The sequence below is a fragment of the Microtus oregoni genome, unplaced genomic scaffold (assembly GCF_018167655.1).
Source record: "Microtus oregoni isolate MIOR12 unplaced genomic scaffold, Mior012 000006F_ref0000085, whole genome shotgun sequence".
In the NCBI taxonomy this organism is placed as follows: Eukaryota; Metazoa; Chordata; class Mammalia; order Rodentia; family Cricetidae; genus Microtus; species Microtus oregoni.
In genome coordinates this window covers 27,361,816-27,483,894 of record NW_024543065.1, presented here as the reverse complement: position 1 = coordinate 27,483,894, position 122,079 = coordinate 27,361,816, and the positions used below count along the sequence as shown (strand labels likewise).

General features: G+C 45.5%; 1 protein-coding gene across 1 annotated transcript; it reads left to right on the top strand.

The window, feature by feature from the left end:
• The first annotated feature begins 2,744 nt into the window (after positions 1 to 2,744).
• Fig4 (FIG4 phosphoinositide 5-phosphatase) lies at positions 2,745 to 112,293 on the top strand. The gene is made up of 23 exons (XM_041653675.1): positions 2,745 to 3,002; positions 24,171 to 24,269; positions 25,387 to 25,510; positions 27,689 to 27,845; positions 30,215 to 30,265; positions 31,823 to 31,971; positions 36,016 to 36,144; positions 39,248 to 39,348; positions 40,604 to 40,766; positions 41,140 to 41,237; positions 49,061 to 49,194; positions 50,194 to 50,310; positions 51,872 to 51,917; positions 53,349 to 53,497; positions 54,879 to 55,045; positions 65,978 to 66,116; positions 72,352 to 72,410; positions 73,990 to 74,137; positions 76,662 to 76,745; positions 78,164 to 78,359; positions 79,471 to 79,553; positions 83,873 to 83,959; positions 111,749 to 112,293. Exons 1-23 carry the CDS (start codon positions 2,937 to 2,939, stop codon positions 111,924 to 111,926), a joined length of 2,724 nt encoding a protein of 907 aa, XP_041509609.1. The 5' UTR covers positions 2,745 to 2,936; the 3' UTR covers positions 111,927 to 112,293.
• Positions 112,294 to 122,079: the final 9,786 nt, after the last annotated feature.

The window sequence follows — 122,079 nt, the reverse complement described above, 5'->3', positions numbered from 1 at the left end:
CAGTTGATTTTGTCTCATTTGTTACCACAAATATCACGTAATATTGTCTCAGATCAAAGGATCCTCTTCACAGCAAAGCGGATATTGTAAGAGGTGCGTAAGTGTGGGATCTACTGTCTCCACCACATCCCAGCGCACCGAGAAGTAGCCAGTGTATCAGACAGGCATCTCAAAGGTCCAGGTACGGCCCTGTTTAGTATTGTGTGGGACAGAGAGATCAGCGTACTTCAAAAGATGAGGAAGATGCCCTGAGTCAAGTAACGGAAGAAGTGCTCCTGATCCCCATCATTCCGCGACTGATTTGGGCCACCTCTCACAATTTAGGACTCTGGTGGTCGTGGACTGGCTCCGGTTTGTAAGAGAGATGATGGTAGCAGAGATCCCAGTCGTTTCACAGAACGGAAACTTCTGCCACCAACTGGCCATTTTCGGCTCCACAGCCTTGAAGGAGTCTGGCAGGTGGAAGGAGGTCTGAGATCATATAGTTGGGGCTGGGAAGGTAATCTTGATCTCTGGGGAATCTCTGACATACATCTTCATGCTGAGACGCAGGAATGAAAGCTGACTACCTACAGGACAAACAACTAGACCCGCATTAGACCTGGCCCTAGAATGAACGGTAAAGAGGGAGATGTATGGACCCAGGGCTGACCTCAGCAGTGAATTCCACAGCTGCTCCCATTAATTTCCTTTCTGCAAGTCCCTTTCTCTTAGAAATTGGAACTAGTCCCTACTTTCAAGGATCATCGGTGATGGCACGGTGTGACCACGATGTGGGGAGCGCGGGTGTGAGTGGTTCACAGGGTGGACGGTGTGACCACGCTGTTGCCTGCTCATCTGAGCTCAGACAAACAGGAAGTTCCAAGATATCAGTGCTCTCTGCCATAGCAGGCTTCAACCAGTAATTCTGGGAGTTGGTGAAAACACGCTGTCCTTTATCCCCAGAAAGGGAATAGTTCCAAGATATGCACTCCTCATTCCCTAGGGAATTTAGCTAACCAAGAGGTTTGCTTGATAATATTCTCCCTTCCCAGTTCCTTTCCTTCCTTGCCACTTTTTCCTGGGATTGCCCCTTCTATAAGCAGCTTGGTACTTTTTTTTCTTAAATTGTCTTTTTCTTTCTGCTTCTAGAAGATGCACACTAAGAAAGTCCTAAAAGGGAAGTGCTTAGTTGTAGTATAAAACAATAATCGAAAACAATATTTGAAAATCAGAATTGTTTATTTTTAAAAAGTGACTTTCCTAAAGCAAATCACCGCAAATGTTTAGCTTACATTAGGAAGGGTTGATTTCCATTATGAAATGAAAAAGTTAAAAGATTCTATTCAAGATGGAGATAACTGGTTCCCTGGGGCTTGTTGGCTGAAGAACACCATCCAGATTGACCTCTGGCTTTTACATACACACACACTCTCTCTCTTACACACACACACACACACACACACACACACACACACAAAATCCCAGAACTGATATTCCTGCCTGTTTTCTAGTTTCTCAATAAAAAGATGGATCAAACTCTGAAAGGAAACTAATAATAAATACCCAAATACTTAAGAAATCCTGTAATGTCCCCATTCGGAATCCACAGCAAACTCTAGTATCACATTCAGCTATGTGTTTGCATTTTTAAAATTTTGTTATCTTGTCAGCATGAGACCCCTCTAGCAGTGAATTCCGGGGTATAGAGGGGTCTGGGGGGGAGGACTTAGCACTTCCTCCCTAGGCTAGCTTAGCCACTACTATCTTACACTATGTAGCAGGTGTTTGGCCTGCATCGGTGAGATAAATAGTCGATGAAAAAAGAACCGGTTTTGAAAGTTGATTTATGGATACATGGGGTCTAGTTTTGAAAGAAAAAAAAAACTGGTATGGGGGTCCCCGCAGAAAGTGGACTTCCCTGAAACTGATAACAAATTACACAAAATACATCCAGACAGTGGACAATGGTCCTTTCACCCCTGGGGAAAGGACTGCTTACCTGGCCCCTGTGGACCGACCCGGCAGCAGCTACCTCCAGAGGCTCCAGGTATCTGTTGGGCGGTTGCCCTGGAAACCAGTGAGCGGCTTGCAAGGCCCTGGAGGGCGGGGCCTCTGGGGGTGGCGCTGTAATTCGGGTGAATACTTAATGTTTGCTTTTGTGTTCATAATTAGAAAGTACCCTTTCCCTCAAATGTGGAAGGGATGAGCAGAGCGAGGACATATATTGTCTACTTACAGTCCACTTAAGTCCAGAACAAAACGGAAGAGCCTTACGTTAAAGCTGAACGGCCCCCACAGCAGGGCGCTCCCCTAACACTGCGCCGTCTCTTTTAGAATTCACAGACGGTTTAGCCTCACACAGAAAATGTGCAAATACCAACGGCGCCACACAGAAGTGATCAGGAAAGATTCGTGGGCCACATGAACTTTACTACTCTTACAGGAATAAAATAGGCAACACAAGAGTGAAAAATCACAGGCATTCAGGGAAGGACCACTTTGAGATAGGTTTCAAGAAAAAAAAAAGAGTAGACAGGAAGAAACAGACCAATTACAACACGGAGAAGCAATTGGAAAGGAGACTCTAGTCACCTGACCTCCTTTCTTTAAGAACCAAGAAAAAGCAGTTTTTTTTTGTTTTTTTTTTTTTGGAGGCTGACCTTAACAAAGATGGCGCCCTTAGCATCCGCCCTCAACAACGCCTTACCCCTGTTGTAACCCCCGCCACTCGAGTGTGGGCGGGGCTTAATGGGAGGTGTGACTCGGGGAATCCGGAAGCAGCCCGCGTTCGCGGCTGCTTAAAGCTTTAGCACTCCGGCTTTGCTTTTTCTCTGCGGGTCTGGTGAGCTGGTTCTGCAGAGTCTCCTCCCTCGGTCTCCGGGGACGGTCCAACCGCTATCACGACCCGGGCCGCGGCCTGGTGCACTGTAGTGGGGCCGCCATTGGCTGGAGCCATGCCCACGGCCGCTGCTCCCATCATCAGCTCGGTCCAGAAGCTGGTGCTCTACGAGACCAGAGCTGTGAGTATCTGCTGCGGCGGGACAGATCGTGCGGGAGGGCCGCGCTGCCAGAGGTGGGTGAGGGGACGCTGTGGGATCGAAGGGCAGAGGCAGCACCCCGCATCTCCCCCTCCCCTCCCAACTCCGCAGCTCCGTGGAAAACACCTCGGAGGGAGCTCGCCTGCCAGGGCCGTGCAGCCAGACACTGGTGGGTTTGCGTGTCTGTCCTGCTTAGGAGCCTTGGCTGGAAGATGTTCATGCAAACAGGTGCTTGTGGCACACAAGAATGACACACAACTTCTGAATGTGTTACTCGATGATTGTTTTCCACTTTCTCACAGTCTGCTAAAGTTCTCGAGTCCACTCCTCATAGTGAAGTCGTTTTGAGCATTGCCTAGAAACTTCAATTTTGCATTCCATGGTATATTGTCACTGCATTTGGCGTTACTCTGCACTGTCTTGCTGAGATTTGGGGTTCTGTGTCATGAACAGTTAGGTTACTAGTTCTCTGGCTTGTAGAGTTGAAAAACAAAGTTACTAGAGTGTAGCTTACCTGAATCAGAACTCCACCATGATATTAGGATCAGTGTGTAAGTTAATTCACCTTCCCGGTCACAAACTGATGAGTATCTATCTCATAAGGTACATGCATTGAAATGCAGCTAGTCTTCGAGAGGACAAGAAAGCATTTATCTTCCCAGTTTCTCACAACTCCAGCAGTGTCTACCTTGTTTCCTGTGTACAATTATTGGTTCTAAATCAGTTTGGGAAACAAGTCCACTCGATTAGATTAAGACCAGAAATGGAATAAGATTTACAAATACCTTCACTTCTCTTCAGAGACTCACACAGAAATACCATTTTGGCATTGAAACAAAATTTTCTTTTAGTAAAACGTGCTGGTGAGGGTTCCTGGTAAGAAACGTAAGTAAATTGGTACATAGGATTTTAGCTCACTGATAATCTGAGCCTTCCAGGGGCCCAACTCAGATGTTGTGTTCTTTCTAAAGCAGAATGTATTTTTCAGAACTCCTGAGTGGCACCTATGCTGAGGAGGGTACGCTCTGTCCCTAATTTAGCCCCAAGTCAGCGGTCAGCAAACACATGTTTGAGATTCGGTTGTGTACACTTTTGTGCCTTAATTATCCAGTAAAACCGCATCAGCTCGAGTTCCCTGTGCCCACCCTGCGGTTTTCTACTTATTTCTGTCTCACTCCATCTTTTCTTATCAAACCTTTTATGGTCCTGACATACATACATGCCTGAGGCACCACGTAGTCACCAGCTGCTAGTCAGGGTTTGGCACACACAGGAAAGGTAGGTGCATCAGAAGGGTGCTAGGAACATTGCATGGGCACAATGGCAGACCCAGCTCCCCAGCTCTGGAAAAGCGGGATTGGGAATGTTACCCACAAACAGTGCAGGTGCTGGGATGAAGGATGAGTTGGGAGACTCAGGTCTAATTGGACACTGCCCCTGTGGACAAATCATGACATAATTCCTTCACTGTAAGACTTCCCCTACAGTGGCAGGCAATATGTGGTAGGCTGCATTAGCTCTGAAACTTGGTCCTTATCAGTTAAGTAGATCTTTGTTTATTTACTTATTTATTCTTGTGTTAAGACAGAAAGATTGGTTTTGAGTCATCTGCTTAGAAATGAAGGGACACCACTCAGATAAAACATAAAATTACTAGCAACTGAGTAAGTGGTAGGAGTGGAAAATTGTAACATATGCTGTGATCATGAGAATCATGGGTGACGTTTGCAGAGTGGCCTGTGCTGTCCTGTAGGCTGTGATCATGAGAATCATGGGGACGTTTGCAGAGTGGTCTGTGCTGTCCTGTAGGCTGTGATGAGAATCACGGGTGACATTTGCAGAGTGGCCTGTGCTGTCCTGTAGGCTGTGATCATGAGAATCATGGGGACGTTTGCAGAGTGGCCTGTGCTGTCCTGTAGGCTGTGATCATGAGAATCATGGGGGCGTTTGCAGAGTGGTCTGTGCTGTCCTGTAGGCTGTGATCATGAGAATCATGGGGGCGTTTGCAGAGTGGTCTGTGCTGTCCTGTAGGCTGTGATCATGAGAATCATGGGGACGTTTGCAGAATGGTCTGTGCTGTCCTGTAGGCTGTGATGAGAATCACGGGTGACGTTTGCAGAGTGGTCTGTGCTGTCCTGTAGGCTGTGATCATGAGAATCATGGGGGCGTTTGCAGAGTGGTCTGTGCTGTCCTGTAGGCTGTGATCATGAGAATCATGGGGGCGTTTGCAGAGTGGTCTGTGCTGTCCTGTAGGCTGTGATCATGAGAATCATGGGGACGTTTGCAGAATGGTCTGTGCTGTCCTGTAGGCTGTGATGAGAATCACGGGTGACGTTTGCAGAGTGGTCTGTGCTGTCCTGTAGGCTGTGATCATGAGAATCATGGGGACGTTTGCAGAGTGGCCTGTGCTGTCCTGTTCTAAGGTCCCAGTGTATTTAGTGTTGCCGAGAGGCCAGTGCGTTACACTGTTACTCTCACTGCTACCGTTGTTTATTTGGGGAAGCAGAGAGTGAGGCAAAGTGAGTTTAGGACAATACAGTCTGGAACCTTCTGCTGGTAGAAATCTTTCTAACCAGACTGAGGTGTTGAATATTGATATTGAGGTTAAATGGGTAAACCTTTTCATATCACGTTGACAGAGTGCCTCTTTCATCTGGGATGACTGACATTCTGTCATTTTTTTTTTTTAACGAAGTGGTGTCAGAATCTTAAGCATGAGAGTTAAGAAAGAGGCACTAGGAAGAAGAAGATAAGACTCACTGAAATCATAGGTGTGGGGCTCTCAAAGAAGAGATGTGGAAAGTAAGACAGACCAAGTGTGGGTACAGGCCCCTTCAGGGAGAGTTGCCACTGCCATTCTTCATAACTTAAAATTCATTTCACTAAGTCTTCTGCTTGCTGTTCTTCAAGTTTTATGTCTTGAGGCAAAATTGTGTAAATTAAAATGCACAAATCTAAACTTATGGAATTTGAGCAGAACTATGCTTTTGTGTATTCTATAGCCACTGAGATTTCTGTCCTGCCTGGTCCTGCAGCCATTCAGTCCCAAAGAAACACACAGAGGTCTACATTAATTATAAACTGGTTGGCCTATTAGCTCAGGCTTCTTATTTACTCTTACATTTTACATTTACCCACAATTCTTGTTTGTGGGTGACTTAGTAGTACCTTTTATCTGTGAGGCATTCTCATCTTGCGTCCTCTGTGTCTGGGTGACGACTGCAGACTTCGTCTTTCCCCTTCCCAGAATTCTGTTCTCCTTGTCCCGCCTATACCTCCTGCCTGGCTACTGGCCATTCAGCATTTTATTAAACCAGTACAACTGTCAAATCTTTACGGGGTACAAGATCATCGTCCCACAACACTATTATGATGTGAAACACCTCTGCTGCTTGAGAAAGTTCTCTGTGTGCCTAGTTACTTTTCTTTGCTGTGATAAGATACCATGGCAGGGAACTTAGGAAGAAAATGTTTATTTAGGGCTTATCGTTTCAGAGGGCTAGAGTTTGTGGTCATCATGGTGGGCACAGGGCAGTAGATTGGCAGGCCCAGTGCTAGAGCAGTAGCTGAGGACGCACATCTTGAGATGCAACCATGAGACCGAGTGAGAGTCCCTGGGAATGGCATGGGTTTTGGAACACACATCCTCCAAGGCCATGGCCACACTTTCTAATTCTTTCCACAGAGTTCCACTAACGGGGGGCCAGGTATTCAAATATATGGGGGCCATCCTCATTCAAACCACAGTCAACTGTCCATTCCATTTCTGGCAATTAATGTTCGATTTTTAAAAATTCTTTTATTAAAGGGAAGTTTTACTTTAATTTTTATTTATGTCTATGCATGTGTATATCTCTCTGTGTGTATGCCACATGGATGCAGGTGCCTGTGGAGTTCTGAGAAGGGCATCAGAGCTCCTGGATCCGGAGTTCTGAGCTCCCTGATATAGGTGCTGGGAACTAAGTTTGGGTCCACCAGAAGAGCATCAAGTACTCAGCAATCTCACCATTCCTACTATCCTGTATATACATACACATACACACACACACACACACACACACACACACACACTAGATTACATGTGCTTGTTTTAAAATTTCACGTAATGGGTATTTGGACATGATAGAGTATATGCCTATAATCTTAGCACTAAGACAGAGTCAAGAGAATCTCAAGTTCTAGGCCAGCCTGGATAGCATAGTAAGACCTTGCTTGTAATAAACAAAGCAGTTCATATGATGGGATTGTACTACACATTCTGTTAGGTCCATTGTATTTTGTACAGCATGTTTTTGCAGTTTATCCATTCTTTTGTTATATCAGGAGTTTGCACTTTTTTTTTTTTTGTAAAGATTTGTTTATTTTGTACACAGTGTTCTGCCAGCATGTCTGCCTGCAGGCCAAAAGAGGGCACCAGATCTCATTACAGATGGTTGTGGACCACCATGTGGTTGCTGGGAATTGAACTCAAGACCTCTGGAAGAGTAGTCAGTGCTCTTAACCTCTGAGCCATCTCTCCAGACCCGAGTTTGCACCTTTTATCATTGCCTGCGTTCACAGTTTGCTTATCAATTTTTTCCTGTTTATTTGGACTATGAATAATCTATCTGTGACTATGCTAGAAAAAGTGTATTTGTGCATGCATTCTCATTTCTCTGTGTGCAAACACGTGTGAATGATATCACTGAAGAGGTCACATGTCCTGGCTCCTTGGGGAATGCTCAGGCTTGTGAAGTAGTTGTACCTGTGTACACTCCTGCCAGCAGTGTCTGTGGAGTGCCCTTGGCCCGTGTCCTAGCTCAGCGCTCTCATTTGATTGCATCTGTTCCTTAATGACCGCTGGCACTGGACATGCTCTCGTGTGCTCATTGCTCTTCCTTTCGGAAGGATCGAAACGGAACTGAGCTGTTTTTGTGTTTCTGATTTGTCGGCATTCTTTATGTATTCTGCAATCAAGTCCATTGTCATATATGTTTTATGAAAGCTTTTTTTCTAGAATATCCAATCACTTTAAATGATCATTTGGTGGACAGAAATTTTAAAAGTGTGTGTGTTTGTGTGTGTCCATGTGGAGGAGTATGGAGGCCAGAGGCTGACACTAAATGTCTTTCATTGGACCTAGAGCTTCCTGTTTTGCTAGACTGGCTGGCAGCAAGTGCTCCTCTTCCAGGCTCCACCTGTGTGTGCACTGCCCCCTAGCTCTGGGGTTATAGATGTGGTCCTGTGTGCGCTTTCAGTGGGTGCTAGGAATCTTTACCCACAGGCCAGTTTTCCAGTCCAGTCCGTCCGTCCGTCCTTCCGTCCCTCCTTCCTTCCTTCCTTCCTTCCTCCCTCCCTCCTTCCCTCCCTCCCTCCCTCCCTCCCTCCCTTCCTCCCTCCTTCCTCCCTGTGAGACACGGTCTCATCGTGTAGTGTAGGATACTATCAAAGTCATGACCATCCTTCCTTAGCCTCCCCAGTGCTGGGATTATAAACATGGGCTGCAGTTTCTGACCTTACTCAGTTTTTGTGTGTGTGTGTTTATTGCTTTTTATAGACAGCCTTTGCTTGTTCCAAGGTCATGATGATATTTGTCTCAGTGAAGAGTCATAGTTTTAGCTTTCATGTTATGGTCTATTTTCTATTAGATCCTTTTATATATGACAATGCCCTGGTTAGGTTTTCTGATAGCTGTGATGAAACCCCGTGACTAAACTGACTCGGGGAGGAAAGGGTTTGTTTGGCATAAGTGACTTCCACATCACTGTTCATTGAAGGAAGTCAGGGTAAGAACTCAAACAGGGTGGGTGGAGGCAGGAGCTGAGACAGAAGCCATTGAGAGGGACTGTGTGCGGCTTACTGGTTTGCTTCTCCTGGCTTGCTCAGCCTGCTTTCTTAGAGAACCCGGGATCACCCAGATAGCACCACCCACAGTGGGCTGGGGCTTTCCGCATCAAGCACTGATAAAGACAGTGTCCTAAGCTTTTCTGGATGCATTTTCTCAATTGCAAGTCTCTCCTTTCAGATGACAGTGGTTTGTGTCAAGTTGACATAAAGCTAGCCAGGGCAACATGATACAGGCTTTATATGACTTACCTGTGGTAACAAGTTACCCCACCCCAATAGTGGATCTGTGCAGCAGTAAGCATTTAATATTTCACATGATTTCAGTAGACCAGGAGTCTGGTGGCTCCGCCTCAAGGTCTCAGAAGTTACAGTTAAACATCACCTGAGACACAGTCGTCTGGAGGCTTCGATGGGATGTGGGGTTTATTCCAGGTGACTTATCCAGCTTGGTCAGCTGACTCACGGACGTTTCTGTAAGACCCCTCAGTTGTCCTTATGATTGGCAACTGGCTCTGGGGATGTGAGTAGGGGGTCGGGTTTACGTGTTCTGTGTTGGGAGGTCGGTCAAAGAAAGAGGTTCACACCAATATGAATTTTAGGCTCTCTGGCATCAGGGATGAATTTTTTTTCTTTTTGTCTTTTTGAGACAGGGTTTCCCTGTGTAACAGTCCTAGCTGTCCTGGAACTAGCTCTTGTAGACCAGGCTGGCCTTGAACTCACAGGGATTCACCTGCTTCTGCCTCCCGAGTGCTGGGTTTAAAGGTGTGCACCACCACCACCCAGCCAGGGGTGAACATTTTCTATGAGCTGAACCTAGACCAGCTGTGCAAAGGCATATTTCTTTATGTTACAAAGACGTTGTCCTTTTTGGAGGGGGTGTGTGGGTAAAACAACTTCCTTGTACCAAAGCCCTGATCTAATCTGTATGTTTTCTGGAGGAAAACATCACCCCCTGCAGCTTTAGTCCTTATTGTGCACTGTGTGCAGTACCCAATAACCCAGGATATCCTGGCGTGCCGGGATAGTCTTGAGACCAAAGTCACACAAAGGCTGTGAAGCTCCTTCAGAAAAATGGCTCTGTAGATAACAGAAACAATCACTGTTTTCTACAATGAATTCTTCGAGGTCTAAGTACTTCTTGAAAACAACTGCTCATTCTGATTTTTACCCTAGATACAGTGACTGTGCATTCCCACAACAGAGCTAGAAAGGGAAGAGGGGAAAGGAGACAGAGGGACATGGGGAGGGGGAGAAGAGAGAGAGGGAGCGGGGAGGAGGGAAGGGGAGGCAGAAATAAGGAAGAAGTTGCAGTGTCTTCACGGTGTAGCCCTGGAAGTCACATTCCCATCATTTCTGCTATAGCCTGTTGGTCACCCCAGTTAGCCCTGTTTTCTGTGGGTGGAACCGTGTGAACACACAGATATCTGAACACAATCCTGGAAACTGGTCAGTATAAGGATTGAAGTTTTTTTTTTTTTTTTTTTTACCTGTAATAATTGTCTAGTGTCATATGTTGAACAGACTCTTTTTTTCCTGTTTTAAATTTCTTTGGCATGCTTGTGAAAAATTACTTGGCGGAACAAATAAAGGTGAAATTATTTTGTTCTCTTTCTCTGTTTGTTTTCTTATGTCCTTGCCACCTCTTCTTGAAGATTCTAGTTACATCTTAGAGTCAGACATATTTTTCCAACTTACTTGGCTATTCTAGAACTTTTGTGTGTTTTTGTGACTTCTATAGTATGCTTGCCTATTTCCATAAAAAAATTCTGTTGAGGGGTCGTGGTAGATGCCAGTCAAGTGTTTGCTGTGTCAGCATGTGGTTCCTCAGCACCCACAGGAGAGACTGGAATGGTGGTGTGTGTCTGTTATCCCATGTGGATCCTCAGCATCCTCAGGAGACTGGAAATGGTGGTGTGTGCCCGTTACCCAGGGGTGGATCCTTAGCACCCACAGGAGAGACTGGAATGGTGGTGTGTGTCTGTTATCCCATGTGGATCCTCAGCACCCATAGGAGAGACTGGAATGGTGGTGTGTGTCTGTTATCCCATGTGGATCCTCAGCATCCTCAGGAGACTGGAAATGGTGGTGTGTGCCCGTTACCCAGGGGTGGATCCTCAGCATCCTCAGGAGACTGGAAATGATGGTGTGTGCCCGTTACCCAGGGGTGGATCCTTAGCACCCACGGGAGAGACTGGAATGGTGGTGTGTGTCTGTTATCCCATGTGGATCCTCAGCATCCTCAGGAGACTGGAAATGATGGTGTGTGCCCGTTACCCAGGGGTGGATCCTTAGCACCCACAGGAGAGACTGGAATGGTGGTGTGTGTCTGTTATCCCATGTGGATCCTCAGCACCCACAGGAGAGACTGGAATGGTGGTGTGTGCCCGTTATCCAGGGGTGGATCCTCAGCACCCACAGGAGAGACTGGAATGGTGGTGTGTGCCCGTTATCCCATGTGGATCCTCAGCATCCTCAGGAGACTGGAAATGGTGGTGTGTGCCCGTTACCCAGGGGTGGATCCTTAGCACCCACAGGAGAGACTGGAATGGTGGTGTGTGTCTGTTATCCCATGTGGATCCTCAGCACCCACAGGAGAGATTGGAATGGTGGTGTGTGCCCGTTATCCCATGTGGATCCTCAGCACCCACAGGAGAGACTGGAATGGTGGGGTGCGCCCGTTACCCAGGGGTGGATCCTCAGCACCCACAGGAGATACTGGAATGGTGGTGTGTGCCCATTATCCCATGTGGATCCTCAGCATCCTCAGGAGACTGGAAATGGTGGTTTGTGCCCGTTACCCAGGGGTGGATCCTTAGCACCCACAGGAGAGACTGGAAATGGTGGTGTGTGCCTGTTATCCCAGGGGTGGAGACGGGAGGTACTGGGAGCTTGCCGGCTAGCCAGTCTAGCCAGTCAGTGAGCTCAAGGTTAGGGAGAGACCCTGTAGAGAACCGTTGAGGAACATGCCCTATGTTGACCTTTGACTTCCACATACGTGTATACATGTGCACACGTGTGGAGTTTCCCTTTTCCTAGTGGCACCGGCCACCAGTCTACGAGGACAGAGGGAACAGATGCAGTGTGAAGAGCTTTGTACAGTCTCCAGTAAAGTGGAAACAGCCTTCCAGGAGTGAGCTTCAGTGAGACAGCTCAGCTTTGTTTTAGAGTGTGGCGGGAGCGGGGGAACATTTGTAGGATGGGGACGGCAGCTGGGGTTTCACCTAATTTGAGTTTGGCAGTATGGTTCTGTCATACAAGCTGGAGAGCAACGCTAATTCTCATGTAGCCAGTAGAGGAGGAACATTTGCAGGGAACTGGGTCAGAGGTCACACTTAAGATAAGTCAGGCATCCAGGCTCAGGGACAGCCTCTAAATAAGGTCAGGCAGAGATTAGGAACCCCTGTTGCAGAAGGTAGTCTTCCATTTGTGCTAAACTCCTCAGAGAGCTGTCCAGACATGGTAGTCTGTAACCTTAAACAGCAGGGCTTTCCAATACACTTGTACCCACACACAGACACACGCACACATGCACACACACACACACACACACACACACACACAACTTTTTGGAATTGTGGACTGGTTTGGGGAGAATTGAAATGTCATTTAGAAGGAGGATCGACATTAGAAGAAGGGTGCCTTTTTTTTCTTTTCTTTCCTTACAGCACTGGCTTAGACTTTTAGTACAAAACTACATTAGAAGTCACTAGAAAAGATACTGTTTGCCTGAGGTTCTGATTCCTTATTACAATGTTAAAATCCTTGTGCGCCCTTCCCACGTGTTGTATCTCAGTCTTCTTGATGCTTATGTTCATACCAAGGGTTTCACTGACTTTCACCTCTCTATTTACCGTGGCCTGTAGCTCATTTGGACATACAGCAAGTGGTGCTGTATTGTCGGCGAAACGCAAGTTATTGATGCGCACACCACCTATCTGCATCTTATCTCCACATCCTCCAGGGCTGTTGCTATTGTTAGCTCCAGGAATATATTAAAGAGCAGTGGTGAGAGAACACACCCCTGCAACACTCCTACGATTGTCTTAAACTCATCACTTAGCTCTCCACAGGCTTTGACTGATGCAAAGGTATCTTTATACGCATTTTCTAGTGTTCTTGTAATTTCCTCTGGGTACCTGTAGAACCTCATTGTTTCCCAAAGTCCTTTCCTCCAAATGCTATCGAATGCCTTCCTGAAGTCAGTGTAACAGACATGTAAGTCTTTTCCAAACTTTCACATTGTAATAAAGAATCAGAACCTCAAGCAAACAGTCAACTTTGTCTATCTGGGAGGAAAACTCAGTTCAAAGGAGGGAACTATTTCAAACATCAAGAGGCAGAGAAAGATAGCGAAGGCTGCATGCGTTTCAGGCACTAGAAAAGTTTGGTCAGCAAGAGATATAAGGACAACAACAAAATTGCACTTGTCTTGAGCTGCCTCCTTTACAACTCCAAGACCTGGACAATGAATCGCTCCTCAGAACAGCGGCTGAATGTGTTTGAGATGGCGTGTCTCAGGAGGCGTCTAGGAGTCACATGAAGAGATAGGCTACGCAGCAATGACATTAAGAAACAGCATCTCCATCTACAGAAGGAAGTAAGCTACAGGATACGGCAACGGTGCTTGAGATATTTCAGCCATGTTTTGAAAATGACAGCAGATACCCGAAGATAGCACTGCTTGGAGGAGTTCACAGGATAAGGCGAAGAGGAAGACCCCCAAAACACTGGATAGACTACATAAAGGAAGGCTGTGGAACTTTGGATCTGACAATAACACAAACACCTAGGACTGCTCAGGATAGGGACAACTGGAGAACCGCCATAAACGGGCTGCCCAGGCGTGCTTGAGCATTGCCGGGGCATAGATGGTGATGGTGATGGTGATGGCTATGATGAGGGTAGTGAGAGAAGGCACACTTGCCTTTCTTCTGTTCTTAGAGGAAAAAGACACAGTCTTTTGCTAGGATGTGGTGTGCTGTGGGTTTTCACAGATGCCTTTTATTGGATTGAGGAAGATTCTTTTTTTTTTTTTATTCCCAGTTTGCTAAGAACTTTAAAAAAAAAAATCATGAAGGGCTGAGGAGGTGGCTTAGCATTTAAGGGCACTACCTGCTCTTCCAGGGGACCTAAATTTGATTCCCACACCCATGTGGCAGCTCACCGTGGTCTGTAACTCCAGTCAGTGGGGCCTTCCTCTGGCCTCTCAGGAACTTACTGCACAAACATGGTGGATAGACATACATGCAGGTGAAACACACCTACACATGAAACATTTTAAATCAAAAAATCATGAATAGGTGTTAAATTTTGTCATTTCTCATCTTTACTATTTTCTTTGTTTTTTTTTTCTATAGCCAGTTACAGTTATTAACCTTATTTTAAATGTTAAACTTTGGATTGCAGAAATGTATCTTAGTGCTGTAATGTTTCTCACACGAGAATATGTGCTAATTAACACTGGTTAAATATTTCATGTTTAGGCTGTTGGTTTATCATTTCTTTACCACTTCCGATTTGAACTTTTAGTTTTGTTTATTTTTTGTGTGTGAGCCCCTGACACGGTGCACAAGTGGGGGTCAGAGAGGGGGTCAGAGATTCAGTCTTCTTCCCCGTTTCACAGATCCCGGAGATGGTCTCAGGTCCTCAGACCTGGGTGTAAGCACCCCACCGACTGAGCCATCACCAGCGATATCAGGGCTTCTGTGGCCTCGAGAACTAGATTGAAATGTCTCCTCTCCTTTCTGAAATGATTATATGTGACTGACATTTCCCCTTTCGGTGTCTCTTGGAATTCATTAGTGAAGCGTTGTGTTTGAGTTGCTTGTGGGTGAGTTTTGATAATAGGGGAATACATAGTTTTATTTTTTTATTTTTTATTTTTTTAAAGATGGATCTTAAGTTTTGATGAATTGTGTTTCCCAAGAAATTTGTCCCTTTCATCCCAGTTGTCGAATTTCTTGGCATCAACTTACAAATAATAACATGTTTATCCTTTCAGTGTTTGTAGGTTTTGGGGAAAAGTTTGCCTTTTCATTCCTGACGTCAGTGTTTGGTAGTTTTTTGTCTGTCCATGTGTGATGGTTAGTTATATCAACTTGACATAGAGCGCCACCTGGGAAGAGTACCACTGATGAACTGTCTAGCTCAGGTTGGTCTGTGAGCATTTCTGTAGGGGCTGGGGGGGGGGTATTGCTTTGGTTACGCTAATTGAAATGGAAAGACTCGGGCCCTCCGAGGTGGCTCCGGCCAATGGGTGTGGTGCTGGAGTGTGTGTGAAGATGAAACTGAGCATGGACAGGTGTGCCTCCGCTTATTCTTCTGTGCTTTTGAAAGCTGTTGACAGATTTAATGGACCGGCCTCATGTTCCCGCCCCCACGCCTTCCCTATCCTAACGGACTGTGTCCCCCTGTGAGCTAAAATTAATCCTTGCTCCCCCAAGCTGCTTTTGTCAGGGGATTTTTATTACAGCAACAGGTAACGAGACTAAGACATCCTTTAATGACTGCCTGCTACTGAGGCATTTATTGCACATATGTTTTCCGTACCTAAAAACTCCTTTTTCTGGGTTTACATCTTCCTTCTCTTGGCCTGTGATGCCAGCTCTGACAATAAGTACAGTGGAACCAAACTCATAGGATGGGAATGGATTCTTCTCCTTTTCCTCCTTCTCCCGCCCCTCCTCTTCTTCTTCCTTCTTCTTCCTCCTCCTCTTTTGCAGTTGAGCTGTACGTCCGTCCATTATCACTTCGAGTGAGATTCGTAACCATTTTCCCAGCTCTGTTAGAAAGATTGACAAGGTTTTAGTTGACAGATATTTGAAGGAAGAGGGCACGCTTTTCTTTGGTTGGTTGAGCATATTACTTGGTGATGAAAGAATTAGGAGCTACGTTGAGGAAAACAGTATGCAAGATGGCTGCCTCTCATCCCCTGGCCTTCACTTAGGAAGGCCATGGAGTATGTTTGCTCCTGAGCTGTGGTTCAGTTTGTCACTGTTTCCGGGGCCTAGAGTTCTATCTCGAGACCTGTTTGGAGAGGAAAGGAAAGGGGTGGTAGATGAGTCACAGGAGGTTGTAGTGTTTGAAAGACCAGTTTCTAGCAAACGTATCCCCTCCTCTGGTACCAGCACCCTCCTTCTGCTGTTTGCTTTGGGGACTTGTGTTTCATCTTTAACTGCTCCATGGTTCAGGTCCTATCCAGTCCTAATACTACACAGTTCAGCGAGAGCCGGAGTGGCTCCAGGAGATTTAGCCACTTGAAGTTATCCTGAGTGAAACCAGTTTGCTTGCTGCATGGTGTTCACAGGTGAGTGGGGGACTAGTCAGATAAGGTTGGCTGAGGAACTGGAGCCGGGGACCCAAGAGTGCCCCCTGGAAGAGAGGAGCAGAGTTACAGCAGTTCAGGTGTGGTTTGGGGCGACAGAACTTCACGCCTAGGTCTGCAGTGAGCATGAAGCCTCCCAGCCCGTCAGGCTGGGTGAGCCTGGATCTACCACAGGCGGACGTGGCCATGCCTGTGGACTGGGAGGCTTGCTCCCTGCTTCTGGGCTGCATGAACCCACTGCTGGGCCCCTGGATTCAATATGGAGACAGCGGTCCTGCAACACTGTGTATCCATGAGAATCAACTTCAAGATGCTCTTTAAAAGTAATACATGTCATCCGAAAGTTTAAGTCAAGTTGAACATTAATTGAAGCTGTCACCCAACCTGAAATCTCTTCCTTTTCCAGAAGACTGATTTTCTCCCCCAGATGAAAAGTGAATGATTAATTAGCCATCATGATAAAAGGAGAGGATAATGTTAGTAACTTCGGAGTTTCCTGTTAAATGGATTGCCTATTGAATCCCTTCTGGGTTTCCTATATATATTTTAGAAACACGCTCGTCTTTCTACAACGCCACCGTCAGACACCAACACATGTTAAGCTCCTCTTGAACAACGACACTTGATTTTCAGAAGCCACTCTGCTCTCTTCAGTACAGCTCTTTTTTTTTTCCCACTATCTCGTTATCTACCTCCCCTCCCTTCGTGTCAGTTTCACATCCCTCAGCAAGTTGTCTATGCTGCACACAGCAGAGCTAGAGATGCAGGCTGCCCAAGCCATGCATCCCCAGCCCTGTGGGTTCTGTGTGCCTCATTCGTGATCACCGTATCCAGGCTGACACCTGTCTGATGTGTGGAGATGGTCTGCTCCATTTATTGTGTTTCTAAAAAGAGGTTATTTATTTACGCCTGCATGCGCGTGCGTGCGTGTGTGTGTGTGTTTGTGCCTGTGGAAACCGTGTGTGTGTGTGTGTGTGTGTGTGTGTTTGTGCCTGTGGAAGCGTGTGTGTGTGTGTGTGTTTGTGCCTGTGGAAGCGTGCGTGTGTGTGTGTGCCTGTGGAAGCCGTGCGTGTGTGTGTGCCTGTGGAAGCTGTGTGTGTGTTTGCCTATGGAAGCCATGTGTGTGTGTGTGTTTGCCTGTGGAAGCCGTGTGTGTGTGTGTGTGTGTGTGTGTGTGTGTGTGTCTGCGCGCGTGCCTGTGGAAGTCAGGAGAGGGTGCTGGATCCCTTGGAGCTAGAGTTACAGGTCCTCCAGAAGAGCAGCCAGTGCTCCTAACCTTTGAGTCATCTCTGCAGCCCCAGTTGCTGCTCTTTTGCCCCTGATGCTTCTGGGATTTTATCTTTTCTCTTCTCCTTCCCCCCAAAGCCGTAGCTGTTACCATAACTGTGTGATGAGTTTAGCCCTAGCTTTTGCCCAGATATGTAAATCTTTCAGCACCTGTGTGTCCCTAAGGATTGTGTAGACTTCATCTTGACGCTACGGCTCAGTTTTGCACTGCTGTTCCCCAGGCCAGCGCACTGTTGTCCTGTGGCTTCTTCCTTCATCCTTCATGGCCTTGTTATTTCCTCTCCTTGACAATGTCCTTGCTTCTTGGATCACATGATTACCTGTTTCTTGATTTATGCTCTTATTTTGATAGAAAATTTTCAAAAAGTAGAAAACTTTTACTCATTTATTGTTTACCTGTATATGTCTAAAAATGCCCATAGTTTCTTTCTTGGGTTAATACTGAAATCGAGGACCACCAGATTATGGCTGACCTATCTATCTATCTATCTATCTATCTATCTATCTATCTATCTATCTTTCTCTCTTATATAGTAATACCACCTACAATTTTCCCTCCCTTCTCTCCTCTCAGTCCCTTCCTTCTTCCTCCCTCTATCCTCTCCTCCATTTCCCTTCAGGAAAGGGCAGGCGTGCCTCCTAGAGATATCCATCAAACATGGCATGTTAAGTTGCAATAAGACTAGGAACTTACCCTCATGTTAAGGCAGATGAGGTACCCAGTGGGAAGGAAAGGATCCCCAAAGCAGGTAAAGAGTCAGAGTCAACCCCTGTTCCCACTTTTAAGAGTCTCACAAGAACACCAAACAACACAACTATAACATCGATTATTCTTAGATTTATCTTTTCACAGTGTTCCACATTTCTTGTATGTTTTATGTCAGGAATTTTTAGATTTAACATTTCTTTGGCCGATGTATCAATTTCTTTTATCATATCTTCTATGCCTGAGATTTTCTCTTCCATCTCTTGCCTTCTATTGCTGAAGCTTGTTTGCTTATGTAGTTCCTGTTCGCTCACCTCGGTTTTCCATCTCCAGGATTCCATTTGTGTTTTCTTTATTGCTTCTATTTCTATTTTCAGGTCTTGAACACTTTTGTTCATTTCCTTCACCTGTTTTTTCCCCCTTGACTTTCTTTAAGGGATTTTTTCTTTCCCCCTTTAAAGACCTTTATCATCTTAATAAAGTTGGTTTTAAGTCATTTGTGTGTGTTTCAACTGTGTTGGAATATTCTAGAGTTGTTATAGTAGGATAAGTGGGCTCTAGTGGTGCCGTCTTGTCCTGACTGATGTTGATTGTGTTCTTACACTGCCATCTTGGCTTGGGGTGAATATATGTCTAGCAGTTGATTTATGAGTTTGTTTGTTTTTGGGAGGGGGTGGGTGGATGTTTTGTTCCTCTGTTTCTGTTTTCTTTTTGGTCTTCTGGTCTCTGTGGTCTGTATTTCTGGAAGCCAGCAGAGAGACTCTGTCAAAGTTGGCAGCTGGACTTCTGGTAGTTAGCATGGCTTTTGGCCCAGTTTTGATTGGTATGGCTTGCACTTGCGTATCTGCATGTGTAGGGACCAGGGCACAGCAGTGGGGCAGGGAGCAGGTGATGACGGGGTGTCAGCAGCTTAGGTCTTTAGGCTTCAAACTGAGGGAGTAGGAGGGTTCAGATGGCAGATGGGGCTCTTACCTGTTCTGGCTGGTGTTACGCCCAGATCGTGGGGTACCCCCCAAGCCACCACAGAGTCCACACTCATATGTAGCAGCAAAGAGCTTTTATTTAAGCTTAAACTTGGACTCTCTGTCCAGCTCCTCCCACATCCACCCCTACCTCCATGTCTCCCACCCAGCTCTTCCTAGATCCACCCCTACCTTCACTCTCCCAGCTCCTCCCAGAATCACCCCTACCTCTATGTCCCCTCAGCTCCTTCCATATCCACCTCTATCATCATCCCCTCCACAGATCCTCCCAGATCCACCCCTATCATCATCCTCCCACAAATCCTCCCAAATCCACCCCTACCTTCACCTCCCCAGCTTCCCCAGATCCACCCCTACCTCCATATTCCCCAAGCTCCTCCCAAATAAAAAGCCCAGCCACAAGTTTGGTATGTACCTCAGAGCTGTTGGTCAGAGATGTCTTGTGAACCCCAAACAGTACACACTGTTGCCAATTCCCCACCAGATCTTGATGATTTAGACTCTGTTCCTGAAGACATCAAAATAGTGGTACAGGACATGGGAAAATCCAAGTTGGTACTATGCAGTATGGAAGGGCTATGCAGTATGGAAGGGCTATGCAGGCTGCTGGGGTGGCGTGGGAAGTTGCCATTGGTCTAACCCAGCTGGGAACCTCTGCCTGGTAAGGCTTGCATGGTCTGTCATTTTACTCTTGATCTTTGGTTTGAATCTTACCTTTTTATTTTTTTTCTTCCTTCAGAAACGTGTACTGACTCTCTTTTGTAGCTGTTTTAGGGACAAGAGTGATGTTTTCTTTTATCTTCTAATACTCTGGGTCACCAAGAACCCCAACCTTCCATTCCCCCTGGAGGCTCAGTTGTATATATTTTTTCTCTTCTTGGGCATGCTTTTCTGATTGCGGTGACTGCATTATTTTGGCTTTCCTGCTTCCACCCAATGCCTGGCTTTTTCTCTCACAGAGCATGCTGTGGTTTTGAGACGCTTTGGAGGACCAGAGGATTTCCTCGTCCGTCCTTGGTACCCTACCCATGTGTGATCCCAGGTGCCAGTTCTTCTGCCCTTTACCTTTGAAGCTTTATCCAGAAAATCGGCCTGAAGTGTTCGCCTTTGCTTTGTTTTGGCACAACATGGCTTTGCTTAGGTTTCCTTGGCTACCTCAGGTCTTTCCGCGCCCTCACATGAGTTTTAGGATCCTTTCTCAAGGTGCAGAAACTTATTCTCAGTATCAAAAGTTACCACCGTTACTCTGGGGCCTAAATCTCTCCTTTTTTTTTTTGTCAGATAGCGTTTATTTTTAATAAAATGAAGTGCCATTCCAACACTTGGCCTTTATGTTGACATCTCATTTGGATTTTCCTCAAGCAGCATTGTTTTTGTGTGTTTTCTCTCAATTGTATTTACAATGGCTTACTGTATTAGTAGTATTTATTTCCTACTCCTCCTTGTTGCGTCTCTTTCTACCGGGATTTATTCACATTCTCAATGTTGGGGTTTGCCAGGTTCTTTTTCCTCTGGATATAGAATACGCTTCAGCATCTTTTGTAATTCTGGTGTACTGGCCATGAGTTCCCTTCATTTATCCTTATCACAGAAGGTCTTTGCTTCTCCTCCAGCTGTGAAGGAGAACCTTGCTAGGTGCAGTAATCTTGGTTGGCAGTTATCATCTTTCAGGACCCTCAGTACATCATTCCACAGCCTCCTGGCATGGAGGTCCTCCGAGCAATCTGCCATTAGTCTAGTGTATTTGCCTTTAAATATCACTGATGTTTCCCTCTTGCACGGCATAACTGCCTCAGCGTAGGATGTCTGGCAGCACACGTCTATAGTCATGTGTATTTGAAGTTCTAAATGTTTCTTGTACCTGAATCTCACTCAAGACTTTTGGAGTTAGTTCTGCTTTCTTATACAACCCAGGGCCACCAGTCCAGGAGTGGCCCAGCCCACAAAGGGCTGGGGCTGGGCCCTCCCACATCAATCATCCAGAAAAATGCTCCATAGGCCTGTGCGTGCGGTAGAGACATTTTCTAAGTTGAAGCTCCCTCTTCCTAAATGACTCTGGCTTGTGTCAACTAGACAAAAAGCTAAACAGGACATTCAAAAAATACTAGCAATTGGTGAATCCAGGTGGAAGGTTAATGTTAATTGCACTGTTATTTTACTATAGGTTTGAAAAAAGAAAAAAATAGGGAGAAAAGCAATGAAAAAGAATTTAATCTCCTGAATGAGGAGGTCCGTCTTGAATCCTGCTATTGAATATGACACAGTGAATATGACACATATTCGTAGCATTGCTGTATCAACAAGGAGAAAATAAGACTGAATAGAAACAGGTCTTTCTGGAAGAGCTACCTCTTTTTTATTAGAAGACCAAAGTGGTGCCCAAGTGGATTTTAGCAGACCACCAGAGGGCAGTGGAGATTCTCTGTCGTACCCAGCCTGGTCAGCACCTCCGAACTGGTGCCACAGGAGGGCACTGTTCTCTGCGCAACCCTTGTTAAGAATTAGATATTTTCAGAAGTGGAACTTGTGGGTAGTTGTAGAGCTCCCTGCCCCAACTCACGTTTCTCACGCAATGGATTGGTTCAGACTCCTGGAGCATTTGGAGAAGAGAGGTGAAGAGCTAACGTCCTATGTGCTCTCCAAAGCCCGCTAACACGTTTGTCCATGCCCACTAACATGGCCTTTTTATCAGGAACTGTTTAGACATAATCTTATTGCAACTAATATTTAGATTCTTGGCATCTATAACAGCTCTAGGGATTTCCTGCGGGTCTGAATGAGACAACCCACGTTTCTGTGTATTTGAGCAGAGAAGAATCGCTAGTGTAGACAATAGAAAATTGTCCAGCCATGCAAAGGGGATCTGTGTTAGGTGAATCATTCTCATTCCTAACTCCAGTACCTGTGGGGCTAGATTGCACCAGAAGTAAAAGCCACAGAGACTAGTGGGAAGTAGCTTCCAGTTCTTGAGGTGAGGAAAATTAGCTGAAGCGGGCTAATTCTTCTCCTAGGCACTGCATATCTTCAAGCGCTCAGGAAGTTGGTTCTTTTCTCTGGTGACAAGTGTAAATTGCTTGCAAACCTTCTGAATTGATTTTGTTGGCTTGTTTTATCAGGCTGGTCATCTCGGCCCCTCGACAGTGGGTTGGGCCTCAAGGGAGGTTTAATTGAGATTCTGGTTCCTCCTCTTCTGTTTCCCTCTCTGGTCAGCTCCCTCAGTGTCGTGAGTTCTGTTACCCGTGCTCCAACTTTGTTTAATTGTTATTATAATTGCTTTATTTCTACCTGCTTGCCTTCGACAGTGTTGAGTAGACCCTAGGAGAGGGGGCTAAGCATTTCAGCTAGTGTTCCTCTAACCTGTCATCTGTCAGCATGTAGGTTTGTTCTTCATAACCTGTGGGTAGATCAGACCTTCATAAACAGCCACTGTTGCCTAGCAACAGGGATACATTCTGAGAAATGTGGTCTTAGAGGAGTTTCTCATTACAAGCAACATGGAAAACACTTAGCCAAGCAAGTTAGTTATGTTGCTGTTAAACAATGTAATCTTATGCCCCATCCTACAAGAGGAACCTCTTTAACAAGGTGTTATTTATGTGAGGTATTGCTGTATACTTAGTAAACACAATTAGTGAGTTTTATTTTACAGATTCAAAATGAAAACACTGAAACAGAATTCCGACCTGCTATATATTCTTTTCTATTTTTATTTCTTAATTGATTTTTATTGAGCTCTACATTTTTCTCTGCTCCTCCCTGCCTCTCCGCTTCCCCCTTCAACCCTCCCCCCAAGGTCTCCATGCTCCCCATTTACTCAGGAGATCTTGTCTTTTTCTACTTCCCACGTAGATTAGATCTATGTAAGTCTCTCTGAGTGTCCTCATTGTTGTCTACGTTCTCTGGCATTGTGATTTGTAGGCTGATTTTCTTTGTTTTATGTTTAAAAACCACCTCTGAGTGAGGACATATGACTTTCTGGCTATAGATTCTTAAAATCATACCTATTCTTGACGTCTCAATTCTACATGCCCCTGTGGTTTTGTGCTGCTCCAGGCACCCATGTTAGTCTTCTCTGCTTTGCCATCCTATGGTGGACACTGTCCAGCTTGGCAGGTGATGTGGACACGTGTATTTATTATTTAGATGCCTTGTGTATCTGTGAGTCACATGACCGGTGCGATGGATAAGTGCTGGTGTGGCAGTGTTGTCTCAAGCTCTTCAGTTAGAACTTTCTCCGTTGCTAATGGAACTTTGCGTGTCTTCTTTAACGCAGTTTAGAATACTTGAGCAAGGCAGATAGCTCGGTAGAGTGTGTGCCTAGCATGGATGACGGTCTGGGCTCGTTTTTATTAAGTGTACTTACCGCCACCAATAATTAGGACAATCCATGCAGTTTTGTTTACAAATGTTGTATTTAAGAACAGGATCACTATTTCCCACATTGCTATTATTTATATCTTTCCCTGTGATCCGACAACTGATGTGTTTGCGTTCCGGTGTGTGATGACTGTTGTTTCCAGTAGCTTCTCTGTGAAAGGCGTTGGGGACGGTGCAGCCATTGCAAGGCCGCGCCTTCAGAGCCAGTCCCTCACCGTCATTTCCATACTTTACATAGAAAATTCTCAGAGACTTGTTTGTCAGACTATAATGCTTTAATAGCTATAATTGTCTAAACTTCCTAATTACATGTTGAGCTCTAATTCTAATGCCTGTCAGTGCTGCTGCTTCCGGGCAAAGCTTAAGTATCATGCAGGCCAATCTCTAGTGCTGTGATAGAATTAAATTCATCTGACCTGGTTTCCGGGCCTATTTCAGACAGCAGACTGATACTTATCGTGAAGCTACAAGAATATTTCAATTTCAAAACTGACCTTTGGGGACCTGTCTCTTTTGTCCTCCAGTTGTACTTACCAAGTACACTTTAAAAAGCAGCCTGACTTTATGAATGCAATTTCTAAATGTAATGATACAAAAATGTTTGTAGGGCAAAATGTCCTTAAAACTGACATTCTCTTTCTTGATAGAGATACTTTCTAGTCGGGAGCAATCATGCAGAAACGAAGTATCGCGTCTTGAAAATTGATAGAACGGAGCCAAGAGATTTGGTCATAATTGATGATAGGGTAAGTAGCGGACCTCGCTGCCCACAGGAGCTTGTGCTGATCTTCTTTTTCCTGTTAAATCAAACATTTTTATTCTCTAGCCTGGCTTCTAGAAATTACTGATGTTGAGAAATGAGGCAGAATTATACTTTGTCTCTCAGATTGGTTTGTTTCTGAGAGCACGCACTTCCCAATAAGGCAATGAGTGCACTTTCTTAAGCAACTGACCTTTGAGGATTGAGTGTAACTTCATATCGCATCTACTGGAGAGAGCGTGTGCTGTGCTTCAGGAGGAAGCCAAGGAGTCATTGAGACGTCTGTGCTGCCAGCTTTTATTATGCGGATGGAAATCCCGTGGGATGGTTTGCTGTGCATCAGAAATGGCAAGCAATTGTTATCCAGGCTTGGGAGGGCAGAGGCTTAATTCAGCTAATACAGGAGCCTGAGTCTGTTAGTCAGAGGTACAAGGTAATGTCGTGGTGTTGAAGGGTTAATTTTAGTTTTTTCAAAGGAGGGAACTTAGTCTTTATATCAAAATTCCTGGCTAAATTTCTGAACCCATATAGGCTCCTCTTTTGTCAGGTACTTTGGTAGTTATAGTTTGGAATCATTTTTATTAAACTATTTGCAGAAATATTCTGTGTTCCCACAACTATTGATAAATTTATTATTAGGGTTTTTGATTTCCTGCACTGCTCCTCGGAGTCCATGCCCCGGGACCCACCTGGAAGCTTTTATTAATATGATGAAGTGGTTCTTGGTTTCACTTGGGGGTGGGGATGTTGGACTGGGGAAACCTTTGAGACATGAATAGTGTTGGGCCATCTCATATGAACACACATCTAGCTGAGGGTTTGCATCTCATTTTAAGGGGTCCACAAACTTACTAAAATAGGTGGATCCCCTTGATCCCCGAATCCCAAGACCACAGTCTAAAGTCCTGACATAATTTCTTAACCTAGCAGTGCGATCCAGGCACCAGTCTTAACTGTCCAGTTACGGAACCTGCTGCCTATTACAGTGGTGATGCAGTTCATGGGATCATTGATGAGTCTTACAGGCAACCTGCAGTTTTCCAAGGTGCATAGCTCTGCAGAGGGGCAAGCGCAGCCTGACAGGTCCTGTGCTGCCTTCACAGCACGTGTACACTCAGCAGGAAGTGCGGGAGCTCCTTGGCCGCTTGGACCTCGGAAACAGAACAAAGACGGGCCAGAAAGGATCCTCCGGGTTGTTTCGAGCGGTCTCAGCATTTGGTGTTGTTGGTAAGCATTGTGCCTCCTCCCCTCCCTTCTCTGTTTGTTTTGATACAGATTAAAGAGAGCTGATGCAAGCCGACGGAGGTAGAGTCTTACCACATCACCTGTGGCTTTGACTGCTTTAAGCTTCACTAGCACACAGTTCGGACCACAGTTGAACGGTGACTGCTCTTGTGCTCAGCACTGTTCGGGTTTCTATAGACACTAGTGAACAGAGAGATGCTTGGAGGGATCCGCTGTCTGGCTTGCTATGGTTCGAAAAGTAAAAATGAGCTTGACTATAAATATCTACCCCCTGACCATCTAGAGTTACAGATATAGTAAAACTTGGGGTAAAACAAACAGAATTCCCCCCAAGGACATGCTACGGTCTAGCCTGTCATAGACCCCTTCTTTGGATGATGTCTTAGATTTTCTACTGCTGTGATAATACCATGATCACAAGCACCTTGGGGAAGAAATGGCCTAGTTAGCTCATGTCTGTTGTCCACCATCCAAGCTGGATATGGTCATCATGCAGGAGTCAGAGCAGAAGCTCAGGACCTAGAGACAGGGATGATGCAGAGGCCACGGAGGCATGCTGCTTACTGACTTGCTCTCCACGGCTTTCACAGCCTGCTTTCTCATACCAGCCAGGGCCACCAGCCCAAGGGTGGCTTCCACAGTGAGCCATCAGTCAAGAAAATATCCTACAGACTTGCCTATGGGCCAGTCCTGGAGAAGGATTTTCTTGACCAATATTCCTTCTTGCCTGAATACCCTAGCTTGTGTCAAGTTGACACAAAGCTAGCCAGCACAGACAATGGCCACTTTCTTACTCAGTGAGAAAGGTTTTTCAGAATCCCAGTGGTAAAGCATTATATTCTCACTGTATATATAATATAAGTCACTGTGGGACTCAGAGACTCGGTTTCCATTGATAGCAAGTTCAGCAGAACTTCAGATAAGGGATTCCAAGCTGTGTTAGCTTTGTTTTCAGGGAGACTGGACCCTTAGTCTACTTCAAAGACCCAATGTTGATCCTAAGGCAGGTGTAATGGGTAATCTTGACTGTCGACCTGGTGGGATTTAGAGTTGCCATGAGAACAACCTCTGGGTCTATCTGTGAGTGTGTTCCAGAAACAGTTAGCTGAGAAGGTGGGCGGTGCCATGCTGTAGGCTGGGGTCTCAGACTGAAGGGCAAGGAGAACCAACCTAGTGCCAGCCTTTGTCTCTCTACTCTCTTAGTGTGGGTGCAATGCAGCCTGTCCTCTCTTCCAGTGCTTCTGTGCCTTTTCTTGTTCACTGTGAGGTCTGTGTCCCTGAAACAGTGAGCCAGCTGAAATCTTCCTTCCTTAGCCAGAAAAGTAACTAATACAGCACAGTTGGCTTCCACCGGCTTGGTGCCTTTGATGTGCCTTCTGAGACTTGACAAGTCCTTCGAGGTTCCAAGTTGGCAGGACGGGTGTTTGTGGGCCCGAGAATGCTTGTTTAATATCACGTGAGTTCAAATGTGTCGATTCATAAGTTCCATGTACTTTAAATTCCACTTCAGATGCCGATTATATTTTAAACGTAAGAAAAAAGACAGGAAGAAATAGATCTTAAGTACAATACTTTTTATTTGGTTACTTAGTAGTCTAACATAATTATTTTAATGCTGATATTTTACTATAACTTAAAATGTGAGTTTTTATTACCTTATGTATATGAGTATTTTGTCTACATGTATGTCTGTGTACCACGTGCATACCTGGTACCTGTGGAGGCCAGAGAGTTTGAGGCCAGTATGGGTTACATGGCCCTGCCTTGTGTATAAAGTGTATTCTCTCAGGCATATAGAATACACACAGAGTACAGATTGTGTACACCTGGCCTCCAACTCACTGCAGCTGCAGATGTGGAACATCTGCCCCTCCTGCTTCCATCCCAGGTGGTGAGACGATAAGTGTGTGCCCATGCCTGATTTTATGCAGTGCTGGGATTGAACCCACAGCTGCATGCATGCTGGGCAAGCTCTCTATAAACTGAGCCGCATCTCCAGCTTCCCCAATAGTATTGTAGGTTATATAAGTGCCAAAAATGTTTATGGCTGTAAAGTTATGAAAATATTAAATTCAGAAATGTGTAAAGTCTTTGGTCAATATGTATCTAAAATCATTTACATTACTAACTTTATATGACATTGTATTTATTACCATACAGGTTTCGTCAGGTTTTTAGAAGGCTACTATATTGTGTTAATAACTAAGCGGAGGAAAATGGCGGATATTGGAGGCCATGCGATCTATAAGATTGAAGATACAAATATGATTTATATCCCCAATGACTCTGTTCGGATTACTCACCCCGATGAAGCTAGGTATGCACTGGCACTGACAACTTGCTCTGTGTTTCTGACAATAGGACAAGGAAATAAAAATGTTTAGTAGAAACATAAATGGTGGGTCAACATTCCAGTTCCTCTTCTGGGCTGCAAAGGTCTCTTCCTTCCTTCCTTCCTTCCTCCCTAACTCCCTCTTTCTTTCTTTCTTTCTTTCTTTCACAGCGTTTCTCTGTAGCTTTGGAGCCAGTTCTGGAACTAGCTCTTGTAGACCAAGATGGCCTCGAACTCATAGAGATCCTCTTGCCTCTGCCTCCTGAGTGCTGGGATTAAAGTTGTGCACCACCACTACCCACTAGGTCTTTTCTTACAGTTTAGACTGCATGGCATGTAGACATTATTAAGGATAATAATTATTGTGAATACTGTCTACATATCATACAGTATTAATCGTAAGATAATTTCATTTTAAGATTATTAAATCCCTATATTAAACATGACAGAGCATAACTAAATTCTAAACTACCACCAACCATAAAGATACCTTTTAATTTTTATAACGTGACAGCTGAACCCTTCTAACTTTAAATCTACTAATTTGATAATAATTTACCTCACATTCACAAGTCTCCAATAATTTTACCAAACCTATAAGAGATTTTAGAAAATCAGGGAATAAAAACAGTCCAGTAAATACCAATTTGCCCTTCTTCTAAATTCACCATTAGTTCCCTCTGCTTAGATACACTCCTCCCCGCTCCTCAATACACAAGCAAACTCCATTTTTCTAAGTTGCTTTGTTGAGAAATATGCAAACCTGGAATCTGAATCTGTCTTGAACCCTGATGTGATGGCATGATGGGAAATCCACAGCCACTTATGATGACACGTCACAGTCAGAGCACAGATACGCTGGCCACTGTACAAAACCTTAGGGTGTGTGTGAAACACAACCAAATTCTGTGTTTAGACTTGAGTCCCATTCCCAAGGTTACTTTCACTGTGTTTACATGTGTATTCCAGAAATGCCAAAGTATGAAACACTTCTGATCTCAAGCATTTCTCATAACTATCTGTATCAAGAGACCTTAAATTTAATATTAATTTGTTACCATAGTTTGTAGTTCATAAGCTTCCTAAAAATGTCCCAATAAAGTCCTTTAGTTTTGTACATGTGTGCATGCGCACTCACGTCTTGGAGAATCTAATTGAAATTCACAGGCTGTACCTGCCATGTTGGTTCTGAAATGTATAAAAGTCCTCTAGTTTTCTTTTCTTTTTCTTCTTTTTTCCTTTCCTTTTCCTTCCTTCCTTTATTACTTTTTCTTTCTCTTTTTGTTTTTCAAGGCAGGGTTTCTAACAGCCCTGGCTGTTCTGGAACTCGCTCTGTAGACCAAGCTGGCCTTGAACTCACAGAGCTCCACCTGCCTCTACCATGCAAGTGCTGGGATCAAAGGTGTGCACCACCACTGTCCAGCTGCAGGTCCTCTACTTTTTCTTTGGTGGCTTGCACATTTTTTAAGGTTCTTGCAAAAGATCCCACAATATGGATTTGTCTGACTATTCCTGCATGTTCACAGCATTTCCAGCAAAGCTGCTAAGGTGTCTGTGTTACCCATTGCTTCACACGGGGGCATTAGCGCTGGGGAGATGGCCCAGTGGATGAAGTGCTTACTGCCTAAGCACGAGGATGCACCCATGTAGAAATCCAGGTGTGGCTGCTGGCTCCTTGAACCCCAGAGCTGGAGGCTGAGGAGACAGGAGCATCACTGGGACCCTCCAGCAGCCATTCTAGCCGAAAAAACTAGCTCCAGGTGCAGGGTGGGTGAGAGTCCACATCTCACAGAACAAGGCCGAGAAGCACTACAGAGGGGCACCCACTACCCGGCCTCTGCACGTATCTACCACCCGGCCTCTGCACGTATCTACCACCCGGCCTCTGCACGTACCCACCACCCGGCTTCTGCATGTACCCACCACCCGGCTTCTGCATGTACCCGCTGCCCGGCCTCTGTGTGCTTGCACACCCACTATTGTATTCTTGTCTGTTTTCACATTAAATACTTTCCAACTTAAAGTTATGGTGACCCACAACGTTTTGTTAACTTGTGTACCTGCCTTGCCTCTATCCTCTGAGAATTTCTAAAACTCACTGAAAAAAAAAAGTCCTAATCCTGCCCTGCCCCCAGTCTGTGCCCCGCCCATTTGAGAGCAGTCACTACATAAAGAGGAGCAGAGAAAGCCAAGCGTCTTTGAGAGATGGTCGACAGATGCATACCTGTGCCAGGGGTGGCTGGGATTCCTCCGCCCAGTGAGCACACCTGCTAATGCAAGGGTACCCTGACTGCATGCTAAGCCATGAAAAATAAAAGTTCATATTTATGATGTGCTTTCCTTTTTTTTTTAAGGTACCTAAGGATATTTCAAAATGTGGATCTATCTAGCAACTTTTACTTTAGGTAAGTTTGAGCCTGATTGTACTTGTATTCGTCACTGTAATTGATTAGATTATAGAGTGAGAATTGGAATGCAACCAATAGCCAGATTATTTCATCTAAAATCATTAAACTCTAGGAATTTCTTCCTTTAAAAAACTTGATTCTTGAAAATTTAAGTGGATAACATTAAAGGTATTTATTGTCACTATAAAAATTACCTTCATTTCAGGGAGAAATTAATATAATTTAAAGAAATACTCTCATTTTGGAATTTTAAATTATAAAATTGTATTAGTTCTAATGTAGAGTTCTAACAGTGCCATAGTTCAGTTTCAGTTAGTGATCTTGCAAAATTAAGTAAACATTAATTAGAAATAGGTAAAAGTATTGCGATACTGATGAATTAGTAGTTTTGGTGGAATGAATGTAGCGTTAAGCAGATGTGAAAATACATCTCAAGGATATGTTTTGGTAGAGAAAATAGAAATCTTCCTTGGTATAGAGATATTTGTGGCTATCTGATTAATATAGCTAGCAAGCAGACAAACCAAGCTGATAATTAATCAAATAAGCAAATAGTAGACCATTATGACAAAGTGTTAAGCTGTGACCGGTAGGTAGGCTGGGCTGAATCGGGTATTGTGATAGAAGGATTCTGTCTGCTGTAGTGTATAGAGGGAAAAGTAGAAGACAAAATAGCAGTCACCAATCAGAACCTGAGTCGGGCTGGACAGGGCATTCACCAACCAGGACCCTAGTCGGGCTGGACAGGGCAGTCACCAATCAGGACCTGAGTCGGCCTGGAGCGAGGGCATTCACCAATTAGGACCTGAGTAGGGCAGGAGCCAGGGCATTCACCAACCAGGACCCGAATCGGGCTGGAGCTGGGACATTCACCAATCTGGACCTGAGTCTGCAGGAGCACGGGCCAGCAGCCTCCCTGCGCAGCAGTGGTGTGCACAGACCAGGTGCTTTGCATTTTTAAAGATTTCTCTTTAGTTGTTAATAGTCAACTATTTATAAAATAAACACAAATATATAATGTAAAGCTACTGCATGTATCCCTGCAGGCCAGAAGAGGGCACCAGATCGCATTACAGATGGTTGTGAGCCACTACATGGTTGCTAGGAATTGAACTCAAGATTTCTAGAGAAACAGCCAGTGCTGCTACCCGCTGAACCACCTCTCTAGCCCTGTTGGTAGTTGCTTTTGCTCATGTGTAAACCATGGTCGAGAGAGCCCTGCGTTAGTGATGACAATCCTGTACTTCACTGTACCTTCTATAGAACCACATTTGTGGACATAAGGAAGTTGACCTGGTACGATATCAGACTTTGACTCAGAAAAAAAGGTGCATGTTGTGTCAGCAAATATACATGACACATAGCATAGCTGTGTATTTCTAGTGCAGACACGTAAGTCGGGCGGTGAGGTTTTGTTTCATTTCCAGTCATGCTTTGCAGTGGTCATTTAACAGCAGGTGTGAGGTTATTTATCTCAGAGTGTAATTCCTCTCGGGAGCTAGGACTGTGAAACGCTTTGCTTCTGTAAGTTCTTACGTCTGAACCTCTTCTCAGTTACAGCTATGATTTGTCCCACTCGCTTCAGTATAATCTCACCGTCTTGCGAATGCCCCTGGAGATGCTAAAGTCCGAAACCTCCAAGATGCGCCAGGAGAGCTTTGACATCTTTGAAGATGAAGGGTTAACTGCCCAGGGTGGCAGCGGTAGGTGGTTCCAGCATACCTAATACATGCTAATGTGGCTTCTCCTTACGTTCTCTCACTTGTCTTGGGCTTATCCCTTGGTGGTCTCTATCCTTATATGGGTCCTTAGGAGGCACAAACTTGACCAATTCATTTTTAAAGCCATCCTTAATCACCATGTGATTTTATTTATAGATCAGACAGAGATTATATGCTGTCGGTTTCTAGAAATTATTCATATACTTTTTACAATCAGATCTAGTCTTTTGGTGAAGTTTTATGGGGAGTTACTCTTTGAATACTGTAGAGTGTACACCATCTTATTTTCCTTTATAGAGATTAGTCAATTTATGAGTCAAGATCGGGACAAAAGTTACCATGGGTTGCCTGTTATGTGCTGGACGTTGACATATGATATTCTAAGCCACATACAACCTCTGCTGGGTAGGTACAGCCCAGTTGTGCAGAAATAAAGACGAAGTAGGAAACTGAGGTCTAGAGATGAAGATCTAATATCAAATGGTCAGTGTCCGGAGGCCACTGATACTGTGACTGGCCTCAGCTTGAACAGACTGTATCAGTCTATATCAGTCTCTCAGAGGTCCGGCTTCTTGCCTGGCACCATCAGGCTACTGCTAGATCACAGTACGACTAGCCTGGGGAGCCCCTGGAGACCTGACTAAGTCAAGCACCCAGTGCCCGCTTGCCCCTCTGTCAGCACCTTTATTGCCAGAGTTTTGGGTTTGGTCTAGAGCTAGCAAAGCAAACAGCTTGCTGTTATGAATGCTGTGGCAGAATCCTTTCAAGGGTAAAGTTAAAGAAAGTACCTTAGCTGAAGAAGGAGAGCCGTGGAAACGTGGTAAGGGTAAAGTTAAGATACCTTAGCTAGCCGGGCGGTGGTGGCGCACGCCTTTAATCCCAGCACTCGGGAGGCAGAGGCAGGCGGATCTCTGTGAGTTCGAGACCAGCCTGGTCTACAAGAGCTAGTTCCAGGACAGGCTCCAAAACCACAGAGAAACCCTGTCTCGAAAAACCACAAAAAAAAAAAAAAAAGATACCTTAGCTGAAGAAGGACAGCCATGGAAACATTGTAAGCCAGTGGTGGCTCTGAATTCCTTGCTTCATGCATCTTAAATGGTCATGATGTTGATGCAGGGGCAGAGGCAGAACCCACTGTACAGTAGACGGAGGTTTGTCCTTGAGGGACGCATGGGAGGGAGCTGTGCTTCCTCATGGACTCTGTCCGCGCCCGGCCTGTTTTCAGCGCGTGTTACTCCGGCATTGCACTCTGATTAGAGTTACCCGAATATCACTTGCACCGAGGCCAAGCAGGTCCGTGCTTCAGACACATGAACTGTGACCCAAATCATGGGGTACCCGTAGAGGTCAGGCAGCCAGTGAGTATTTAATAAAGCCAAAAGTGTCGCTGAATTTGCCCCCCCCCCCCCCCCCCGTGCCACCCAGATCTGGATTTGAATGTGTGCTCTGGGTTCTGGAGTAGGCCTCTGACGTGACTTTTGCGTGTCCCGAGCAGTTCTGGGTAGCTGTGACTGAAGAGCTAGTGTCTTGTTGCTGCTGTAGACCACTGCTAGGTGATGTCACAACACACACACCACACACCATCTCCCAGGAGAATGTCCAGAGCAGGACTTAAGGAGACAAACGTGCCACCAGAAGCTATATTTTCTTCTCAAGGAAGAGAAACCCAATTCCTGTCCTTTGGTCGCCTGGGAATTGTTCCCTGTTGCTCGCTGGTGACTTTCTGTCTGGAAGCCAGCAGTGACTGCTGAATTGTTCTTCACACATTGACTTACCCAGAGCTTCCGCGGCCGCTTCCCTTTTCACCTGTAAGAACCTGTGATTATACTGGGTCGTGTGCATGAGCCACAGTAATCTTCATGGCTCAAATCATCGGATTAGTGCTCTCGATCCCGTCTACTTCTGTGTCTCTTTGTCGTTGGTGTGACATATTATCAGGTGCTGGCAGTTAGGATTCAGCTGTCTTTCCTGGGCTTTGCAATCATTCATCTGGAGAAACTGGTGGGAAATGGGGAGTGCGGGTAGAAGACGGTAGAAGAGTAAAATTGCCAAATCTCCACGACCTCTCTGGTGTACCGGGAAGTGCGCTAAGGATTCAGATAAGCTCTTCAGTCCAAACATCTCTGATATGGGCGGGAGCATTTCCTGTTTACAGGCTGTGGAGAGACTGCCGCATCCCACATGAGTTAGTTCTTGGCAAACACACTCATTAGCCAACTGCAAGTATTTAAGTCGTTTTGTTAGAAGGTGACCAAGAGAGGGATCGTGCCTCTGAAAAGTCCTTTGGTGCCAGAGTTCAGGGATATAGCACCTTCAAAGACAAAAAGCCCAGCTGAACCAGTGCCTGCGGGGGCCAGAGCAACACCTGTCCTTTCACAGGGCTAGCAGTGTTTTCCAGACTCCACGCACCCATTGTGCTTCCTCCTAGTTCTTTAGTCTTGTGTTTTATCCTGCACACACATCACTTATTCTGGCTAATACATCTGCACTATGGTCAGGGCATGGACAGTCCCAGAAGCATTGCCAAGGTGCGTATGACTGGCAGGTGTGGAAGGCTGGGGAGACCTAGAAAGACACTAAACAAAGTCACAACAAGATGGCGTCACCTTAGCCATTTCAATACTAAGTCACTGGTTTAAAGCGGCAGAGTGGGAGGCTGTCTGATACCACCCTGTACGCCAACCTTTGGGCATGCTCTGATCTCTCCTCTCTTGCAGGGTCTCCTGTAGCCCAGGCTGGCCTCGGACTTGTAGAGCTGAGGATGATCTTGATTTCCCCCTCCTGTTTCCTCCTCCCCCAAAACTGAAATTAGAGGCACGGGCCAGAGATGTATCATCTCACCTGGTTTATGTTGTGCTGGGGATTGAACCCAGGGCCTCCTGTATGCAAGGCAAGCATGCCACCAGTGGGCTACATCTGAGCCCATACAGTTTCTTATATGATGCACTGAAACAGCAGGGGACATCTAGGTTTGATTGTCCCATGTTTGTATGTGGTATGTCTGTGTGACCTGTGTGTCCTTGCTGTCCATGGGGGTCAGAAGAGGACATTAGATCTCCTGGAACTAAAGTTACAGATGGTTGTGAACTGCCATGTGGGTGCTGGGAATCAAACCTGGGTCCTTTGCAAGAGTAGCAAATGCGTTTAACTGCTGAGCCATTTGTTCAGCCCCTAGTTTTTATAAATCAAATTGGAATGTATTCAACCTAAATAAATATCAGATGACACTTTGAAGGGAAGAAGATAAGGCTGCCTGACTGCCAGCATCTAGAGTATTTAATCCACTCATATAAATATACTTATTTCTTATTTTTCACTCCATATATGTTCTGTGACACTCATCGCTATTTAATAATAAATTCATCTTGATATGAGAATACTTGGTGATACACGAAAAAGCCTTGATGTAATAACTAATGCCACACAAGAAGTGTGAACAGTGCACCCCTTAACCTAAGCCCGTCATCTGCACAGTGCATCCCTTACCCTACGTGCACAGTGCACCCCTTACCTTAAGCCATCATGTGCACAGTGCACCCCTTACCCTAAGCCCATCAGGTGCACAGTGCACCCCTTACCCTAAGACCATCATTGCACAGTGCATCCCTTACCCTTAGACCATCACATGCACAGTGCACCCCTTATCCTAAGCCTGTCACATGCACAGTGCACCCCTTACCCTAAGACCATCACATGCATAGTGTACCCCTTATCCTAAGCCTGTCATGTGCACAGTGCACCCCTTACCCTAAGCCCGTCACATGCACAGTGCACCCTTTACCCTAAACCCTGCATGTGCAGTTGGTTCCCGTTTTCTTTTGAGTTAAAAACTTTGATAAATCAGAAAGCTCACTTCCTGTTTGACTTCAAAGGAAACAGCACAGTGCCAGAGTGCTGACGGTCATTGGATTGCCCTGGAAGGTGGCAGTGTGTCCAGGCTTATATTCTGACCTTAAAAACAGAAGTTAAAATGTGCCAATGTCAGTCAATGTCTTTTTGTTTCTGTTGCCAACTCTTGTTTTTCAGGCGTGTTTGGGATCTCCAGCGAGCCTTACATGAAGTATGTATGGAACGGTGAACTTTTGGATATAATCAAAAGCACTGTGCATCGCGACTGGCTGCTGTATATTATTCATGGGTTCTGTGGGCAATCAAGTATCCTTTTCATAAACACTTACAGATGCATGGATTCTGCCATGCCGGTGTGCAGAAAGGTCTACACTGTAAGACTGCAATCATCACTCTGTACCTGCCCTAGTTAGGGTTACTACTGCTGTGATAGCACATAAACCCATGACAAACAGTGAGAGAAGGGTTTATCTGGCTTATGCTTCTACATCTGCTCATCATGGAAGGAAGTCAGGGCAGGAACTCAAGCGCACAGGAATCTGAAGGCAGGTGCTGATGCAGAGGCATGGAGAGCTACTGCTTGCTGCCTTGACCTTTGTGGCTTCCTCAGCCTGCTTTCTTATAGAACCCAGGACCACCAGCCCAGGGGTGGTCCCACTTCCAATGGACTGGGCCCTCCCCATCAATCACCAGTTGGGAAAACACCTGGCAGGCTTTCCTGAAACCCAGTCTAATCAAGGCAGTTTTCAGTCAAGGTTCCCGTCTCTCAAAAGACTCCAGCCTGTGTCAAGTTGACATAAAACTAGCCAATATGACACTCCTACAGGAAAACTTAGCCATGTAAGTGGAAATGTAATGAAGAGTGCAGACTCTTTGACCTTTTAGAGCACAGAAATGCTATAAATACCAAAGACGAAAGAGCCATGCACTTAGTACCCTTACTATAGCCAACGAGGATTTGCGTACCTCGGAGGAATGGAGTGCCCGGTAGGTGCGGGAACGTGACAGCCTTATGAGAACAGACCTTGTCCAAAGCATAAACATCAGTCAGGCCTTAGCAATGAGTACACAGAGAGGACACAGGTTGGACAAATACCACAAGACCTGGAAAAGATAGCTGTTTTCTTGTGATGTGTATGTACAACTTCAGGGAGATGGGATGTGTCTTATTTGTTGTTCCTGTGGCTGTGAAGAGACACTGACCACAGCAACTCCTTATGAAGGAGAAAATTTGATTGGGGTGACTTACAGTTTCAGAGATTTGGTCCATTATCATCATGGCAGAACTGGGGCCATGCAGGCAGACACAGTACTAGACAAGGAGCTGAGAATTCTACATCTTGACCTGCAGACAACAGGAAGTAAACTGTCTCATTAGGTGTAGTTTGAGCATAGAAGACCTCCAAGTTCACCCCCACAGTGATACACTTCCTCCAGCCAGGCCACACCTACTCCAACAAAGCCACATCTCCTCATAGTCCCGCTCGTATGGGGGCCATTTTCTTCCAGACTACCAGGGATGCCATGGACAAGGTAAGTGTGGGACTCAGATTGCCTCAGTAGTCAGTCGTGGCTCACCAGATTGCTTTTGCCAGGCTAAGGACTTGGAATTCTTGAAGGGTTAGTCCAGGAAGGTGACATGTATACAGTAGCCCCTGAAGCTTGAGTTGACTTCCATTGTCCAGCTGCATGAAGTAAAAGTGGGATGAGGGATATGCACAAGACTGCAGTAGTGGTTGGGTCCTGACGAGGTGGAGCCCTGCCTTGGGAAGGAACGTGATGGACGGTGTTGACCTTGCCTTTGTGTTGTGAGGAGGAGGAGGGCAGGACAAGCTATCCAGCAGTGGTTGGCTTCTCTTGCTACCTTTTGAGACAACAGAAGGCATTTGTGAATTCTGTTGGGCTTTTAGAAACTTAGAGTAAAATCATTAAAGGAATGGTTTTTGAGTCCATTGAGTGGGTGACGGAGCCATGGCTGTACCGTCTTACACTCTCTGGAGTGTTTGGGGCGGCAGCCGAGGGGCACAGCCTTGAAGAGCCACAATGCTGCTGCTTCTGTACTGAGTGGGGGATAGGAGAGGCTGGGCATGGCAGACACAGGGACTTTGAAACGGAGCTGGGGGAAAACCTGGCTCACTTTATGATCACCTAAGAACCTGGCAAAATTAGGTCCTGGATCACTTTTGTGTCTTCCCAAAACTCCAGTCTCCCGGGAAGAATGTGAAAGCTTCACCACAAAGATACCAAAGAGAATGCACTACGGTGTCTAAAGACCGTTTCTGAAGTGTAGTTCTAGCCTGGCTTCTATCTGCAAGACTAGCTCGGGGCCTGACATACGATAATCATAATAAATGTGTGCTTTTAAAATAGTAAACAGCATCATTAGATTATCATTTTAGAGCTCATTAGTTTGAATGATGAGCCGGGCTGTTGGTGATCAGTCACCTAATGGATTCTGGAAGCCCGTGTAGTGTAGGAGTAATTGCTGTCTAGTAAGCATTTACTACAGGCCAGACACCAGAAATTTTACAGCAGTTACCCCAGCTCATCCTCCCGGCAACCCAGCAGCGGTACAGGCTGGTGATTCTCTTAGCTGGAATACTTTCGGCCAGAAGTGTTTCAGAGTTTGAATGTTTAGATTTTGGAGTATTTGCCTAAATCTTAGATAATCTGAGGATGGACTTCAAGTTCATCTATGTTCCTTATACATCTTGAATACTGGGACTAAAGATATTTATGTGATATTTTTAGAGTGCCTATGTTTTGGTTGGCCCATACCACAAGATCAGGTATAGAATTTTATAATTTGGGGTCATAATGGCACTAAAAAATCTTCTGATTTCAAGGCATTTTTTTTTTTGGACTACAGTTGCTCAACCTGTAGCTGCTTTTCTATTCATTTTTCTGTAGATGGGATTGTAACTCAGAAAGTTAAATGACTTAAACAAGATGCTGTAGGTTGATGAAACAGTTCATGGTGACATTGAGTGTTTAGGCTTTGGGTTGCTTTTGCAGTGTGATATCACTCCTCTCCTCAGTATCAACAGCTTTTTCCTAATTCACACTTAGCTGTAAATGGCACGGGCCCTTGGGAGAGGCATGGATGCTAATGAGTGAGGAAGGGCTGGCTGTACTTCTTACATTATTACTTGGTTACAAGGGGAGACATAATACAGGAAACCTGAGTATTTTCTTGAAAAGCTAGAGAAATCACCACGTGAGCACATGCGGGTGTTGCCATCAAACCCAGACAGATCTGAGGAACCATTGGGTGCCCTGCTATTTCATTCCTGGTGGAGCTCTTAGTGTCTTAAAAGATTGGACACGATGTATTAAATGCATAAGGGATAATGATTCTTGTAGCTTTCTGTGCCAACCAAAAGTGCTGAGCTTTAACTTGGTTTCTAAGAGCTATTGATCTACGGACGACCTGTGTATGTGACGCTCATAGCCAGAAGGTCCAGTAAGTTTGCTGGGACTCGTTTTCTCAAGAGAGGCGCGAACTGTGAGGTGAGACAACAAACCACACTGCCGTGGTGGTCTAACCTTTCCCATCAGAGACAACAAACCACACTGCCGTGGTGGTCTAACCTTTCCCATCAGAGACGACAACACACTGCCGTGATGGTCTAACCTTTCCCATCAGAAACGACAACACACTGCCGTGATGGTCTAACCTTTCCCATCAGAGACGACAAACCACACTGCCGTGATGGTCTAACCTTTCTCATCAGAGATGACAACACACTGCCGTGATGGTCTAACCTTTCCCATCAGAGACGACAAACCACACTGCCGTGATGGTCTAACCTTTCCCATCAGAGACGACAAACCACACTGCCGTGATGATCTAACCTTTCCCATCAGAGACGACAAACCACACTGCCGTGATGGTCTAACCTTTCTCATCAGAGATGACAACACACTGCCGTGATGGTCTAACCTTTCCCATCAGAGACGACAACACACTGCCGTGATGGTCTAACCTTTCTCATCAGAGATGACAACACACTGCCGTGATGGTCTAACCTTTCCCATCAGAGACGACAAACCACACTGCCGTGATGGTCTAACCTTTCCCATCAGAAACGACAAACCACACTGCCGTGATCGGCTTTGCTGAGAGTGACAAAGCTGTGGCCTTCTAACAAATTAACTCCCTATTATTAATACATTTTGTATGTGTGTGTGCATGCACTCATCTTTTTGGTCATCCAAATTGTATTTTCTTATATCCTTGTGCGTTTTTTAATCTCCTGAATAATCTTACATAATTGTTTTTCTTTTCTCTGCCATCCTACCATTTATACTGGCCAAAATGTTATTTGATGTTTTTGTTGAGTAACTAATTCTATTTATTTTCCAGTCTATTCTCTGCTGTTGTTAATTATTTTTTCTTTTTCTTTTCTTTTTTTTTAAATTTATTTATTTATTATGTATATTCTGTCTGCATGCCACAAGAGGGAACCTGATCAAATTACAAATGGTTGTGAGCCACCATATGGTTGCTGGGAATTGAACTCAGGACCTCTGGAAGAGCAGCTAGTGCTCTTAACCTCTGAGCCATCTCTCCAGCCCCTAATTATTTTTTCTTTATCATGTTTTAATCTGCCTTCCTCGGTGTATACTCTGAATATTGATGGTGTGTGGCTTACCTCTTTTAACATCCATGGAGAATAGGAGTTATAATTTCATTGTGATTTTGGATGCTTCTCATTTAAAAGTTCTGAGAGCATAAGCTATCTTCGGTTGCTCCTTCCTCCAGGGTGATGTTGCAAACGAAGTGGAGACCGAGCAGCTTGTCTGTGATGCTTCGGTGATGTCTTTTACTGCAGGCAGCTATTCTTCTTATGTACAAGTCAGAGGATCGGTTCCCTTATACTGGTCCCAAGACATCTCGACTATGATGCCTAAACCACCCATTACACGTGCGTAAGCCAGACTGCTGGGAGTGGCTCTTGTCTGCTGTCATTCACGATGATCGTTGTCACTTAATAAGTACTTGGGTTGGGGGAGAGTTTGGTCTTTTGAGCAAGAGCGTATGGAGGAGTTGGCTGTCTGTAGTGAATTCAGCCTTAATTTAAACCATTAGTGGATTGCATGTTATTTTGCTTCAGAAATGACAGTCTTTCAGATTTAATGAGTACTTGCTGGATTAATGTCTAGTGAGCTCCTTGAGGAGATTTGGGAAATGAAGGTGCTAGGTTGGTTGAACTGTATTTCTTTTCCACGTTTTTGAAAACCCTACCCTTCTTTTATTCCTGCCTCATTGGGGTATTTGTCTACCTTTCTTCTTCCCAGTGGACCAGGCGGACCCCTTCGCGCACGTCGCTGCTCTTCACTTTGACCAGATGCTCCAGAGGTTTGGCTCCCCCATCATCATCTTGAATTTAGTGAAGGTATGATGCGCTCGCCACACACACTGGGCCTCAGACAAAGGCATTAGCCAGCTGTGCTTTGCCTTCCCCAGGGAAAGAGGGAGGACAGAGATGGGGAGGGATGGGGAGGTGTCCGCTGTGCCAACTTGCTGTGTTTGTGCTAATGTTCTTCAACCTCACATGTGGCTTCTTCTGGACTTGCCCTGGGAACCAATAGTAGATCTCTCTGAAGGGAAGAGGGTGATCTGGTCTACCAGTGTAGCACAATTAATAAAAACCCAGAGACAGAAATTGGGATTCATCCTGAAGCTCAGAAAAGCAAAACAGCTAGCCATTGGCTCTTACCTCTACCTCAGTCCAAAATGGCGATCCTGCCTCCAGGAATCTCAGAATGAGACTGTGTGTGAGAGGTATCTCCTCCCGTTTTATATTTTTCTGTAGTTCTGGGATTAAAAGCATGCACCAATACTGCCAGGTTTCTATGGCTAAATAGTGTGGCTACTGGGATTAAAGGTGTGTATCAGCACTGCCTGTTCTGTAAGACTGATCAGTGCAGCTGTTTTACTCTCTGAACCTAGGCAAGTTCTATTTTTTAAAATACAAATAAAATATCACTACATACCAGGCTCCTGATTCCGTTGTGTGAACTGGGTCTGTATTAAATTCCTTTGTCCCAGAACAACTTAAGAACACAAGAGGAAGCTGCTTCACCCTCACTTGATACACCTCACTCCTTTGGCAGTCTGTAAGAACTGCAAACCAGTGTGGATCAATAGGTGTAAATGTTACAGCTCGGGAGGGAAAGGTACCCTGTCAGAGGCCAGGCTATACCTACAGATGTAAAAGGACGATATCCTGGATACCTACAGCTGTGAGAAGGAAGATATCTGGACTGTCGGGAAGTCAGACTATACCTGTAGCTGTGTTCCAGTAGGAAATGTGGCAATCTTCCTCTCTGAGAGAGAGCCGGTACAGCTGAGCCCTGTTCCACTCTGCTAAGAGAGTTTCCCAGCAGAGGTATCCATTGCTGCTCTGCTCCACTCCACTAGGGAGTTTTCCAGCAGAGATTCTGTTATGTTCTGGCAACAGAAGGTCTTCACCCAAAACTCATTCAAGAGATTGATTTGGAGTGGGGGAGTGGGAGGAGAATGGGAGGAGGGGGAGGAAGTGTAAATTTTTGAATGGAAAATAAATAAATAAACAGATAAAAAACAAAACAAAAAAGGAAAGAAAAAAAAGATTTATTTGGGAGGAAGGAATCCAAAGGGTGGCTGCCTCTGCCAGGTTGGAACAGGGCAGCTATCAACTGAACAGGCACAGAGCCTTTGTAGGGCTTCTTAGAGGCAGAGCTTTTCTAGGGAAAAGATTTTCATGGTGGGAATTGGTCAGATTTTAACCCCCTGAGCTTTGACAAGCTCAGAGATTGGCTAGATTTTATGCTCAGGGATTGGTTGGTTTCTGTGCAGTTGCAGAATGTGTTGTTTCTTTGGCTCTGGTGTCAAGAATTGGTTGATATCGTGCTCAGTTGGCCAAGTGTGTTTCCTTGGCTTTGGTTTCAGGGCCCTGGTGTATTTCTTTGATTCTGGTTTCAGGACCAAAGTGCGTTTCTTTTACCGGCTCTACTTTCGGAGTCAGGGTGGGATTTTGGGCTGATCCTTTTAGCCTGTAATGGGATCAGAAGGCTTCATTCAGGAATGAGGTTCAAGAATCAGGTGGGCCTGTGAGAAGCTCAGGCAACATGGTATAATGTCTCTCAGCTTCTCCCTCAGAGTACACTGACTGGTTCACACACCGTGAGTGCATAATGGATGCACAGGTCAAAGGCCTAGGGTGGAGGGCAATATTAGCCCATAAGTTTATCTAAATCTATTACACCCAAGTGAATTGAAAGAACCTCAGCCAGTGGCTAAGAAGACCTTGAGAATACCAATGAAAGGTTTTATTATATCATGTCTGTGGCAGTGGCCAGCAACATAGTAGTATAAAAAAATAAACACAACAACAATAAAAAAACTCCAAGGAATCCTTGTCCACTTAATTGTCCAGTATTTTTGACATTTTCATATGTATCAAGGTAACTGTAAACAATCCCTGCCTTCATGGAACTGCTGGTGTGAGGGAGGCAGTGTTGAACTAAAGCAGAGCTGCCAATCAAGACAAGAGGAGGAGTATTCAATCTGAAGAAAAGGCAGTGCCGTGTGTGTGTGTGTGTGTGTGTGTGTGTGTGTGTGTGTGTAGCATACATGTGCTCCTTTATGACAGCTTCAGTTTTTCTTTAGGGTAGGAGTAAAAGTCACCTGCAGAAAGTGGAGGGTTCACAGTAGCAGAAAGTGAACTTGACAGGGACCATCCAGACGAGAGTCAGTTTCACCTTGATAGAAGTGGGTTCTTAAATGGCACCATTCTGCTACTGATGCCTCTTCTCAGCAGGCCTGTATGGGCATTCAAGTACAGATCAAAGAGAGATGATTGGCTTCATTTATTTTTACCAGACAGATACCTAAGAAAGACAGTGTCAAGCGCATTTTGGATATTGGCAATAGTGTGGTTGCTGTGGACAATGAAAGCTGAGTGGGCTGAGGAGAAAGAGAGAGAAGGGCTTTTGGAGAGAGTTGAGCAGTTGATGACTTGGCATAGTTGTGAGGTGGCACATTCAAAGCCAAAGCAATCTGAAATAAAGGCGGTTCTGGGTGGGAAATGCTGAAACAGAGCATCTCCCTGTGATCACCTGAGGTGGAGGTTGAGGATGGGCTGAACCAGAATGCAGCAGGATCTGGAGGTACTGAAGTTAGCACAGAAAGGCCGGGCACGGGGAGGAGGTGGGTGCTTACCCTGGAGGGGCCTGTGCAGTACTGCTAAATGCACGGCTCAGGGTAACATTGTGTGTGGTATGTGTGCTTCATCAAGAGCGTGGAAGAATATGTGGTCCCAAAGTGGCAGGGGCGGAGGCACTCAGTGTCCTGTCTTTTGGTTTCTGTGATTGACTTCATGACCAATGCGAAGATGATCATAATGTCTGCATGCATTCATTCACGTTAATGCAGAAGCTTGCTCCTGTCTGCTGGCAGTGACATAAGCTGGAGCTGACAATCTACAGCTCTGACTTCATATGGATACATAATAGACACAGTTGAAAATTAAGGTGGAAAACTTCAATGAAAACACTTGTTGACTTGTGCTAGGGTTGGCCGCACAGGCCTATCATCCCAGCTACTCAAGCAGCAGAGGCAGGGGATCACAAGTTTAAGGCCCGTACCTAGCTACAGAGTGAATTTTAGTTCAGCCTGAACAATTTAGGGAGACTGATGTGGGAGTGTCATATATCAATCTGTTGATTTCGTTGGTTAAGCAATAAAGAAACTGCTTGGCCCTGATAGGTTAAAACATAGGTGGGAGGAGTAAACAGAACAGAATGCTGGGAGGAAGAGGAAGTGAGCTCAGAGACGCCATGCTCCCCTCTCCCGGGCAGATGCGAGATACGATAGCTCTGCTCTCTGGGTCACACGCGATGAAGCTCCAACCCAGGATGGACGTAGGCTAGAGTCTTCCCGGTAAGTGCACCTAGCGGTGCTACACAGATGATTAGAAATGGGCTAAATTAATATGTGAGAATTAGCCTAGAAGAGGCTAGATAGAAATGGGCCAAGCAGTGTTTAAATAAATACAGTTTGTGTGTTGTTATTTCGGGGCATAAGCTAGCCAGGCGGCCGGGGTGCTGGGGACACAGCCCCGCCGCTCATATTACAACAGGAAACCCTGTCCTGAAATAGAAAGAGGGTAGGAGTAGGTGCCGCTCCATGGTACAACTCTTCTCTGCATGTTGAAGGCCCTAGATTCAGTTCCTGGTACTGTAAAAGATTGTGATAATTATGAGTGCTTTTCCAGTAAGTCTATATTATTAGTATAGAAGCAAATTGCTGTTAAGGCAGTAAGTGATGAGCTATTACTGGAATGTACACCTAGAACTAGCTGAGTGGATCTTGTTCACGCTTTATAGAGTGCAGTTGGAAGGGCCTAGTTAAATAGAACCCCGAGCCTATGGTGCTTGGAAGACTCTGTTAATTTACACATTAAAAGTGCTATTTAATTCATGTGGCTGAAAACTATGCCTGTGGCTGAACGAGGCCTGTTTCACCTCCCTGTAGTCTGCTGATGTAGTTTGAAAGGAGTTTTGCAAAGGAGGACATTTATTTACAAGGCCTAGGACCTCACATATGTCTGGAAGGAGCCCAACCAGTGAGCTACATCCCTATCCCTGTCATCAGTTGTTTGGTTTATAGGAAAAAGAAAATGCTTATTGTTTTCACTTGGAAGAAGGTCTTAGAAAGTTGTGGTTAAACCATCAAAGAATGCGCATGTCCATAGAATGTCCATACCCACAGGATGACTGTGTCTATAGGATGACCGTGTCCATAGGATGACTATATTTATAGGATGCCCATGTCCAAAGGATGACCATGTCCATAGGATGACTATGTCTATAGGATGCCTGTGTCCATAGGATGACTATGTCTATAGGGTGCCCATGTTTATAGAGTGCCTATGTCCATAGGATGACTATGTCTATAGGGTGCCCATGTTTATAGGGTGCCTGTGTCCATAGAATGTCCATGCCCACAGGATGACTGTGTCTGTAGGATGCCTGTGTCCGTAGGATGGCCATGTCCATAGGATGACTGTGTCCATAGGATAATTATGTCCATAGGATGCCCATGTCCATAGGATGACTGTGTCCATAGGATGACCATGTCCATAAAATGCCCATGTCCATAGGATGACTGTGTCCATAGGATGCCCGTGTCCATAGGATGACCATGTCCATAAGATGACCGTGTCCATAGGATGCCCGTGTCCATAAGATGCCCGTGTCCATAGGATGACCGTGTCCATAGGATGACCGTGTCCATAAGATGCCCGTGTCCATAGGATGCCCGTGTCCATAGGATGCCCGTGTCCATAGGATGCCCGTGTCCATAGGATGCCCGTGTCCATAGGATGACCGTGTCCATAGGATGACCGTGTCCATAGGATGACCGTGTCCATAGGATGACCGTGTCCATAGGATGACAGTGTCCATAGGATGACTATGTTTATAGGATGACCGTGTCCATAGGATGCCCGTGTCCATAGGATGCCCGTGTCCATAGGATGACCATGTCCATAAGATGCCCGTGTCCATAAGATGACCATGTCCATAAGATGCCCGTGTCCATAGGATGACCGTGTCCATAAGATGACCGTGTCCATAGGATGACCGTGTCCATAAGATGACCGTGTCCATAAGATGCCCGTGTCCATAGGATGACCGTGTCCATAAGATGACCATGTCCATAGGATGACCATGTCCATAAGATGCCCGTGTCCATAAGATGCCCGTGTCCATAAGATGACCATGTCCATAAGATGCCCGTGTCCATAGGATGACCGTGTCCATAAGATGACCGTGTCCATAAGATGACCGTGTCCATAAGATGCCCATGTCCGTAGGATGACCGTGTCCATAGGATGACCGTGTCCATAGGATGTCCGTGTCCATAGGATGACCGTGTCCATAGGATGACTATGTTTATAGGATGACCGTGTCCATAGGATGCCCGTGTCCATAGGATGCCCGTGTCCATAGGATGACCATGTCCATAAGATGCCCGTGTCCATAGGATGACCGTGTCCATAGGATGACCGTGTCCATAGGATGACCGTGTCCATAGGATGACTATGTTTACAGGATGACCGTGTCCATAGGATGACCGTGTCCATAGGATGACCGTGTCCATAGGATGACTATGTTTATAGGATGCCCATGTCCATAGGATGACCATGTCCATAAGATGCCCGTGTCCATAGGATGACCGTGTCCATAGGATGACCGTGTCCATAGGATGACCGTGTCCATAGGATGACCGTGTCCATAGGATGACTATGTTTATAGGATGGCCGTGTCCATAGGATAATGGCAAGGAGGAAACTCTTCTGATTCTTGTTCCCATTTGCCCTGTGTGAGCCTCTCCCTCCATGGGGCCCTCTAATATACAGGTTGACTTGTATCTGGGCGTTTGCATTGGGTTGTGAAGGGTTCAGCTGCCTCAAGGAGACTGACTAAGCAGCCTGTGAGCACTAACCCGGTACACACTGCAGACAGCAGACTCTATAGCCATGAAGGCTGATTTCACACGAGAATTTCAGAAACGCTCTACTTCCCTATTTAAAGAACTTTTGAGAATTCCAAATAAATAACTTTTCCAGATAAAATACAGGGCTGGAGAGATGGCTCAGTGGTTAAGAGCATTGCCTGCTCTTCGAAAGGTCCTGAGTTTAATTCCCGGCAACCACATGGTGGCTCACAACTATCTGTAATGAGGTCTGGTGCCCTCTTCTGGCATGCAGACATACACACAAACAGAATATTGTATAAATAATAAATAAATAAAACATTAAAAAAAAAGAACCCAGTGTCCAGATAAAATACAAAGTATACTTCACCTGATTCTTAATTCAAATCTTATATAATTTCTGTATTTGTTTTATTCAGCTGTGCAAAATATATCCTTGTTTGTTGTAGTTATTAGTTCCACTCGTGACGATTGAAAATAATCACCATGATTGAAAACACACAAACATTTTGATGCCAGCAGTGGTGCTGCGACCTCGTTGACGTCTCTGTTGCAGTTTTTCTGTTTCTAAGGAAAGGCCTGATCAAAGTAACCGTACACATAGCCAACATTTCCTGAAGGCTGTGGTAAGAGCTCCTGCTTTTTTCTCGCTTGAACCCCACATCAGTGCTGTCGGGGAGACACTGCTGCTGGCCAAGAAAACCGACAGCCTTGCCAAAGCGCCCAGTGCAGCAGTGCAGGCCCACACAGCAGCATGGCCTTCTTCAGTGAGAGGCAGTGTGGTAACCCGAGAGATGCTGCAGGCAGGGAGGCGCCTCAGGGTGGCTGAACCCTTAACCTCGTAGAAATGTCCCAGGTACAAGTCGACCTGAGTGTCAGAGGGCTCCAGAGAGAGAGGGCCCACCAAGGGAGAGGCTCACCACAGGGCAACTGGGAGCAGAGGTCAGGCTTGGGCTATGCTTGCCTTCCAGCCTTTCAGTGCAGTCCCAGCGTGAAGGGGATAAAGTTTCTTTCTTGCCTCCTCGAGGTTTCGCGTGTTGGATTCGAAAGCACACTCTGCTGTCGTCCTCTGTGTAGGGCTGGTCTCTCCAGAGCATGCCGTTTTCTCTCTGCACCCCTGGCTGCAGCTGTGGCCTGGGCTTGTATAGCGCACACTGGGTTTTGTCTCCTCCATGCCAAGCGGGCATTGCTACCCAAGCAGGCTATGGATGTGTGGGCCAGGCTTGTGTGCTACACACAGGGGCTGCAGGAGATCAGCAGGAAAAACCCAGCCACCCCGGCTCTTCAGAGCTGCTGCCTCGTTCAGTGAATATCTCTTAATTCTCATTTATATTATTTTCATTTAGTAACTAGGTTTCACTTCAGTGTTAAAGACCAGGACTTTTCTTACTAAGGTGAGGTATGAGCTACAAAGCTGCGAACTGTCTTAAACTTGTTAAGGTAACTGTAACTCAGACATTTACGATTTTTAAAAATAGCTTTATTGGATTTATTTTAGATGTGTTTTCCCTGCATGCATGTCACTGTATGCATATTTAGTGCCCACAGAGGTCAGAAGAGGGCATCAGATTCCCCTGACACTGGAGTTCTAGATGGTTGTGAATCGTCATGTGGGTGCTGGGAGTCAAACCTGGGTCCAGCCAGGAGCAACATATGCTTTTCCCACCAACCATGTCTCCAGCCCCACATTTCAGATTTTTAACTTAAAAATTATTTCAAATGTTTTTACTAAAGGAACGAGAGAAGAGAAAGCACGAGAGGATTCTGAGTGAAGAGCTGGTGGCCGCGGTCACCTACCTGAACCAGTTCCTGCCCCCAGAGCACACAATTGTCTACATCCCCTGGGACATGGCCAAGTACACCAAGAGGTGAGAGGGACTACCACACAGGCCTGTCTCCTTGGTGACACAGCTCCTTCACTTAGGTGGGGCAGTTTTGAGCTCTTCTGCTGGGTGACCAGCTCTTCCCTGGGCATTCTGTCACCTCTTTCCTGCTGTTCCTTAGAGGCATTGGTTCACCTTCTTCCTTGTTCCTCAGGGAAGACACTGCTCTCAGGGAATCTCTCTCATAGATGAATATGTACTATTGTAACTGTTGATAGTGAACCCTAGCTTCTCACTCTGCTGATCGGGTCCCTTAGCTGCTTGGTTATAACTTACTTGGCCCTATTCCATTTGAGGAAACCTGATCTTTGTGCCTGGACCTAGTCCCACGCCAGGGTTTTCCTGTAGCTTGTTACCACCTCCACCACCACCCAGTCACATGCTTCCTCCTCTCTCCTTTCTCTCAGTATTCGGCTCAAAACTAATCCTTGCTAAGAGACCTTTTTTTCTTTTGAGCCTTGCATTGTTTACATGCGACATCTAAATTCTGGGTTTATTTGCTGTGACTATATTCCTTTGCTTATGTCGTGTTTATTCCCTGGACGGTTTTGTGGAGTTAATGCACCAGGCACACACATACCCCCACTTACCTGGACTGTGTTAGTTAACTGATTGATGCTGTCATATTAATTTATTTTCCAGTTTTTCTTTCCCTGCCTCTGCACTTTGCACGGCCATTGACTAATTAGGCGCTGGCTTGACTGACTGCTGCTGAGGAGGGAAAGGCTTTCTTGAAAGCCTCTCAGGGGAACGTCCTGTGCCAAGACTGAGGAGAGTGCCAGTATTTGCTATTAAGTTACGGGTCTACTATTAGTTACTGGGTGCACTTTATATTTCTGCCTTAATCATTTCAGTCTTTCTGTTACATAAGCCACATGATTAAAACAGTTGCATCCCCGAGCGTCATTACTGTTGATGTTGTATGCTTTAGAGGGAGAGGGAACAGCATCTAAGCCCTCACTTTTCCCTGTTCCTCTCTTTCAGTAAGCTGTGTAACGTTCTCGACCGGCTGAATGTGATTGCAGAAAGTGTGGTAAAGAAAACCGGTTTCTTCGTAAACCGCCCCGACTCTTACTGCAGCATTTTACGGCCAGATGAGAAGTACGTATGACATTAAAAACTTGAATTCAGAGGTGGGGAGATGAAGTGATTGCCATACAAGCTGAAGACCCGAGCGCAGTCTCTCCAGCTCCCATAAGAAAGTCAGTGCGGTGGTATGTGTTTGTGGTCCCAGCACTGAGGAGGCAGAGACAGGCAGATCCCTGGGGCTCACTGGCCATCCCAGTCTATCCCTCTTGATGAGCTCAGTGACTCACAGGTAGAGACTCCTCCCACCAAGCCTGAACCCCTGGGACCCAGGGGTTAGAGGAGAAAAATGACTCCACCTGCTGTCCCTTGACCTTCCTATCTGGTACTGTGCTCCACACCCCACACCACGAAGGAAACTTAAATCGAAGTATTGGTTCTTATATACAAAATAGTTTAGGGATTGGAGAAAGGACTTAGTGATAGCACTCGCCTCGAAAACATGAGGACCTGAGCATGAATTGTCAGCACCTGTGTGAAAAGCTGGGCGTGGCTGTGTGTGCCTGAACTTCAGCTTTAGGAAGCGCGCGCACACGCGCGCGCGCACACACACACACACACACACACACACACTCGTAAAATATTCTAAATACAGGAAGTCTGTGGTAATTAGAGAATGGATGGATGGATGAACTTGCGGAGAGGCAGGCTGTTTTGGACCATGTAATGATTATTCACTGTGTGCTTGGGAATTTCTGTGGTGGTTATATACCTTCAGATGGAAGCCACAGGAGTCTTAGCATTTGCTTTGTGGAATAAACATTATATAAAATGTGTGTGTGCAATGTAAATTTTTCTGTAGCGAATTCATTGTTGAGCATTTAGAAAGAACAGGGAAATCTTTCTGGTTGACAGTGGATGCTGTCGTGAGTGTAGAATTTGTTAGCATGCTGTGTGGTTTGCTCATAGCCCTTCTGTGGCTGCTAGCTTGTTGGCTGCTTCAGAGAAAGGCCTGTTCCTAATTTATCTTTAAAGGAACCAGTATTATTTATTTCCAGAATTTGTTTTTCAGTTAACATAGTTAACTTCAGTGGTCAAATGAAAAACCTCAAATCAGCCTAATGTTTAGATGTTTAGATGAATCTTTCTGCTATAGTTTTCAGGGTTTGAATTTTAGGGAATCTTAATGTACAGGGTATGTAAAAAACTGTGGAAGACTCCACTAGGAAGATGGCTGTAATTGTGTATGGTTACAGACACCAAAGAAAGGTATGGGCTTAAAGGAAAACAAGGGTGGACCTTGGTAGAACACAGAGGGTGCCAAGAGAGACACAGGCAACTTAAGATGCCTCCAGCCTAAGGTGGGTTTTTTTTTAGTAGAACACGGTGACTGACCCATCTCATTTTTTAGTAGAATCTGAAAAAGTGCGAGTACAGAATTATCTGATGCCCAGAGACCTTCCCTTCTAATGCTGTGACTCTTGAAAGCTATGACTATATATCATTCCTTTCGAAAACAAACAGAAAAGCAGGGGTTTGGGGTTGTGGCCTAGTTGTAGTGCACAGCTTAGGGAACCCATGGCCTGCGTTTACCCAGCCCTGGAAGAAAAAATGTCAAGTGTCTGTTTTTCCCCAGGTGGAATGAACTTGGAGGCTGTGTGATTCCCACTGGTCGGTTGCAGGTACGGATATTATTATATTCATAGTGAACACAATTTGTGTCTATGGGGTGTAATGTTTTGGGGGGTTGGATTTGTTTTAGTTTTGTTTTGTTTGAGACAGGGTCTCACAGTATATTGCTGGCTAGCCTGGCACTCACTATGCAAATCAGTCTGGCCTCGAACTCACAGAGACTCACCTGCTTTGGGTTCCCAAGTGCTGGGATCACAGGCGTCTGCTCCCATATCCAGCTAATTTTTTTGTCATATTTTCTATTAGGTTTTGTTAAGATGTATTTGATGCAAAATTATTAATAGCTTGAGAATGGTTTTTTAAAAGCCTCCCTGCTAGTTTAAATATTATGCAAAGATGTATAGCTGATATTATAGCTTTTACATTTTTCTACATAGGAATTTTTATTACTGGAAATTAAAAGCAAGAATATGGAGATTGGTTAGAATATAGAATAGGTTAGGCTGACTTTGGAAAATAAGTTAGTGTGTGTTGTATTTATTAGCTATGCGTTAAGAATGATATGCTTGAGACTGGAGTGATGGTTTTGTGGTTGAGAGCACTTCCTGCTCTTCCAAAAGATCCAGGTTTGGTTCCCAGCTCTTACACCTCCCACACTTCTGTGGGATGGCTTGCAGGTACCAGTAACTCTAGCTCCAGGGAACTGGTACCATCTTTTGGCCTCTGAGGGCACACACTTGGCACACACACACAAAACCTTAGAAAAATACATCTTTAACCACTGAATATTTGGTTTGTGTAATACTTGGTTTGAGCAATATCAGATAAAAGTTCATATTTCACTAATTAATAAATACAGAAAATATTAGCTGTTTGCTTTCTCTTGCTAAGCCTTCAAAATAAATTAAAAAATAGACAACGCTATTATGGTGACATTAAGTGAACAGTAAATATAACTTTATATGGTCAGCAAAATGTTCTTTATTTTTTTAACCCCTAACTGATGTGGGATTCCCCTCTGTATGCTATGAATATGTTTTATAACCATTGGTTAATAAAGAAGCTGCTTTGGCCTACGGCAGGGCAGAATATAGGTAGGTAGGAAAACTAAACTGCATGCAGAGAGGAAGAAGGCGGAGTCAGGTAGTCTCCATGTAGCCGTCCAAGAAGCAAGATGTGAGGTAACTAGCCATGAGCCTCGTGATAAATATAAAATAATAGAAATGGGTTCATTTAAGATGTAAGGGCTACTTAGGAATATGCCTGAGCCATTGGCCAGGCAGTGTTGTAATTAATCTAGTTTTTGTGTGATTATTCATGTCTGGGTGTCTGGGAAATGAAAGTGCAGTCTCTCTTTACAAATCCTTAACTTTCCTTATCTGGGATTAGCACCCATAGCTTTTCTTCTGTTGCTTTACAAACAGCTTTTTCCTGTGGTTTGAAGTAGCTGGGCGTCTGAAACCTTATTGTGTTCTTTGTAGACCGGCATTCTTCGGACCAACTGTGTGGACTGTTTAGATCGCACCAACACAGCGCAGTTCATGGTGGGCAAATGTGCTCTGGCTTACCAGCTGTACTCCTTAGGACTGATTGACAAGCCGAACCTACAGTTTGATACGGATGCAGTGAGGTAATCCTTTTTGCTACCATTTGAACGTCAGCAGTGACAAGAAGCAGAGTTGACTCACAAGGATTTTTATAAACTCATATCTACTTTTAGCTTCTCAAAGATTTATTTCTAGTTGGCAGTATTCAAGTTAGTTCTCTATTTCTATTAAATGTTGCTATATTATTGCCATTGGGTCTTGTTTGTTTGCTTGCATGATCATTAAGCATTATGATACATTTAAATTTAGGTAAATCTAAAGTACTTAGAAAAACTAGCAGGTTAAACAAAAACCCAAATGGCAATGATTTTAGTACCAGTTCCACAAATGTTTTGAACTAAAGATACAAAGTGTGCAAGATAGATTCTTCATTAAGGATTACTGTTTCTTCATTGTTCGTCAACTCTGAAATCAGAAAGTATATGGCTTACATGTCTGCTATGACTAGGATGTTCATGTCACCCTTAAGTGCACATGTTAAAATCCTCACCCCCAAAGCAATGCTATTAGGAGATGGGATCTTTGCGACAGCTTAGATCTGTGGGCAGAACCCTTATCGTGGATTAGTGGAGTATTAATAATGATGTTTATTAGTCTCTTAGACTAATTAGTTAATTAATTAACTATTTGTTTATTAGACTAATAAAAAGGAAAGTTTATTAGTCTCCTCCTCATGTGAGGTCAAAGCAAGAAGGCACCACTCATGAAGGAAATGGCCTTTGCTAGGCAGTGAATCTGCTGATGCCTTTATCTTAGATGCTGCAGCCTCTGGGACTATGAGAAGTGAATATTGTCTATAAGTCACCTTGAGAGCAAGGTACTGTCTATAACAAGACCACACACACACACACACACGTACACATTTAACAATTCAGAAGGACCAAAATGGTGTCATGGAAGTGAATTAATCTGGCAGACCGTGGTGTGCAGGAATCTGTCTAATATGGTTAGAAACAGCTCGGTTCAGCTTTAGTAAGTTAGATTTTTGGTGCCTTGTTTTCTCGTTAAGAGTTTGTGTGCCCTTAGCATTGGATTGCTATAAAACACCGTGTGCTTTACATTTGCACTTATTTTCAAAATGTTAAAGAGCCCACTTGAAAGATTCAGAAGAGTTCTTTGGTAAAAGACTCTTTTTCCGGGTCTGACCTGGTGAATGACTTGTACAATCATTTAGGTTAATTTTTTCCCCTATAATGGGGACTTAAAGGCGTTGCACATGCTAAGCCAGTTCTCTACCACTGAGCTCCACCCAGTCCCTCTCTGCAGTTACCATTCTGGGACAAGGTCTCACTAGCTTTCTCAGCCCAGGCAGTCCTGCCTCAGCCTCCTTGGAAGCTGGGATTATAGACTGGATCACCAGAGCAGGTGACAAGATTGTATAATGTGAGTCTTCCTTCCGTGCAGGCTATTCGAGGAACTCTATGAAGATCACGGAGACACCCTGTCCCTGCAGTATGGAGGCTCTCAGCTTGTCCACCGGGTAAAAACCTACAGAAAGATCGCACCGTGGACCCAGCACTCCAAAGACATTATGCAGACTCTGTCCCGATACTACAGCAACGCCTTTTCAGGTAACTCAGGCAGCAACATCTCTACGGCTCAGATTTTAGGCGTGTTTGTCTTCTTGTACACACTCTTTTCCTTTATCTATTCATTTAAATAAGGATTATATTTATAAATTTAAATAAGATAGAATTTGTGATTTAGAAGGTCCTCTATTTGTTCAATAGATGAATGAATAAATATTAAAGCCTTTTTGAGCCTGGGTCTCATGTGCCCCAGGCTGGCCCAGACTTGCTGACTGGCAGAGGATGACCTTGCACCTTTGATCTTCCAGATTGTTGGATGGGGTGACAGGGGACCTTGCTACGCCAGACTTACGTGGCTCTGGGGATTAAACACAAGGGTTTGTGCATGCTAGGCACACACCAGGCAAGCGCTCTGCCGACAGAGTTACTGTCCCCAAAGCTGGTACTTTAAAACAGCACGCTGCTGCATTCTGCCCCTTGTAGTCGCCAATCTTATGTGACAGAACGGGGGTGGAGTTCTTGCCATGTTTGTGTCTTTCTCCTTCAGTATTTCTAAATGTCGAAATTTGGAAGTATTGAATATTTTTTTCAAATGGGTTAACATCTTGATAGTTGTTTATAAATGTGTTACTCAGAAGTGTCAACTAGAACAATGACAAGCCATACTTTCAGGACCTACAAGTATTAAATCAAACAGGTTATTCCCGTGTCCTCTCCCTCTCTCCATTCTGGTGCCAATGTCAGTATACATAAGGTGTATCACACACGGAAGTGATTGTGAGGCAGATTCCTATATGCAGAATTCATCCAGGAGGAGCCCAACGGTTGGTCCTACGAGTCCTCCTACGGGGAGTGGCAGAGTTGTTCTTTGGAACAGACTGCTCCTGCCTGCTTCCCGTCTCTCCCTCCCCGTCTTCACCTCAAGTGAAGTGAGAGGATGGCTTCCACAGGCTCTAGGTGAGCCTGCTGTGGCAGCCTGCATTTGGAAAGATCCCATGTGTTCACCATGCTGGCTGTGCAGCAGATCTCCCGGAGAGGGACGGCCGAGGAGGGTGCTGTATGGTGAGAACTCTCTCACACAGGGAGTAAACCTTACAGAACTCAAGGTTTTGATGCTAACCAGATGTAGCCTTCTTGAAAGAAGCTGTGAGCATTGAGTTGGTCTGTGCCCTAGCCAGTGAGCATCCCTCACCGAGTACCAAGTGGCCCTAACAGCCCAGGACTAGGAGGTAGAAGTAGAAACCTTCTCTTACCTGAAGAGACGCATGTGCTCATACCAAGGGAGCTGCATGGGAGTCCCGAGTGATAGGAGCCTCAGAAACGTGCATGAGAGTCAACATTTACTTTCAATGTTTACAAACCTTGTAGTGAGCGGAACTGCATCAGCTATGACTCTCTTGTGTGTAACGTAAAACAGCACATGATCTCTTCGACAGTGTGTGTAGGTCATTGGTCCAAGCACTGACGGGGGGGGGGGGTAAGGAGGGGTGGAGAAGGGTGTGCTCCCCAGAGTTCAAAGGTTGCGGTTAGGGTACCTCTCAGGCTGTCTCATCTGAAGTCCTCGCTAGGGAAGCAGCTGCCTTCCAAGCTCATGTAATGTTGGCATCATCCAGTACTGTGGCCCAGGATCACTTGCAGCTTCACAAGTGGCAAATGAGAGAGCCTGTCAGTGAGGCCGCCCGCAGACAGTCTCCCATAGGTCACATGATCGTGAGATTGCCATCCTACCGCGTGGCAGAGCCCACTGATCAGCCATAGCATCAAACAGCAGACACTGACTGCCTCCCGGTTGTGCAGTCTAGCTGCCAGTGGGCAGTTCCTGCCGATGTCCCCCATGAGACTCTTCCCTTGCTGCCAGTGGGCAGTTCCTCCCGAGATCAACGCCCCCCCCCCCGCCCCGTGAGACTCTTCCCTTGCTGCCAGTGGGCAGTTCCTGCCGAGATCCCCCATGAGACTCTAACCTTGCTTCGTTGTGCGGGCGGCTGGCAATCCACGGTGTTTGTCGACTAGCAGCAGCAATGGTGCCTCCATCATCACACACCTTACTTCTTGTGTCGAGGTCAGCCTTCACGATGTTCTCTTCGGCATCTCCTTTTCCTTTTATTGGAAGGACACTAGCCTCACTGAATCAAGAGCCTGCTGTACTCCCAAACGAGGACATCTTAATTAGATTATGTTTGCAAAGATCTCATTTCTGTGTTTGATCGCGTTCCCGTGTGGAGACACAGTACATAAAAGTGGTGTGGAGGATAGACGGGTGCGATGGGAAGCCTTGCCAGCAGATACAGATGCCTCTGGTGCATCACCGTGCTGGAGGGTTAGAACTGCCCTTCAGTGCCTACTCTTCTGCCCCTCTTCTGCTGTTACTGCCCTGCAGCAATGACCGAGATTGACCCTTCAGGACCATGGCTGCTCATAGGAGTAGAAAACAGAAATGAATGTGCAGTTATGTAGATGATTTGAAGAGAAAGGTATGGTTAAAAATGTAGCGATGATACAGAGATCAGGATGTACAGTTTCAAAGGTACAGCAAAATTATGTAAATTTAAAAATGAGCTGTTATGAAAGGCATTATGAATAATGTGGCTGAAACAGACATCTTTATTTTAAGAAGCATGGTGTCATTGGGGTGTACACCTTATTTTGTCATTTGATTATTATATAATGATGAACATATAGAACAATTTTCTTCTGAGTATTAAAGACCACTTTGCCACACTTAATCAGTATTGTTATGTGATGCCTATGGTCTGAGCCGGAAGATACTTAGGATTAAGAAACTAAATTAATAAAATTAAGTGGTTGGGAATTTTACCCTTAGTTTGTACAGACAGATGTTTGCTGTGTAAGCAACTCTTCAGACCCCTTGTTGGACCCATTTTTAAGTGGGGGGAGGGGAAGAGGGGCGGGAGGAGGGGGAGGGAAATGGGAGGCTGGGAGGAGGCGGAAATTCTTTTTTTCAATAAAAAATAAAAATAACTATTTTTAAAGCTAAACACTTGTTCAAGTGTGTAGTCGCAGCTGCCTAGGAGGCTGAGGTGGAAAGATACTTCGAACCTATGAGTTTGAAGGCAGCCTAGGCAACAGAGAATGATCTGTTTCAAAGTACACAATGCACATGCACCCCCACACATGCACACGTATGCATGCACACACACAGACACACATGCACTCGAGTGCATGTGTGCATGCACACACACCTACAAATGCATTCACTTGAGTGCATGTGTGCATGCGTACACACAGACACGCATGCAGCAGTTCTTGAGGCTTCACAAGTCCTTTGCTCAGGGCTCTGTCTCTAGGAGCATCTGTTGACGATGCCACACTGCAGAAGCAGTTATCTAGGCTCTCCTCTTGGATGCTAGGAAGAACTTTGCATCCCCTGTGAAACCATTCCTTTTTTAACATTTAAATTTTGCTAAGCTTGCATTTTTTTACTTAAGCATCTTGATTTTAAACCTTATTATAAGAAAAAAAATAGACTTTCTGCTAGAGTTAATAGAACACACACAAACACACACCATGCATATGTATAATTTAAATGTAGTGAGTGCTAGAAGTGGAACTTGTCCTCTTCAGACAGATTTCAAAAAATTAAATGCAAGCTCGCAAAGTGAAGACTCATGCACGGGGAGAGAGGCGAGTACGAAGGCGACACTGAGCTGATGTCCCCAGCGCCAGGCGGTGCTCTGCGGGAGGGGCATACAAGGGACATGCAAGGGAATGTGCAGAGAACATTGTCACCTATCACAAATAGGGAGATGGCCGGCTGAGGTCCTACTCAGGGCCACAGATTTTAGTAAGAAATTCCTGTTCGGCTGTAGTAGAAAAAACAGTTGCAGAAATGTCTTCACAGTGTTTAGAATGTGACTGATGGTTAGGAAAGACAAGTCTCTTCATGCCCCGACAGCCAGAGCAGTGGAACATGACAGGCAGAGAGGTCTAAGTTGTTACAGAGCACAGGGCAGACAACTCGACAGCCTTAGGACACCCCCTACCTAGTCTGTCCATTCTGCAGTTCTCTGGGATGCCTGCCCCATGCCTGTCTTCTCCTCTGTAACCCTCAGCCTCAGCTGCTGACTTTGACTCCCACTTCCCTGAGCAAATCACATTGTCAAGGGGAGCTTCCTGACTCTGCCTTACATTGCTGTCTAAACAGGTATGGGCCCCATCGACTCATGTGTTTGAATGCCCGTAGGGATTGGCACTCTTCAGAGGTGTGGCCCTGTTGGAATAGATGTGGCCTTGTGTCACTGTGGGGGTGGTCTTTGAGGTCTCCCAAGCTCAGGTCTCGCCAGTGTGACGCAGCCTCCTGCTGCTTGTGGATCAAGATGTAGAACTTTCAGCTACATCTCCAGCGCCAAGGTTCCTGAATGCCACCATTTCCCTCCATGAAAATATTGGACTAAGCTTCTAAACTGTAAGCCAGGCCCGATGAAATGTTTTCCTTTATTTATAAGCGTTGCAGTGGTCATGGTGTCTCTTCACAGCAGTAGAAACCCCAGCGAAGACAATTGTGTTTCAGTTCTTAGAGCGCCCCTGCCCAAATCTAAGCCAGGCCTTTTGCTGTGTTCTGAGTTGCAACCCGCTCTTGCTTTCCCTTATAATAATGCACCCTATGCTGCGTACAGTTTCTTTCTCTTCTCTATGTCACTCCCACTAACAAAAGCACACGGGTGTTTTCCATCCAGCCCTCCACCGCTCTCTAATCCCACATCCTCCTGCGGTAGCCCTAGTTCTCTGCCCACCTGAGCAGACTCTTTTGGACCTGCTCTGTCGGGTATCTACCCAGCTTCGATGCTGGAACTCCTTCAGGATTGCCAGCTGTCTCCGTGTTGCCACGGTCACTGGTTACATCTCTGTCTCCCTCGTAAGCATTCAATTTGGGTCTGAGCTGACACTGTGTTTCCCGTAATCCCTGTACTATCTCTCCCAGACTTTCTGCTGATGCCGCTCCGTTTCTCAGTCTTTTTCATTCTGTCTGCTCTTTCTGCACTTTTACGCTCAGGGCATCCTCATGCATTTGACAATCAGACTCATCCAGATGTATTCAACTTTCCTGTTGAATGCTGTATTCCTTTTCCATAGTGACTAACCAAAGCATTACTCAACCCGTGTTCTCTCCTGAAAAGGCTGAAATAAAAATAAAGTCAGCATGTCAGTTCACCTGGGATGTTACCTAGAGGCTTCCTGGCTCTTTCTGGTTGATGGGATTGCAGTCCAGTGCTCTCATGGCTGCTGGCTCTGAGCCTAGAGGTTTCCATTGGCTTGTGACTGGTTCAGTCTGATAGCCCTCACTGATCCGCTGAACTCGTTTGGTGCTTTAAATCTCCATACCATCTCCTCTGCCTTCCTCTTCTGCCTTTAAAGGATTCATATGGTTACAGATAATCCGGAATAATTCCCCTGTTGTCTTGAAGTAGTTACTAGTCAATTATATTTGCAAAATGCCTTTTTACAGTGCAGTGTGAAATATTCGTGGGTATGACAATAGGGAACAGAGGAGTTCTGTCCAGATTATTCTCTTCCTACCATATATTGCTACTGAGTCTCCATGTCACGGTGCTTGATGAGACATGCTGTTATCACAGCACTTGGGATGCTGAGGCAGAATGATCTTGAGTTTAGGGTCAGTCTGGGCTGCACAGCAAGTTCAAAGTCAGCTTAAGCTTCATAGTGAGCTGGAGATTTGATTTAGTCGTAGAGCACTTGTCCAGCATGTGTAAGGCCCTGGATTTGACTCTCTCTCTTCTCTCTCTCTCTCTCTCTCTCTCTCTCTCTCTCTCTCTCCCTCTCCCTCTCCCTCTCCCTCTCCCTCCTTCCCTCCCTCCCTCCCTCCCTCCCTCTCTCTCTCCTCAATCTTACTATTTCTGAGACAGAAACTTTTAATTATCTTTAACCTGTTTCTCTACTTATTTTTTCCACCTCAAACCTGCCATTTAATTCAGAAACATAAGAATCACCCTCGAGTCCTTGAGTTCCCTTATCAGCCATCCTGACCCAGAGTCCCCTGTGTGAACAAATCTTGTCAATGCTTCCTCCAAAATGCACATCAAATCCTTCCCTCCTCCATTCTCCCCTCCCCTCCTTCCACAGTGTTGGGGGCCAAAACCAGACAAGTACTTCGCCACTGAACTGCACTCCAGCCCTCTCCCCAGCAGACCTTATGTGACTGCGCTCTCAACAGCTGCCCTGGCTCCTGACTTGTCTCTAAGACTCCTCTCTCAGCCTCATCACAGCTAGCTTGATGGATGTTTTTAAAAGTTAAATCAGATCTCACCACTCCCCTCTTTAAAACAAACGAACAACAAAACCACCTCTTCCAGGGATTTCCATTACATTTAAAATCAAATTTCTCCCATGACCTGGACTGTGGCTCCATCTGCCCGTGGTCCTGGGCTCTTTCCACTGCCACCACTCTGCATCCTTCCTGTTCTGGTTTTGCTCAGCTTGTTTGCCCTTAAGGCCTCTGCAGTTCTCAGTTCTGCCTGGGCAGGGCCTAGGCCTCTGGGGTCTGTGGACCACATCCGTCATATCCTTACAGTTGGCTTGTTAGCCTCCGGCCTTTTCCTTAACTGCCCAATCCCTGCCCCTGTCTCCTATCACTGGCATATTCTACACTGAATTTACATCTTCTGAAAATACCTTTCCCTCATGCACACACACACATACACACATACACACACACACACACGTACACATACATATACACACATGTACACAGAGACACACAGACACACATAGATGCACACACATAGACACACACACTGACACACACATACACATAGACACACATGGATGCACAGAGACACACATACACACAGAGACACACAGACACACACACACACACACACACACACACAATTTCTTACTAAATTACACAACTCTAGCAGCCAACTTCTTGTTAGTCTTGTATCTCCAGTAAAGGACACAGAAGGTTCTTGAATGAATTCTTCCTTTTCAATTATTAAAGTCATATGTGTTAATTTTGGAAAGTACAAAGTATCTCACAAATAAACCATGACCTCACCTGCAGATATAGCCACTTGTTCATGGTTAGGCAAACACGATTGCTCTGCTTTTATTATGCATGTGATTTATAATCTGCTCTTGCCCTTTGAGACAATGTGAATAACCTTGGTGGCATTAACTACTCTTCTGCAGTGTGATTGTTTAGTAACTGCTTTATCCTTTGTAAGTGTTAAAATTTAGTTAGTGTGCATCAGAGATCTTCCTGAGCAAATGTCTTTGAACAGCGTCGTTTCCTTGTCTCCTGACTGCACTTATGTAGGATGTAAAAGCCTATTTCCTGGGTCAGAGGGTAGACATGTCTTTCATGGCCGTAATGTACTAGTCTCATCAGTGTGACAATATACGTCACCTAAATCAAGAGGAGGAGGACTGGTTTTAGTCCACATTTTTGTAGAGTTTGTCCATCATTGGCCTTGGGTACTTGGGCTGAGTGTCACTGTGGCAAGCCCTGAATTGCTGAAGGAGATTTCCCACCTAAGCAGAGAGGAGTGCGGCTCTGGAGAGGCCAGGCAGGACAGTTCCCAAGGCCATGCGCCCCCAACCCTCGCCCAGAGACCTCCTCCAGCCACACAGGCCCACCTCCTGTTTTCACCACCACTAGTAATGCCCCAGTCCCTGGAAGACACTCACAGACACACTGATATGCTTCGCTGATCCAGGAGCCTCTGGGGACGGTCAAGCCAGTGATCAAGGCTGCCTATGGCACAGGCACAGTTGCAGATTCCTTCCGAAAAGATCAATCAGCTAATGTGCCTTTCTCCAAAGCCTGAGAGCACTCGGCTGAAAGCCTTTAGTAGACATGGGTCAGTCAGCGCTTTTCTGATAAATAGCAGAGTTGGGTTTTTGCACGTCCGTTGGTCCAGCATTGTTTGTGCTTGTGTCTTCTGGGTGTTGATCTGTGTCATTCTCACATCTCAGTCGTATCTGTCTCATTAAGTGGTACCAGGTGGGAATCGATTCCATTCTTCCTTCTCCCAACAGTTGGAAAGTATTATGTATTGAGCAGTAGTTCCTTCTTTTGCTGATAAGACACTACATCACCACAAACTTAGTATTATTATTATAACAAATAATTTAGTTCCACAATGTTTTAGACAATTAAAAATATTATATTCAGTCCGGTGCTATTTCAATATAATTAGTAATAGAACTGGTTAGTATAATCGCTTAAATAGCATTTGAAGGATTTCTAGGGATTTCTGGTTTTTACGCCTAATTGAGAATACAAGCAGGTTCCCATTGCCCACATGCTAGCTGCACTGCAGAGGACCAGCCTCTGTTGAGCACTCGATCATACCCAAAGTGCTGCCATCTTGCAGGAAAAGACTAGTTTATTTTGTAGTTGAAAGTGTTCAGCTAGACCAGGCATGGTGGCTCATGCCCTTAATCCCAGCACTTGGGAGACGGAGGCAGACAGATCTCTGAGGTTGAGGCCAGCCTGGTCTATAAAACTAGTTCTAGGATAGCCAAGACTACACAGAAAAACCCTGTCTCAAAAACCAGTGGGATAGGGGAGGAGGCTTGGGCTGGAGAAATGGCTCAGTGGCTAAGAACTCTTCAGAGTTCAATTCCAGCACCCAGATGGCATTGTACAACCATCTATAGCTGTAGCCCAGATAGCACTGTACAACGTCTATAGCTGTAGCCCAGATGGCAGTGTACAACCGTCTGTAGCTGTAGCCCAGATGGCAGTGTACAATGGCTATAGCTGTATCCCATATGGCAGTGTACAACCGTCTATAGCTGTAGCCCAGATGGCAGTGTACAACCGTCTGTAGCTGTAGCCCAGATGGCAGTGTACAACCGTCTGTAGCTGTAGCCCAGATGGCAGTGTACAACCGTCTGTAGCTGTAGCCCAGATGGCAGTGTACAACCGTCTGTAGCTGTAGCCCAGATGGCAGTGTACAACCGTCTATAGCTGTATCCCAGATGGCAGTGTACAACCGTCTGTAGCTGTAGCCCAGATGGCAGTGTACAACCGTCTGTAGCTGTAGCCCAGATGGCAGTGTACAACCGTCTGTAGCTGTAGCCCAGATGGCAGTGTACAACCGTCTGTAGCTGTAGCCCAGATGGCAGTGTACAACCGTCTGTAGCTGTAGCCCAGATGGCAGTGTACAATGGCTATAGCTGTATCCCATATGGCAGTGTACAACCATCTATAGTTGTAGCCAGATGGCAGTGTACAACTGTCTATAGCTGTAGTCCTTGTGGCATTGTACACCCGTCTATAGCTGTAGCCCAGATGTTAGTGTACAACCGTCTGTAGCTGTAGCCCAGATGGTAGTGTACAATCATCTGTAGCTGTAGTCTCATGGGATCTGATGCCCTCCTCTGATTTGCAGGTGTGAAAACAAAACATCCACAAACATAAAGTAAATATGTGTTAAAAAAAGAAGTATCCAACCAATATTCAGGCTTTTTAGGGTGGCCTTCTAGCCCAAGCTTAGGGGACTGTGCCACCATAGAGAGACTTCCTGTTGTACCAGCAGCAGTGGCTTCAATAACTCTTTCTCTGTGTTTGCCATGCTTGTTAAAATTTTAAGGAAGATGCTGTTATATTTAAAAGGTGAAAGAAATTCTTTGAAAGCATGGCTGAAAATGGAAAGTTGCTTCAGATAGTAGTGAGATATTCTGGAGTACTGTATGAAATGAGTTATCAAGTGACCTCAAGTCTCTTCAAGAAGCATAGAGGATAATTTACTCTGAGAGCAGGATGTTTACTTTGGTGCTGTGTAAAGAGATAAAAATTGGGGTTGTGATGTCTGTGTCATCTACTATGCATTTTCTCTCAGCCAGTAGAAGAAAAGGCCCAAAGATACTCAGCATATAAGCACATTCCTTTTATTTATTACATTTAGCCTGAAAGGCAAGTGCTGTTTTAATAGAATGCTTCCTGTCAAAATACTAATAATAGGCATACATATCTGATATTTCATTTGCTTTTGCTAAAATGTCAAGGTAACCCAGTACTAATTTCAGATGTATGCGTTTGCTGTAGCTGCGGGAAGCAAACACATTTGATGTTATCAGTCCCACAGCAGGCGTTTCTCCTGTGCGTCCATCTTCATCCTCCACTCTTTCAGAAGGAGGTCGTTCTGTCTGTGAAACACTTGAGCATCGAGGCCTCTGAGACCAGAGTGGGAAGAAGGAACTGAGGGGGAGTGATGGAGGGAGCCAGGGAGGAGAACGTGTAGACTGGGGAAGGTGGACACCATGAACACTTCAAGTGTGATTGTTTGCCACAAAACATAACGAGGAAAGGGACACAGGGCATGTGGCAGTCAGGTTGTCAGGTGATGGCAGGTGGGGGAGGACAGTGTTGGGGTGGTCGAAGAGTTAGGATGAGGACGCTATTCATGTGCCCTCGCTGTCTTCATTGTCACCGCAAAGGCCAGCTTTCCAGCTGAGGGGCAGAAATGCTATGAACAGTGTCTCTGTTGATGAAGGGGTCAGAGCAGAACTCTGCGGCTGACTTGGTCAAGGTCAGCAGCAGAATTTCTATAAGAACTGGGTCATTCTGTCTTTAGAACAAAGTATGGTGTTTACTTGAGACAAGATAACAAATGCTGATTATAGGTTTTTGTTTTAAAAATAAAGCCACTCTAAATGTTGTGTGACTTTTAAGCTAACATTCAAGAAAGGCTCTATGTCCCCTCTCCCCTGTTCATGAGAGGCATTGGGCAAGAAGGAAGCATCATTCACAAGCAAGGTTTTCCTCCTCAGAACATGGATGTCTCTCTCTCTCTCTCTCTCTCTCTCTCTCTCTCTCTCTCTCTCTCTCTGTGTGTGTGTGTGTGTGTGTGTGTGTGTGTGTGTGTGTGTAAAGTATATGATCTGGTCTGTAAAACTACAATTGGGTCCCTGTCTTCTGGGACAATGTCCTCCTGGGTTGACTGCCTCAATAATGGGTTTTCTGAAATACATATTTTTGCTTTTTAGATGCGGATAGACAAGATTCCATCAACCTCTTCCTGGGCGTTTTCCACCCCACAGAAGGGAAACCTCATCTCTGGGAGCTCCCCACAGACTTCTACCTGCACCACAAAAACACCATGAGCCTTTTACCAACGAGAAGGAGGTATCTACTCCCCCAGCCTACCGTGTGAACTCAGACTTGCTGCTGCTTTGAATAACTGTTGCGGGAGATGAGCACACAGGGTCTAGCAAGGGGTCTTAGCGTGTGTGCTGTGGCTCTGAGCTTGGTGGTTTCCAGGTGAATTTTCAGGACTCTGTCATGGGTTGTGGTGCAGATCCCCTAAAGCAAGCCAGCAACTTCATTCTTGAATGTTTCCCATAACTCAGAAAGAAATCCAAGCCTCAGGGAGTCAGTCTTGGAGTTTGCAAGTGACAACTGAGCAGTGTTTCCTTTGTTAAATCAAAGTGGCAGTTATCAGCTGGTGCTCATCTTCTGACCTCAAGAGCTCCAACTCCAAACAGGAATCAGTGCTGGTTCCAGTAGCACATGGCCTCTTCCGACAGTTTAGCCTTCGGAAGCCGTTCCCCAGCGCAGGCGTCTGGGATCAGTGAATTAGTAAGAATATTCTCAGAAGAGCTAGTCATGGAGGCGTGTGCCTTTAATCTTAGCCCAAGGGTGGCCGAGGTGGTGGGATTGCTGTAAGCCTGAGGCCAGCTTGGCCTCCATAGTGAGATGTGTGTCAGCCTTTTAGCTCATAAGATCCTCCTGAAAAGAAATGATCAGTTTCCCTGAAGCAGGGGAACTTAATATGGTGTCACACAATGTGAGCTTGCAAGCTGTGTAAATTTGAGTTGGAATAGCTGCAGGCGTGTGGCCGCAGACACCCCTCGGAGCCTCATTTTTCTCATGTGCAAGATGCAAATGGCTGCGTGCCCGCCTCACAGAGTTGCCCTTAGCACTTAGCTACGGGGTTCTTTAGTGTTTTAAGTAAGGATCCTGTGCTGATATGATCAGTTGTGCCTCTTGAGCAGTATATGGGAAGTTGAAGCATGGCTCGTTTCCTCTCAAAGCGCCCGCTGACATCAGACTCTCCCAGTCAAGGTGATATGGCAGAGTTGACTTATCAATACTCTGAGTTACTGCCCGCCTGTGACTGTGTGCTCACACCACAGACAATCAATCATAAGCTGCGTGTTGCTGAAAGTCTCAGGGTTTATAGGTTTCTCACCAGCTCATATTGGAATAAATGCCCTTTTTCTCTATAAATGAAGCTCTGCAAGTTTTAAAATTGTAGCTATTGTTTATGACATATGTGTAAACCCTAGTATTTCACTTTGCTGTACTTGACTAGAGGTCAGTGTGTTGATTTTCTGAAATGTTACATTGCCCAGTACCGAAGCTTTTAGGATGCAACTTGGAATCGGCCAACGCGCCAGCTCCTACTGCAGAAACTATCTATTCATTCCCAAGTGTATTGCTGCTGCCTTACCTTGGGTTACATAACTGAAGCGGGTAGCTTTGGGGTTCTATGTGTGGGAACAAAACAAAGCTGGTGTTACACCCCCGTTTCCTCAAATAGGAAGCTGGGGTGCAGGAAGAGTGTGTCTTGACTGAGATCATTCAGCTACGTAGGTGAGTCAGCAAGAGCAGTTCCGAGCCCCACAGTTCTATCGAGGGGTTCACTCCATACTCTACTGTACTTGTTTTTCCTTCAATACCAGAGCCTGTTTGATATAAACCATCAGTTGATGTTCCTCGTAAACCGAGCTTGTCACGCTGAGTGGATTTCAGTGTTTGGTTGGGGATTTTTTAGTATCACCAGCTGTGTAGGTTATTCTGATGACTGTTAAATCGGGGTCCTTTCCTACTGAAATCAACGGTTAAACCAGAGGCAACAACAGACAAGAGTGTGGGACTCAGGCTAGCTCACTTGGCACTGAGTTCGAGTTTCTGGGAATAGGCACTGGGACCCCTTCCTGGCCCTGGGACCTTGTTTTCTCATCAGTGGGAAGGAGATGGCGCTGAATCTCGGGTCATTTAATGGCGTAGGTGAAAAGCACAGTCTTGGAGCAACAGGGCCCTGGTACACCTCCTGTTCGTTGACACCCCAGCCACCTTTTATAAAGTCAGGCAACTGGCCCAAGTCTGCTTCCTTATCAAGAGAACTGTGCTTCCCTGGGGACCAGCTGAGATCATTGAAAGCTTAGCACGAAGTGGGTCCCGTAGGTGTTAATGCTGTTGTTTTCTAAGGAAACACCCTGTACATTTCAGCATTCCTTAAAATCATAAGGATCCCCATAACATCTGGAAACTTGGGCACTGTTTCTTCCTTTGTGTAATGTCATAGCGATCAACACTTGGTCATATATTCACCTGCATTTTCAGACTTGGTGGCTGTCGTGTATCTACACTGTTTACCCATGCTGTGATGCGTTTACTGATAATGGGGGAGGGCGGGGCACAAAATCCACTCTACCAAGGATTCAGGTGGCTTTCCAGTAACTGCTTCTGCGCTGCTACCCTGAATGCCACATGTGCTGAAGTGCTCAGACCACTCACTGAGCCTTCACTCGAAGCCTGGTTAATATGTCATATATTACCTCAGATGCCAATGACACGCTTATAGTGCCCCAGCCTGGTATTAGATATCACGCATCAATTATTTCATTGATTTTTTTGAGTTGATTTTCTGGCCCTGCTCAGTCTGGTTTGTGAGTTTCCTATCTACCCGGAGAGTCGCCATCTACCCGTGTTTAGTCAGCCTAGGTCTGAGCCCAGAGTGCACCTCCGCCCTCTGCAAGGAGGTGGTGGTTGTTACCCAGCTGCTCTCAGCTCGGCCTGAGGTCTGCTTCACTGGAATCTTCTGTGCTGACCCCTCAGCCCACCAAGTGCTTTGGAAGATGATTCCCTCATTAACTCAATAATCCTAAATATTTAAAGATAAATTCATACATTCAAAATCTCTTCCTCAGATTTAATAGCCCCTGATGCTCCATCTGTTCCTCGGGGACTCCAGTGTCCGTGGCACTCTCCCTGTGTGTAGTCAGTTGACGTTAAAGTCCGTCCTAAGCTTGCGGCCATGCCTGTAGGAGGGGTCAGAGGTTGGCCTGGTTTTGGCCAGTGATTGTGAGACCACGGGGACCACCCCTCAGTGTCTGCATCCTCTGCTTGTCCTCAAGTGTAAGGCTGCCGTAGCTGTGACAGTGTTCTCTGAGATCCTGATCTCTTGGAACCACCACATCCCTCACCCTGTCACTCCGCCATGTGAACACCATTCTGGTCATGCCAGTGCACACTTTGTCTCCACAAGAGAGAAAACATTGTTCAGTATATCTTCTATTAATTAAATGCTCCTATAGTATTAAGAAGTATATAAAATATTTCTTCAGATCTAATCAGCTTTCCATCTTGATCTCAGTCTAGGTCTTGGATGAGAAATGCCGGGTTGAACCTGTGGGGTGGCATCTGCTCATTTCCTCCACGTCACACCGTCTGTCCGTGTGTCTGTCTTGTTCAGTGATTTTGACTGCTTTCTTCATGTTCACCTATCTTGTTCTAAAAAAAAACTCTCGAGGTAGCTTAGAGAATTAAAAGTGGTTCATCTTAAATTCTCTTTAAGCTAAGTAATCCAGTGGAATTCAGCTCTCAATTCTAGGGACTGAGAAGAAGAGAGAGATTTATGGGGTGCTGCGCACAAAGGAATAAATTCCCAGCATCCAGTCACTTGTCTGGTGATGCCTAGCCCCAGAGCAGGGCTCCGCCCTGTGCGGTGCTCTCTCCCCTCCAGCAAGCGCCCCTGGTGGCAGAGGTGATGGAAGGCATAGGATGGTCCTTGTCCTCTCTCTCATCCTCTGTCTGTCTCAGTTCACCCTCTCCACGGCGTGTCTGCTTCATGGGCTTTCTTTCTGAGACCCACTCAGAATAACACTTTTCAAAAATATTTTTAACTCATTTTATATTTCTTAGAGAAATGTAGTCTAATAATATAGTGTAAAAACTTACAGCCTAGGCTCGAATCACCAATACAACAGTATCTCTTAATTCTAGTAATCCGTCTGTCTTAGTTAACTTTTCTGTTGCCGTAAAGAGACATCATGACCGAGGCAACTTATAAAAGAAAAGAAAGCATTTAATTGGGGGCATGCTCACAGTTTCAGAGGGCGAGTCTGCTGTTATCATGGTGGGGAGGATGGCAGCACGCAGGCAGGAGAAGCAGTGGAGAAGTTGTGGAGAGCTTACATCTGGTCCTCAGGCAGGGGACAGAGGGCTGGGGGTCTGGCATGGGCTTTTGAAACCTCAAAGCCCACTTCCAGTGATACACCTACTCTAACAAGAACCCCCAAAAACAGTTCCACCAACTTGGAACCAAACATTCAAATACATAAGCCTCTAGGAACCATTCTTATTCAAAGCACCTTGTCTGTAAGTACGTTCCAAGTTAAAGCTCGTTCTTTAGACAATGTTTGCTCCTTTTCCCTAAGCAAGCCAATTGTAAGCAACATAGTTTTAGCGCGTTCCTCATATACTAGTTGATATCTTCTCTGCTTTCTTCCTTTGCCTGAGTTGGGTCATCAGAGAATAAAAAATACACACACTCTGCCTCACGTGCATGTGTCCCCATGCACCCCACTATTCTAATAGTTGGGCCCTGTCTTTCTCTGCCCACAAGAGAAAATGAAATTAGCATGAATGTGGCTTATTTGTATATGCAAATTTATCTTGTTAGGTTACTCATAACCTATCTCTATGGAAAACTTGAACCTGACTTTGCTGGTGTTACTGCCACCTTTGCTGATATGTGGTTGTCGGGAGCTGTCTTCCTCTTACTTTGGGGCATCAAGAATGCATTTAGCGTGCTGGCTTCAGCAGCACTTGCATTGAAATTGTAACGATACAGAGAAGAATGCATGCAGCCATCTCCAGTGGAGTAAGATTCGCATCTCACCTGCACCAGGACCCTTAACTAGAGATAGTCCTCTGCTTGGGCTGCACACACTCCCTCCTAAGTTCTGTGCAGCTGTTATTTCCAGTGGAGTAATTTAAATGCTTCGGGCAGTGTCTGATACAGTATAGGTGATGGAAACCCACTGAACAATTAAATTAACCCTCTGTAAGTGGCAGACTCTTCCCAGGTCTTTTCATGGTGCCAGGCCTGCTGTTAAGAAAGCAGCTCAGAAACGTCCTTCAGGGTCACCGGGTGGCATGTCAAAACTCGGGGGCCCCGGGCCAGTCTTCCTGTAAAAACTCGGGGACCCCGGGCCAGTCTTCCTGTCAAACTCGGAGACTCCGGGCCAGTCTTCCTGTCAAAACTCGGGGACCCCGGGCCAGTTTTCCTGTCAAAACTCAGGAACCCCGGGCCAGTTTTCCGGCTCAGGATTTGATTTGTAGGAAGGCCGAAGGATACCTGTGCACAGTGAATTGGGGCAAAAGTCCTGATTAGACCCCGGGAAGGCTTTTCCTCTGTCAGCACTGCTCACAGCCTGGGTCTCCAGGCTCCCTGCAAAGGTTCCTCTCCTTTCCAGGGTGGGTTCTGTTTGCCATCTCTAGGAGACATCCTACCAGTGGCATTTGGACACTCCTCCATTTTTTTCATAATTAGGAATACTCATGATTATAATTTTAGCATTTTATCTCTTAAAACCCGCTGTATTAAATTTTCTTTGCAGTGTTTTGAGCCAAAGGCTGTATTTTTAACTATTGGAAATTGACTTCCCTTACATTTGTATGTATTATTTCACTGCCTAGCTTTCACAAATTTTGGCACAACTCTTTCTCATAGAATCTCTATTTCATTAGAACTCGATTTACGATTAAATTCTTGGTTGAGAGAGAAGGGGTTTCAGGATTTGTCCCTATTCTCTGCATATATCAGAGATGAATCTCCCGGCAGAAGCCCGACACTTGATGTTCTCGGCCCTGGCTCTGGCCTCTGAACATAAGTGGTCCCTGTTTCAGCTAAAACGGACAGAGCTCATGGAGTGCCCCAAGGGAGCTTGTTCTTTAGGACTGTCCCGTTTGCTCCTTATGATTCCAATGATCTGCTTTATCAGCTGTGCACACATATCCCATAGCACAGTAGAAAGTAACCTTAGCTTCCAGATAACTAGACTTGGTCACGGTTTCATTGTTCACCAGGTGAAATAGTACCCAGAGGAATAACCTTGGGTCTGCATAGTCTCTACAAATCTGCTTTTTCAGCTAAAACTAAGCATTTCAAGTCTCTGGCGATGGACACGCAGCAACAAAGGGCATGAGGAGCAGTTTAGCGCACGCAGACCTACCATGCCAAAAGCTCTGCAGATGGGTTGTTTGAAGTAGAGGGCAGCAGCTTTTACCTGTTGAACTGTAGAAAGTCAACGTTTACATCTGGTCCCTCTTGTCCCTTTCACCTTGGTAGCTACACTTATTGGTGGACCCCGGAGGTGATAAAGCATTTGCCGCTGCCTTACGATGAAGGTGAGTACCTGCTTCCCTCTTAGATTCTCTACCACATGTTTTGGAGCTATGCCTAGATAGGGTTAAGGCATTAGCATTTGATATGGTATCTTATGGAAAGAAGTGCAGTAATCATCATGTTGCTGTTTCTTAGGGGACCATGACATCTCTTGGTGTCTTATAGGAAGAGAGGGTTATACTTCTGAGTAGGCCCTGCCTCCCTGTGTTGTGGATTAGAGTTGTTAGATAGGCTGTACAAATATTTGGTTGGTGTGGAAGTTCATTTTAAATTAGCAATGATTATAATCCTTTTTAATATAAATTACTGCTTTTGCATTTTTTTAAAAGATTGATTTATATTTTATGTATGTTGTGTTCCTCCTGCATGTATGCCTGCAGGCCAGAAGAGGGCACCAGATCTCATTATAGATAGTGGTGAGCCAACATGTGGTTGCTGGGAATTGAACTCAAAACCTCTGGAAGAGCAGCCAGTGCTCTTAACCTCTGAGCCGCCTCACCAGCCCCCTGATTATATTTCATATTAATTTTTATTATATCTTAGATGAAGAGGAAGTAAGCCTAAATTAAATATTTTTTTCTATAGTTAAGTGGTGAAAAAGGTAGGGGTGTGTGTGTGTATGTATGTATATATTTTCTAATCACATTTAAACTAAATTTTATTAATTATATGAAGGAATATATTAAAATGTACTGTACATTAGAATGATGTTTCCAAATTATACAGTTCTCCAGCTTTAGATATCATATAGTCCTAACTGTATGATTATATTAGTGATTAATTATCTCAACCTTGGGCAGCCAGTTTTGCATTTGCAAAAATATAGTAGAGGAGGATTCTATTTAAGCCATGGTTCTGCATCTGAATTTTGAGTGGGGAAGTTCAGAACCGGTTACCAAAGATTTCTAAGTTGTTACTAAATTATTAATTCATTTCCCAAGTATATGCAACTTGAAGCCCTGTACAAAATCATTAATACTGTTGGTGAGGTGGGTTGGTTAGGAGAAAGGAAAGCGCTTTATTTACTTTATTTTCGTGTGGGCATGTATGTATGTTTGAGTGTGTGTACCATGGAAGATGTGTGGAGATCATGGGATCCAGTCTTCTCCTTCCACCGTGTCGGTCCCGGATGGAACGCACGCCATTACACTTGGCTGCAAGTCCCTTTGCCTACTGGGCCATCTCCCTGGCCTAGAATGGACTTTAACAATGACCATTAATAGGCTATGAATAGCTATAGTAACAGAGATTTAGTGAAGAGCTGCAGTCTGCTGGTTCAAGCTGGATTGCAGGGGTGGGGGATGTGAGAGTGAAAGGGAATCTGAAGGAAGGAGTAATTAAACTTCCGAAGTAGCTCTCTACTCCTCCCTGGACCTCTGAGACCCTCCTTAAGCAGTTACGGGAAGATACGAATTGTTTTCTGGTGTGAGTCTCTCCCCTGAGTAAGTAGTGGGTACCGGAGCTGAGTGAGCTTGGTCAAAGCCGTGTCTGGCACAGGATGATCTCTGGTGGTGTTGTGCAGTGATGCAGATGTGTGCTGGCGGTACCAAGTGTTTTGAGTAACAGACATTTCTCCCTCAGTCATCTGTGCTGCAAACTTAAAGAAGCTGACGGTGAAGAGATTCCACCGAGGGGAAGAGGAGATAGACATTCACAATGAGTTCTTCCGGCCGTATGAACTGAGCAGTTTTGACGAGACGTTTTGCTTGGCCATGACAAGTTCTGCACGGTATGTGGTGGAAACTTCAAAGCTGTAAGCGCAGGGGAACCCTCATTTCTCTAGTCCTTGGAGGTGTGTCTGTCCTTGCCAGAAATCTGTCCTGCAGGCTGCTGAGCGGTGGGCCTTGAGTCAGAATGCTTCCTGAGATGGGCAGCCTGTCACTCCAACTCCCTCAGTATTCAACTGGGTTAATTGCTCTTACTGAAAGACGTCCCGTTCGCCCTAACTTGCCGTTTGGAATCAATTCAGTGTTTTTACTTAATGTAGAAGTTGAGGGCTAACATGGATTCACCGTGTTAGAAAAGCTGGGGTGTTCATATTAGATCAGTCATTGTCTTTGTAACTTCAGTAAAGTTATCCAGGTTTTCTGATCCTCATGTTCACATCCTCTGCTCTGCTCTCCTTGCCTCTCCCCTGCTCCCCTCTCCCCTCCTCGCCTCTCCCCTGCTCCCCTCTCCCCTCCTCGCCTCTCCCCTGCTCCCTTCTCCCCTCCTCGCCTCTCCCCTGCTCCCCTCTCCCCTCCTCGCCTCTCCCCTGCTCCCCTCTCCCATCCTCGCCTCTCCCCTGCTCCCCTCTCCCCTCCTCGCCTCTCCCCTGCTCCCCTCTCCCATCCTCGCCTCTCCCCTGCTCCCCTCTCCCCTCCTCGCCTCTCCCCTGCTCCCCTCTCCCATCCTCGCCTCTCCCCTGCTCCCCTCTCCCATCCTCGCCTCTCCCCTGCTCCCCTCTCCCATCCTCGCCTCTCCCCTGCTCCCCTCTCCCGTCTTTTCCCTCCTTCCTGGCATTGTACTAATAGCTAACAGCAGTATAGCTCGAGCTTATCTGTCACACATTTTCTGCACAAGGAACACCACAGGCTTCTTATGGTTAGAAACACCAAACAGCCATAGCCTTGTGCTCAGGGGCCATTTTAAACAACAGGATCACCAACACAAAGACGCACCAATGTGAACGAGGAGCCTGAATAGGTGGCTTAAGGGGCACTGGTTTGTAGTGTGAGAGCCGACGTGAAGACGGAGTCCACCCTCTAAACCTCGAGAGCTGGTGACTCAGGCTTTCCGGGCTCCGCACGAGCACGTGATAGAAGTGCCTGTTACAGCCGAGAGTGTGGGTTTGTGCCGCACATACACATTAGTGAGTAAGCACACTCACACCTGTGAAATCTGCAATTGTTTTCTTTTCCTCCTCCCACACATTCATCTCCCTTTATATCTAAAAAGAAAGAAAAAAAATAATTGCTTTCCAAGACATTTTCAGACTATTAAATAGGCATTCGGCCAATATGGTGGTACAGGTCTATTATCTCAGCATCCAGGAGGCTGAGGCACGAGGATTGCCATGAGTTCATGGCTGCCGGGGGTTATGGAGTGAGCTCAAGACCAAGTTTGTCTATGCAGCAAGACCCTGCCTCAAGAAAACAAAACAGAAAACTAGTAAGATAAAATTAAGTAGAAATTTTGAGCCAGAACCAAGATTCCTCCCCTACACACACACACACACACACACACACACACACACACACGTAGCATTCAGGCACAGCTTGGGAGTGAGACCCTCACCAGAAGCCGGGGATTAGCAGAACTCACGGGACTACTGCCCTGTTGGCACAGCTGTGGTGTGCCTGGCTTCTGTGGTGACAGGAAGATAGGCCTTTATGCTGAGGAAGAATCCTGGGCTTATCTCAGTGAATGGAATATTAAATCAGCGTCGACGTAAAGTATTCTGTCTTAGTTAGGATTTCTATTGCTGTGAAGAGACACCGTGACCACAGCAACTCTTATAAGGGAAAACACTTAATTGTGGCTGGCTTACAGTTGAGAGGTTTAGTCCATTACCATCATGGTGGGAAGCATGCTGGCATGCAAGCATTCAGTGTTACAGAGTTAGCTGAGGGTTGTAAGTCTGGATCGGGAGGCGGGGTGGAGGAGTGGAAACTGGGCCTGGATTGAGCTTCTGAAACCTCAAAACCCACCTCCAGTGACACACACTGTCAATAAGGTCACACCCCCAGTAGTGGCATCCCTGTGAGTCTATGGGGACATTTTCATTCAAACACCACTGATTCCAACAGTAGTGTTATGAATTATTAGCCTGACTCAATGAGGTGGCTATTGCTATTTTAATTCATACCGCTGTGATTTGATCATTATGTCTACCTTCTTTAATGGCCTAGCTTGAAATTACGGGGCATAGACTTGAACGGGCCAGTGTTTGGCTACTGGTTTATTTACTAGAGAATGAATTGTGATATTTAACCAGGTGGTATACATCCTCGCCGTGCCTTAGATGTCATCACTTCCCAGCAAACACACTGTTGCCTTCAAAACTGGGCTCCTGCAGTTAAGAGAAGTCACCGCAGTCTGGACATTGCCCAGAGCTCTGTCAGCGGAAGCGCTCGTGGGTACTTGTGTTAGAATATGTATAGACCCAGGGGCAAGGCTAGCAGAACACAGTGAGTGTGGGCTGAGGTGGACGCAGCATCATCTGTACAGACAGTGATTTATATGGTCTTTTACCTTTTTCCATCTTTTTCTAGTGATTTTATGCCTAAGACTGTTGGCATCGATCCAAGTCCATTTACTGTGCGAAAACCAGATGAAACCGGAAAATCTGTACTGGGGTAAGATTTGCATATAGAATGAAAATTTAAAGATTCATGTAAAATAGTAGTGCTTGCAGTAGTATTTCCATGCAGAACTAATGATGTCACGTCGCATACAAGTCTGTGTGTTGCATCTGTACCGGTAGCTGATGTATAGCACCGGGGTCATTAAAATGTTCACTGTGGAAAATAGAATTCATGGTAATCTCAGCGACGTGGTATATTCTGTTACTTTAAACTGGGAACATAGCATATGGTATGAAGATGAGGACAGATGTTCTATCAATAACCCAGCTTTCCTTGTTTCTCAACATAGAATACTTAATTAAAATTTGTACGTATTGTATTGATTTTTTGTTGGCTTCTGAATATAAACTCGGGTGTACTCTGAGAACTTGATAAGTTTCCTGTGCATGGCTAAAACATTGTTTGCAGGAAGAAATTACTCAGTCTAACAGTATGACGAGAACACTCCATGTTTATGTCTTCTCCCTGGGAGACTGGAGTGAAGCATGTAGGGTTCAGGGCGAAGACCCTCGGTCACCTCGGTTGACCTGCCCAGGTACAATGGAAACATTGATGTTCGACTTGGACCGGAAGTGGACCGGAAGTGACAGCAAGACTGTAGATAGAGTATCCCAATTGTATCTACTGGATATGCAAATGAATGTTAACTATGTGTAATTAATACACGGGGTCATATACAAATATTTTCAAAATGTGTCGTTTCTGTGCCTTAAACCCATGACCTCTTGGGAAGTTTGCATTAAACCCTGACCAGAGGTTAAGAGCGGTTTAAAAGAAGGGAAGTGTTGAGGAGTTTTCAGTTAAGGTGTTCGCAGGCGGGAAAAGCAGCCGGCCACCTGGGCGGAGGTGTAGCACAGAAACACTGTCAGGTTTAAGTCTTAGCTGGAAAAGGCCAGAATGGGATTGTTTTTGACAGTATCAAACTCTAGTGAGACATACTGCTTTTTATCTTTCCTGGGAGGTTTCCGAGTATGACTGTGTTTGTAGCAATATCTATTGAAATATTTTACAGTAAGGGCAGGACAGGGGAGATGGTTCAGTCTGTAATACGCTTGTTCTGAATCTGGAGCTTCTGAGTCCCATCCCTAGCACCCACCTACCAACCCTGAGATCCCCCCAGCACTGCCCAGCACTGAATCAGACATGTAGAAAACCCCAATTTCAGTTACCAGAAGAAAGTGCAGGAGCCAAGTGGTGAGAAGGCCTCTGCTCTCCTCAGGTTCACTTGGCTTATTTTTAAATGACAGCAATCTCAGCGTGTGGGAGATAACTATGACTCGAATCCAGACGCCAGCTTCTCACTTGTTCTTGGGCTTCAGTCCCATATGGGCTTAGGGCACATCCGTCCACACTGGGGGCTAAAGGTTCAGCCTGAAGAGGCTTCACGCTTATATTCTTCTCTTTTCAAGAAACAAAAGCAATCGAGAGGAAGCCGTCTTACAGCGGAAAACAGCAGCAAGCGCCCCGCCGCCCCCCAGCGAGGAGGCGGTGTCCAGCAGCTCTGAGGATGACTCTGGCACTGACCGGGAAGATGAAGGCTCTGTGTCTCAGCGCTCCACTCCCGTGAAGATGACGGACACTGGGGACAGCACCAGAGTGACTGAGGTGCGGGGGCAGGAAGCGTGCGTGCGCCAGCCCCAGGCTCTGGAAAATGATCTTTAGCATTCTGCTTTCACATGAAAGGCCGAGAGCAGAAAAATGTCACGGTTCTGCTCACATGTTTGGTGCTCCAGGCACAGCACAGAATGACTGCGTTCTGCACTGACCTTGGAAGTCCTCCGGGCTGTGCTCCTCGCGGTCGTGGTAAATTCTACCACTCAAGAAGCTTTAAGGGCGTCTTGTCCACTTGATGTCTGTTTCTTCCCCAGTGGACACTTGGCCTGCAGGGTTGGGACCTGCCTTTGAATAGCCCTGTGGGAATGAGTCCCGTCCAATTCAATTTGCTAACATCGTAAGGAAAACAAGTGGACAGAACAGCAGAGGACCCAATAGTCTAGCTTTGAGGGAAGCTGCTTTCTAGAAACAACTAAAAGTCACAATGTGGTAAGAACCAGTCCTGTTAGATAAGGAGTGATGAGCTGACGTTGGCTAAATCCAGCCTGCTGCCTGTCATGAAAATAAAGTTATATTGGAAAGCAGCTGTGCCTGCTCGCTCCCCTTGCATGTGGTGGCCGACGCTATACGCTGAAGCTGAGTAGGAGCAACAGAGGCCATATAGTCTTATGAGCCCGGACTGTTTACTGTCTGTCCTTTGACAGAAAAAATAAAAAGGAATTCACAGCTCCTGTGTTAGACACAGCAACCATTTTTATTTAGCACATTTTTAAACCTTAAACTATGCCATTTTAGTAGGAAACAGAAATCACAGTTTTTTGAGGTTTACGTGTATTTATTTGGGTTGGTGTTGTGTTTTGTCTTGAGGTAGGGTCTCACTCCATACCCTGCTGTACTAGAACTCACTGTGTAACCCAGATTAGCCTCAAATTCCCTGCAGTTCTTCTGCCTGAACCTCCCGAGTGCCAGGATTATAGGCGTGAGCCATTGCTCCAGTGAACAGATCCTTTTGAAAGCCGTTAGCTGAAGTTTAATGAGCAATATAAAAAAAAGTGTTATTGCTTTTGTAGGAAAATTATTAGACTCGTTTCCTTCAGCTCTGGAGACATTAACGTGGAGAATATCTGATGATACTAACCGATTCCTGTTCTTCAAACCCTAGACTGTGGTCCAGCCCATGAAGGAGGTCTACGGAATTAACCTCTCAGATACCCTGTCAGAAGAAGATGTCGCCATTTATGCCAGGTGAGAGACTTCCACACAGAAAGGAAAGCAAAGCAATGAAGTGTGCAGTTATTATGACCTCTACATAGCTTTTCTGTAGCTGTGGTAAATACTGAGCAAACCCACTTGAGGAAGACAGAGTTTATTTGGCTTGCAGGCTGCAGTCCAGCCTTGAGGGAAGTGAGGGCAGAGACTCCTGCAGGAACCTGGAGGCGGGAACAGCAGCAGAGACAATGGAGGAACGCTTCTTAGAGGCTTACTCAGCTACCTTATTACTCAGCCCAGGGTCACCTGCCTAGACACAGCAGCATTCGCAGAAAGCTGGGCCCTTCTGCTTCCATCAGCATTCAAGAAAATGCCCTACAAACCAGTCTGATGGAGGCTGTTCCTCAGCGGACGTTGTCGCTTCCCAGAGAAAGTGAGCCACCACAAAAGTGAAAACAGTGATACAGGAGATGGATTCTGCTCTGGATGCTGGTCTGGAACAGGGAAAACAGTGATACAGGATGGATTCCTCCCGGGATGCTGGTCTGGAACAGGGAAAACAGTGATACAGGAGATGGATTCTGCTCGGGATGCTGGTCTGGAACAGGGAAAACAGTGATACAGGAGATGGATTCTGCTCTGGATTCTGCTCTGAACAGGGAAAACAGTGATACAGGAGATGGATTCTGCTCGGGATGCTGGTCTGGAACAGGGAAAACAGTGATACAGGAGATGGATTCTGCTCTGGATTCTGCTCTGAACAGGGAAAACAGTGATACAGGAGATGGATTCTGCTCGGGATGCTGGTCTGGAACAGGGAAAACAGTGATACAGGAGATGGATTCTGCTCTGGATTCTGCTCTGAACAGGGAAAACAGTGATACAGGAGATGGATTCTGCTCGGGATGCTGGTCTGGAACAGGGAAAACAGTGATACAGGAGATGGATTCTGCTCGGGATGTGGGTCTGGAACACTGGTTTGTACTGGGGCTTAGAAGACCTAGCACTTGAGATGCTGCCCCCAGTGACAGGTTATGGGACATTTACACATCAGTCCTGCCTGTGTCCAGTTGAAGCCAGATATGAGTACACAGCTATGTTCTTTAGTTTACACAATCAAGTATCTTCTCAGAAACTGGATCCTAGGTACTAAAGGCTAAAGAGGTCATGTTCACTTTGCACCTTGGGTGGCTGATGGGGAGAAACAGCTGAGTAAGTGTGCCAGTTCAGCGTGTGCGGTTAAGCCAGATTTCACTGGAAGGCGGGAGTCCACTGAAAGGCCTTTCCTGAAATGGTGCCAGATTAGGTGTGTCTGCAGAAACCCTCGAGTTCTCAGATCTTCCCAGGGATCCTTTACCCTTAAATTGTCGAGAACCTGGCGGGACCACCAGAAGCATCTCCTGGGCCTAATATAACCTTCAGACAGCTTGCGTGTTCCATGGGAACGTAGCCCCGCGTAATTCATTCATGTTTGCCTTATATAAATCCTACAGTATAAACACGCACAGGCCCTCAGTGTCTTTGTAAGGAGGACAGATATTTCCTTTTACTATGAATTGACCTGGATAATAGCAGGTTTTATTTCAGGCTGCTCAGATCTATCCTGCGATGTGGCATATCTTGGCTCCAAAATCAGCTTTTATACCTGGGCACTTTTGTAAACCTCTGTCACTGTCTGAAGTCAGTTATTTAGACCACAGCCACATGTGCTACCTACTTCCTCACTCTCTGGAACTCCGTGACGAAACTGTTGCAGTGTGCCCCTAAGCAGCATGGCAGGAAGGACAGTGTGGGGACACAGTAACCGAACACCGGTGCCTCTTGCAGTGTAGCGCCTGCGTGGCAAGGACTGAAATGTTGGTTCTGTTGAAACACAAAGAAAATTGGTTTAGTTTTTGTGGGGTTTTTTTTTTGTTTTTTTTTTTTTTTTTTGTTCTGTTTTGGTTTTGCCTCAGACATGGCTTCCCCCGGAGCTCTTACTGATTCAGACTCTAAGGTCTACTTCATTTGTCCCCTTTTAGGAGTGAGAGACAGGCTTTGTCAGCCTCAGCATCCCTGGAAACAGCCTGAGCAGGCCGAAGGGTGGGCTGTCCAGCAGGGACGGCTGCAGACACCGTCTCCTGTCCACATAAGGCTTTGCGGTGTTTTGTTTGCTCTTCAAACACCTCTGCAGTTGATTTCAGAAGAGGTGATCAGTCTCTTTAAAGTCTAAAAGCACAGAGCTGTTCGGGGACCAGTCCAGGAGACATCCTGTGATTCAGACTATGTGCTTTTTTGCTCTCGGATCCTCTCAGCTCTTGTGCTTGCAGTGAAAGGGGAAAGGGTAGAGGACCCTGACCATCCTTCCTGTCAGCACCCTGTCCCCTCCAGACTCCTTCCACAGGTCTGTGCAGGGTGTCGCTCTCCTCATCGTCTGTAGGCATGATGGAGGCAAAATCAGCTGCCTACCGCTAGAGCAAAACTATTGAGACAATCAGCTTCCAGAGAAATGTTGTCATGGCTCTCAGATGTGCAGATTTTAGTCCACGGTCGGTTGACCTTGTTGCTTTCGAGCCTGTGACAAAGCCAAACATCATGGGGGCAGTACATACTGCAGCAGAGTTGTTCATCTCATGGCTGGGACACAAAAGACAGAGAAAACAAGGGTCCCCAGCTCTATTTGCGGTCATAGCCCCAGTGACGTAAAACCTCTGACTAGGCCCCACATCTTAAGATTCCTACCTACTACCTACCATTGGCCCTGTTCTGAAACAAATTTTTCATGCATGGGCTTTGGTCAGGGGACAGTTCATCCAAACTACAGAAGTTTGTACTGGGTAGCTATGCCAGGGGCAGCCAAGGCATCTTGAGGGACTGCATCTGCCCACTCTTGTCCCACCAGGCACTAGAGTTATCTTTGTGTCTTCGTAGACCCAGAGAGCTGGGAAAGACCCTGTGTAGTTCTGTCCTAAACTCTCAGGTGGCTTTCTCTCCCCCCCCCCATCTGCACCTGTTAACTGGCGCCCACTGGAGTTTGTGCACAGTAATGGTGTCCTGTACTGACTTATAAGTCAGCTGACTCAGGGCCACAGGGCACTGGGAGGGGCACAACTGACTCAGGGCACAGCTGGTCCTGGCCTGCAGCCTGTTTTCCCGCTTGTTCTTGCGTTGAGCTGCAGCCATCGGATGGCTCAGTTTTGTGGTTCTGCTCTTCCCACTGAGCCCTGCTCCGTTTTCTTTCTTCACCTCCCCCGTGCTTTGGTTTACTTTCCTAACCAAACCTGGACACTTTCTGTTCCACGTAGCCTCATACATGGGCAAACGATGTTTTTTCTTTATTAATTAAATAATTTTACTATTATATGTACGACTGCTTTGCCTACATGTATGTGCATGTACCACATGTTTGCCTGGTGTCCAAGGAGGCCAGAGGAGGGCATTGGGATCCCCTGTGACTCAAGTTATAGGCAATTGTAAGTTACCATGTGGGTGCTAGGAATCGAACCCAGGTCTTCTGGAAAAAGCAGCCAGTGCTCCTACCCACTGAGCCTTCTCTCCAGCGCTACAATGTTCTATTTTTTTTATTGTGATAGTGACTGTACTTTATCTGAAAAATTTTAAATGTGTGTAGCTAATATTACATAATATCCCCCATCCTTTCCAAAACTGCACGCAATTCATCGCCGACTGTCAGATGAAAGCGAGCTCTAGGGCGTTTGTCTGCAGCACTGCAGGAATCTGATCACTGTTGATCCTGGAGCCCTGGACCTTCAGGAAAGCTTTTGAAAAAGAAATAATAAGATTATCAGTAGTCATCAAAGGAAAACATTTTAAATGGCAGAAAAACAGAAATGAAACAGGCTCCTGATCCTGCCCTGTCACCTCCCATGGGAACAGGAAAACAGAACACCCCGAAACTCTGAGGGGAGCTGGGCGTGTGTGGAAGGGCCCACCTGCAGTCAGGAGTCTGAATTAGTGCTTATGTGAATGCCACTCAGCCTTCCTGGGAAAGGTGGTGTGGCAGAGGCCACCCATCAGCTTCCTGTATTTGATTGTCAGGGTTTTCCTCGGGAGTAGCTGGAGTATGCTTGGGAGTGAGAGAAGGGAGAGGACTCTTAGGTCCTGAGGAAACTGAGTCAGTGCTCTGGACTCTGAGCAGCTCCCCTGCCTCAGGGCGGGTCTCTGTTCTTTGATTGCAAGCATCTGACCCCATGCTCCTGCCCTCCTTGTTGTATAGTTTCCCACTTTGGTAATGGAAACGCACGGGCGACTTCAGCCGCACCGCCGTGGTGTGGGAGTACACGCCGATTGGGGCGCCCCTGGGCTCATTGCAGGGGCTTCCTTCTTTAGCTTGTTCTCGTCTGTTGTGTTTGTAGGTTTGTTCAACTGGGCCAGAGTCAACAGAAACAGGACAGGAACAGCCAGCAGCCGTGTTCCAGGTGCTCAGACGGCGTCATAAAATTGTAAGTACTAGATACAACTTGGAAAACGTTTACATTTCCTTTAACTGTTTATTTTGGTGTGTGCGTGTGTGTGTGTGTGTGTGTGTGTGTGTGTGTGTGTGTGTGTGTGCATGTGCGTGTGCCTGTATGCACCACAACACACATATGGAGGTCAGAGGACAGCACGGAGGAGTCAGTTCTCTCCTTCCACCATACGGGTTCCAGAGATGGAACTGGGTCCTGAGGTGGCGAATGCCTTTACCCGCTGAGCCATCTCACTGGCCTTCTATCAAATCCTTAGGAAATCTCTGTGTCCATGCCACTCGTGGGGCGTGTGTGAGGACTCATGCCCCGTCACGTCACCAGCTTAGATAATCCCACACATGGAAGCGTTCTTCCTGCCACTTTCTTTACTGAAAACTGTCTTAGGGTCAGTGGTGGAGGTGGCAGAGAAGAGGAGGAACTGCACTTGACTTCCCTCCGTGAACCCTACCCCTACCTGGGAGACCTCAGGTCTACCACAAGAGCCTCCAGAGAGCGGTGGTTCTCAGCCTTCCTAACGCTGTGACCCTTTAATACAGTTCCTCATGTTGTGATGATCCCCAATCATAGAATTATGTCATTGCTACTTCATAACTGCAATTCTGCTGCTGTTATGAATTGTAATGTAAATATCTGATATGCGATCACTAAAGGGGTCGCGACCCACAGCTTGAGAACCGCTGCTCTAGAGCAGGGGTGGATTAGGCTCTTCTTGCTACATGACCCTATCATTGCCAATAACTTGGCGGGCGTTAAATGGGAGGTTAGTTAATTCTTAACTAAACAGACCTGTATTCAAGTCACACCACTTGCTGGGCTGTTGCCGTGAGCATACATCTAAAACACCACATGACTGAGGTGCCTCATGTGCAAAGGCGTAGCACCTACTGTCGAGGAAGGTGGCAAGAGGAAGCCCGTGGTCATCTCCCCTGCTAATCAGGATGAAGCATGGGGCTGAGATCAGGAGAGGCCCAGAGAAGACATGCCCTGTTGAGTTTTATAAGATGGGCCATGGTGGGGGTTCAGGTGGGTTGGATGGGCAGCATCTGGCACTGTTGGCATTTAGGAGATGCCCATTTCCCTGTCATAAGCCAACTTGATCAGTTCCGTTGGTGTGTGGCGACACAGTGTGTTGCTCCAGGGGGAAGAGCATGGAAGAGCATAGGTAGGGCCGTCACACCCCTGGAGGTGCTGTCTTCCTCCTGTCTGTGTCTTTTCTCTTCTTATGCTCTATTTTGGAGGCAGGGGAAGCCTATCAACTCAGTTAGAAGCCATTTTTCTTTCCTATAGCTACTTAACCTTTGGAAATTTGAGTTGAAATTGGCAAGACAAAGAAGAAAAGTAGTGGAACAGAAGACTTGGGTGGCTAAATTGTGTGATTCCGACCATTCCATTAGAATAGTAAGATATGGCTTCTTAGGATACGATGACAAAGGGAAAAGAACAAACAGATCTTCCTTGTTTCTCAGCCTTAGATATGTTATTTGTCTTATTTACTACCTACTTAGTTATTAATACACCAACACGGCTCCTGAGTCCAGGCACAGGCGAAACCCGTGTGGATCCAGAAATGTATTTTAACCTTTTCCACTCCCTTAGTCAAGAGTCTTCCAGGAGCGTGCTTTTGTACAGCATCTTCAGCAGGATAACAAAGGCTCGGTAGGTGCTGCCTTCTGCTGTCATGGCAACTGCCACGCGTGTTTTGGGAGAGGGCTGTGTGTGTGCCCTTTAAACTGGAACTCCATAACCAGGTTCTGAAAATGTCAACGGTTCGTTTTTAGATCTCTAGAACTGTGCCCAAACCAGCAGAAGCCAGGCTTGTGTGAGGCCTTGAAGCCTCCTCTCCTGCAGTTTAGGTTCCAGTATGTTTAAAATGATGACAAGCTCACTTTAAGTTCATATGCCTCTCCGTGTTTGCTCAACCCTGGTTTTTCCTGAATTTCTGAGGCCCCCAGCTTTCATTTTCTAGAGTAGAGAGAAGTTACAATAGCAAACGTTAAATATATTTTCACTAATAAAAACTCCTAAGAGGTCCGTGGCATGAAGGTGTTCTAAATTGCAAAAACAGAAACTTGGATGGGACAGCTAGATACTTCCCCCCGAGACCTTGCAGAACGTGCCTAGTGGTTCACGCTAAACCTGCACTGGGCAGTTGTCTGGGTTGCCAGCACGAATACACAAACTGTGTGTGGCAGCTTTCTGACTCACAGCCCCCTGAGTGTATGGCTGGTAACCAGGAAGAATGACGTCACCTTTTTACTGTCCGTTCAGTGTGAGATGGCCTCTGTCCTATGTGCTTTAACCTGTATTGACTCAATTCCCATAGAAACCTGAGGAAGCAGATTTATTATGCCCACTGTACAGAGTGGGAAACTGAAGTAAGTGCAGATGTGGTAACTTGCCCAAGTTGCTTCTGGTGCCCATGATGTCTGCCTCTTAGCTACAAACGTTTAGAGCTGGCAGCTGCCTTTTTAACCCCTGGAGTAGAAATGGAGGTTTATTAGCATTAACAGCCCACATTTTGGTCTTGTAGCATTACCAGGGTCTGTAGATACCTATGTCTCCTACATCTCCACTGTGCTTTTCTTGAGTCTTATTAAGGTTTAAGAAATTATACCTTTGTTTCTCTCTCTCTCTGTCTCTGTGTCTCTCTCTCTCTCCCTCTCTCTCTCTCTCTCTCTCACACACACACACACACATACACAGTCACACTGAGACTTCTGGGATAAATATCTGAGTTATTGGAGACCTGCTAGGTTACTCAGAGGGTAGCCTGACTCTGTATTCTCCTCGATCTTTATAACAGATCTTAAGTTGGATGCTTAGTAAATATTCATTGAACTATACTAACCCCCAGCCCACTTCTCCCAGAGTCTGTATGAGGTCCCCTGCATCCTACTGACTTCATCATCTCCTTGGCCCCCGATGAACACTTTTTAGGTGTACCCCTCTTCTCTTTCCCCCTCATTTGCTGTTCTCTGCCCTTGTTTCTTTGTTTCCTGCTGAGTTGTGAAAGAAGTGAGCATCATCAGCCTTTCAGCCTTGTCCCTTTCTCCCTTGCTCCTGGAACCCAAGTGGGACTTGCTGTGCCTGGCAGTTAGGATTCTGTAAGGATAGGTGGCGTGTCTCTCTGTACAAGGCCAGCATGCTATCATTTTCACACCCCTGCAAATGCTCTGGGAGTTTTCATGCTGCACTGTCAATTAGTCATAGGAAAAAGACATGATATGATCATGTGTGCTCTCAGTGCCTGCTGCTCTATGGCGTACATATTCCAGGAGGATGCACATGTGTGTTCTAGGTGTGCTCTGTGGTGTACATATTCCAGGAGGATGCACATGTGTGTTCTAAGTGTGCTCTGTGGTGTACATACTCCAGGAGGATGTACATGTGTGTTCTAAGTGTGCTCTGTGGCGTGTGTATTCCAGGAGGATGCACATGTGTGTTCTAGGTGTGCTCTGTGGTGTACATACTCCAGGAGGATGCACATGTGTGTTCTAGGTGTGCTCTGTGGTGTACATACTCCAGGAGGATGTACATGTGTGTTCTAAGTGTGCTCTGTGGCGTGTGTATTCCAGGAGGATGCACATGTGTGTTCTAGGTGTGCTCTGTGGTGTACATACTCCAGGAGGATGCACATGTGTGTTCTAGGTGTGCTCTGTGGTGTACATACTCCAGGAGGATGCACATGTGTGTTCTAGGTGTGCTCTGTGGTGTACATACTCCAGGAGGATGCACATGTGTGTTCTAGGTGTGCTCTGTGGTGTACATACTCCAGGAGGATGTACATGTGTGTTCTAAGTGTGCTCTGTGGCGTGTGTATTCCAGGAGGATGCACATGTGTGTTCTAAGTGTGCTCTGTGGTGTACATACTCCAGGAGGATGCACATGTGTGTTCTAAGTGTGCTCTGTGGTGTACATACTCCAGGAGGATGCACATGTGTGTTCTAGGTGTGCTCTGTGGTGTACATACTCCAGGAGGATGCACATGTGTGTTCTAGGTGTGCTCTGTGGTGTACATACTCCAGGAGGATGCACATGTGTGTTCTAAGTGTGCTCTGTGGTGTACGTATTCCAGGAGGATGCATCACTCATTAAAATTTGCTTCTGAGAAATGGGTCCAAATACAAGGCATAGCCTCTGTGTGGATGCTGTCTGACTTAGGGTTCTTCTAGTGCAGGAAAGGTGAAATGTAATGCAAGGTAAGGAAATAAGTTTTAGGCTTATGAGATGGCATGGACCCTTAAGGATAACTCACAGCACTGGTACCTACTGCTACTTAAGGGGAGGCAGGCTCTTCCCAGTGGCCAGGAGTAACTCAACTGCAGTTCTTGATCCGACTTCAGTAGCTCCCCATGGCCTCCCCGTGGGCCACCACCTTCCCCAGAAGTTACATCTAGTTTTCTGTGGATCTTTTTATATCTCCGTTGGTAGAAAATGTAAATATTTTATTATTTCCTTTTACAGTTTCATACATGTATATGATGAAGTTTATTCCCTTTCTCCCATACCTGGGACCCTGTCCAATCCCCTTCCTCCCAGCAAGCATTTTATCCTTCATGGGTAACTTATTATTTCTCCCAAACACCAGGTCTAGTCCTCAGAGACTGGAGGGTTAAAGCAGCTGAGAGGCAGTGATGGTTGATGGAAGATCATGGGTAATAATGGCTCAACCCAAGGAACTCAGATGCCCCACCCCATCCTCTGCCCCGCCCACCCTCTGCCCTGTGTCTCTACCTGCTTCCTCCTGTCCTTTAGCCTGCTCTGATTTTTCAGTGTAGTTTCTGTTACAGTTAATCTCTCTCTGTGCCTCTCTCATTCATTTTCGGCCTCATCTTATTTTCTCTTTTCTCCTCCGTCTTAATTTCACCTCTCATCTTCTCTGGTATATGTTTAGCTATTAGAAAAAACCCTTTCGGGGCTGGAGAGATGACTCAGTGGTTAAGAGCACCGGCTGCTCTTCCAGAGGTCCTAAGTTCAATTTGCAGCAACCACATGGTGCCTCACAACCATCTGTAATGAGATCTGGTGCCCTCTTCTGGCGTGCGGGCATACATGGAGGCAGAATGTTGTATACATAATAAATAAATCTTAAAAAAAGAAAAAACCCTTTCACTAGCCAAAGTGCAGATAGGTCTGTGCCATGCTCAGCCATAGTGGGATATCTCTGTCACATCCACACACCCCAAGATTCAGTGAGCATCTCAAAGGGGTGGCACGTAGATTGATTGTAAGAGCCAGAGGTCTAGGGAGCCCAGGACAAGACAGTGTTCTTCTGAACTCAACATGGTGTCATAGCCATGCACTCAGAGCAGCTTGTACTGTGCCAGTCCTGCATCCCAGCGTGCTTAGGGAGGGGTAGGGAGGGGTCCACCAGGACCTGCCCCTAGCTGAGGAGCCGCTAGCAGCCAGTCCTGCATCCCAGCCTGCTTAGGGAGGGGTTCGCTAGGACCTGCCCCTAGCTGAGGAGCCGCTAGCAGCCAGTCCTGCATCCCAGCATGGTTAGGGAGGGGTCCACCAGGACCTGCCCCTAGCTGAGGAGCCGCTAGCAGCCAGTCCTGCATCCCAGCATGGTTAGAAAGGGGTCCACCAGGACCTGCCCCTAGCTGAGGAGCTGATAGCAGGAGGAGAATCAGTTTTCTTAAGGGATGTAGTCTACGGTAGGTTGACTTTGTACCTGTGAATAGCCTGATACCATGAGTACATGGGCAGCGTTAGTTGGACTCCAGTATAAGAAAAGAGAGAGAGAGAGAATGGAATTGAAATTGGCAGAGGAACATAAATAGGGGATGATCCAGGAAGAGTTGGTGGGGGACAATGGGGGAATAAATAAAATCAATATGCATCAGATATATGTATGAAATTCTCAAAGAACAAAGTTAAAATGTTCTGTTAAAAACAGAGGAATAGCTTGGGAGTACACTGAAAAGAATTATTACATTTTATTTAGTATGTGTGTGTAGGTGTCCTTTTTGAGACAGTCTGACTCTATAGCACAAGCTTTCTTTGAGGTCAATAGGTAGGCTACAATAGCCTCAAACGTACAGCAATCCTCCTGTCTCAACATTCCAGGTGCTTCACACCTGCTGAACTACATGAATTAGAAGAAAATTTGCTCCGTTTCTGAATTTAAGAACAAAATAAAGCATGGTAGATTCGCAGACACAGTGATTGGAAGCTCTGGGAAATACACTCCTGTTCCGTCCCAGGAGTTGGCCCGTGTGGAGGGCAGGATGAACAGGAAGCAGTGGATTAAAGTCAAGATGAAAATGCCAAGAGTTGAGAAGGCAGAGGGCCAGGGGAGAAAATAGTGTCTTTATGTGACAGTTCCATGCATTAGTGTCCTCTACTGTTTGGAAAGTCAGATTGATGGAAACAAGATGAATCTGTTGATGCTTCAGAGGCAGGCTGTCCTGAAGGGTCCCTAGCATAGTGAACTGTGCTGGACTGTGGCTACTCCTGTTACCAACTTTTAAGGTATTTAGAATGCCTGAGACTTTAAATTTTTATTCTATTGGCTCTCTTGTTTGAGGAATACGATAGACCATGAGTCTATACCTGCACAGTGGTCCTTGGCATAGGTGTGTGGTCCGACCCCTCTCCTGTGTGCTGTTTTGAGAGACTGTCTTAGCCATCTTGGTATCACTGTAACGAAATATCTGAGGTGACACGCTCTAAAAACAAGCGGATTATTTAGCTCACAGTTCTGAAGCCTGGTCTACAAGAGCTAGTTCCAGGACAGGCTCCAAAACCACAGAGAAACCCTGTCTCGAAAAAACAAAAACAAAAAAAAAAAAAAAAGACTTGGAAGCGTGGCATCAGTGACCGTTCAGCTCTGGGGAGGGGTGCATGGCAGGCATCACAGTGACGGGAAGTGAGGGAGTTCACTTGGTGATACAGGAACCAAGAGACAAGGGAAAGGCCAGGCTCCCTCACTGAGACATCATTCATCCTGCTTAAAGATCTTTGCTGCCCCTACTCTGGGTCCCACCCCTAAAAAGTTCACCACCTCAGTGCCACATTGAGAATCCAGGATACCACAACGCCGGGGAGTCAGGCTCCCCAGCACACTATTGGAAGAGCCTGGGTGACGCAATGTGGCCTTTCACTTCAGAGCTGCGTGGTAAGCAAGAGTGCTGGGCTTATGTTTGCATTTAGAAAGGTTACTTTGGAAACGGTGTAGAGACCGGATTTGAATCAGGGATAAATAACTAATCGATACATCAGGGCAGGGAGAGCAGTGCAGTGGGATACTGGCACCTCAAGTAGAGAAGGGGAGTGAGGCCTGGTGGCGCAGGCCAGTAATCCAGGCTGCTGGGAGGCCGAGGCAAGAGAATTACAAGCTCAGCCAGCCTGAGCTACGGTGAGATCAAGGCTGGCCCATGTGACTTAGTGAGCCTTGTCTCAAACAATGAAAAGAGGGCTCAGGCTTTGGGTCAAGGTACAGCGCTTCCCAGCATGCAGAGCACCCAAGGTTTTGTACCCAGTACCAAGGGCAGGGTTACACGGCCGAGGAGTACACAAAAGGACAGGCGTCTGCTGTTATTTGTTCTCAGTCTTGGGACCCAGGCTAGCCCCCACTGGTGATCTTCTGTATCACACTCTGTATCAAATGCTGGGATCACAGGTGTCTGCCATCCCATGTAGCTCAGGGAGCCATGTGTTGCCAGGAAACGGTAGGTGGAAATCTGGGACTAAGTTGATGGTTTTCCACAAGTAACAGGGCATCCAAAGGACATGCTTGTACCCCAAAAAGCTTTAAAGAGACTCAGGAATCAGGAGATTTTTCTATACTTGATTTTAAAAATTATTTCTTGCTTTCTCTTAAAAAACGTACAGTAAATAGATACATGTTTTTATTTTTTTCCTAGGTATCAGTGATCACATTAAAGTGAAAAAATCTTTATATCATTGATAAAGAATTTATTATGGTTTAACGATATAGTTGGAGCCTACCAAACACTGTCTTTATATTGTGCACTGGGGGAACGGATTTGGATATCTGGAAAGGCCACACAGGGATATTACTGTGGGGTGTTTAGCTTTGTATGTAAGAACCGCATCTGTGATGGTTTAGCATTTTGTTATTTTGTTAGTCAGATGAATAGCTGTCATTTTGTATGTGGTGGGTGTGTGGAATGATTTGGGGCAGATGGGGTGATTGTGGGCTTAGTGCTGTGTCTCTGTGCCTTCCTGACACCCATTCCCATTGTTCAAATAGATGAGTGTCCAGGTATGATGTGCTTGTGGCCTTGGTTTCTCCAGCTCGAGGGGAAAGTCTTCCCAGTTAAGAGAAAATGTGGGCAGAAGACAGTAGCATGCATTCATTTCACATGTGCACATGGTGTGGGCAGAAGACAGTAGCATGCATTCATTTCACATGTGCGCATGGTGTGGGCAGAAGACAGTAGCATGCATTCATTTCACATGTGCGCATGGTGTGGGCAGAAGACAGTAGCATGCATTCATTTCACATGTGCATGTGGAGTGGGCAGAAGACAGTAGCATGCATTCATTTCACATGTGCGCATGGTGTGGGCAGAAGACAGTAGCATGCATTTGTTGCACGTGTGCACGTGATATGGGCAGAAGACAGTAGCAGGTATTCATTTCACATGTACACATGGTGTGTGCAGAAGACAGTAGCATGCATTTGTTGCACGTGTGCACGTGGTATGGGCAGAAGACAGTAGCAGGCATTCATTTCACATGTGCACATGGTGTGGGCAGAAGACAGTAGCATGCATTTGTTTCACATGTACACATGGCTGTACTGTCTTAAGTGTGACTCAGCATTTCTGCAATCTTTTATGCATGACTTTTTAAAAAAGCACCAACCCTATTAAGTCCTAATTATATTTAAAATTTGCCAGCAAGTCTTTTTATTATGTAATTTCCCGTGTTTAATATTTGAATGTTATTACTCCTTCTCCTTATGCTCTCATAAGGAAGCTTGTGGAGAAACACCAGAAACCCGTTACATGTTTTCATAGTTCAAGCCATGCTTCCAGCTACCCTCCCATTCTTAGAAAGACAGAAAGTCCTTAGTAAATTGATGATGCATGTGGCAGGTTGATTCTGAAGCAAGTGGGAAAAGGCCAAGCTGACTGAGAGCAAGTTCGTCTGGTTTGTGGCCCCAATCCCTAGCGTGGCACCCGATGCATGGTGGCAGTTTCAATCTGGATAGTGTGTGGCTGCAGGTGGTTGTACCCCTACTTTAGGGATATTATACATGATCACTTGTGAGGGAGAAATGCCAAGATATGCACACTGAAATGTGTGGTAGATGGTGACCCACGTTTGTAGGCTTTGATCTTACTGCACTTCATCTTCCATTCTAGACTCTGCAGCTCAGAGCTCTTGGCCGTGTCTCATGATTGTTCTCTGCGGAGAAATTGTGACTGTCGTTAGTTGACGCAACCGTTACATTAGTGGGGTAGGGTAAAATGGGTCACACATTTTCTGATATTTTATTTCCCACTGCTAACAAATTGTTAGGGCTTTTAATGGCAGAATTCTTTTCTACATTGTAACCAGTTCTTAACGTCCTGTGAGCAGTCTGCGTAGACTAGAACCGTAGTTTCCCAGTTTGCATTGGTCCGTTCCCGGGCACATGGAGCCCTTTGACTTTATGGATTAGAGAACGTGTGTTATGATCTCAGTAGGATAGAGTGGCGATGTGAGGTCAAACCTGTTTCTGTCCCCTTGTGACACCTACTTTACAGCCACAGTTTCTGTTCTGTGTGTGTGATGTAACCAAAATGCCAGCTGAACCCCGAATGTCTGAATGAAAAGTATCCTGTCTTTATCCATAAAGAAAAGGTAATTGAGACCAGGTAGACTTCTTTTTGTAAAATTAATTTGAATTATGGTTTAATTACATCAGTTTCTCCCTTCCCCTCTTCCCTCCAAAGCCATCCCCTCTAAACTCATGGCTTCTTTGTCTTTAATTAATATTGTTATACACACATATAAATGCATAACTATATATGTGAAGCATGATTAATAAAAACTCAGGGTCAGAAATTAAGGTTCAACCTGAAGATCTGAAAAGCAAAACAGCCAGCCACTGGCTCTTACCTCAACCTCAGTCTGAAATGGCGACCCTGCCTCCTGAAATCTCAGGGGACTGTGTGTCTGAGAGCTGTCTTCCCCGTTTTACAGTCATCTCTAGGGCTGGGATTAAAGGTGTGCAACACAGGGATTAAAGGCAGGCACTACCCAGTTTCTGTGACAACTGATGTGGCTACTGGAATTAAAGGTGTGTGTCATTATGACTACTGGAATTAAAGGTGTGTGTCATTATGACTACTGGAATTAAAGGTGTGTGTCATTGTGACTACTGGAATTAAAGGTGTGTGTCATTATGACTACTGGAATTAAAGGTGTGTGTTACCATAATCTGGTCTGTAAAGCTGACCAGAGGGATTGACTCAGATCCTCAGGCAGTCTGTGTTTATTAAAATACATTTGAAATGCCACTGCTATACGTGTGTGTGTGTGTGTGTGTGTGTGTGTGTGTGTGTGTAACCTGCTGAGTCAGTTTAATGTTGCTTATGTGTGTATGGTTTCAGAGTTGACCACTTGATGTTGGGTTCTTGCCCACAAAAGACGAATTCTTCCTCTCTGAGCATTTCTTGGCTGCCTATAATTTTTTGTCTAGGGGTGGGGCCCCATGACTTTCTCAACCAGTTTATTTTGTTTTATAATTATGTTAGAAACCCATTACTTAACGTCAAAATAAAATAAATTGAAGCTTTTTAGGTATCACACTTCAGAATTTATTTGTTCTTAGAAACAATCTGTTGAGGCTTATTTCAGAATATAAATGGCGAACTGCTATTCCTATGTGGTATAGTTTGAAAATAGAAAGTAATTTAACTAAAATAAAGTTAGTGTGCTCAACTGGATTTATTTTTTATAATAAAATAGAGTTAAGAAAACGGATCTAGTGGTATTGCCTCTGCGTGGGCCTTGCACTGAGATCAAGATGTGAAGCCTAGCTGTGATTGCCCTTCCCCCACTCTCAGATACTCACTACAGGGACTGGAGACAGAAGGGAGAAAGGGTGAATGAAAACGGCAGGAGAAATGGCACCCATGCTTAAGTAAGTCTTTGATAAATTAGTAAAAATTGTTAAGTAGCCTGTGAACGTGTCTCTCCGGGACTGTGTGTGACCAACGGGGAATACATACATAAAGTGGTGTGGCCACTCCTCGGTAGTGTGCTTGTCTTGAGGGGAAAGGACTTGTGCAGTGTTCTAAGTCGTGAGCAGCACCCCCCGCCACACACACACACACACTTTCTCCAGAACCTGTGGAAATGACTGACAGCAAACCCGTTTCTCCAGGCCTGGGTGTTTGGGTACACTGCCACAAAAATTAGCGAAGAAGCCTTTGTTTTAAGGAAAAGAGTCGACAGTATTGGTTACCAATAACAGGGTTATTGTCAAGTGGAAAGCACGTTGGTTTTGAACGTGTGCTTGTTCAAAAATACATACAGAGTTCCTGACAGGAGTAGAAGTGAGTCTTAATGCGTGTGATTTTAATACTGTTAGAATAAAACCTGCTATCTGCCATCTGGAAGATTGTCAGAGCTCGATGGATTTTAACACAGGCTGTTAAAAAAATCATGTGTAGGTGAAAAACTATACTTCAGGTTCGAGACAGAGCGTTAACAGTTTGTCCGTCCGTACAGTTTCGGTCCCGTGTTGCAAACCTTTGAAGCATTTGTCAGATTCTGTTGTGGTAGTTCTAAAATATCCAGGATTATTTAGAAGGCCGTTAGGATGCACCTTCCAACCAAACGACATCCTAGCTGACGGTAGAAGTGTTCATTTGTTTCCACACTTAAAACAAAACAACAAACACTTGTTTAAGGAGCAAAGAAAGCAAGTATTTTGTTTATTGGGTTTCTCCCAAAGCTCCCTGGGCCTTTTAGAGTGCTTTAGATGACTCAAACATTAATGTCATTTATTCTCTTCCCTAAAAGGCCAGAGGCAGGGTCACCTGCAGAGTGGACTCAGGAGCTTTGTGTGGTCCTGGGGTGCTGTCACAGCCTCCTGCAGCCTCAGGGAGGCGAGTGCTTCTTTCTCTCACCTGCACAGCACACTTCCTGTCCTTGTGTCCCAGTGGATAGAACTGGGTCACATGCCAACCCTACCACCGCATGGCTTCCTGTGAGTGGCTGAAAGTTGTTTAATTTAGAGTGCATGGATATACTAAGGCCACACACACACACACACACACACACACACCCTCTATGCTTGGCCAGTTAACTGGCAATTCCTTTGCCTATGTGTCCATTAAGAAAGGCAGCATGATTCTGGGATGTGGTCCCACAGCTGCCATTGATGAACTGTGTCCCTGCCTATCTGAGCCCTGGCTACCTCTGTGAAGTGAGGGCCTGGGCTGCAACACTAGCGCTGTGCTCATTGACTTCTTGGTTCTTTTATTACTCACTCGCCCCCCTCATTCAGTGATACCCACTATGCTTACCCTCACGCAAGACACAGCGGAGGATGCAGATCCTCACTAAAACACTGTTCATTTACCCACAGCAGCTGCCCACCCTCCTGCACCAAGAGCACAGTGAAAGCCCAAAGGCGCAGACCATCGAAAGTGGCTTTTCACTAGCAGGAAGTTCATGAAATAAATAGTTTAATGCCCTCAGGAAAGAGCCCGTGCCGCAAAACTCATTAGTAGACCATTACATCGTGTGTGTCTTCTCTTGTCTTATTAAAATGTAAAACGTATTCAGCAGGGAAATACAGAGCGCAAATGTGTTTGGAACGTGATAAGGGCTCCAGGAGGCTGCGAACGCTCCTGCTCGCTCAAAACCAGAAAGAGGGTGAGATAGGGAAGCGGTCTGTTCCAGAGAGCGCATGACGGCCCTGAGAAATGCACTGTTCTCTGAAAGCCAAGGACACACGTGCTGTAGCTCTCAGATAAGATGCGCAGGGAGGTTCTGTTTTTTTCAAACCAGGCTACTAGGATTTTGCAGCCCTTTATCATGCCCAGTGCTATTTAATTTTTCATATTGAGATAGCCCAGAACGCTTATCTCAGAGAAGAGGATTAGAAGTCATGTGATCATCTCCTTAAGTAATGCTTGAATCGTGGTGAGGTAAAGCAGAGTTTTTAAGTTGATTTGGGTACCAGTAAGTGGACGTATCAGGATGAAGATTTAAGATTCCTGAAGAGAAAGTCTTGGCAATAGCTAGCATTATCCCTGGGGATGGGAGTCTCTGTCACTGAGAGTCATTCGTTGCATTATGGAGAGTGCTCAAGGGGAGGCTGTATTGCTGTGGCAATCTTGTGGCCTCTCTTCATTTGGTCTGAGGTTGAGCAATGTGATGTGAAATAAAAGTAATTTCTAAAAATGTATAATTTTTGTGCTCACAGCCACAAGGCTAAGAGCTGGGATTATTAACAGCTTGAAGCCGAACACGGGTGACTCATTTATTCGTTAGATATGTATTAAGCACTTACAATGTACCAGGTGCTGCTCTGTCACTGGGCAGACAATAAAGATCTGAATCCTTCAGGGTCCTTCTATTCTAGGGTATGCAGGATGAACCAGCAACCTCTTCAATAAGACAATTTCTTGTTGGAATAAATGCCTTGAAAAACGCACACCAAGGAGTTGTTGGGGCAAGAGATGGATGGCCTGACACTATTTTAGATTAGGGTTTTTTGTTTGGTTGGTTTGGTTTGAAGTTGTGTGTTTTTGTTTGTCTGTTTGTGTTTATTTGAGACAGGATCTCCCTATGTAGCTTGCTTGGCCTGGAACTCACAGAGCTCAGCCCTCCTCTGCCTCCGAGTGCTGTGGACACAAGGCAGATAACTTGGAGGAGCTAACCTGAGAACCACTTAAAGAGAGTCTTCTGTGAGATGACTGGGAACGTGTGCAGTACAGAGAGAACATGCACTAAGTCCTAGGCAAGAGCTGACTTGGCACATCTGAGAAGCATAAGATGGCAGAAGCCACAGTCCAAGTGCTCTGGGTAGGCTCAGGCTGGGTAGGCTCAGGCTGGGTAGGGTAGGGTCAGGCTGGGTAGGGTAGGGTCAGGCTGGGTATGGTAGGGTCAGGCTGGGTAGGGTCAGGCTGGGTAGGGTAGGGTCAGGCTGGGTAGGGTCAGGCTGGGTAGGGTCAGGCTGGGTAGGGTAGGGTCAGGCTGGGTAGGGTAGGGTCAGGCTGGGTATGGTAGGGTCAGGCTGGGTAGGGTAGGGTCAGGCTGGGTAGGGTAGGGTCAGGCTAGGTAGGGTAGGGTCAGGCTGGGTAGGGTCAGGCTGGGTAGGGTCAGGCTGGGTAGGATAAGGCTGGGTAGGGCGATCTCACCAGATCCCACACAGGAGTGTAGATGTGAACCTGTTCCGTAGGAGGCTCCCGGGAGACAATGAGAGTGGTGTGCCCTGTCTTCCATCTCTAAAAACTGACTGTAGTCACCAATCTGATTACAGGGGAAGACCAGTTCAGGCACCCTCTCCATTGTTGCTAGGAGTCTTAACTGGGGTCATCCTTGTGGGTTTCTGGGGGTTTCCCTGGCACCAGGCTTCTTCATAACCCCATAATGGCTCTTCCACACTCTCTGGTATTATGTTCTGCTACGCTGAAGGGCAATGGGGCTTGAACTGGAACCTCTCAAGACCGTGAGCCAAAAGAAACTTTTCTCTTTACAAGCTAATTGTCCCAGATATTTTTGCTATAGTGGCAGAGCAGATCTGCTGCAGGAACAAGGGGCTGGAGTCTCAGAGGCCCCACCATGTGTCCAGCCTACCAAAGACCCTCCTACTAGAGATAACACCTCTCTTCAAAGCTCTCCTGCCTCCTATTAGGGCAAGCAGAGGCCGCTTGATCTTTCCAGCCGCCCAGCTAGCTTAGCCCCGAAATAACCACACAGAAACTGTATGCATTAAATCACTGCTTGGGCCATTAGCTCTAGCTTCTTACTGGCTAACTCTTATATTAATTTAACCCATCTCCATTAATCTGTGTATCGCCACGTGGCAGTAGCTTACCGGGTAAAATTCCCAGCATCTGTCTCCGGTGGCTCCATGGCTCTCTGACTCCGCCCTTCTTTCTCCCAGCATTCAGTTTCATCTTCCCCACCCACCTAAGTTCTGTCCTATCAAAAGGCCAAGGCAGTTTCTTTTTTCACTAATGGTAATCACAGCATGCAGAGGGGATTCCCACATCCCAAGATAGCAACCCAAGCCTCTAAAATATAGGCCTTTGGGGGTGTTTAAAAATCCAGACTATTACCCAAATGTGTAGAGCAGAAGTGACTAGGGTTGGAAGTGATCTGTTGGGTCAGTTGTTTAGGAAAAGTAAGCTTTTGTGTTGGGAGCAGCCTCATGCACAGACACAGGAAAAGCTAAAGTATCTGCCAACTGTGAGGAACTGATCTTGTCAACCACGGCAATGAGCTTAGAGTATCGGATTCCCAACTGCAGGTGAGTTTGAGTTGATGGTGGTAACGGCCAGTGGGTTGGCGACAGACTTTGAACCAGAACCAATAGGCCTTTCCTAAGTTCCGAGCTAGTTCTGTACTCATAGCCATGCTAAAGCAGAGTAAATGTCTGTTGGATTGTGATACACCATGAATACAGGCAGAAACACTGCACAAGTGATGGGCTGTTCATTACATCCCATCAGGTGACAGAAAACTTTTACTCATAATGTTCATTTCAATTTCTTGGTAAGTAGTAAGCTCTGAACTTTTCTACTGTGAAATTACTCTTTTAATTAATGAATATTTTAGCAAGGTGCCTACAAATTTTAGAAATAACTTTTGCTCATCAGACCGTGCATTTTTCATGTTTATTTTCCTCTCTATGTGATCTTGAATTATTATATCCAGTGGGACATAATCCATCATTGTCGTGATTCATTTTGCTAGTCAGATTGTCCCCAATTTCACCAGAGTTGCTGCAGCCTGCCCCCGTGTCCTTTGGACATGTTCTCATCTTTCCTAGAGCGTGTCCCGATTTCTGGGACAGGATGCTTTGGGCTCATCGTGTTCTTTGCCTGTCCTAGCCCTGAAATCAGTCATTTCTCTGAGGGTCCCTGATTCTTTTTCTGGAAGATTATATTAAAGTCAAGATCTGGGCACTAGGTGTACCTATTGCCGCTGCAGGGTCACCGCTCACAGGCCCACTCAAGCAGAATATGCCACATTGACGTGCACAGATACACACAACTGCATACAGAGTTACATATGTATCTACTATGTATCTGTTTTATTACCCACATAAATATCCAACATCTTTACAACTATAGACAAAATACATTTATATCTGTAGGTTTGTGATGATGTAATAATGAAACAAAGAATCCAGAGTTTATTCCAGATTTCCCCCTTTCCTTGCTAGTAGCCATCTTCTTCGTTTAACCCCTATTACTGTTATTGTGCTCATTTGATAGTCTCTGTATGTAATTAATCTCCCATCACCCTCATCCAGTCTTGTCCCCAGTACAAGTAGGTACCCTCCATTCAGTTCTGTGGCTCCCTTTATGGAGACACCTTAAGAATGTCTTTCTCTTAGAGAGGCCCAGTACCCACTCTAGTGTGTGCTCTCATGCCACCTGGGTCCTGGCACCCCCAGGCTGTCAGAGGCTGCCTCCCTATGCAGACATCTGCCCGTGGGATGGCTTTAGAACTGGTTTGTGTAGGAGGGAGGAGGGAAAGCAGGAGCGTGGCTCTGTGGTTCTGTGCTGAGTTTTAGTACTGAACAGGAACCCTCTTCACCACAGTTAAACTTCTCCTGAAGTCTTGGGTTCCCGGGTTCCAGAGATCTGGTTATACTGAAGTAGCATGGTATCTTAATCACTGTCCTCTTATTGTAAAGAGACACCATGACCAAGGCGACTCTTATAAAGAGTACAAATGACGTTTTTATTTTAGAGTTCTCAAGAAGAGAATATAAAACGAATATCAAAAATACCAATGCCTGTGTCTTGCATATAAGTGCACTGCCACTTGTATGTGCGCATGTCTACAGCTGGGAGCCGCCCACAACCTGGTACCTGCTTCAGCAGCGATAAGAGGCCTGGGGCCAGGTGTACTTTACCCTCCTGCTGGCCCGGATGGGCAGGAGTCAGCTGCAGAAAGTGTGATCCGCTCGAGTGGGGCGAACAGAGAGTGACTTGGTCTGGGGGTTCAGGATCATTGGGGGGCAGCAGAAACAATCTGCACAGTAAGTTTCCAGGAGTCATCCCCCAAAACTGCATGGCATGCTGTCAGAGGGGCTGCAAGCAGGCACAGCTGCTGCTGGCTCCAAAACAGCCTCCTCAGCCATATTCAGACAGTCGCTGCTGTTCTGGCCACATGAAGAATGCAATCACCTTTGCCTCATATACAGAATAGATACTTCTGTCCATGTGACCCAGCTGCAAATCCAAGCACCGTATGAATGCTACAGTAAATAAAAGCATGGTCACATTTTGAAGCCAGATGCCAAGGGAAGTCTGGGATGGTTGAGTTTTGTTTGGGGGATTCCTTTTTGTTTTTCCTTTTTCTTTTTGGTGAACTCCGTATACTGGAAGGAGAGTTCAAGTCAGTACTGAAGATTCTGACCTGCTCTCTGTCATAGTCTGTCCCCCTAGCCACCCAGCTGCCCCCTCTTTGTTACACTACAGCTTAAAAGTCCAAGGTCTCTGGGCATGCACAACTCCTTTTATCAGGCCCACAGGAGGCTTCACGTGACCTAGTAACCTATAAACAAAGACTGTCTGCTCCCAGATGCTGTAGTGGTGAAGGAAAATAACGCTACCAGGAAGGAAGATAAGAGCTGCCCTATCTGGACTCCTGCGGTGGGCTCGCCAACTCCAAGGAGAGCAAGGCCTGCCAGGGGCGAGAGTCCTCACGTGGCCATGCCACAGGTCTTTTATTTAGTTGTCCATGTGGGAGATGTGTGAAAATCGACATTTGAGATAAGTATGCCTGTTGTGTTCTGGGAAGGGTGCAAGAGGGTTTTTTTTTCTGTTTATTTGATGTGTGTGTGTGTGTGTGTGTGTGTGTGTGTGTTCATACACACATGCATATCACTATTACATACATGACAATTAGAGAATAACTTCTGGGAGTCTGCCTTCTTCTTCCACCATGTGTGTAGTAAGAGCCTGCTTGTTTGTTCCCAACTCCTCAGCCCAAAATCACCACACAGAATCTGTATTAATTAAATCACTGCTTGGCCTGTCAGCTCTAGCTTCTTATGGGCTAGGTCTTATATCTTAATTCAACCCATTTCTATTAATCTGTGTAGAGCCACATGCCTGTGGCTTACTGGCATGCTTCCAGCTTGTCTGTTCCTGGCAGTGGCTACATGGTGTCTCCCTGACTCCGCCTTCTTTCTCCCAGCATTCACTTTGGTTTTCCCCGCCTAGCTCTGTTCTGCTAAGCCACTGGCCAAAGCAGCTTCTTTATTCATTAACCAATAAAAGCAACACATAGACAGAAGGACTTCCCACACCATTTCCCATTTTCTGTTTAAATAAAAAAGGAAGGCTTTAACTTTAACGTGGTAAATTACATATAACAAAACAGTTATCAAGCAAGAATTATAGTTACAATATATCTATTTTATCTTTTATCATAACTAAGAAAAACTATAACTATCTATTCTTCAAATCCATCAAAAACTCCAAAAGGATATATTACCTAAGTAAACAGGAAGTACACTGTAAGCAACTTCCAAAACTCTAGAATTGACAGAGACATCTCACTGCCTGGACAGTCACCCAAAGTGCTTCTGTATCATTGGGGCATCCAATCTTTAGCCCACAGGCCCATAATATCTAGCAGACTTTTCCATGAAGCAGAACAGGTCTGCCTATAGTGGCAGGTTGTCAGTCACTTTCTTCTGTGCCCTGCAGAATGTCTAGTAGAGTCTTTCATAAAACGGCAACCCTGAAAGGCCATCTCACCTTTAGGCAAGTTCAGCAGTCATTTCTCAGTGGGTCCTGCATGTCCAGTTCATCAAGCAGTCCAGGCAAGAGCAGTTTCTTGCCCAAATGGCTAAAAACTCCATAAGGAGCCTCTTTGATGTCCATCTTCCTCTTGAAGTAGCTTGGTGCTGCCAGGAACAGATGTGTCTCATTGTCATGAAAAGTCTTAAGCTCTTAAAACATTTTAAAAGCCATATTCTGAAGGTCTCTGAAAAGGTTTGAAGAATACCTATATAACTGAAATATATCTCTATATATCTAGAAAACCTAACATGACTAGAAGCTTGACTATTATAGATGACTCTCTATTAACCGATATTTCTTAATTATACATTGAATTTTCAAATGAGCTGCAGAAACACAATACCTTAATCAAGAACATATATATATATATATATATATATATATATATATATACAAAATTGATCTTAAATTTGTACCAGTAAACCAAGATCCATACCAGTGAAAATCTCTATAGCATATCCCCTTTTAAATGTAAACAAACATTTATAAACAATATTTGGGAATATGAGCATAATTCTCTCCAAACTGCTTCCTATTTTTTGTTGAGCAAAGTATTTTCTTGGCAGCCGGGGTTGGGGGGCAGTCCACAGAGACCTTTCATGATGTCTTGGTCCATCAAACCACATTGGTCTGGAAGGATTCCACAGGTTCTCATCCTCTGTGGAAACAAAAGAAGAACCTCTTTTCCAAAGCAACAAATCCTTAGACTCAAATTTTAAAATCAAGATACCTTTAAAGTATATATGTTGACTTAGCTTAGCAGTCCCAAGAATCAAATTCTTTCTGCAATCAAAAAATTGAAAGAAAACACAATAGTATACATAATCCAGACTCTCTGTGTATATTCCATCTTTACATGGCTTATTTTTCTTTACTCCGTTTAATCTATGACTGTCCATACTCTTTCTCATTAAAGACTTTACCTTTTTAAAAAAAAACATTTACTTCTTTTTATAACTGTCTATATTCTTTCTCTTTTCTCTCCTGAGCCTACGTACAGTTTTTAAACACGCTGTGACCCATTTAGAGGTCTTTTCATCTGAATCTGTCATTATTGTATATCTGTGATTATTTTCTGACCAGACCGCTTTTTTTAAATGCTAAGCAGCCATGGCTAGGGCCAACAGGGCCTTTCCTGCTTGCTGTGCCCAGTCCAGCATGGTGGAGGCAGGTTGAATGCCTCTGCAAGCTGCACACACTGCCTCAGTTCCAATTATGCAGTGGGTCTATGTGGAGCCATTAAGCAGTTTGTAACACGCTGCTTACAAACCTCATTTAAATTCTCCTTGGCCGGACCTCCCAAAAGAGTCAGGGCCATTTGTGCTGGCGAACCAGGATGCCATTTGGAAACCGTGTGGGTTTTTGTTGTTTTTTGTTTGTTTGTTTTGCTACTGCTGAATCAGAAAGACCTCTCTTAAAGGAGCTGCAGCATGCCGCCAGCAAGCAGAGCCCTTCTGAAAATAAAAATGCAGCTAAACGTTGATTTTAATGTCTAGGATTCCTTTCCAAGCCCTCTCAGGTTTTATGTGGATTTAGCTAGCACACACTGGAGTGCCAATTTGTAGTAAGAGGCTGCTTGTTTGTTCCCAACTGCTCAGCCCAAAATCACCACACAGAATCTGTATTAATTAAATCACTAATTAAATTAGCTCTAGCTTCTTATGAGCTAGCTCTTACATCTTAATTTAACCCATTTCTATTAATCTGTGTATCGCCACGTACCTATGGCTTACCAGCAAGGTTCTGGCTCATCTGATCCTGGTGGTGGCTATATGGTGTCTTCCCGAATCTGCCTTCTTTCTCCCACCATTCAGTTTAGTTTTTCCCACCTAGCTATATTCCACTAAGCTGCTGACTAAACAGCTTCTTTATTCATTAACCAATAAAAGCAACACATAGACAGAAGGACTTCCCACACCACATGTGGGTTCCAGAGATCACACTCAAGTCATCAGGCTTGGCAGCCCATACCTTCACCCCACTGAGCCATCTTCCATCCCAAACATAATAATTTTGAGGCTCCTTATCCCTGGATCTTCATGCAAAACCAGAAACAATTGGGTAGCAAGACTGAATGCCATAATGTCACTTTTTAACACAATAAATACCTGATGGAAACAACGCAGAAAGATTTTTTTCAGGATCATGATTTCAGGGTTATTAGTCCATGTGTGTCTGGGTCCTTTGTTCCCGAGTCATGACAAAACAGAGCATGTGTGGGGCGAAGGCCAAGGTTGCGCCCTTCGCACAAGGCAGCATGTGGAAGTGGCAGGGGCAGAACCCAGAAAAAGAGCTGCGACTCAGAAGCTTCCTCCAATCAGGCTCCACTTCCTACATCCCGCTTCTTTCTAATAAGGCCACCAGTCGGTCAAACTGTGGTTTTGTAGGAGCTCTCACGATCCAGTCACCTGCCCGAAGCCCATCAGCAGGCAGCCATGCACACGTGACAGTGCAGATTCACCCCGGACAGCATGGCAGGGTATTTGTCAAGTCTCAGAACAGAGATAGTGGGGATAACACCAGCGTTTGTGCATGGGGGAGAAACAAGGAAGGAGCTGCCAGGTGTCCAAAGCTCAGAACATGAGGACCAAGAGTAGCTGACAGGTCCCCCCTGGAAGTCATAGCAGGTAATGTTAGTTTGGCTGCTAATTCTGGGAGGGATTGTGCCAGATGTGTCCAGCTGTCTCCTTCTAAAAGGAGGTGAAACTGACTAGATCACTTTAACTCTTAAAATCTAATCATTAAAGCTCTCTTCCTGGGTAGTGGACAAATCTGAGGAGAAATTGCTGATGTTAAAGTTGAGCAGGACAATGCCAGTGAGGATGAGGGGGTCAAGCAGGTACGTGCCCTACATCCCAGTCTTGGGGTGAAGGCAGAGGATCAAGCTTTCAAGGCTGCATAGCAAGTTCAAGGCCAGCCTGAGCTACATGAGACCCTTCCTCAAAAACCAAAAAGAAAACAGATGTAAGAATCTGAACACAAAGGAAGCCTTGGAGGGCACGTTGGCATGCTTTTGGACATAGAGATGCGGTAACAAAGGGATTGCTGTGAAGTTAGGAAGGTTTCCCTGCCTTCCACAGGCTCAGGGAATCTTACGGAGTGTGCAGGAGGAGAGTACCAGAGGCCAGTCCCGCATAACACAAGTTATGAGAAAAACAGAGCGCAGAGCTTACAAACATCCCATCGATATCAAGCACATGCCAGCAAGATGAGCCCATAAAAGGTTGGAAACGCAGTGTGCCAGCTCAAAATGAGCTCAGATACAAAACTTTTACGTTCAGAACAAAGAAGACCACATTAAAATGACTTCAAGTGTCAGATGCTGGCAATCGGCAATATTTAATATGGATAAATAGCCACCTTAACAAAGAAAGACAGCTAAAACAGGCAAAAAGAAAAGCCAGCGTGAGGCTCCTTAAGTTGGTGTCATGAGAGCACACTGCGTGCCCGAGTGTGTCGGCCTGCGCTGACTGATGCCAGGGTGTGTGGAAGGAAACTTTAAGGGAGAAATGTCTGTTGGGCTTCCATAAAGACTTCTTGTGGAAAGAATGCTAGATTGTCACAAGGTATAAAGGATACAGAACCTCAGACCAGAAAAAGAAGTAAGGACCATACTTCAAACTATCAAGGAAAGGATATTCTCTTCAAAGCTTAAGCGTAGAAATAGGGTTTTATTGTGGCTGAGACCCCAGGGAGTGTTGTTTTCTTAGTAGAAATCAGCTTTAGATAGCTTGACTAGAGACGTTTCTGTGGCTCAGATAAGTGACCCCAAAAGCTCACATGTCCACAGATAGTGGCGCTATTGAGAGGCAGAAGGGCCTAGTGCAAGGACGTTAGGTCATCAAGGGCGTGCCCTTAAGGGGATATTGAGACTCTGGCCTCCCCTCTTTCTCTGTCTGTGTCTTAGCAGCTTCTGTCATCCACTCCTGCCAGGATGCACTGACCCACTGCAGGCCCAAAAGACCATAGATGAAAACCCTCACATCTGTGAACCTTTCCTCTCGTTATAAGCAGATTGTCTCAAGTGTTCTGTCACAGTGACAGAAAGCTGATTAGCACAGTCACGGATATGAAGTTCATTGTCAGTAGTAGACTGTGGCTGTCTATAGATCCAAAGTCAAGGTTTAAAGGAGAGGCAAAGATGTCATAGCTCAGTGGTCAAGTAGTGTGTGCACTATTGTATGTAAGACAGCTCCAAACAAGCCGTGACAGGATGAGCATGCAAAGCCTGTCATACTGATGCTGGCAGTGTTCGCACTGCTATTCTGCACTGTCGTGTGTTTACTGTGAGGTAAATAAATCGTCAGTATTTATAAATTCTGTCATCCTCTTTGTCCATCCTCCTTGATACACACACGCGCGCACACCGGCTTGATGATGAGAATTCCTAGACCTGCAGTGTAGCCTTAGAATGCCAGTTTCCCACTAATAGGAACCAGGGCTTCTAGAAGAAGTTGCTGCCTCTGGGCCGGTGTCAGGAAATGTATAAGATAAAAATGGAGTGTGTCAGTTCAGATGGGAAGAAAGCTCTCAGTAATAAGTAAGGTTCTGTCAGAAGGACCCGGTGGACTGGGAGAAGCCACCACGGGACACAGATAAGACAACCTGAACCCTGTAAGAAGGGTAGTGGAACAGACTGAAGCCCAGCCAGGGTGTGCAAAGCCATACATTTGTAAGGAGCTTCAATCAGGTCATTTTGAAAGACTCCCCTGCTAAGTGGCACAGAGAACAATGCATCCAGTTCTTAGAAGGACCGAGTAACCGGGTGAGACTGGGAAGCCTGTAAATGCTGGTAACCACAGTGCACATGTTTATAGTATGAAGATGGGCATAGAAAGACAAGTACCCCACGATCCCGAGGAGAAAGCTAACAGTGAAGACATTCTAGAAACATTGTGTGGTAATGGGGAAGCCCCCATCTGCTCTGCCTGGCACAGAAGCCTTTGGCTACAGGTGGCTGTCATGCGCTTGTCGTGTGGCAAGTAATACTGAAGACTCTTCTAAATATACTTAATTCAAATTAACTTAGGTGTAAGTTTAAATTGCCACATACAGCCAACTGCTACCGTATTGTACACTTTGAGAGCCGCATTTTGGTCTTAGGTGTTTATATTCGAGCTCTCAGAATGTGAGCTAGCTATAGAAAGAAGTATATTGATTTTACTTTCTGAAGAACTGAATACTTTTCCACTGTATCGTCTTGATAGACCCAAGACTAGGCTTCAAAAGTGTGAGCGTCTTGTTGGAAAGACACAAGCACCTGTCTGAAAGCTCTAGAGAGAAGCTATGGACAGTGATGGGGAAATGCTAGAACAGCATCCACAAGCTAACAGTTGACGTCGCTGAGGACACGGAAAGGAAGATCCATCTAGTTGGGGATGCTTATGCTAGGCACACTGCCAGCAGTTAGATGATGAGGGCTCTTAGTTCCTGGTGGAGATCATGAAACAAAGAGGTCACAGCAAAGACAGGTCACTGAAGCACATGCTGACGTCTTGCTCCACAGTGACCTCTATCTTTTAGCGGATTCAAATTAGACCTACTAAGTGTTTTCTCCCAGAAAGACTGAGCCAAATGGCCTAAAACCATCACCCAATCTTCAGCATGGCATTCTCTTGATTCTCTGGCTAAGTTGTGATCAACAAGGAAGCATTTGATGATACAAATATCACAAAAGTATTGAAAGTTCTGCTAGCAACAGGCAGAACACTGGGAAGGGAAATGGATCTTCAGTCTGGAACTCTTACTAGAATGTCTAGAAATGCCTAGTGGGGTTTGATGGATGCCCAAATGCTGATCATAGAAAGGGCATAAGATTTTAACTTATGGAAAACAATCCTATATGGTTGTTAGAGTTACGTATGTGTCGTCTGATAGTTTAACATATGGGAAACGATCCTATATGGTTGTTAGAGTTACTAACGTGATGTCTGACAGTTTAACCCCAATTTTATCTAGTATCTTAGCCACTAACCATGGCTCCTCAAGTCACCGAATTCTAAAAACATTGCAGCCCCACCCAAGCCAATGTACATTACTGATAATCAGTACATGCGAGCTAGGAAAATCCTCACAACAGGAATTAAACTATAAGGGGCTCAATCATTAGTTCTGCATGCAGGTGTAAGATAAAGGTTATTATCAGAAAGGGCTGTGTTCACAGCAGCCGTGTTGAACAAAGAACATTGAAAGGCACCAATGAGGGTTTTCCTTAGAAACGTCTGGTGCATCTGTCTAGTGAATTTCTGCCTAGAGTGTTTTCTCTTCTGTGAGCAGAAGCAGCACTTAAGGCTGAATGTCATCAGTGCTCAACGTTTGAGGTGCCAAACAATACGTGTTAAGCAGCCTGTAAATGAATTGGTAAATATATTATCCTAAATAAGACCGCAACATTCCCTGAGGGGGAAGTATGGAACACACTGTCAAGATGGAACTGGGTTTCATAGATAAAAAGAAATGAGTCTGCAATGTAATTATCATATTTTATGCCTAGAAATATGACTGGCATTTGAATGAGGGGCAATAGGTTTTCTGCCTGTGAGGCTGTGAGAAGCTTAAAAATATATTTCCTCTGTTTGTGGCCAGGAGGCAAATGTGAGGTTTTTTGGGGGGGTGGGGTTGGCGGTTTTATTTATTTATACTTTTGTAATATAAGTACAATAATAAGGTAGGTCTCTCTACTGGAATGGGAAAACACTGTCACAGTTTCTACCGTGTGTAGTTTTTAAATCTGGAAACAGATGTCATCAGTCTAATGGAGACTGTCTTGCAGTGGGAGTGTCTGCCTCCACCACTTCTCTTTCCAGCAGCCTCTTGTGAGGTCATGGATGCTGTTTTCATTCCCACCTCAGAAATGCAGAAGTCCATGGGGAGGTAAAAAAGAAAAAGTCTCCTCATTAGAAAATAAGAGGTGAATCTAATATTGCTGCTCATACCTTTATAACTAAACCTTAAACTGTTCCCTCCAGTATAAGGTTAGTGGCATTCTGTCATTTGAAAGAGAAGGCATGTGCCGGACGGCGGTGGTGCATGCTCTTAATCCCAGCACTTGGGAGGCAAAGACAGGTGGATCTTCGTGAGTTCAAGGCCAGCTTGGTCTGCATATTCATGCATACATGTGACTGGAAGCCTGAGGTTGATATCAGGAATCTTCCTTCACTCTCCAGCTTTATTCTTTGAGGCAGAATCTCTCAGCCACAACCAGAGCTCACTGCTCCAGCTAGTCCAGCCAGCCGGCTTGCTCTGGGGATCCCATCTCTGCCTTATAAAGCTGGAGCTGTAAGCAACCTCCATGCCCTCCTGGCCTTTGTGTGAGTTCTAGGGATCTAAGCTCTGGTCTTCTTAATTTAAGGGCCAGCAGTCTGGCTGCTGAGTCATCTCTCCAGGCTCTACCTTAATGGCATTTGAGAGGAGTAAGGAAAGCCCACATTTAAGGGCCGCACATCCTATGAACAGAGATTCAGGGGTGCGGACGAATTTTTGAATGGTTTTTCTTTTCCTTCATGTTACTGCGCTGCCTGGGTTCCAGCAGATAGCTAATGTTCCAGGTGCCTCTGAGGTCCACTGTGCTGATCATACACCCCTCCCCTAGCTCCTGAGCCCCAGCTAAGCAAATAATGAGCATCGGGGTGTCTGGGACTCCTCCCAGATGCCCAGGAGCAAGACTGAGTCCCCAGTCTTGGTTCCCAGAGCATATGGAACCTTCTTGAAAGATGGCCAAGTGATAAAGTGTGTGGTCGCTTGTCCTTGTCCTTCACCATGTCTAGTTTTCTGTCCCTTCTGACCACTGGCCTCTGTTTGACCTTCTGAGCACACACATGAACAGCACGCTTCCCTCACACATGTGTCCTCTCTGTCACTTCTGACTTGTTAGTTGACTAGCTAAGTGTGCAGTATCTGGTGGCCATTCACATTGCTGGAAGTCAAGGGAGTGTCAGCCACTGCCGCCGTGAATTTTGACAAGGCCGTTCTAGAGACGGTGCCTTCCTCGAGGGATGGGTCAAGGTTCCAAGCACTGTAGGCGGCTATGTGGGTGAGAACAGAGGGGTGTTTTTGAATAGAGGATGCTTGAGTCCCTCAGAAAGGAAGGTAACTGCTGGTCTCAGATCCACAGTTCCTTGCCCAAAAGCCTGAGGCCAGATGTGTTGTGGAATTAAGAAGTGAGTGTTAGCACACCAAGATACAGTCACTTCATACTAGCACCCCCAGTGAGATCTGAGGCCGTGTCTGATGTTTGTATGGCACACAACGTTTGCATGTAGTAGCGTGAGGAAGGGAGAACAGTGCATTGTAGTCGGGCCGGATGTTCCAGGCAGTGTCGCTTTTGGTTGTCAACGTTTTTTAGGATTTCAGAATTTCAAGTAAGAAACTACACATAAGCAATTGTTAGTCGTGTTCTCATTTACTGACTACTTGTTCAATGAGCAAACATTTTTCTGATGTAAACTCATTGGTCAGAGTTATGACTGTCTCCTACTCCATTGATTCCTACTTGATCTTCCTTTGCAAAACCAAGTGCCTTCAAAGACAAAGAACAAAATTTAGGTATAGCCACCATCTGAAGATGCTTCCAGTGGGAACCAGATGGACACAAAACTATAAAGCTGTCATTCTATGAGGACCAGAGACAGGGATTCTGCCCTGCCTGGGCATCAGGGATGGCTTCCCAGGCAGTGTTTATCCAGCAGTCTGCAGCCAGGGGAGAACCGGCCAGTAGCAACTGCAGTGGTGCTCATGGCTGGCTCCTTCTAGTCCTTTTGGTTTTCTTTAATGCAGCCTTCATTTTTATCTCTTACAGAACTCCCATTTCAGCTTTCTCGCAAGACAACATCTATGAAGTTCAGCCCCCACGAGTAGACAGAAAGTCTACAGAGATCTTCCAAGCCCATATCCAGGCCAGCCACGGTCTCATGCAGCCCCTTGGTAAAGAAGACACAGCCATGTACCGAGAGTACATCAGAAATCGATACTTATGAAGAAAGCCCTGGGGGAGACAAAGTTGCCCTGGTTTAGACTGTGATCTGTCCACTGTTGTCTGTGAAAAGGAATCCCCTGGATCTAGAGAAGCATCTGTGTGGCTGAGGACACAGACTGCTCTTTCAGGGTCTGACTGTGGTTCCCAGCATGCCTGTTGAGTGGCTGACAACCTTCAGCAGCTCCAACTACAAAGGCTCCAACACCGCCTTCTGGATTCTGAGGGGCCTGTACTCAGGTGTGTGCGCACACAATTAAAAACAATGCTAAAAGTAAAATCTTTAAGACGTGAACCCCCAAGTCCTTTGCACCTGAAGCTTTTCACACCTTGTACCATGCAAATTACAAATTACAGGTAATAAAGAAATGATTGCCTCTGTTGGTGTTTTGCTTTTGATCTAGTTTAGGAAACTTCACATTCTAAAATGTCACAGAAAGTTTTGCTTTATGGAGCTGGTAGGTTTTTATAAGTATCTGCTATGTGCTAGGAACCATGGCAAGGTCTATGAATATTCCAGTAGCAAAACAGCCCTAAATATTTTCTCTTATGAAGAATAATCAGTTTTCCTTTTCTTCATAGTTGGACATTTTTAATTTATTCTGGCTGATTGTGTGCTAATTTTGAATTTTGACTGGGAAAAATAGTATTTCCTTACTATTAACTGTATTCTTAGGAAATGTACTCTGAAGTGTTTATGGATAAAGGGACAAGATCTCAACAAAGTACCATCTAAAACAGGTTCAGGACAGACAATGTGTAGCAGAACATGTGAGGAAAACATTAGAACTGGGAAGAGACATTTCTTTCTACTGTTCTAAGAACTTCTCTATAAATTATAAAATAAAGCATTAGTAAGAGCTATTTGAGGGGCTGGAGAGATGACCCAGAGGTTAGGTGAGAGTGCATATTCTTTTACAGAGAACCTCAGGTCTGTTTGATCCTCTCCTCTGTGTTACTCATAGGAATAAAGTGTAACAGGAGGAAGCGGGCTGCATGTCGTCCCAGCCGCCCTGCTAGCTTACACCCAAAATAATCACACAGAAACTGTATTCCTTTAAACACTGCCTGGCCCATTATCTCTAGTCTCTTATTGACTAACCCTCACATCTTGATTTAACCCATTTCTGTTACTCTGTATATCACCACGAGGTCGTGGCTTACTGGGAAAGATTCAGCATGTCTGACCTGGCAGCTCCATGGCAGCTCTTTCTCCGACTCTGCTTTCTTTCTCCCAGAATTCAGTTCTGTCTCCCCGCCTGCCTAAGTTCTGCCCTATCAAAAGGCCAAGGCAGTTTCTTTCTTCAACCAGTGAAAGCAACACATAGACAGAAGGACCTCCTACACCAAACAAGGGCTTTCTGGGAATTGGGATGTATAAAATACAATCAAGCAGGGAACTGAGACATAAAAAAAGGCATCAGACACTTTGTGGCAGACGGCTAGAACACAGTTGCCATATTAGTGTGACTTTGTGGAATACTAACCAGATGTGCTCATCACCTGTTGTGTCAGCTCACCCTCACTGAAACTCCAGCTCCATGAGATCCAACACCCTCTTCTGGCCTCCATCAGCATCTGCACTCACTGTACACACAGGTGCACATGCGCGTATGCACGCGTGCGCATAGACACACAAACACACCACTCGTACTTTCAAAATACAATTTTTATGGCTGTTCTAAACAACTTTATGGTGCACAGCTGTGTAATATGTTTGGTACAGTAATAGGCAGGGGATGGGCACATCTGGCTAGTGCTCCCGCATAGACACTAACATGGCGGCTATGTGTTTCCTAGCATACCGCAAAGTGTTAGAGGCTGCTCTTTAATGTCTCAGTTCCCTGCTTGATCTCATTTTCTACATCTCCGTTCCCAGAAAGCCCTGTAAGTAGCATAGAGAAAAGAACCAAGCCGGCTGACCAGGAAAGAACATGGCAGTGACTCCGGGACACTAGGACTCTCTGGGAGCTTTCACGTTTTTGTAAGTGTGAAGCTCTGTTTAGCAGACAGTTTTGATTGACACCATCATGAAATCAAGATTATAGACTGAGCAAATAACAGAGAAGAGGGGTTTTGTGTTGGCGTGGTTTGCAGCTCTGCATGAGCGCCTGCTGTGGGGTGTGGGGTCCCGCATGACTTCCCCAGTCACAGAATAATCTAGAGTTGCTGCCTGGCTGCCAGTTACGAATCAGACACTATGCTTCATTTTTCTTAGGGTTTCTTTTTAGCACGGCTGCTGGGTCAACCCAATAATGATAAGGATAAGCTTTCTCCCGAGTTCCATGAAAATCTAGGAGCCAGACTGCTTTTGTAACCTTTCTGAACTAACTGCTTTAACTATAAAAAGTGGGGGTAATAAGCCAGGCCTGTTGACGTAGGCCTCTCACCTCATGGTTACTCTCAAGGCTGAGGCAGAAGGACCCAAGTTCAAGGCCAATGTGCTCAACTTAGAACTTGTCTCAAAATAAAAAAGAAGGCTGGGGATATATCCCAGAGGTTGAACCTGGCCTGGTGTGTTTAAGGCCCGTTCTAATTTGGTCATATACCATCACCAAAAGCAATTAAGGGAGGTTCAGATTTCTTTCATCTCTCAGGTTGCGGTCCATCATTGAAGGATGCTAAGGCAGACACTTGGAGCAAACACTAAAGTATTGGCCATGTACAGCCCAGTCCCCTGCCTAGGGATGGCACCACCCATAGTGGGCCCAACCCTCCTCCATCAATCAATCAAGAAAGTGTCAGACAGACATGTCTACAGAGCAGTGTGGTGTAGGCAGTTTCTCAACCAAGGATCCTTCTTCCCAAGTATGTCAAGTTGATAGCCAATATTAGCCACCATATTTTGGTCATGGTATTTATCCCAAGAGGAAGCAAGTTAGAATGAGACCTTAAACATGCTAGACCAGCATTCTACTTTTGAGTTATGTTCCCAGATGTGGTTGTTGGAAAGAAAATGGCCCCCAAAGGAAATGGCACTGTTAGGAGGTGTGGCCGTGTCGGAGGAAGTGTGGTGGCAGACCTTTAATTCTCATCTATGCTCAACCACACTCAGTGAGACAGACTACTTCCTGTTGCTTGTGAGTAGATATTTAGAGCCCTCAGTTCCTTCTCTAGCACCATGTCTGCCATCTTGCTTCCCACCATGATGATAATGGACTAAACCTTTGAACTGTAAGCGAGCCTCCATGATTAAATGTTTTGCTTTGTAAGAGTTGCCGTGGTCATGGTGTCTCTTCATAGCAATAGAAATCCTAAGACACTAGCTCGCTTTTAACTTTTTATTTTGAGACGGGTTCTAAGTTGACTAGGTTGGCTTCGAACTTGCTGGTCTTTCTGCCTCAACCTCCCCAATAGTGCCCTAAACAAACAAAAGTCAGGGAGGGTATCACTCTCCTATGTTGTCTGGCTGTGGAATTGGCCATGGATCAGGCAGACAGATGATGTTTAGTCAACCATAGCTGTGGTTGATGATAGTGGATGGGACTAGATGGTAGTGGAGGCAGTAATGGTGTTCTCACTACCAATACCCTATGTTCTTCATCTAAAACAGCTGACTAAGTCTCTCTCAGGGTTAGCCTGATTTTGATGTGACAAGATGGTGTCTGGACTATCACTTTTGCCATTAATTCTGATTACCTTGGCTAACTAATGATGCTTTACAAATTGAGAGCAAAGCAATCATAGCATTTAACCCCTGAGAGGGGGCTAGTGAGCACAGGGAGCAGGTAAACAAGATGAATGTGTGTCTGAAAGCATTGAAGAGGTAATGTGGGGTAGAAGACACAGAGGCCGTTCTCTGTGTAGACCCGAAGGGAAGGAATGTGTGATGCTTAGGAACATGGACCCAGAACTTTCTATAATCATCCCTGAACTTAGAGCAGCCACTTTACCATCTCTAGACTGTCTTCTTGTCTAGTGTGGATAGTTGTTGGAGAAATACTGGGAAATTTGTGTAAAGCATGAAGTTCAGTATTCATCAGAGTGTAAAGAGTCACTAAGTTCATTCAGAAAGTCACTGGGTGGGGGTTGGGGTGGGAGATAGTCATTACTGCCTGCTAACCAAGGACCTCGCTGACCTTGCAAAGAAACTTCTACAGCTCTAGTCATATTTGAGCTTGTATCTATGGATTTGAACTCCTTAAGTTAAGCAATCTAAAGAACCCGCGTAAGTGTAGGTCACCAACCAAACTCTCATCACATAGTGGGCATACCCTATGAAATAAAAATCATATGTTGACCATAACACCAGACACAACAGCAGGAAAGTTACAGGGCCTCTCCTAGGAAGGTGCAGGTGAAGGCAGAGAGTCAGTGAATGAACCCAATCTTTCATTTCCTGTTTCTCCCTTCCTTCTTTCAGATGGGTCTCATAGTGTCACTTCTAGCTGCCACTGTGGATAAAAATCATATCTCACGTCCCAAACCTACATCCCTTGGTCTTGGTTGGAGCGTTCCAGTTCATCCCCTGCCTGGCCATGCTGTGGGCAAGACTAGACATGTCTATTACAAGAGATTCTAGCATGAAAAGTCAGTCTTGGCCACGAGCAAAAGTCTTACAAATGTGATTTGTCCTAAAAACCAAAACTTAACTTTCAGCCGAGCTTTGAAGATCCAGATTGAAATGACTGTGTGGAGTCCCCCTCTCCAGAGAGCAGTGACTCCTGTCACAATTCCAATTTCTATCCTCCGACGTGTAAAGTGAGATTCTAACTTCAGTCAAAAACTCCCCCTCTATCTTCTGTTTTGTAGGAATACTTTTTTTTTTTTCACTCTACTCTTGAGTTTTCTCCTGAGGGTTTGCCAGATGCTGAGGGATAAGTGTTCTGTCCCTCTGGAGACTAAGATGCCTCCAGTCTGTCCCCGTCACTCCACCTTGGGAGCGGGCTGGTCAGAATGGTGTAGAGCACCCAGAGAAGACAAAGTTCTTCTTGTGAGCCAGCAGGGCTCTTCTGGAAATCACGTTTTGTTCCTTTCAGATTAGATTAGAGTTGCTTTCTCCTTTTTCGCTCCGTCCCCTAGCGTTTTCAATTGTTCTCTTTGGGTAAGAACCACTTTTTGAACCCTGGCAAATGAACCGATTGTTCCAGCTGGATGAGTCCTCTGCCGAGGGTAGTGCAATCTCTTCCTTCCTTGCTGAAGCATGCTGCCCCCATGGCTGGTTATTTGGAAACTGCACGTGTTCAGCTCTGCTGCCGGCAGTGGGCAGGTGTGTCTGCCCACACGTGGCAACTTCCTTCACTTGACACTTGATCCCGCTCCGCTGCCATTCGCAAGCCTGAAGGGCCGATTGCTAATAAAGAACACTCGCTGTCATTTAACTTTTGCTACTCACACACAAAATATCTGTGTGCTCCCTTCTTCAGGACACTTGGGTGGACGCTCATGTTGCTGCAGACAGAAAGTAAAAATTGTAACCTAAATTGATGCCTACAGGTCGAACTTTTCTTTTTAAATAAAGGAAATGACTTGCCTTAGCTTATTGAGAGAGGGAAGCGCTGGAAAACAGAATTTGCTAAATGAGGCAGTAGCCAAGAAGCTGGTCCAAGCAAGAACAACACACTTGGGCTAGGGTGGTGAGAATCACAAAAGCCAGTGGCACGGGGCTAGCTGTCGAGACGAGGAGAGTGGCTCTGCCAGCCTTTTCTTTGCTACGAAGAATAAAATAGCTCCGGCATTTCTCTAACGTAATCCCATTTAAAGAGGGAATTATAACAAAGCCAAGTTGTCCTGTCCTGCTCCCCACTCAGTCTCCTCAGCATTGTCCTTACAGATGATGGGGTTGGTACTGCACGTCACCACCTGGCCCCAAGGTTACAGACTGTTTTAAACGATGCAGCCCAAAGGTCCTGCCTTCTGGGAGCAATGCCATCGTGGTATCATCTTTAATTATAACTGGATAGGTCTCTAGGGAGTCGCCTCTGGGCAGACGCCCATATTAAATTTGTAGCAGGCATCTTTGACTTGTGTTAGTTAAAAGACATGCCCACAAGTGTGTGTGTGTGTGTGAGAGAGAGAGAGAGAGAGAGAGAGCGAGAGAGAGAGAGAGAGACAGAGAGACAGAGAGACAGAGAGACAGAGAGAGAGAGGTCTGTCTGCCTTGTGGGGAGCTAAGGATTGGAATGCATGACCACTGGCCTGTCTACAATGTCTTTCCTCTGCTTTGTCTATCAGAATCTCTTCAGGCTTTGTTAGGTCGGGACAGGAGAAGGAGATGGAATGTCTTTCTTCATTGCCCCTTCTGGTTTTGAACACTGGGACTCGGCAGTGTGCTGGGAGCCAGGCCCTCTGCCACAGTTGGACTTGTCATTGGAATGGAAACAGTAGCCTATAGCATAGAGGGGGAAGCAGATGTGGAAGCAATCTAGGACTCCAAGCCGACTTTCTAGGGTAATCTGGAATATTTTTACTAAATTGGGTTTTCAGAAACTAATTTTAAGTTGGTGTATTTTGGTAACAGAGAAGGCAGTCAAGAAAATGATAGAAACATGGGTATAGCCTAAGTTGGGGACAGGTGTCCCGAAAGCAGCCAGGAATTTCTGAACCTGAAGATAATGGTAGGAGGGGAGGGGGACGGTGAGGAAACTCAGAAATAACATAAACATCGGGCATGTACCTTGGGAAGAGCCTGGGTGTGCAAATGACAGGCTCCTGCCGTCATAACAATTATGGTTTACAAGGGTACTTACTGTGGCATTTAGCCCATTTAGAAATGTAGCTTACCACATGTTAAAAACAGCTCAGGCCTTGTTTTTACGACACCAAAACTCAAGTGGTGGCCCCATCAAGGCCAATTGCACTGTGACATCTGGAACCGTGTCCGTGAGCTGTGCCATTAAATCCATCGGTAGATTTCAAACTTAGCATGGACCTTTTGCCCGAGTGATTTGCGACACCATGCACTGCTCATTCAGAAAAATATTGGTTCGCTGAATTGGGCAGATCTTCCCAATGTTGACAGATTCATGTAGAGCCAGCCAGCCTTCTAGAAAGGTATTTAAGCTTTGGGAGGCTTCCAGGTCCAGAGTGCTGAACGCTAGTGAGTTTTCCAAAATTCGAGTGTTTGCTTGAGAGCTCGCGTTTTATTGCTGGCAACAAATATTTCCAATTTTCCTTGTAATGAGCAGCTCACTTTGTTCATTTCCTAGAGCAGTCTGCCAAATTCCCCAAGTCTGAATAACTATATTTTGGCAATTATTCTTTCAAGTAAAAATACCCTCTCGTGGAAAAAGTGGTTCCAGCGCAGCTCACTTTATCCCAAAGGCAACTGCTGCACTCGGTGAGCTCTGTAGCGCTGTACCCCACCCCTCCCCCACCATGCCATCACAGAGTATTTTCAAGACTGTATTCAAAGGCAGAAACTGAACCAAGTTGGTTTATATTGAGTGTGGTGGTGCAGTGTGCTGTCTGTAGTTTGCAGGCCTGCCTCGGTTCCTGTTGAAGCTCCTGCAGTTTTAGCCTCCTCTACCAGGGCAAATGCCAGCGTGGTAGGAAAGGATCAAGTGGTAGCTTCAGATCATCATAAATGTGGTTTCTACCTCCTAGCCCCCTACACAGGTCTCAGGAATCCCGCCATGTGCAAGAGCTGCATATGAGAACTGCTGCATGGCGATCATGGATCTAGCGAGCTCAGGTGTAACAATGGACTCATCCCCCATCTTAAAGGAATGCCATGATTGGGCACGCTATCGTTTGGGTGCTCACAGTGGTCACATGCTATAGCTGTGTGTTACCTGTTGTTCTCCAAGACGATGGAGCACCTGGGAACTGACCAACTCACATTATCCCCAAACCCAGAGCCCACTCAGATGCCCATCAATAAGTTCACTGAGGACCAGCTTGGCAGCGATGACTCTGGACTCTGGGACCAGCAGGGGAGGTGAATCACCCCCCTCTCTTTGAACTAACTTCTTTAGAAAGATACTCTTTCCTCTTTTGAAAGATCTCCCAAGGAGATATGCACCTTTCTTCTACCCCAGACTACCTCCACCAAGGAGTATGGGAGTACAGACCAGATTACCAGGAACTCACTCTGTAGACAAGGCTGGCCTCGAACTCAGAGAGATCTGCCTGCCTCTGCCTCCCAAGTGCTGGGATTAAAGGCAGGCACCACCACCACCCAGCTTACCTTGTATTCTTGAGAAAGATATTCATGTAAATAACAAATTTGCTTTAGTTATTTGATGTGGAAAATTCTTCTGTATATGTGTTGTTTTTATTGGTTAATGAATAAAGCTGCATTTGGCCAATGGCTTAACAGAGTAGAGCCAGGTGGGAAATCCAGAGATGTAAAGAGAGAGTAGGCGGAGTCAGGGAGAAGCCATGTAGCCTCTGCCAGAGACAGACATGCTGGAACCTTGCCAGTAAGCCACAGCCATGTGGTGATACACAGATTAATAAAAATGGGTTAATTTAAGATATAAGAGCTAGCTAGAAATACGCTGAAGCTATTGGCCAAGCAGTATTGCAATTAATGCAGATTTCTGTGTGGTTATTTCTGGAGTCTGGGCGGCCAGGAAATGAACGAGTAACCTCCAACAGTAGTTATCCCATCAAAAGCCTCGGCCAGTACAAAACTTTACTTCAGTTGGGTTTGGTCATTGAGACAATCTGAATTGTATAGACAATGCTAATATTTTAGTTATTATTTTGAGACAGGGTCCTCACTGTGTAACCCAGGCTGTCCTCAAATTCAGAATCCTACCTCAGCCTCCCAGAGTGCCAGGATCATAAGTACTTGTCACATGCCCATCTAAGAACACTTGATGTATTTTAAATTTTTTTGTTTGTATTTGATAATGTTTCAGTTCAAATACAGAACATGTTAATACACAGTTATTTGTTTGTTTGTAATTTAGTTATTTATTTTGCTCTGTAGTTAACTGTAATTGTCTACTTTCAGACAGATTAGCTGCAGAAGTGTGGTTTTGTGAGAGACATGGATAACAAATTTGTTATGTTTTATTCTGCCTTAATAAAGCCCAATGCCTCGGAAAAATAATGCAAGACGAGATACCACATGTTGGCAAGTCACATGTGATTTTAAAAATACTTTATGAATCTCTCTTCCCTGATTATGGAGTCATCTTTAATTCAATTCAATAAAACATTTAATTTTGTCTCTATCTTCAGAGACATTCACAGGTCAGGTTGTTCACAGAAAATATTTAGTAAGTGGAAGTATATGACCTTTCTAATCATCTCTTCAGGTCAGACTGTTAAAAAACACCATTCATCTTTTCCCACAGGAAATCTTGAGGGCTAGAATTAACTCAAATGTCTATAAACTTTCTGAGAGTTTTCCACAGTTAAAAAAATTACAACAGTCTAATCAAGAAGCTCAAATTGTTGCTTATATTGAAGAAAGTTTTTTCATGGTAGGCTTTAGATGCTAGTTGTTTTTTTTTTTTTAAATCACCTAATTGGAGTTGGCAGCCATGGTAATAGTTCAGAGCCAGCTGTGAGTAGAAACACCCTGTGCCCACTTTTATGTTGGATCTAATGTTCATTTAAGGTTACTGTTATAGTCCTAGCTGCATGGTGACCTTGACTCCACTTGTTCCCTGGCCTGTGAGAGCTCTCCCTCTCACAGGGGCCATGAGTCTCCTGGTCACATAGCGCCAGTCACTGGCGTCGGGATGGACAAATTGATTAAGGGACTGGACTGAGAGAAACTTCATTCAAGTTCCTGTTCCAGCACCCTGGGAACAAGACATTCTCAGCAATATATAAACCCTTTGCCTCATTTTCAAGTTCTGTTAAATGGCTTGAGATAATACACTTTTCGATTAGTATTGACTGCATTTGTATCATTTTGAAGATTAGATGAGTTATTCCATGAAAAACAAATGTTCTGGAGAATGCCTGGTCCATAGCACACACTTTGATACACTGACATTATCACTATGAAGCTAAAAGCTGTGTGAGATCCCAGCCGGGGATACTTCGCTGTAAGTCTGGGAAATCCACAAAACTCAGCCTCTGCACCTGAACTCCCGTCTCTCCAGCCTGGTGTAAACCACAAGAAGGAGCTTATTGGGAAAGTCGGAAAGCAGAAGACAGCTGCCAGTCTCAAAAAAGTTCTGAATGCTCAGAGAGGAGGGGTCTTGACTGGAACGCATGCCCTGTGGTGTCAGTAAACTGATGATTGACAATGC

What these genes read in the sequence shown, in the direction of transcription:
- Fig4 (XM_041653675.1), top strand. Translation starts at nt 2,937, where the DNA reads ATGCCCACGGCCGCTGCTCCCATCATCAGCTCGGTCCAGAAGCTGGTG. An exon ending in TTCCCACTGGTCGGTTGCAG is followed by an intron (nt 51,918 to 53,348) that starts GTACGGATATTA and finishes TGTTCTTTGTAG; the next exon opens with ACCGGCATTCTTCGGACCAA. An exon ending in CTTTTACCAACGAGAAGGAG is followed by an intron (nt 66,117 to 72,351) that starts GTATCTACTCCC and finishes TCACCTTGGTAG; the next exon opens with CTACACTTATTGGTGGACCC.